Source organism: Acipenser ruthenus, chromosome 6, assembly GCF_902713425.1.
Source record: "Acipenser ruthenus chromosome 6, fAciRut3.2 maternal haplotype, whole genome shotgun sequence".
NCBI classification, from domain to species: Eukaryota; Metazoa; Chordata; class Actinopteri; order Acipenseriformes; family Acipenseridae; genus Acipenser; species Acipenser ruthenus.
The window spans coordinates 19,605,001-19,749,179 of NC_081194.1; the positions used below are offsets into that span (position 1 = coordinate 19,605,001).

Genomic DNA, 144,179 nt, shown 5'->3' on the forward strand with positions numbered 1-144,179 from the left:
AAAACGTTACAATCCCAAGACACCTACCTCATAACCAGGTTAGTCCTGGGAACACCAAGACAGGCGTCCCAAAGCCCATAACCCCTTGCATTAAATAAATTAGCTGTGGATTCCTGTAGTTAAAAGACTATATACAAACTATTAAACAATTTTAGAACACAAAGATATTGTTATCATCTTCATTTTCATAATATTTAATTAATAATGAATTCATATACTGTTATATGTGTTCTCTTTAATTCTCTACTGTCATTTTAAGCTTAGATCATTATTTGCCATGCTTACTATTCCAGCAAAAATGCTTCTGAAAAGACCCCTTACGGTTGATTGCGGGGATGAATATTTTAGAAAAGGGGTTCCACTCCAAGGAAACTGTTAGACTTGGATTGGGAAAGGAAGTATGGTACGCATAATAGTGGATAAATAAAAACTTTTTTTTTTTTTACTTACACACAAAGCAAAATTGCATTGAAAAAGCAATACATTAGAATGTAAAAAGGTTTACAGCACCCAGTGGCCTCAATATGGCTCTGTCGTGTCTAACCTCTAATACAGTTTTCACACTGGCACTTTTGAGCACTGTTGAGTGTGAACTGAAGCAAGACTCACAACCTGTTGTGTTCACACTTACCTTAATGCATCTTTCAGTGTGACAGGCTAGTGGACTAACTAATCCAACTCCTGGGGTAGTTTCAAGTCCGCATTAATCACTGCCAGAGTAATTTTACCCCTTATTAGCATATCAAAGAACTGCACTGCGGCTTTGGTGTCTCTACACTGAAGAAAAACCAAATTTCATCAAATCTGGGATTAGTTTCTAGTGTGAACAGAACAGTGAGCAAAGCCACATCAACTACTGGATTTGTTACCAAATTCAAATACTGGATTCATTTTGCTCAAGTGTGAAAATAGTATTAGTCCAGCAGTCAGTCAAGCTAAAAGAGGCATTAAAGTAATTGTGAATGAAACAGGTTGTGAGTCTTGCTTCAGTACGCACTCAACGCTGCAACAATCTGTCCCTATGTAAGACTGTGTTAGAAGGGCAATGCCAGATATGCAAAGGTAGCTGTTCCTTCTGCAGCCTTCTTAATAAACCTGTTGGAAATGTTTAAGTACAACTGGAGTTTTGGTTTTAAAATGGTCATACTGGTTCATGAATCATGAGACAAGCTGCTAGAAAGCATGTTATGCATGTTCTTTTTTTATATACTGAAATTACATATATTACATATAAACAAACACAATCTAAGGAAAGCACTTACAGGACTTGTACCCCGCCCTCCCAATCACACTCTTGAAGCCCCTCCAGCAACAGAATCTAACAAGTAAACTATCTAAAACAAAGATGATTATAATAACATAAATATCAAACTCAATATTAAAAAAAATGAAAACAGAGAAATAGATAAAACAATGATAGTGCTGAGAATTTTATTAATTGATTGGTTAAGGCAACAATACTCACTAACCTTGAAAGTTAAAAAAGGGATTATAGACGATATCAGATTCTGTGGTTTTAAAATAATTTTTAGACTTAGTTCTTATTTTGCTCCTTTTGAAAATCAGGCGCTGATTCTTCAAACCAGGTTTTCAATATCAAACTTTAAAATTCCTCAAACTTGGACTACACCGTGCACGATGTGCGAAATATTTGACTATTTTTCCTTAACCTTATTTTTTTTTAAGACAGAGCCATAATATAACTAACTTTAGCTATAAATACAAATAAATATGTATTTTATATAAATAATAAGTCAGCCATGCGAATTTTAAATTAATAATATATTAAGAGTAAATAAAAACAGAAATAATAATTTGTAACAAATTAAATGTGTATAACTTCTTTAAAGAAGGATTTCTTTAGTAAATGGTCAAAAGGCATGTTACCATTAACAATACAGAACGGCAAAGGGAAATCCCGCCTCCTTCAATTTGGTAGGACCGATCTACTTCTTGTTTTGTATATCCATGACAGCGTTCGAGTTGGGATGACGTCTATTTTCTGAGACATGTGGTGGTGGTGGTCTTGCAGAGGTGACATACAGGCGGAGGCGACAGATGTAAATAGAATTACACTGTACTCTATGTATCCTCATCCTAGAGCAGCAACTTAAAACAGATTCTCAACTTCACGACAATATTAAAGTCTGCAAACCGGTATGTGTAAGACACAGTACTTTCGGCTGTATTAAGAGTGCAGTTCCCGGAATCGTATCTGTTATACGCGATTAACCCGGAAAACAAACCTTTTATATAACATATTATAACGCACTTTTAATGACTCATGGTACAGAATATATTACGATAACTTGTGGTAGAAACTTCGTTTTATTAAATAATATTAGCTGGTTGAACGTAGAATCTGGACGTACTAGTAATACGAAAATGCAATTTACATGTTTTTGATATGCCCCCATATTAACCCCAGTACTGTATACAACCTCTCCGATTATTTGCTTGTACCTAAATTGCATTGTACAGGGCCTGTCTTTTACACTTGCCATATGCACTAGTCTGCATGCACAATTTTAAACAATAGCAAAGTGAACCCTCTTTGACAAAGCAGTACCACCTCACTGTATGCGTTTCAGTGACAGACTGTGTGTCTTTTAGATGGCACAGTACTGAGCTGTTTTTCATTGTATGGGTCCATAAATTCTCTTTACCAGGAACATGCATCACATTCAGTATTCACACAACATAGCCTAACAGGCAACACACCTCTATCTAGGTGTAGATTTGCATTGGACTAACATCATGATCTGAAGCATGCACTGTTACTGCACAGATATAATTATGATGTTATAACCAGAATCATGTTAAGGTGGGATTTTGAAACAAAATCGTGTTTGACCGTTTTGGTTTCAAATCAGTAGATTCATGTTGTTCAATGTTATTTAAAATAACACTAACTGCATGTTCATCCCTTTTCTCGTTATTTTATATCTGTAGAACTAGAGAATGGCCCTGGCAGCCTGTTGCATGGTTTGTTGTAGAAGAATGAGCACTGCTGGCCCTGCTGAAAAAAGACCTACAATGTGGAAGTCTATCAGTGAGTAAAAACTTAAGTGTGAGGCACAATAGCCAGCTGATTTTATTTTGAATCCCTTATCCCCCAAAACAACACATCATTAATTTGCATATACATCCACACGAACCACAAGAAGTTGCATTTAAAATATAGTATGCATTAGTTACAATAGTTTATAGGTGGTCATTTACAACTTCAGGGGGATTTTTGTGGATTGAAGAGCATGTCATTGAAGTGAATCTTGTATAATTCAAGGACATGAAAACTGTTGTATTGCATGATAATTAATGATAATTTATGTGGTAGCTGGTTTTACAGACCCAAATTGACATTAATCTTGCCTGTCTCCAAGAATAATGCAAATCCAGGTCTGGAAAACCAGCCACTGATGTTCAACAGGCATTTTTTTGTTTGTTTGTCCGTAAAGGGACATGCTGTATATTGATTATTAAAACAAACTGAGTTTGTGAACTTATCTGAAAGAAAGTCGCAACATAATGGTTTGATTTCCTTTCACTTGTGTAGGGAAACTTGCGAAGATCACTGGATTGGTTGTTTTAGGGTAAGTATTCAGAAAAAGATAAGCTTACATACCAACACAGACCTTGGCAGCCTAGGACACCAGGGTTGTGTGATGTAAATGTAAATACTTCAAAGTGAAAATGAATCTGTTGCACTGTAATATTCCAAATGGTACCAAAAAGATCAATCTGTAAAACAGCCTATTACAAAATATGGCCTTCCAAGTGGTCAAGATAGTCCTCGAAATTAAATAATGGTTAGAAGTAAAGACTGGTGTGAACTTAGTGATTCCCACTTCCCAGTTACATATGTGCAAAAATTATTCATCCTGTTCTCAAGAGTTGCCATGCATCATATCATATAGCACAAAGCTACTGAATATGAAATGATTCATTGTTTTAGTTCTAATAAAGCTAGTTAAATAGTGTTAAATCACATGGCACAGTGGTAAAATTGTTTAGAGTTTATAAGAATACGTTAAAAGGTTAAAAAGTAATCCTGGATCTTGAAGGTAAAGTATACAGTATATGTTTTCAATTAAATATGTATCAGCATGATATAAAATTGTAAGAACAGTTTATCTGAAAATAAAAGTAGAATTGTTCAAAGCTAATGTAAATGCCCTTATTGTTTTTCTGTTAATTATTTTCTTTTCATTTTTTCACTTTTATTTTATCCAAACATCTGTGTTACAGTAATATAACCCAAGGTACCAGTAACACAGGGTATAAATTCACAGTACAGTTCTGTGGAAGGGGCAATAATTTCAAACAGATCAACGGCAAAATAATAAGGGACTTATTATAAGGGATTGATAATGTTGTCAGATTAAGTACTGGTATCATTGTTTCATTCATGCAATTGTTGATAGTAATTGGCAAACTGCAAACTCAATACTGGCATTCTAGATTATTGTAGAATACTACAGTAAGTGGTGTGACTTCATTTTTACTTTTCCTTCCAGAGGCTGTGTTTTTATTACTTACGAGGTGGCTGCACTAAACAAACGTGTGACCCTTGATACCCAAGCTACACTGCAAGAGAAGCTTAAGTCCTATATTTATCTGAACACCACCCCTTTCGAGGAAAAAGAGACCTTTGGTACGTTTTTTGTTTTTTTCTCTGTTTATTCTGCGTATGTCACAATTACATTTTTACCGATATCTTGAGAGCCAGTAAAGCAATTCTAGTTATGCTGACCTACTTTTAGGCAAGTTATGGGATCAGCTGTATAAACATGTGATATCTACAAAAAGGGTCATCAGTTGTATAAAGTTTAGAAATTCACAAAAAAGGCATGTTGAAAAAAACAAATGGCAAGTTGGATTAATATGTGGTTTACATACAGGTTATTGAGATTTATTTTCCTACCATATACATCCGACACGTATGTATTTATTTTATCTTTTTTTTAGTTGAAAATGAATGTACAGGGGAGTGCAGTCTCTTTGAGAGAATAGGGATTTTGAAAAGCAGACAATAATAAACCTGAAGCATCTTCTGTTCAATACTTATTAATAATTAAAGAAATTGTAGAAACGTGCCTTATTGTTAAGAGTACGATTTTGTCACAGAGGTCACGAAAATCGTGAATTTGAATAAAGTCCATGAAATCCAGAAAATGGATGTAAAAACACATTTGTTTAGGTGCTTCCTTTATTCCTATCAAAAATGCAGTATGTCATGCACTGAAAATACAAATCAGCGAGTGTCTGTAAATTGTTTGGTTGTGTATGCACGCCAGGAGCGCCCCCAGAAATATTTCACGTGGTACGCACAACTGAACCACACCGACATCCCATCTCATGCCGACAATGACTCTGCATCACCATGCTGTAAAGTGTTTCAGCCAATCAGAGTGCTGCATTTTTGTTCTGGCCTGAATTTCTCTTTCTAAAAATAAACGCAGCGCGCTGCCATTGAGACAGAACAGGAACTACAGTGACAGCCAAATAGTCCACAACAACAAGCTACAAATAAACTTGTTTGAAATACAGACTTAAACTAGGGGAAAGCTAGCTCACAAATCTTTTATGTTGGTTCCATTTCTAATCATTTTACTCTCAATCACTACAACTAATTATTATTCATCCCCTGAGCATGGTGTATAAACATAAACTTTTTTTTGTTACACGTGACAACACAGGCAGTTAAGAAAAAAACATCAGTAACAATAATAATAGTACTATAAGGAATAAACTCTCATGGCAAGATAATGACGAGAGCGAAGGTGGAGTATCCATGTCACCAGAAGCCGGAGATACAATTACTTTATTTGTTATAATTAGTTGTGGTCGTTTACAGTAGCTTGAAGAAGTAGACCATATGGCCATTTCCCATCCCTTGGTTTTTTTCTAATGCTTTTGTTTTGCCACTAAACTTTGTTTTGTTTTTGTGAAGTCTGTTTGGTTACCGTAGTAAATTGAACTTTCATATTTGTGCCACGTTAAGTATCTGTCTTTGCTTCCCAGTATACCGTAATGTTGTCGAGTTGCTGTACTAGTATTTGATGAATTTTCCTGTTTTCTCTATTTTCTCTCAGTTACGCTTTTTACTAAAAGTTTTTGTAAATTTATACTTCTCAATGTCTTTTTTCTTGTGGCAGCGTTTTCAACAAACACGTCTCTGTTTTCATCAGCAAGATTTTGAAATCTGGTCGTCATTTTCATTAACTGCCAGTTTCTGTGCTGTTGTGAAGCCAGTTTGGGTCTGGAAGTAACTTACCCTCTAATTTTAACACTGGGAGAGTACAGTGTATTTTCAGGGGGTAAAATGCAACATTACCTTGAAGTCATGAGTAATCTTAACCGCTGCATGCGAGTCCACACTTACGAAGACAACATTTTGCGACTCAGGTATGCACAGTGCATAACGTGCTTACGGCTGCGGGCGCTAATGATACATGCAGTGTTTACGAGTAGCTGTAGGTCAGATTTGTAGCTGAGCAAGCATGTAAATGGGTGACAGCTAAAATACAAAAAAATAGTGTGAGCTGTTTTCTGTAAAGACAGAAGAACAAATGCATCAGAGAACAGAAGTGGCTTTCTTTACAACAGAATTGTAAACTGTTTCAGAATTGTGGAAAATAAAGCCTAGTTCATACTTCTGTCGCAATTGAATGCGATACGTCAGGCGCGAACAGCTATGAAATATGCAAGCTTCACTATTTGCTGTACTCTAAAGTAACATTTAAACTTGTCAGTAGTCAAAAGCAATGGTCTTTATATTATTGGTTTTGGTGTACTATTTAAATGCTCTTGTGCATGTTGATGTAGCTAAAACTACATTATTTGGCGACTATTCTGTGAATTCTTTTTGCCGCACCTCACCCATGAAATGTACTCAGAATTACAGTACCAAAATCGTAGCATTACTTATTGTACACGGCTAAAGAGTGTAACTATAAATACATTATTTCATGAAAGTATTGTATAAAAACAGGTTCATTCCCAGGTATCACATACAAAATCAGGAAGGAACTGCACAGGGCAGTAAGAAGATTTTTGGAAACTTCTGCGAAAGTTCTTCACAGGCCCTTGGATGGTAAGCACTTGGAGAACGTTTTCTAGAGCTCAAGATGCAAAATGGCAGCCAGTGTTGGCTTTATACAAGTAATGTGAATAATGTGCTGAATATTAAGGAATTGACAATGGTGATGATGAACCGTAATTATTAGAGATCAGGTACAAGCAGCATGGCAGAACATAGGCAGTCTTGCCTAATTCTAGATTATTCTACATATAAACATAATTACTTGATGATTTCTTTTTTACTTAAAAAATACTGGTATGTATTACATACCCACGTCCCTGTCTTATCTTGACTGAAGATATTTTTTTCTATTAACAATTTTCTGCTGATAAAAAAGAAACCTACCACAAGCGGGAAAGTTACTTTTCAAGGCTCCTAAGATAAGTAAACATAATGATCTCCAAGTAAATCACCTTTTATTATTATTATTATTATTATTATTATTATTATTATTATTATTATTATTTTTTTTTATTTTTTTTTTTTTAAATTTTAATGGTTGCATGTCGATTTGGCAGAACACCTGATAAGCCTGGATGTGGACACTCATGAGTATGCACTCTGGCTCCTCCTGAAGAAATCCAAGGCGAAAGATAAAGAAACACGGCTGCAGGCTGTCCAGGAACTGGCAGAGATCTCTCACTGGCATGGTAAGGAACCAGGGAAGTTACATTGAAATTGTAAATAAATATAATTTAACCGGAAATCATACTGTTAACTTGACCCCCCCCCAAAAAAGAAAGTGAGTGGCAGGTACAATAAAATATTGATGTCAACCTTTGGACCTAGGAAGGTGAATGGGACGCTGGGTCCAACCCAATATTGTAGTGGTCCTATTCTGAAGGAAGTGCAAATGGAAAGGCATATTCTCAGAGAGGAAACAAATATATACAGTAAATGGTAGAAAACGAGCGAGAAACTACTCGGAACAACAATTGAGCTGCTCCTTCCCAAGTTGTTTCTCCCTAGTTGTATTCAGTTAGTTGTTTTATTCCTCTCAGAAAAATGTAGCTCCTGATTCCTTAGTCTAGCTATAAAAAAACTGACTGCAAACTTACTAACACTATGTAACATCTCAAATTTACACCAAGTATTCCCATTAGGCTTGTGGACAGGGTTCACGTTGTTGATGTGGTCTTTTTTTTTTCTTTTTTTTTTTTTTTCATTTTTGTGTTCCAGATTACCAATACAGGACCGTAGCTCAGGCCTGTGATCAGCGGACAGCAATTGGCTTGGCTCGATCCAAGGATGTTGATCTGCGATTCTTTTTGCCCCCATCTCAGTTACCCAAGGTGGATGATGTATGTAAAGCACACTAGTGTTCTTTAAAAATCATAAACCATTGTTGGAAATCAAAGTTTTATTGTATGTTTTCTTAATCCATTTATTGTGGATTAGGATAATTTATTATCTGAATGACTATTTTGATGTGTAATAAGTCATGCAATATCGAGACATTTCTGAGGGTCTCATTGCACTGATATCAATGACCACTATACATTACAATATAAAAGTACATTGTAAAATGATTGTAACACACTAAAAAAGAAACCAGTGATTCACAATAATAAAATATTCTGCGATTATCAAATGTGAATAATGTTATTGTAAATGTAAGTGAATGGTAATAGCAAGGTTTAAACACTTGGTTGCACATTACTTAGATACTGTTGTTTGTTCTGGTTTTATACAATTACAACAGCTTTATTCCTCTGAAAATGTTGTTGCATTAACACAAACTTTGAAAGCTTTTCTAGTTTCTTTTTCGTTTATTTTCTTAATGCTGCCGTTTTGTACTGGAGCCATCTCTTGCTAAATCTGTGTCTTTATTTTGTGTGTTTTTCCACTGTGTTGCTGTCTTTGAAAATATGTACAGTGCAGTTTTTTTTTTCATTTGACTCTTTCAGGACTTCTCCATAGAAGATAGACTGAGACAGTTGCTAGACTCTCTTCCCCAGTCTGAGGTGGATCAATGTGTGCAGTACTTCACTTCTCTTGCTTTGAGGGAAAGCAGTCAGTCCTTAGCAGCACAAAGGGTAATCATGAAGCTCTGATGCAGGTCTTTTTAGAGCAGCAAGGCCTTTTTGTATTTCTTCTTTTATCATGACAAATGTTTCTAGATATGGAAAAAGTGTTTCTGATAATCATTTATTTTGTGAAATCAAAGCAATAATTAAATAATTGCCTTCTGTTTATCAGTTGTGAATTACAGTGCATTTAGCCTGTGTAATTCGGTACAAAAGATGACAATATTTACTCATTGACTTAAACACAGAGTATTTTTTGCAAGAAATAATAATAAAAAAGAAATATCGTGTGCAAATTGAATCAGTTTTTTATAGCTAGACTCAGGAGCTCTATTGACTTTACATCATTTCCCACTTTTATGTCTGAAACAGATATTAGGCAACAACTAATTTGTTATTTTAAGGTCCAATAATGATCACACATTGAGCTGATCTCAGATTTAGGATCTTATTTTCAGTCTGGTTGTACCCAGTTTCACAGCTTCGGCACACTGTGGCGTGAGCCGATAGTGAATCTTGCCGGATGAGATACAACAGTATTTAGGTAGCTGTTTGGAATTGGATCCTCTCCCCTGTGCCTCTTCTTAAATGGTTCATCCACACTATTCATGGAATACACATTTAAAGAACATCTGACCTGAGACTGTTGTGTTTCTGTTTTAGGGTGGATTGTGGTGTTTTGGAGGAAATGGATTACCCTATGCACAGAGTTTAAGCTCCGTGCCTTCTGAGAAAGTGGAGTCATTCTGTTTGCAGGCATTGGTTCAGCACTCTAAGGTACCGGTATTACATTTCATATAAAGTAATAATGTCCTCTTAAAGACATTGTTCAGAAGTGTCTGCATATCTACATCTAAAGTTATTATATTGGTTCATTGTGGACAACTTCAAATCTCAGCTGATTTCCTGTTGAACCAATATCATTTCAGTAGTTCGGGACAAACACCAATCACAAAATGTTTTAGTACAAATATTTATTGTAGAGAATGCGGAGTATGCGATTTAACAGAAAAGTATGCTGTATATACACATTCATTTGGCATCAAACCTAACTTGGTTTGAGGGTTCGCTGCCTGGCCAACTGGACGAGGCTGAGACCCCCATTTGATAAAACATAAAAACTGTTAAGAAAGGAGGAGATGGGGAGGTGGTGGGTTACGATGAAATCAAAACACAACTGAGAGATAAGTGAAGCGGGTATTTATAGTGCTAACAATTTAAATTAGCTAATGTGTAAATTGAATGATTCAATTTGGTGATGCGGAGATTGGTGTCTGACCCTCCTCCCGAACTTTAATTATAAATTTCATAATATACTGAAATGTTATATCCACATTTAGAAAAGAGGAAACTAGCAAGTGATGGAAATATTTAAGACCTTTACTTTTCTTACACCAGCCTTTAGGCCACAGCTTACCCTAATCCAGCTTTAACATTTCACCATAAGGAACAGTGTTTTTTTTTGTTTTTTTTATAAAAAAAAAAAATAATAATAATAATAATGTTCAATTGTCTTTTTTTCTTTTTTCAGACTATTTAAAGGAGGAAATTTAGTATGGACAATGGTATTATTTTGTCGTACATTATGTGGTGATAAATGTTAAGTCTAGAGTGTTTGGTCTACCACATTAATATTTAATATTTAATATTAATTTACATAAATGATAAAATTATATTTTAATTATACTTTCTGGATATATTTCAAAGTTCTTAATAAAAATACTATAAATATGCTTTCAGTTATAAATTCAGGGTTCATTCAGAAGTGTTTGACCAGTGCATTCACAAACAAGATAAATAGGGACAGACTCAATTAAGAAAAACTCTGTAATAATTAAAATAATCTTCACAATATCAAGTTTCATTTAACCATGTATTTAAATAACAAAGTTATACCAGGATAAGAAATTATCAAAGGTTTAAAAAAACTACTGTATCAAGATAGTCCATAGTATCATTCGTTTTTCTGATAAATACCCAACAAGTTCTACTTAGTTTAAATCATCTAGATTATAGAAATCTTAGAAGTAATTTAAACAGTTAATTTGCACAGCATATTTGATAATGAAATGTCTTAAAATAAACTAAATAAATTTAAAAAAATGGTATTCTAAAGTTATTTAAGCGGGTTACATCAAGCATTTAACTTTTTTTTATTATTTAGTCGTTGCCAATTATTTTTATTATTTTTCTCCCAATTTGGAATGGCCAATTATTTTTTAGGCTCAGCTCACCACTACCACCCCTGCGCTGACTTGGGAGGGCGAAGACGAACACACGCTGTCCTCTGAAGCGTGTGCCGTCAGCCGACCGCTTTTTTTCACACTGCGGACTAACCATGCAACCACCCAAGAGCTACAGCGTCGGAGGACAGCGCAGCTCTCGGGCAGCTTACAGGCAAGCCCTCAGGCGCTTGGCCAGACTACAGGGGTCGCTGGTGCGCGGTGAGCCGAGGACACCCTGGCCGACCTAACCCTCCGTCCCACCGAGCGACGCTCGGCCAATTGTGTGCCGCCCCCTGGGAGCTCCCGTCCACGGTCGGCTGTGGAATAGCCTGGACTCAAACCAGCGATGTCCAGGCTATAGAGCGCATGCTGCACTCCACGTGGAGTACCTTTACCGGATGTGCCTCTCGGGAGCCCCCTAGACTTGATGTTTTGATGGGCAGTTTAGGGAGAGAGAGTGATATCTTTTATGTTGTCTGTTTGAATTTTTGTAGAATTTGAGAATAGGTGTGTGTCTCAGATTATTGTCTTTCAATTGGTCAACTCCCCTATTCATTCCATTGGTAAATTCTCAATCAGGTCATCTTATTGGTTGTTTTGAATGTAAGCAGATGACATCATAACTTCATCAGAAAGATAACTCCCATCTTTATTCTAACCAAAAGATTGTAAATCTTTACAAAATGCATTTAGTTAAATACTCTTTTGTGAAATAACTTTTCCTAAGTTATTCATGTTTACTTAATAATCAAATTTCTCTTTTCCTGATGTGATTTAACACAATGCAATACCAAAATAAATCATACAAGTCCCATAATTATCGTTCTAATGAATGAATTAGATTTTAATCCATTTCCTGAATGATAAATTGCATATTTTTTAGTGATTTAAGTAAGGCTTTTAATACACTACATTTTCTATGTTGGTAAATTCACAAGAATACTGTTTTTTTTAACAGTTAACATAATTCACCAGCGAAGCCAATGGTATTTTAATTACAAACTGAACCATTTCCATCGTCCATTAGATGGCAGTATTACTCTATTTTTGACCAGATTTCTTATTGAATATCCATTCAGTCACAATGTCTCCTAGATAGGAATTTATTGTCACAAGTGCGAAACGTTTTGTTTAAAGCGCAGTATTTAATCTGGTAAAGGTTTGAATTTGTTTAACAAAGTCGCATCTGATTGCTCTTCACAGCAGGAATCTTTTGTAAATCAGAAGAAAAACGAGTTCTTTCAATTTATAATCCACTTAAGTCTTGCATCCTTCCAAAGGTGTGATCTTCAAAGAATATCTGGAATCTAGGGGGTTAGAGCACTTAAAAACACAGGTAGTATTCTGGACTTTTAAAAGTTAGACTCATATATTGATAGGAATTGTATTAACAAGTATAAATAGTCTTCACATGTCCATGCAGCTACAATTCTGTTTTCAAGTTTCCTTTTTATTGTGCATATATTAAATGCGATTTAATATACAGGAGTGTGATCAATACTAACGTACAATAAACATTACTCTGGCTTTTATTTTTTTTGTATTACATTTGTTCTTGCCAATTTCTGAGTAGTTAACAATGCAAAAGCATTTGTGTCATGTGGGTATTTTCAATTACAGTTATTGTGTTTGACATACTGTAGACCTGCTGGCATTTTAGCACTTTGTTTTGTGATTCCACTGATATAAATAAGTGAAATCCAATGTGTGTGTGTATTTCTCTGTGTATTTATATGATATTAGAAGTTATCTTCTTTCTTATATTTTGTATCCAGTTTATTGCAGTGTGTTTCATCTACAGGAATATGCATGAAAAATACAGCACCCTGTTCTGTGAAAAGACTAACAGAAAACTTCACCACATTCGATTTTTTCTTTTTACTAATTACTGCAACTGGTGCACAAAAACTGTTGTTCCATTCCTATGTGAACATCGAAATACAAGTACTGGTAAATAAAATACATAAAGTTTGTCTTAGACTCTCCGAAATATTACTACTGGTACTCAGGGTCTTCAAATACTACTACTGGTCTTCGGCTCTCTTATAGTTTTTTTTCCAATACAATTATCCCTGCTTGCATTGACAGGTTCCCAGTCACTGTGAGGCAATTGTAGCAAACGGTGGTCTGCAACTCTTGCAGAGGGTATACCAACTCCGGAGTGATTCCCAGAAAATACAGAGGAACATTGTCCGCATCATAGGAAACATGGCCCTGTGTGAGAATTTACACACAGCGATAGTGCAATCAGGTACAGTAAGCCGCTCCTGTGAGTGGGTGTCATATGAAAGTAATAATTAAACAGACCCCACCAACAACAGTTTTATTTCCTTAATCCAGTTGTGTCACTTCACGTACTACTACACTTATTCCACACGCTGATCCAGTAGGGACATAGACCATGACAGCACAATTCTAAATCTGAGATTGCATCCTATTTTAAAAATAGATTGTAGCTAGAGTTTAGAATCATGCTCTGTTTTAAACGTTTTAATGAATAAAGGTTTTTTTGGCAGAATTGCTCCATTTTGATGTACAGTACACTGATAACTATTGTATTGTAGGAAATCTGGGTTTTTTTGTATCAAGGTGTTGTATGAAAACATATGGCGTGTTAATTTTGCTGGGCAGTACAGGGATTCAGTTAAAAATGTACTGCCAATGAAGTTGGGAATTCAGGTATGGAATTTTGTGATTTTATAATACTTGTTGTTTCTAAAACTTGCTGTGTTTGAAATGCTAATATCCAGGATGGATTTCTGTACTGGCGGAGTTAACAAAATCACCACACAATATCCAGGCCTCCCATGCAGCTAGAGCCTTGGCTAATTTGGACAGGGACGTGTTGCACGAGAAATATCATGATGGCGTGTACATTTTACACCCTCATTATCGTACTAGGTGAGACTGCATTCCTCCTTGTCGCCACTACATAATTAAACTGTTTGAAAAGGGTTAAAGCAGTTATATTAGTGACCCTTTCATTTGTGCTGTATAAAAAGTGAATAATCCTGTACTGCTATTGCATTGTGGATATACTGCAGTCGCATGACTTTCAACTTTTGCTTCTTCAAGCCAGCCAATTAAGGCAGATGTCCTCTTCATTCACGGTCTGCTGGGAGCAGCATTTAAGACGTGGCGGCAGCAGGACTCTGATCAAACACAAAATGGAAACGATGCCAGCGAAAAAGAGGACTACACTGAATGCTGGCCAAAGGTATTCCACTTAGTGACAGGAAGATCTTTGGAGTTAAAATGTGTGTTTTAGCTCTTTTACCTAAATTGTTGATTCAGCCCATACTGATGACATTTTTGTGATGATTGTTTTAGTGCTTGTGAAGGTGCTGGACAGATGCCACTGTAAAATTAAGTCTTTTTTATTATTTTTTTACCCAAACCAGTGGCAATGCAAGCAGTCTCACACAGCTCTGTCTATATGCATTATCCCTGCACCGAAGAGAGACCCTCCTGATGTGAAAGGGTAGTTCATTCGTCTGTATTCACATCTGATGGGTTGGCAGCTTTGATTTCCTCCGACCGGACACCTGTGCACATTTAGCTGCATTGTTCATTCAGATCTTATTTTATTTATGCTCCTTACAGGCTGTACTAACCCTGGGTGGCATCGAATTGGCTTTCTATTGTATTGCATAGTCAGTGGGGAAGTGACAGCCTGTACTCAGGGTCTTCATTTTCATCCTGATTTTAATTTAAACAGTTATCGTTACTAGCACGTGTTTAATCTGAGCAACCCTGATACTACTGTATATAAAGAAATATACCTCTGGGTTTAAAATGCATTTGAATACTGAGTGTTAAATATATGTCTGTCTATCTACATATTTAAATCCCCAGATTTACTTTACAATGTTTTTTTTTTTTTTTAACCATACAGAACAGGTGGGGCAAAAAATAGATTGTAGTTCTTCAGTTCAAACACCTTATGGTATACTGTTTTCCAGGCCTGTTTTTGGCATACATATTCCTCTTGCAGTATTTTGAATTGGCCGTTATACTTCACTCTGGCACAGGGAATTTTGATTACATTTTATTCATCATATTTCCGTTGGTGCTCTGATTTTACCCAAATTTATATCTGAGAGGATGACCAACATGCACAGGGTCCCTAAATCACCAGGGTGTTTAGAAAGCCAGTTGTGAATAATGAACTGTAACTGTAGTGAACCTGTTGAGTTAACTCTGGCAGCTGAGAAATAAAGACAAAGTATTGAATCAGAAGAGAATTGGAATGTCATCTGCCTTCTTGATCTCCTCTGTCTGTAGTGTGGAAAAAAGACACAGTTGTCACTTTGGTACAGTTGTATTTTTGAAGTATAATGTTTATCACTATGAGGGTTCTGTTTGTTTCTTGTTAGACATGGCTGGCTGAGGACTGTCCTAATCTGAGGGTCCTGTCTGTTGAGTACGACACTCATCTCAGTGACTGGAGAGCAAAGTGTCCTATTGAAAACCAAAGGTGCACAGCAAATCCAAACAAAAAAGTGTATTTGACAGTGAAATGTAGTCTTTACAAGAGGAAGACTGATATATAAAGTGTGTACTGTCTCCATTCAAAACAAAATGCTAGTCTAGTTTTATCACAAACGGCATATTGCAGAAACACATTGGGGTAGTATTATTTACAAAAGGCAAGAATGCTTCTGTAAATAATAATGTGAACATGAGATGATTTGTTTTTAAAGCAAATCATCCATATCAGTCATGTTCATTCATAATGAAATATGTGCCTTATAGAATTCTAGAATACTGTGCTGCAAATTCACCTATTTATTTATTTATTTATTTATTTATTTATTTTGTGCCAATAACTTACATTCTGTATGCGATGATCCGAATGGTAGCGTGTAAATATCAGTTTATATATAGCATATATCATTAAATATGAAGGGCTTCTGCTGCAGTAGATAATTTCTACTGAGGTGTGCCAAGAAGTTTTAGACTAGTATTTACTAGAGTCTGTGAACAGCTGTTACTTAGGCTTACTATATCAAATCAGAGTTGGGTTTCCAACCTTTCCACATCTTGAATATGTTGTGAACCTGTTGCAGATGTGAATGCACTGATCTCTCTATGTCCACTGCTTTATTCCAGGAAGTCTATGGCTTACAGGAGTCGTGAGCTACTCAATGCGATAAAGGCAGCTGGTGTTGGGGACAAGCCTTTAGTATGGGTAGCACATAGTATGGGAGGTAAGAGCAGTTTGGAATTGTTTTGCAAAGCAACTTTACTCTAATACTTTAATGAGACAAAAAAAACCCACAGCATACAGGTTTATTGTGTGTTTTCCCTTGTATTTTCATTTATTTGCTCTTTTAAAAATGTTTCCTTTTGTGTTTGGTGTGAACCTTGTTTTGTTTAATTTAGAATTCATGTCATTGTTTGGTTGAATGTTCATGTCTTTATTTTGAATGCACTGTATTTCTCTGATGCAGAAATATGTTTTCAATATAGCATTTCATTTCCATGGTACAATGGAATATAACAAATGAATGTTGTTTTATATCACCAAAACAAAAATCTAGTTTTCATGAACTGTAGTTTTATAGCTGCCTTGTGACAACACTTGTTTCTGATTCCTTGTTTGTTTACATAGCTTAATATAATGAACCAACATTGTTTGTGCGTATATTGTAAATGATCTTTATATTACAGGACTGCTTGTGAAAAAGATGCTCCAAGATGCCTCAAAGGACCCAAGTTTGCAGACTTTGATAAACAACACCAAAGGCATCATCTTTTACAGCGTTCCTCACCATGGCACCTTAATGGCAGAGTATTCGGTCAATGTTAGATATTTACTTTTTCCTTCTATAGAAGTTAAGGAACTCAGTAAAGGTAAGTTATGTGGTGAACTCCAGGTGACTATTCTGTTTAGCTTACTTGAGCTTTAATGGGTTAGTGCTTCTCACATGTGTCTGTGGATCTTCTACAGATTCTCCTGCGCTGCAAGAACTGAACGAGAGTTTTCTAAGCATGGCCAAAAAAAGGGAGTTCAAAGTGTTAAGCTTTGCAGAAACCTTGCCGACAACTATAGGCCCTATGATGAAGATGCATGTAGTGCCAGTGCTGTCTGCAGGTATGGTTTTATTTTTATTTTCTTGGGGGTTGTCAAGAAGATATTTTCAATGATACCTGGTTTAAACATTAAATTGGGTCATACAGGTCAATTCTATAATAATTTGCTTCATACAAACACAATTCCACTTCAGTGTGTAACTGATTGTGTAAGTGAAGAGCATGTTGTGTTTGAAATTGTGCCTCCAGAGACCTAAATAGCATGATAAGTGCCCTTATTGTACCATACATTTTAAGAAGAACCCTGAATAGGCTGTTGTCAAGCACAGGTGATTTTGCCTTAATAATAATAATTACAAAAAAAAATAGTAATCATAATGTGATGTGTTAATTTATGTCAGTATGTGCCCAGATTTAAAACAGGATGCCTGTATCAAGAGTATTTATTTTCGGATCCTGTGTTAACCTGCATTTAATGTTCTTTTATTTTGTATCAAATATTAGTAACGGAAATCATCTATTTATTGTTTCTTTTCAGATTTGGCATTTGGTGACCTAATTCAGGTAGAAGTCGATCATCTGAACATTTGTAAACCTGAGAACAAAGACTCCCTCCTCTACAAGCACAGTTTACAGTTCATCGTAGATGCACTGACAGACGTACTCAGCAACTAACAAATGCTTTACGCAAAAACATCCTATGTCCTGTTGTGTTTTTTTTTTGTTTGCACATGCACAGTGCCATTTTCTGTCTATTAAAAATCACTTTGTCACGCAGTAGGATAAGCAATATTAAATCAACCGACAGGTTTGTAACATGTTTCTTATGTACTGGAATATTTCAGTTTTACTACGGATGGGGATTCTGATAAAAACTCAAACAGGATTTAGCCATTATCTTCTGCTAGCCCCTTACAACTGTTTAGAGTTCTATCACAGCACGGCATTAAAGAGAACGGGCAGTTGTTCTACTGTTAGGTGGATTTGTTGTCAGAAGCAAGTGGTGTCAAATAGATGATTTATTCTTTACTGAAGCACTGAATATGCTTGCATTTGTTTCAGTTCATATTTATAAATACATACTTGATTGTGCATTTACATGGCCAGTAATATTCCACTAGTATTCGGAATACTGAGTAATCCAAATATATATTCCGCCGTGTAAACAGAATATTTGGAATATGAAGATGAATATTCCACCTCTGCATATTCAGAATATTGGAGGTGGTATATTCCACTAGTATGCGGAATACAAGTGGTCAAGTGGCAGGAATTAACAAGCCCAGGCGCCCAAATGTCATGTATTTAAGTGAAACGCATAAGAAACGCTAACCTTCCCATAATATTTTCTTTGACATACATTGCTTACTTAAACGATTTCCACTATCTTATTAGAAATGTATTGTTTAGTACTGATCTGTACATTCTACTTTGTCCCCAGCATTTGAATAATGCTGAGGACAACAGACATAGACATGTAATATAACCAATCCAAGTGAGGGGTTGCAGTCACGTGACCTTATGGCGGCTAATGCAAAATGTAATGTAGTTGCAACCACAGAGCACACTTCTTACCTCCCGTCACAGAAATTAGAAAGATATATTATGATGTGCCAGATACTTGGAATGTGTGACCCCTGTGTACCCCCCGGTATGCGAGCACGCTTTGACGTGATTTGACCAAGTTTCTTTTTTTCCTTTTAAGAAAACTTACTTACTGGTACATGTTAACAATTAAGAAAAATTACATTTTCAATAGTTTGTTACAAAATACAGTTCTGATATGAATTATATACAGTATTTATGTTGTTCGTATTAAACGTTTAACATCTTTCGTTAAATACTTACAATTAAAACAATGTATATCACCGACCCGCTTGATTGTGTTAAACTGTATTACAGTATACTGCAGTTTTGATAGACCAAGGCTGACTGAGAAATATGGCCGGGTTTGGTCTGTGGAAAAGGTGGCAACCCTATAAAGTCGTAAAACAGCTTAATGGTAAAAAACAGAGATGTGCAGAAGTGTTTAAAAAGATGGGGGAAAAAATCATGAAGGGGATTTGAGCGAACTAGATCAAGTTCGTCTTCGACGTATAGTTTTAAAAGCACAGTACTATAAAGCAAAAAAAGAAAATAAATTAACAGAAGTAGGCGAATCTGTCAAGTTTTCCTTACTTCAATCTTGTGAATGACATACTGGGTAATAGCCCTTTGTCTTCACCGACCAGATGTAGCATGCGAAAGACCATCCCGTAAGAGAATAATGCACCCCTTCAGCTCAGCAGTGTGCCTTAACATGCGCACGTCATGTGATGTAAGGGGGGACGATGGAAAAAACCCTGATTGAACTAGAAGAAACAACAAGCACATACTGTACATTTTCCTCTTTGCAAGCTTTTCCCTCATCTGTACTTTTGCTGTAGGTGTGTTTATTCACACAACTTTTTACTTGTATTACAAAATTGACCATAAGTGTAAAAAGATAGATGTTGTATTCACTGTTAAGTGTAGCGCTGTATATAACTAGTAAAGTAGCAACAATTACAAAACAAAAAGAAAAATGTATTTATGTAAGGGGTACACTGTCTCACGGGATGCACTTTCGCACCTGCGTGGTGTGAACACACACTCAGACGCACACAAACACAGTATTTGCTTTATTTATTTGTTTACTATGGTTGTTATTCTACTGTACATTTGTTTACTGTAGGTTCCGTTGACGATGTGCTTGGCTAAACAGAGACAACTCATCTTCAATCTGTCTCCTTGTTATATTAATAAAGACATAAGTGTGCATGTCTGCGTGAACACATTGCACTGAATTATGACTCACAAGCATCTACACAATCTTAAAATACCAGATTCCGTATCTGAAAAAAAAAACTAAAAGAAATAAATGAAATATGTGTCCACACCACCAGCTCTTTACAATAAGCAACAAACTATTCCACTACAATCAGCACTCTTGGTTTGAAGTGGGAAGCAAGGTACGCATGCGTTAATGGCACAAAAAGAATATTTTGTTTACCATAATGTCAATGCAGAATAAGAGAGGAAGGAATTCCGCTTGCATGTATACAGAGCATTCGGAATGTTCTAGTAATCCAAATACTTAATATTCTGAATACTTGTGCCATGTAAACATACTTATCTGTATTGAAAGTCCACGTATCAGTCTTTTGTGCCTACATTTTTTTCCTGCAGATCAGCATTTGCTTCATGTCTACAGTATCTGAGCCACTTTACAAGACAGGAGTCATTCCAATGCCTCGCATACTGTACTGCATATATCTTTATCCAAGAACTGGAGAACCAGGTGAAAAAGTGAACTAGTGTTTTTTCTGTTGTGAAACTTTTACATAAATATGTCTTGCAAAATCAGGAAAAGTGGTCTTTAGAGAGATCCATGTAAACATATATATATATTTACAAAATATTCTAAAATACAGATTGGGGACCAGGAAATTGGTTCACCACGATATACATGTATATATAATCGTAATACAAATGTATTGCACAACTTCACAGACTCCATAAGAATGACAACACAGTTTAAAATAACCTGAGTGAGATTTTATATTTTGTGTAGTTTACAAATGAAACACAAAAACTGAGCAAAGAGTAGAGCACAATATTTGGCTGACAGGTATATTTGATTGTGCATATTTAAAATGTATATTATAAAAAAACAAACGGAGAAACATTTTCAAAGAAAAATACATAAAAAAGACACTATTGACGTAGAATCTTTGGTACAAGCCCTGCGCCTTTTTGGTAATGTCCTAATTCGCTCACCGTCCAGATAGTGACGTACACTATAAGGCTTTTTGTACATCCTGACAAAACAAAACATTGTCCTGGTAAACGGCGGATCAAGGAGAGAGAGGTGATGTTGTTGTTTTTAATTAGTTTGATGTAGAACAGTAGTTTAAATATATACTTTTTGTTATCAAACGCGGAGGAAGAAAGAGTGAATTATTAGAATAAGCGCTCACAGTCTCAGTGTATGTTGTACTGGCCCGACAACTAGCTGCCGCAACGCGGTAATTTACTGTTTTATTTCTTATTTTTTATTAATCTATTCCTTCTATGGAATGGTCATTCAGCACTCTTTCTAGGATCGCCTTGTCTTTTTTGTTAAAAGTTTCTGTAATAAATAAACGGCTAACTCCTATTTTTCTGTTCTGAATATATATATATATATATATATATATAATATTAACTTCTAAAATAACCTTTTACATGAATGAATAATAATGATGAAAATATGTCAAGTCTGCATTGTAAAACTTACAAGACGCTAATACACATTTTAATACGTTTTCAATGATGCACTGTCTACAGTAGGAAAAGTATACAGTTCTAAACTTACCTCTAACTTGTATTTGTTCCGTTTGTATGTCAGGATCGGTGCACTTGTCACAGACATTCACAATGCAAATGATAAAATAATATCACTATTTGTGTTTGATGACTATTGATAATAATCTCTGTTTTTATGAAATAATCCTTTATTCCATTTATGTTTCTCTAGATAGATTAAAGAAACAAAACGTGCTCTCACACACACAAGTGAAGATGGTCAATGTTCTTAAAGGAGTTCTTGTTGAATGGTAAGTTAGTGCTACAATAAATGTATCTGTGTTGGATTTAATAATTATCCCCTGAACGGTTTACTGTTGCGTAACATTTTACTGATATGTACTGTTGGTGTTAAAATATAAAGGATAACTTTGTTTGGACTTACCTTGCTAAAAAAATTAAAAAAATCTTAAAAATAATACTACTAGTACTAACATCTACTTATAATGTGAATGCAGTTTGGTATTATTACTACAGTAAATAACAGCCTGTGCATTTCTAGTTTAAGATCGAAAAATAAATCAACACAGAACAAATATAATATTAATTAATCTTTTAAATACATGACATAGTAATAACGGTAAAGTAGATCAATTTTTTTAGAAATTAGCTGTTTTCACTCTGAAAACAATACAGCTTTTTTGTTGCTGATGATTTCTAGGCCCAACCACCAAACAATAACCAAAATACAGTCATTTTAGAACCTGCGAAGATGTATGCTTAAAACAAATTGTAAAATGAGCAACCATATTTTTGCATTATTTTACAGTGATCCCGCCATGAAACAGTTTCTGCTGTACTTGGATGAAACATCAGCTCTGGGAAAGAAGTTTATCATTCAAGACTTGGATGACACACACATCTTCATTTTAGCAGAAGTAGTTCAAATCCTTCAGGAAAGAGTAGGGGAGTTAATGGACCAGAACTCATTCCCTGTCACCCAGAAATAAAGTAACAAGAAAAAAAAAAAAAACACAACTGTATAACAGAGGCCATGGAATTCAAAGAAGAGACTGTTTGAATGTTATGTTGGTGTCTCAATTTATTTAGATGCTGGAGAATATTAGAAATTAATTTGCCCTTTAATTTATTTTCTTGCTTTGACTAATATTATTGATTTATACAGCATAATGATAATTTATTTAAAGTAGTGCTGTACCATATAAATAATGTATTCAAAGCACTGAAATGTATATCACATTACAACATTTTAAATGGTAATTTTAAAGAATGGAGTTATCATTCAAATGTATTTTTAGTGCTGGTGACACCCCTACTTCACCACATCAATCAATTAATTAAATCTCCCCTGCTGTAGTTTTCAAAGCAGCCCACCACCTCCCCTGCCCCCACCCCCACCCCTCTAGGAAAAGGCAGACATTAGGTTGGTCACTTGTGTTGCCTGCTTATTTGTGTTTTTTTAATTTATTTTCTCTTGTTTTCCATATTGGCCAGAGGGCAATGCTGATGTTGGTGCTTTGAAAAATGATTTTGTAATAGTATGATCTGTTGAGTCTGCTTTCTTAGGTGGTGTCTCATTTTGGTTTATGCATGACCCAATAAAAGCAGAATACCAATATTTTATAACTCTAAATGGTAAGAATGGTGTCATTGTGGTGGGGGAAGGGAGCAAAGCAGAGAGATTGTCATCGTTTTGGGGATGATGTATTTCATGACATGTCGTGAACTTATTACATACAATTCATTATCAATATATGTAAATGGAAACTAGATTAAGAACTAAAACCTGTCCCAAAGTATAGGAGAATGTAGTTTGTGGTGATTTCATCATGATAATCTTATTTTGGGTTTAAAGTCATGGCTTAAAGTTTATCACAAGTTTCCTATGCTGAAGATCTTTTTGGCAGCATTTTAAATATTTGCATACAGAAAAAAGCAGTATAAAATCTAAAGATTTCCACCACACTGAAAATGAGGACCTGAGATAATATTCATTATAACATTTTTTTCTATACAGTACCACTACCAATAAATATAATTTATAATAATAATAATAATAATAATAATAATAATAATAATAATAATAATAATAATGAAATTGCCCAAATTCAATGAAATCCCTCTTTTGGGGTGGGTCAGTAGAACATAATGTAATACCATTTGTTGGGGGGGGTCCATACCCATCAGCTGTTGATCATAAATACTTTTTGTACAACATTTTATTTTTAGTGAGGGATTTAAGGTTGGATCCAAAGACCCCACAGTGAAATAATGAAGTGTATATTGACTATGGTCAATTTTAGTCAAATGTTACACCTTGTCACTTTAGTATTTACATAACATACTTATAAAGCATTACACAAAATAATTACCTTGTATCAATTACATAGGATGTTTCTGATTCAGATCCTACTATAGCAACACTACTGCTTACATTAAAACAACAACAATCGACAATATAAAAATACAAATATTTTGGGCGAATCTCGGAAGTGTTAAATAATAATGGTTAAGTAAACGTATGATATAATGTTAAAGATGTTGGAAAATGATAAGCTTTAGGCTAATACTGTCAAATGTAGATCTTATGCTTGAGGCTGCAGTAAGAGATGCGGACAGATAGTGCGGGGGGAGGGGTGGTGACCAAACTAAGTCACGTGACGGTCACGTGACACTGGAGTCAGGCCCAGCAGAGTGGCAGCAACACAGAAGAGGTAAGACAAGAGGTTGATTCTTAAATAAAGGAAAAATATCGAGTTTTGCAAGGACATTTTTTAATTACAAAGAATTTCACAGCAATGTATAATTCATACGTTTAGCCAGACCGGTGCATTTCTCTGATGCTTTGAAAAATGAAATGTATACGGTAACGAGACGTAAAAATAGAAGAGGAGGAGGGTTAATGGACTAACGTGCATAATATATCTATTGTGTATGATTTATTTGTTATTATAGAAACTACATTTTATGCTTTGTTATGTAGTTAATATCTACCTTTAATAAAACTTTATTAACGATGATCATTTTGAATTATTTTTTTATTTTTATTTTTTATAATCGGAGGGGTGTTGTATTTTACAAGTGTGTTTTTGTTGTATAATGTAAATGTGTATGCTACCGAATTAGCTTCCCAACGAGTCTGTACCATCTTATACACATGGATAAGGGTATTTGAGTCTTTTTCTTTGCCAACACATAAACCAACTACCAGTATTTCATAAATTTGACCACAATATGTAAGCAGTTGGTATTCATCTAGAAAATAATAATCTCGCTCTCTCTCTCTGACTATCTGTATGTATGTAGAGTAATTTTAGTAGCCTTGTGCAGAGTTGGGGTCAATTCCATTTTGTCAATTACAATTTCATTTCCCATCCCACATCGCATTTATACATTTCCTATTCTGTTTTACGGCATAGTCTTTACTGAGGTTTATTCCGTAGACTTTATCAGGTTACCTGACAAGTTCACAAAGTTGTATACAGTATTTGTTTGCTCAGTAAAGCCTTTGGGATTAGAAATGGAATTGAAAAAAATGGAATTGACCCCAACTCTGGTCTTGTGTATGTGTGATACAGAGTATGTGAGTAAGTTCATGTAGGACTGTTTGGTTCAGTATGTATTAATTGCTGTTTGGGGTCTTCAGTGCTGCTTTTGTGAAAGTAACATTTTCAGCGTTTTACCGAAAAAGAATTGAGCAAAATAGCAAATTTTATAAAGTCAGTAAGATATATATATATATATATATATATATATATATATATTATATATATATATATATATATATATATATATATATATATATATATATATATATATATAATATGGTATTGTAATTTAGATTTTTAAAGTCTATTTAATTTAACTGTTTATACAAAGACAGTGTTTTAGGAAATCAGTCATGGGCGAAACCCACATTGATTGTGAATACTGCACAGTAGTACACTGTAGGCAACACTTTCACTTCAGTACAGTTCCCTTTACGTTGTAGTCTGCTTCTGATAGTGAGTCATTGCAGTCTCGATATATTTTTACAATATAATTAAATCCAACTTCAATTCTATGTTTTTTTTTAAGGATATCGACATTTTTATTGTAAATAGATTACCTGGAAGTAGGATAAGTTTGACATGCTGTTTTGCAACTTGTGATAACCCCATATACCTGGACATTGGCGACCGCTGTCACTGAATTGGTTTGCAAAATTTCGGCTTCATAAGTGTGGACTCGCAAATAATCTTGTGCTATATCGGTTGAAGCAAAACAGACATTTTAAGCTTATAGGATTGTACTGTTTATTTAGTGGTAGTAATGAACAAACGGAAGCAGATACGTTTGGTTAATGACAATGTGAACAACTGCTGGACGCGGTCCTTTTACACATAGGAGACTGACTATACAAGATAACCTGACTCGGAAGTAAACATTAAGAGGTTTAGTTCATATTCCGAGGAAACAAGTAGAGCGAAAAACGTCTCGGGAACTAAATTGGGGTTACCAGACTCCTGGGAAAATCAGGATTGTCACAGTTTTCAGCCTTAATTTTTTTGTCCCCGTTGGAAACAGTGAAATTGTCAATCGTCCCAGTTTTGCTATTGTATAATTTTTTTATTAGCGTGCTCAGCAAGTTATAGCAGAGTCAGTGGGTTGTGTGTTAGCGCCATTCAAAGATAAAATAAACAATCGTATGGGTTATTTGTTTAATCATTCTGATTACGAGTGTATACCATATGTGTAAATGGTAATAGCTGATCTATTTTAAAATCTGGCTTTTTGTACATTTGACATGTGTTGACTAGATGCCAATGTAAAGAATTGTTATCATCTGCAATAAATTCACCCGATGTTTCATTTTTAAACTATTAATGGGGTATTTTATATACTGTTATTTTTGTAACAGGCTCAGAACTGTTACGGCGTCAGTGAATTGAAGAAAAAAAAAAAACGTTTTTCACTTTGGAAATCTGGTAATCCTAAACATCGACAGTGCTAGAAACTGAAGCGCTAATAAGAAATTTGGTCAGACATAATTCAGTCTTTTCTCAAATGACTTTGTTTAATGCCGACATTAGGAGAACCGTGCAGAATTGTGTAAAGAAATTTATTGGTCCCTTTGCTCACAGATAATAAGTGTTAACAGCAAGCACATTGATATATTGTTTCAAACGAAACGAACCAGACCGAGTCCGTTTGAAACGGACCCAGTGTGAATGCAGCTAAAAGGAATAATTTCCTAATCATTAACACATGATTGCTATATGGAAGCAATCTTCTGTTTTTTTAAAAAAGCAAACAAACGTATTAACATCACTCGAGTCTCAGAATAGCAAAAAAAAAAAAAAAAAAAACCACAGTCTTCTGTAATCTGGCTCAACAAAAGACATTAAAGTTGAATCCGGTATCATCCACGATTGAAATTGATTGCATGCCATTTTCGATCGTCTCAATAATCAACCATGTTATGTTTTCAGCCCGAATTTGATTGCCTTTGCTAACATTTCGCTTGCATGTCTGGGCCCCACCTCCTCCACGCTAGATCCAGCTTCAAGTAGAAGCAGACTTGTCACGTGACCAAGAGCATGCTGGACATTGGGAGGTGAATATCCAATGACAGTGATGCCACGTGACACAGGTAGGCAGTAATAATAAAAAAAACAAACTGAGTAGCAGTTATTTGTAGACACCGGCATCTTCTTTTTTTTTTTCCTAAAATTTAGTCGTCGCTAATGGTTTTTACCCTGGTTTTCTTCCCAATTTGGAATGCCCAATTATTATTTTTATTATGGTTCACCGCTGCAACCCCCCGGCGACTCACGAAATGGAGGCTGTAACACGCGTCCTCCGAAACGTGTTCCTACCAATCCCTCATTTTTCGCACTGCGTATCCACAGCGAAGCCACCAGATGTATAGTGCCGGAGGACAACACAGATCTGGATGGCTCCACTGCAGACCAGCAGACGCCCTATCAGCCACAGCAGTCGCTGGTACGTGGTGAACCGTGGATTGCGGGGCTCAGCCAATTGTGTGCCGCCCGCTAGGAACCCCCGGTCATGGTCAGCAATGACGTAGCCTGGATTCAAACATGCGATCTCCAGGCTATGGGCACATCCTGCACTCCACGCAGAGCGCCTTTACTGGATGCTCCACTCGGGAGACCTCAGACACCCGCTTTATATATATATATATATATATAATACACAAACTACTGAAAACAAGTTCCAGTGTATTCAAAGGTCATTGCCACCAACTATAGTGCACCTTAAATAAGAACATAAGACATTTTACTAATGAGAAGAGCTCATTTGGCCCATCTTGCTCGTTTGGTTGTTAAAAATCTATCTTGCAAAGAAAAAAAAATTGACTAAAGACAACCTCTCTGGCTACCATAATAAACTGTAAGTACTTTGTATTGCTTTCATGCTGAACCTGTAGCCGTCTGCATTGGTGGACTTTTGCATTGTGACTGAAGCTTTATAGGTCCTGTGTTTTCCTCTGCAGGTGAAGCGTCACATTGATCCTGTTAGGGAAACTGATATGCTGGCAATGAAGTCTGTATTCATTCTGGTCTTTCCACCACTCATGCATGCAATTCAAAACACAGGATTTTCACAGCTATCACATTACATGCACATAAAATACGGATTAACACAAAAGCCAAAGAATATGAAAACATCACTAACATTTTTGACACATGGTAGTTTCAGGTTCTAGCGCATTCCTGATTTATGTGTTATCTTTGCTGTGTCTTTTTTTTTATTTATTTTTTTTATAAGTAATTTGCACTGGGATTCACTTACCTAAACTAAAAGAACGGAAGAAACTACAGTAAAAGTAAACTTTGGCAAAGAGATCGTGGTGGCGATCTGAAAGATGTTTCAATAAATTGGTGGCATTTCCTCCTATTCTTTTTCACTTCTTTAAAACACTTTTGACATTTTGCCGTTGCCGTTGTCATCTGGCATCAAGCTTCTCTCTCCGGCATTCACCATGACTGCTGCAGTCATTTAATTTTCCAGAACGCGCAGGGTAGTTGGTCACTTCCGCCAAGCAGAAATGAGTAAGCTTAGTTCATATTGTTTTTAAAGCACACAATTACAGAGTTTTGTTTTAAAAGCTGAAAAAACAAAACAAAGCACTGTATTGAAAAATTGCGATACTTAGATATTTTTAATTTTAACCCGATATTTGGTATCATGATATACCATAGGTATCGATATACCGTGGAACACTAGTAACAAAATAACCTTTAAATTGCAAAACTTAATCATACACGATGTATTCTAATGGATTTGTGTCGGTTGTTTTACAGAAACCTTTGGCTGTTTGGGATTCCCGACCTTGATTGGTGGCAGGCACGGTGATGTAATGACATTGCCGGGAGAAGGGACCTTCTGCAGATGGACTGTTGGTACATGGACTTCCGAAGTGTAACAGATGGGAGATCAAAATTGAGGAGAGTGTAGACCTAATCGGATCCCACTGACCACTCAGACCATTAGATAGTGAAAAAAAAGCTCTCTAATGGCCAAGCGTGAACCAACACTGGGAATTACTATCGGACAGCCGTCATCCACTGTGCTTGTCAAAGATTGATTGAATATACGTTTTTGCTTTGGTGCTGTATTGTGTGCAATTTGAAAGAAGATTTGGAGGTTGCTTGCAGTGCAGTGGGAATAATAGAGCAAATATATGACGAGTAATTGAGGACTTTGTGTAGCTGTCGCGGTGAAATATTGATCATGTCAAATTAAGATTCTCAGTTATCTACAGCAGGCTCAGTTTGCCTCCAAGGAATTCAAGATAAATCACATGTGAGATTGGTGATCTGAAATTCGAATGGCAGGTTATTTACAGAATGCAGTTTTTTAACTGATGCTGTTGGATGTACTGCTAAAGCTATCTGGATCTTTTCTTTGGTCAGTTTCTACATTTCAGGATTGTATGATGATGATTCAGTATAAGGTAATTTATGACTCGTGCAGGGTTCACTCAAAGGCTGTCCTGATGCTTTTAGTGCAGCTTTCTCCTGTTTAATGAACCATGCTACACTTGAGTTTAAAATGCAACAAGGAAAAAAATAACTGACGAGACAAAATCAAACCCGGTGGTTGCTTATTTCCGCCCTGAAATCGTTATACATTACTGGATAACAGAACCGCCATTTTAATTTCCTGGTTAGAGGGAAACAATGTTATAACAATCTAATGTTAAATTAAAAATCAACAACAACAAAAAAAACACACTAGTTAAACCATAACGACTCACTTGTTTTTGTGCCTTTTTCTTTATGCAATTTTGATAATGGTGTTTATCTTCTGTGAGAAACTGTATACCCTAACAAGCAAACCCACTTGCTGAATTAAATATATTTGTTTTTTTTTCCTTTGTATTTTCTTCGAAGGAACAACTTTTGTCTTACAAGATCGTGCAGGCACTTAATTTGGAATTTATAGTCTTCTGAGCTTGGACGTGCAACTGTCAGTTCATATTGAGGCAGTTGTCAGACTTGGTATAATCCTTGGGGAAGCCAATATCTCCTGAATTGGTTTACCTGACGGGGAGGAGTGCGCATGTTGTCTCTTCGGGAAACTGGAACAATCCTTGCCATGCCCATGTAATGAGCATTTCTGACTTTACTATTCAGTGGATAGATTTTCATAGTAATTGTTAGGTTTGTATTTCTAAAGAGCCTAAATAACCACCACCACATCCAATACTAATAATACAAAAACTGAGACCACCTTTCCTGCCTACTTGCAACCGTATTCTACAGCAGGATGTTTGCTGCTGTGGAACATGGTCCTGTCCTTTGCAGCGACTCTAACATCCTATGCCTTTCATGGAAAGGCAGAGTCCCCAAGAGCGAAAAGGAGAAACCAGTATGCAGGAGACGCTACTACGAGGAAGGCTGGCTGGCCACCGGGAACGGCAGAGGGGTTGTTGGAGTGACATTCACTTCCAGTCACTGCAAAAGAGAGCGGTATCCACAACGGATCAATTTCAATTTAAGAGGACACAATAGTGAGGTAAGTGTTTTCAGTTTTCTCTCTCTCAGGTTACATTAACAGCCTTGTTTATGCACAATAGTATCTCAAGTGGCCATGTGTGAACATTGTAAATTAATCTATTCCATAAATTGTGGCATCGATTTGACTTTGCTGCATCACTTTTTCATGATAGTGGAGTCAACTGGTACTGTAAAAATAGTTTGTTGGATGTCTTCTGAGAATTTACATCATTATTTCAATTGATAGTCATGGAAGCACACTAAGGCACTGTGTTTAAACACTAATTTACAATATAGAGGGGTTCCTTGCACGTTTAAATAGTAACATCATACACATTATTTACATTTGTACCTATTCCAGTTGCTCTACAGTATAATTTATGAAAAGCACGAATCTGCTGTGTAATTGGGTAAAAACCCAGCGTGGCCTGCAACATGTTTATAAAAGGTTGACTTTGAATTCCAAACTGCATATTTAATGTGTTCAGCCTTAATAATTGTAATCAAAAACAATGTTTTATCTAGTAAAATATATACTTGCATGCATAAATAAACATACGCTTGTAATCGGAACCCCCCAGTTTAATGGGAGAAAGCTACATGCCTAAAAAGATACTATTTATTGACACACGGTAACATCTTTATTCAAGTTCCACAGATTTACCTGTGCTTGAATTTAGGAAATCGCATCCAAATGTATGGAAGAACGACCTGCACACCGAGAGCGCTTCGTAACGTTAGCTAACATGCTGAGGAGCTTACTCGGTGGGCGTTTCATAATGGCGGAGGTACAATACCAGTGTGGCGACTGTGGTGTAATTTCCCCACATATTGGGCTTTTTGACCAACAGATCTGTAGGCATTCTTTTTCATAAAAAACTTCACTAAAATTTGGTACTTTTGCAGTGTTACATTTTTATCCAAAAGCACATTATAAAGAAAATGATATGTACTATAGGACTTGAATCATATTGGAGAGAAAAACAAACAAACAAACAGTATTACTTCAATTGTAAGACTGCAGAGGAACAGAAAAGGCAGATGCAGGAGCTCATGGAAATGCAGAAGGCTGCAAAACAAAGAAACTAACTGCTAAAGTCATTCACAGATGTATTCAAATAATCACTGAAAAACAATTTATTTGGAAAGTTTTTATTTTTTATTTTATTTGATGTATAAAAATGTTACTGGGTTGAATAATTGTTAAAAAAATTAATTGTTCTGTTTTTGTAAAGTTTATTTTGCTGTACAACAACACTTACATATAATAAACATCTTTTATTATATGCAAGCGTAAACTGCAGTGTAGCCACCTGTAAATAAAACATGCGATATGCAACAATCGCAGTACTGAGGAACAATGCTCTCAACGAAGTTTTCAATCCGTACAGGACTCTCGCATGTGTTTGAATTCACTGCCGCTAAAGCCATGGTGTTGGGTCTCGATGCAATAGAGCCATTAAAAGCAGATTTTCTGCACAATCTTCCATAAATTCATCCAAAAACAACACTAGTGCTGTGTTTTCTGCCATCTTTAAAGTTCTCTCTTCATAACACACTGTTCAATAAGAGCTCACTTATGTTGCGTATCGCCACGGCAGAGCGCTCTGCCTATTGAACGCAGCCATAGACTATAGTAGTGGCTCATCTGGTCATGTATTGGTCGTTCAGGGCTGTAGTTGTGTAGCTTGGGCCCCATAGCTTTTATACTGCAAAGGATATGGGAACCTCCAGCAGTTTTAAACTTAATCAACTGAGATTCAACACGGTCAACTACTAGTCAGAATATACAGTAGGCATGTCCTAACATGTCTTCAATGATTTGATATGCAGATTTTTAAAAACTCAATTTCTTTTTAGCAGTGCAGAGGTACCTCTTTCCCCAGTCTGATACAAATTCTAAATAATTTTAAATAACTTTTGTGATGTCGAATTACTTGGTGCGAGAATGATTAACAGAAGAATCACTTTATTCAACACTGTATTGTTTTTCCCTCTGATTACAGTAAAGACAACAGTTCAAATCCCCATGCTGTATAAAAGTCTCTTTAGTCTGTCTTGCCAACCAAGACAAAGTGGCTTAACCTCATAAGGACGATAACAAACTTGGCTTGCAAGAGAAACTAGTTGAAGTATAGAGCTGTACTTCTCATGTCCTTTTTAAAGTTTTAATTAACACACTGTGTAAAAACATGGTTGATAAGTAATTACTATTGCTGTGGTGTTTTTTTTTTTTTTTTTCACACTGTAGTTTCTGGAGTTTGTCTTCTGTCAACTGCTAAATTTTTGTTGACAACAGCATTATGGATTCTCTAAGCGGAGTCTGCACATTTGCTCTTTACGTAATTGATTAGTCAGCACTCTAAGTAATAGACTAATCAGCCTGATTTAAGTATTTAACATTGACAATTGTAAAGCAAATACAAAAAGCATGCGCGCACAGTATAGTTAAGATAATTAAGTGATCTAATTTGGTCTGAGCTCAGCAGGTCTAAAACTTCTATCTTGCAGGAATGCGAAACATTGTAATTCCAAATATCTGTTTGTATTTATTTATTTATTTGGTGGATACCTTTATCCAAGGGGACTTAAAGGTGCTCCAGGACAGTACAGGGTTGCAATGCAAGATTCATATTTAAATACAGTATAGTTTACAGTAAATATAGTAATAGTACTAGAATACAATATGAACTAGGATGCAATAAGTTAGGATTACAAGAAGTTATATCTACAATGACATAGTAGTGCAAGGATAGTGCATTAGCTGAGGATCCAGTAATGTAGTGCTTAGGTCAGGTATAGCCAGTGCATAGTAGGAGGGATAGAGTAAGAGATCTACAAGTGCAGTCTAAACAGATGGGTCTTGAGGAGGCCGGTAGATGTTGCTAAGAAAGAAACAGCAAGTGCGCGGCAGGGACGAGATGTGTTAAGAGGAGAGGGAGGGGTCAAGAATTAACACCTAGGTTTTTATTATTATTATTTGTTTATTTAGCAGACACCTTTTATCCAAGGCGACTTACAGAGACTATTTAGCAGAAGGAGATGGAGAAAGAGCAATAGTCAAGGGATACTGAGATGGAGGGAGAGGAAGCAGAAGGAAAGTAGAGGAGGTCAGATTTAGAGAGGTTGTTTGAGGTGGTGAGAGTGCGTCCAAGTTGAGGTAGCCGAGAGGCATTCTGAGAAGCGGGAGGAGATGTGGGAGTCAAAGGAGGGAAAGGAGAGGAAGATGTGGGCATCATCAGCATAAAGGTGGTAGGAGAATCCAAAAGTGGAGATGAGAGTACCCAGCAAGCGGGTGTAGAGTGAGTAGAGGAGGGGTCCCAGGACAGATCATTGAGGTACACCTGTAGAGAGGGGACGAGGAGAAGAGAGAGAGCCACGCCAGTGAACCTGGAGAAAGGCTGGAGAGAGAGGAGGAAAACCAGGGAAGAGCAGTTCCTGGGATCCCCAGGTCAGAGAGAGGAGAATAACATGATCGACAGTGTCAAAGGCAGGAAAATTAGAATGGAGGAGAGGGAGACAGCCCGAGGAGAGTTAGTTGCAGAGAGGAGGGTGATTTATGTGCAGTGCGCAGGATGGAATCTGGATTAAAGAGCATCAGGCAGAGTGCTTGATGAGGAAGGATGCAGGCTAGCGATGGACCATTTGCTTGAGAGTTTGAGAGAGACAGGGCAATCGTTCTGGGCAGAGGAAGGGTCAAGAGATGGTTTCTTGAGTGCGTGTGACGCAAGCAGTTTTGAAGGCTGAGGGAAAGGAGTCAGAGAGCAAAGAGGTGTTAATGAGGGAGGAGATAAAAGGAAGAATAGCGGGGGGAATGGATTGGAAGAAGCGAGTAGGAAGCGGATCCAGGTTGCAGGTAGTTGGCCTGGAATCCAGGAGTAAGGAGCTTAAATTTAAATTAGAGGATTGTGAAATGCAATCTTAATTTTTATTTATTTGCTGTACTTCTATGAATTGGGTGCATTTAAGGAGCATGTATTTCTGTAGACACTGCTTGTACAGGTTGGATTATGAATTGATATCCTAAACATAGATGCAAGTACTGTGTTGGAACATTACATTATTTCAAAGGATTTTCTTTAGGCCTATTATACCCCTTTTCCACTAGACGTGGCTAGTGGAAACAAGGCATTAGATTTTTGAGTAGTTCAATTACTTTAAGTATTGAGCACTGTAGGTAATTACATTGTTGAGAGAAAGGACATGTTCATCAAAGCTTTTCCAGTGGATCTTTGTAAGTAAAATGTTGGCTGTGTTAAAGGGATGTACTATAGAACACACAAGTCAGATGTGGAGCAAAGGATTGCAACAGCTTGTGGCTCTCTGCAACACCCTCTGTGCTCCAACATGCCTGGAAGACCAGGTTAAACACATTAGTGTTTGTACTGAACTAAGCTAAAGAAGAGCATGTAAGCATATAGTGCATGCAAATTTTAATTTTAACTGTGGGGAAGTGTAGGATAGCAGAAGATGTTTGGTTTGAAGGGAAAAACAAAACTGGTACTATCCTCAATTCTGTGGGCACTGTCCCGAATGGTTTGGGTTATTGCTGAAAAAAAGACAGTTATGAAAAATGGTTTTCCTACTCCTCACCAAGACGTATTAAATAAAAAAAAAAAAAAAACAACACAGGTCTTGTTCAATGCACTGATACCACTTTTGTGTTAATCCAAGGTGTAAAACTGTAGTTATTGTCATTTGTCTTACCACCACCACCACCACTACTAACTGTTTTAAAATATATTAATTTCAAATATTAATTGTTCATTTTATCACATTGACGTCCTAGTGTCCCAAAAGCACTGAAAATGATCTCTTCCGAGGGTTGTGGTTCATCATCAGATTTGATACTCAGATGATAGTCTGGAGGCATGAACATTTTGGTTTTTAATTTTTTTTTTGCAAGCACAGGCTAGATGTCACTGCAGAAGTGTCATGGTGGGCATGGTAGTGTTTGAATGTAATGTGTTTTAATACTGTAGATTTACAGCCTAGCAAACATACTGTAGTCAACTGTTGAAATTTATACCCATAAATGCAAAATTCATCATTTGCTTGTCAGATCATTTTCAGCCCTGACAGTTTGAAATTATGCTGTTAATGAATTCTGTCAGGTTATGATTGATGCTGTACCTCATTTGCATGATCTTGATGCCTTTTTATGTGATAAGTCTGTACGGTTAGGGTTGGAATTTAGGAAAAAATATTAATAGGCTGTATTCACAAAGCATTAGCGAGCTAAAAAATGCATCTATTGGAACATTAAATCGTTATGAATGTAGCTCATATATTTATCATTTTTGTGGGTATTTATTTATTTATTTTTTTTATCAATGTACTGTATTATTTAATCACATACAATTAAATAAACCTGCGCTCCAGATAAGGTTCTGAGTCGTTGAGTAATTTACTCCCCAGTTTAGACACTGTTAGTAAAATGTATTTTGTGTGAGTAAAATGCAGCATTACCTAGAAGTCATGAGTGTGTTTATATATATATATATATATATATATATATATATATATATATATATATATATATATATATATATATATATAAAAGATTTATGGTGGTCATTTATGGGGTATGCATTAAGTACAGCCTTACATTTTAACTGTAAAGTTACTTTGAGCTACTGTACAAAAACTTGGTCTTACAATAAAAACTTGCCTGTCCTTATTTTCCACCTGAAAAAAATTCAACAATGTCTTTATCACAGCCTTTTAGTCCTGCCTTAATAATATTATAGTCCTGGAAGTTGCTACTCTCTCTGTAGTTAGCTGCTGCATTCCCCGAGTCTCCTCCCACTAGTATTAGTATGTTACAGTTTTTATAGTTTTCTGTAAATCTTCCTTTCTCAGTCTCTTGTGCGCTCCCTTCCAAGACAAATTCTCTAAATTAAAAAATAAGAAAAAAATGTCCAAAAATATTTTTTAAAAACTCTACGATACTGCACAAATGCAAATATGCAAACGATAATATTGTATTCCTTAGTGATCTTCTTGCTATAGTAATATAAAGCATACCAACTCTCTCCGAACACTGAATATTGTGTTTGTTATATAGATTAACCTCCAAAAATTCAGTTGATGGATAAATTGATTCTTTTAAGGATCAAGACTCCAGTCGCTTATTCAACAGTCTACGCATTGCAAGTAAGTGGATTCAATTGTGCGGTTATTTATTTATTTTTGTTTTATTGGAAACCTGAACTTATTGGTGACGTATTACTGGCAATTCCCCATCAGCCTACAATTAGCTGTCCCGGCATTTCTGTGATCCATTCTCTAGCTACAGCATGCAGTTTATTCACAACTGACCATTGAGGTGTCAGGAACCCAAAGAAGTACAAGAAGCTTGATAACATGCAAACTCAAGCTGTGCAGCAAAATTGTTATGCATATTCTTTACGCATTAAATACGTAATTCGTATTTTTTCTTTTCTTTTCTTTTTTTTTTTTTTATAAATTTAGTCGTCGCCAATTATTTTACCCCGGTTTTCACCCCAATTTAGCATGCCCAATTATTATATGTATATTTGGCTCACCGCTCGCAACCCCCCTGCCGACTCGGGAAATGGAGGCTGGAACACGCGTCCTCCGAAACGTGCTCCTGCCAAGCCGTCGTTTTTTGCACTGCAGATCCACAGCAATGCCACCAGACCTATAGTGCTGGAGGACAACACCGATCTGACGGCTCCACTGCAGAGCCACAGGCGCCCTATCGGCCACAGGGGTCGCTACCCGGGCAGCGCTCAGCCAATTGTGCGCTGCCCCCTGGGAACTCCCGGTCACGGTCGGCTGTGACATAGCCTGGATTCGAACCTGCGATCTCCAGGCTATAGGGCACATCCTGCGCTCCGCGCGGAGCGCCTTGACTGGATGCGCCACTCGGGAGCCTGTAATTCGTATTTTTTCAATGCGTAAAACACCCAATGCACAGCTTATCTGGAGTGCTGCTTGTAAGTACTGTAGATGCGTGTAGGCATAGTATCTAGGAGGTGTATTATCAAACCATTTAGAGCAGTGGTGCACAACTAGGGTCATGGAGGGCCGGTGTCCCTCCTGGTTTTTGTTCTAACCATACCCTGAATTAGTTAATTGGACCAATCAAGCTTCTAATAAGGTCCAATAAAGTAATTTAGGGGCAGTTGGAATAAAAACCTGCAGGGACACCAGCCCTCCAGGACTGGAGTTGTGCATCACTGCTTTAGAGTAATATTTATGATATCTCACCTAGCTTTTGTTATCATCTAACGGTGCTTCACATTACATTGGTCTGTGTGTGATTAAATACATAACCTTTACAGTAAAACAAAAAAACAAAATATGGTTCTATCTATCTATCTATCTATCTATCTATCTATCTATCTATCATTAAACCATAGATATGCATGTGTGTGTGTTTACTATTTACTCGTAACTCAGTTATTTGTAATATATTGAAAAACCCAAACCTAATTTGAATACATTTTAATTAATTTGGTCTCATACAGACACACCAATATTACATTCTGATGTATACTGACAGCCCTGGTTAGTATTTTCTAAGCAAAGGAACCCTAAATATGCAAATAACATTTTAACATCACAAAGACTTAACTACAAAGTAATAAAAACAAAACAAACAAACAAAAAAAAACATGTACACACCAAAGTATATATTATAAAGAAATTAGGGCTGTCACTCGATTCAAATTTTTGATCAGTTAATTTACGGGCGTTAGTTGATTTAACAGTAGATTAATCTGTAGATTCATCCGTGCACATTTTTAATAAAGGTAACAATCTTATAGCGGCTGTCCTGCATGTAATACTAAAAAATCAATAGAATCTAAAAAATAAAAATAAAAAAATAAGCCCAATGGGAATTTGGTCTTTTTTAAAAGTAATAGTATTATTTTTATCTTAGTAAATATCTCTCTTTGTATTTGTATTTGTACTGCACTATTGAGGTGTACCTGTACTGGCCCTGTGGGCGCAAAGTGAATAAACAAAATATTTTTTTGTTTACATTATATTATATTCAAAACAAAACCACAGCTTACATTTGTTACAGAATCTATACAATGCACAGATGCCAATACATTGTTATATTAACTCTACTGTTCAGGGATCGGTGCCACAAAGGGAAATAAACACATTTTTTATTATTATTTTTTTTAAAACAAATGATTTGCATAAATGTGTACTGGTACATTTTTTAAATTTATGCAAATCATTCTATACATAATTTATTTACTCTTATGCGTTCTCTGAATTAATATTGAAGAAAAAAAATCCTTTTAAAATCACGTTATAGTATTCATAGGGATGTAAGGGCTAAATAAGCGTTCTGTTTATTATGGATAATTTACTACCTCAATAACTCCATCCACAGTGTAAGGCTCTTGTTACACGAGTCAATGTGCTGGCAACATAAATTGTAGCAACGTGTTGCCTATGACGTCACCGCGGGGGATTTGACCTGTTACACGATACAACTAACAGTTAACTCGCATTCGATACAAATTGCCTTTAATCCAAGCAGTATCCAATCATATTTTCTACGTAACGTGGTTCTGGTTTTCAGGTCATATACTTACAAATACCAAGCATCAGTACAACTATTTAGTATTACTGTCATCTTTAAATAATTGAACAACTAATAATAATAATAATAAAGTAGTAATGTTTACAGAATAAAAGCAAATAAACCAAATATGTAAAACTCAATTTAACATACAGTACTACACGTAGATAAAAATGAACGATAATTCTTAATTTCTTTTAAATGCTGTAAAATACCTACTGTTATATGCTGTTCCCATGCCGTTAACGCCTAGAATCCCACTGAGTTCAGAGAGTTTTGCCTCTCGTTTTCCTCTTCTAAAATATTGTTCATCCCTCGGATCCCAGAGGAATTTGTGCTCTAAACAGTTCAAACCTTCATTACAAAAAGCAGCATATATATATATATATATATATATATATATATATATATATATATCAGTCATAATAAAAAAACGTCCTTTTATGGTTATATTATCACAGTGCTGCGGAGTAACGGTTTAAAAAAAGGTAACAAAATAACATAATATGGACATCGGTTTAGCAGCGTTACAGTAGCTACATTTTTATTCCCCTATTATTATTATTATTATTATTGTTGTTATTGTTATTATTATTATTATTATTATTTTTATTATTATTATTATTATTGCTGTCTTTTATACAAAGGTATTTTAAATATTAAGAAGGTGCAGTTCGGGCGTAGTTAACGATAGTTGGACAAAGATTTTAAGTAGTTTTAAAAACTTGCTAAAAGTAACTCTCCCAGTATTGGGTGTTATCAAAATAGTCCACCATCAAAAAAACGATGTGTTGCCCAACCTTCATAAAACTCTATGAGAAGTATTTCTTTCTCCTGAGTCCAGGTAATTGCGGCTTTCGTTTCCATTTCAAGTGTTGTTTTCACTGTAGCAGACAGAATCACGTGACACACACCAGTGCTCTGATTGGATATTGCCTGGAACCTGTTGCTTGGAGTAGGATTGCTGTCCACTCAAGCAATCGAGTTGCCACGCAGTTGCCAGAACGTTGACAGTACGTTGTCAGGGCTGTTACACGGGGCAATCCTCACGGGATTTGGTTGCAGGCGATAAAAGTTGCTAGTAAATTGACTCGTGTAACAAGGGCTTAAGAAAAGAGACATGTCACACACAAAGTTCCAGTTTCAAAACCAGAGGTTGCTTTATTGTAATCGCACAAGAGTGAGGTTACAGAGCTGGAGAAAACTTCAAAATTCCCTAACGCAGCAGAGTTCACACAACTTTTGTGTACATGCATACAAAACAACATCAGTACACACCCCACAAACTGTTTGTGCCTTTTATCACATCAACCTTCAAAAACTGTTCGTCTCAGTACTTTCCCATTATCTACTAGCCTCTATCCCCCACTTCTTACAGTCTGTTCTCTCTTGAGACATCTGTTTTTAACTGTTAAGCTTAACTATATTTTGTTAGTAATTATAGATTGTTAATTCAAACCATCATTAGTAATAAAAGTAATGAAAGAAAGAAAGAAACATCTCAAATTATGTCTTACAACAGTCATTTCTGAATGTTTTAATTTCAAATGGGGAAGTATTGAACATGTTTTTGTGGTACTGCAATTTTGTGACAATCTTTCTGTTGCATCAATTAAAAAAACTACTTGGAGGCAACCCCTTCCTTTTTATAATATCTGCCCTTACTGTGGCACTACAGCAGTCGGATACGCGACAGACTACTGTATATGATAAATTACAAAAATGAATAAATAAAAAAACATGCGTTTGGTAAAATTTGTCACATGACCGGTTATACATATAGCATATTATTCAAAATTCCCATCCCTAATAGGAACACCTCCTAAGGGAACACTTTACCTAAGGGAACACCCTTGTGGTAAAACTTTTCCCATTGTAAACGCTCCGGCTAAAGGAACAGGAACTTCACTAAAAGAACACCTTCTTGGCACCGATTTAGATTTGTTCAAAACGGATACAGTACTGTTTTGTAACCTGATAAATCCTCATCATCAAACTTAAATTAAAACGGTTTACTCAGTCCTTTCAAAAGTGACTTGTCATCCCGAGACTCTCTTGAGGCACACTGACTGGTTTATTAAATCTTTCCAGAACCGCAGTCTTATCATTGAATTGTTTTGTATTCTGATTTCCACGAGTGCATCTCATCGCTACAAAATGGCACGTAAACAAACAGCAAAATGTGCCGCTGTTTCTCTTGCTACAAAAGATTGGAAATTGTTCGAGCTCTTGAAAAAAACCTGAATCAAACACAAGTTGCCGAGCAATTTGGTGTTTCCCGTTCTGGTGAGTTGCTTCTGTTAAATAATGTGCATATCTTACTATATTGCTGCTGCATGTTTTAACGTGTCTAGGGAGGCGTGTTAATTTAGTTTGACAGTCAGTTTATTAACGTTAGTGTGTCAGTTACTTTTATTATTATAGTTTATTAACATACACTAGCCTATTGATTTTCTTTTACTTATTCAATTAATTTCACATGTTGATGCACATGCGTCATGACAAGTAATAAGTGGTGCAATCGGCACCCTAATTTCATATTTGATTATTGTATAGACATTTATCAATGGTAATCGATGCAATCGATAATCTTTATCCCGGCCGCAGCAACATTGTATTGAGTGTCTGAGTGCAGTTATTGTTTAAATAGAAAGTTAGTCACTGAACTGCTTTATGGAGCAAAGCACTAAAAATGAATGGGATTTTTTTTTTTTGACAGCTCACTGGACAGAAAGACGCTTACTTGTCTACTGTCAAAGTGAGTACACTAGCAACTCTTCTGCTACAGACAATAACAACAACAAATTAAACCCACCAGTTTTGACAGAAATGCAGAATCACTGCAAGTCCATATCAAGCTCAGTATGATGATACTTTTTTTTTTTTTTTTTTTTTTTTCTTTTTTTAAATGAGTTAGGCTGCGTTAGCCTAACAATTGCACGTAGTATGTAAAGCCTAACAATTGTTAGTTTGCAGTTTTTGGATATGATTTTTTTTATTTTTTATAATGTGCATAGGTACAGTTGTCTCTCTTACATTTTAGTTTTTTCTTTTTTTATCAGAACCCTTCTAGATTCTTGGGACTAAGGACAAGATCTAAAAAAAGAAGTTTGAAAATGGTGCTTACATTAAAAAAAAAGTAAAGGTGCAAAGTAGGCAAAATTCCCTAAAATGAGCAAACTTGTACAGAATTCGATATACATGGGAAAAAAAATAAGAATGTGGCAATAGACAAGTTTATTTCTGCAGTATACCGATATTTATGTACAAAATTTATGGCAAAATTCCCAACTTACGGGCCTTTGTCCTTTCTCATCCTTTTTTTTTATTTTTATTTTTTAAATCACGCATCAAGTTAGGACAAGTCTATGAAGAGCTGTTTTACTGCCCAGACCACATCCAACTCTCCAAACCAGACTTAATTTCCCAATGGGTATAGTGCTTTCATTTGTTAGTGGAAAACAGTTGTTCTCTAAACGGATGTGTTTCTGTGACCTCACATTCACCTGGACAAATACCTGAGGGAGACTCAATTATTCCATCACTGAGGAAGGCAATTAAAGAGTAGGAGGACGTGGTCTTCATTATTCAGTGCAGAGACTAAGCTGATCACAAAAATGTCCCCCATGGTACATTTTATTTTTAATTCCCCTGTGAGGTCTCCTAGTACATTTTGAGAAGTTCTTTCCAGTGAAAGACATACTCAGTGGCCTGTTTTACTGGGCAAATGCCATTTGGAGACTCTCTGCTTTCCACAGACAGAAAAATAGGTAGGAGGGAAATAGGCATTTGTGTTTTGGGGGCTTTTAAGGTAAAATTACTTATGAAAATATTCAATACACGTCATACCCAAGGACAGGGTCTACCAATTATTATTTTTTTTTTTAATAAAAAAGGGATGAGCTCTCTAGAGTGATGTTATTTGAATCTGTTCTGTGCATGTTATCAACTGCAGAACAATATGTTGTATAATGGATTTATTTGCATGCTGTAAATCACTGTAATACTGTAGGTTGCTTTTTTTTGTGCATTTCAATTTACTGTTGCATGATTCTTTACTTGAATTTAATCGATATAGGTAGTATTAAATTTCTTGGGTGTCCAAAATGGTTAACCGTCAAAAAGCATTTTTGAGCAGCCTAACTGGAAGTGCTTGGTATTGTATTGGGTTACTGGCAAGGGGAAATGCATAGAAAAGTAAAAATATGGTAAAACATGATGCTCACTTAAGGCCATGATTTTGCTGTATATCCTTTCAGTACGTTAAAAGGAATTCTAATATTATTATTATTTATTTCTTAGCCGACGCCCTTATCCAGGGCGACTTACAGTTGTTACAAGATATCACATTATTGTTACATACAATTACCCATTTATACAGTTGGGTTTTTAATGGAGCAATCTAGGTAAAGTACCTTGCTCAAGGGTACAGCAGCAGTACCCCCCACCTGGGATTGAACCCACGATCCTCCGGTCAAGATTCCAGAGCTCTAATCACTACTCCACACTGCTGCCCAATACAGCGACACTTTTTTTTTGTTTGCTGAAAGTGAGCCATAAGGTAATAAACCTGTGTAGGGATTGTCTCAAAACTGTTCCTTGCAAGGAGAATCGGCATTCTCTAAATACATCTTGGAGGTCATCATCCAGATTGTATTCACATGTAAACAGATGGCAGAGGCTACAGAGTAAATTCAAAGTTTGATAAAGTTTGATCAGAGAGGGTATAACAAACAGAACAGAATTTCTGGAATGGTATTGCATCCTAGTTTTCCCAATCAAGGAAGAATTACCCCTAAAGCTAGGAGGATTGAGATCTATAGCAGAAGCTTTACTGCATTCTCCCAAGTTTAACTCTCCTGTTGAGACTTGCACTTATGACTCTGTGAAGAGGGTCTTTACTACACACTGTGAAACCTTATCAGATAATTTATGGGCAGACGTTGAGATGCTCTATTTCCAGATGAGACAGCGGAAGATTTGTAGGCTGGCCAGGTAGGAGGCCTGTACTATGTATAGTATTGCACTGCAGCTCTAGTGGTAATTAGATCTCTGATTTAAGTTGAATGCATATTAACCTTTTACACACCCTGGAGGCATCACATTGTCCCATTGACCCATGTCCAGTGAAATGGCAAGTTTGTTGACAATAAAAAAGGTTATGATAAATATCTTTTCATAGAGTCTTATGCTTTCTTGTACGATTTAGACTTATAATCCTGATTAAGCATAGGAAATGAAAAATAATTTTACTGTATGTGTCATTCATCGTAAACCGTTTACGGCTCTGAAGAAATGTTGTAGTATACTTGTTAAGCAACAATTGACAAAAGGTTTTATTCATTAAAAAAAATAAAAAAAGGTTTTTTGGTACTGTAGCTATGTTACTTTTTTATGCATTTGTGAGCATTTCATACATCAGTAATTCTCAATATATACAGTATCATCTGATTGCCACAGGCAGGATAATCATTCCAGTACCCTGCCTACTCATTTTATAATTCTGGCTGATTTGATCAACCTATACCCTACTGGTATATGCTACGCTTGTTTTTATTAATATATATATATATATATATATATATATATATATATATATATATATATATATATATATAAATATATATATATATAAATAAATAATCATTGGGAATCACCCTGGATTACATCAAACACCTGTCCTTCCTTACTCTATCCTAGGATTAACCCTAATAAATCCAGTTGTGGGCTATCCCTTCTAGGTATAGGTTAATCATATTACCCCGTTAGTCTGCCCCGTCCTGGTTTTTAAAGACATACACATTTCATAATGGCAATAAATTGTATCCTGTGAGCAAGACCTTTTAGTCAGTTCTGCATGTTTGTCAAACAACTACTAACTGTTGACAGTTAAGTAAATCAGCATTTTTCTAAATTGTTTTCTTGCAATGAAATAATGATAGCAAATATCAACCGTGCACTGTATGTAAGGAGAGTTGGTGATGTTTTAGTTTTGTACCTGTACTTTAAAAAAAAAAAAAAAAAAAAGTGTACAAACTAGAGTAGCTATTGTTTATTAGAAAGACAGCTTTATGTCTTTAGACTAAACCTACAGTCTGATCTTTAATTGCATTTTGTAGCATGCAGTGCTGCTGAGTTGGAATGAAGATACTGCTGTCCCATGCATGCTGGTGTCCTTTGTCCACCTACAAATCATGAAGGCTGCAGGACTGTCCTGTGCAGCGATTTTCTCCAATTCAGTTCAGTGGTTGATTGATGTTGTGCCAGAAAGAATCTCTTAAACAGCAGTTCCTGGGCTGCACCATAGTAAACTCTGTCATTGCTCACTTAGTTTATTGCTCACAGGCAGGAGAGATACAGGCACCATTTGTGATTTCCTTAAGTACAATTCAGTGAACTGAACACTGCAGACTAAAAACCTGTGCTGTTGTATTTTAAGAAGTCACCTTTTCATTCTATATTATTTCGGCTTGCTACGTATGCAAGATACAGAAATTTCAGCAGCCAGTGTACCCCAGGCAGTCTCTTTGTGGGACTATCCACCATTTCCAGAGTGAAGGTTTTCTACAGAGGATAGAGTTTTAAAGTGAATCATGAGTGAATGTACAGTATTAATACTGAATTAATCCTGGGTCTCTTTACTCAGTCCCAGTACAGTTTACACAGTAGGTCATATACTATCTTTTCTGTGATTATGAGAAGAACACCTTGGATCATTATTCTCGTTTAACTATCTAAAGCTTTACAGGGACGTCCAAGATCTCACAGGCCTAACTATAAGGTGGTGCTGCTACCAAACTGCTAAACACCAGTAGTATTTATAGTACTTTCTGCAATACATAAAGCTGTCAGTCATGCCAAGGATTACTGCAGTGTGATACTCAGCTTTAACTAGTTGATAACATCTCGAGTGTATACAGTATTTGAGCTGAATATAAGATTTGGCAGCAGGGCTTCATGATGTGATGAGGTTTTATTTTTTCCCCCAAAATATTAACTTGCTAAATAAAAGCAATCAGTGTAGCATTGCCTTTATTTTCTTCAGAGTTAAATCTGTCTGAATTTTTTTTGCTCTTGAGAGTAACAGCCATTTGTAAATTGTAATGGTTACTGTAGTTCTGAGAGGAAAATGCCTTCAGGTGTGTCACATAACTGTAAAACAATAGGCTTCTTTTTGGAAATCAGCCCTATTTCACAGATATGTTTGCGTGTTGTAACAGATTTTTCAGGCTGATCAGGCTGTTTCAAAAATGTGTTCTTGGTGTGGACGTGGATTAAAAGGAGTTGTACACTATATGTTACAACATTTACCAATTTAAAGTGGTGGAATACATATTTCATATTATTATGTGCTATACTGTATGATACTTTGGCAACCTAATAATCACACAAGTTTCCAAGTTATTTATGTAGCTAGATAGACTAACAAGATTGATTGAGCTTCTTTTGCTCTGGCTAAAGTGGCTTTCAAAGATCACGGTCTTAAAACTGTGTTGACTGGTGAATGCCCTAATGGCAGTCTGATAATGAATTTCAGTTAAGAGCATTAAATGCAGACTCACCTCTATTGATGTCTGTCTTAACGAAGCAAGAATAATGTTCAGCCAGATGACTTGTGTGTAACTGTACTTTTAACCTCCAGTTTTCTAATCTGTTGTTGACCAAACCATTATGTTTTCCAGAAATATCAGTGACTTTTGATGGTAATGCTTTTTGACAACTATTGGATCAATCCTTAATTACAGTAGAGTAGAAATATATTGTGATGTGGCAGCTTATACAGACTTCTTGCTGTTTTTGCAGTAGTATACTCTTTCTCTTGTAGCATTTTCCCCCTCAGTGTCTCTATCACATTCGTGCATTGCCACTTCATTCCAGCCCTCACTTTTTAGGTTGTTAACCTTGTCTTCCTCACCTCTAGCTGTTTTGGTTCACAAAGCAGTATTTACTGAAGGCCAGTCTCTATTATATGTATAACCATACTGCAACTTGCCCTTAATTTTCTTTATTTTAATATGCTTGTGTCAGTGGTTTCCAACTTTGGGGCCAAAAATGCTGATTAATTAACAAATACACCAATTTGGGCATTTTCCAGCAACATTATATATTATGTAGTATAACAATTAAGTTTTGCTAAAAGCTTTGTTGTTGATGTTGTTTAATCAAATCTAATGATACATTGATATGTTGTGTTGTGTCATTAATTTAACTTGGTATAGCAGTTACTTTGTAATAATAGGAATAAAATACCCTGCAAATGTTCAGAGATGCCCATATAATTCCCAGGCCATGAGCTGTTTTGCTGTGTGCTGTGGTGAAAATGTAAATGTCCATGTCAAGCTGTGTTTTCCACTTCACAAATCACATGGTAGTAGCTAGGAACTCTTGACTTTCAAAGTGATGTGTAACTTTTTTAATTCCTCTCAAATGTTAACATGACATACTTTGAAATGTATTGTAGTACTTGATAAAATAGACACGTTTCCCTAATAGACACAGTGTTAATTCAGGAGCTAAATAAGACTGTCAGTAGTCAGTGATGGTGATGTGACCTTCCAGCTGGTCGTGCTCATCATCACTCCTGGCTTTTGGTGTCAGATTAAATTTGATTAAATAAGAACCAAACTAAATTTGTATGACAAAAGAGCAGGATAAATAAATAAAAAGCCAATTTCTAGACGTGCATAATTCACTGCTTGCTGGCCTGTGTACTGTTTGAACGTAACAGCTTTTTCTTTTTCATCTTTATGTACATTTTTAATATACAAAATTGTAAATGATACCCTTTTCTTTAATGGACTAGGGAAATTGTAAATTTTGGGGACCAATGTCTAAATATAAAAGTTATTTTAAAAAGCAATGCAGTTTTTTTTTTTATTTTTAGTTTTTTTTAGCATTTCTTGGTGTGTTGAATTCTAAATATACGTTCCACTACTACCAAGTCAATTAATGGTATTACTTGCACCACTGAAGACTCCGATGGGGATTAGTGTGTCGCTGATGTGCATCTACAGTATCTGCTTGACCATGGTAACCAGGCTCATGAAAGGATCAGTGAGGCTGACTGGTTGCCGTATGATACACCTGGGTATATTTTTGTTGGTCGATAGTAATGGGACCATTTGGCCATGAGATGACCTTGGGCCCAAACCATGCAGAATTATGCTGAAGAGCATAGACTTTGTGCAACACATAAAGAACCATGTTTTCATTATAACCAGACCAGATAGTGTTCTCTATCATTGTGCAAGGGCAGGCCCAATATTTGTTGGTTACTGTTGGTCCCCAATATATTGGGGACCTTGTGGCACTTTAAACATTCTAAATATGTACCATAATTCATATTTTGTTTGCAAAGGAAGGACAGTAATTTCTGTACTTTAGCACCCATTGGTCGATAGGATCCTCAAGTGTTTTTAGTAATGACTTTTCACGTTGCACGAGGATTTACACTTTCTGAAAAAAAAACCAAAAAAAAAACTGCTGTATCTCAACCTGTCCACTGTTTCATTGTTTTTTGTCCCCATAATATAAATATATATATATATATTGTAATATAGCGGGTTGTGAGAGACGGCAGGGAGGGGGTTAAAACCTCCCTGCAAAGAAAAAACTTGTGAGAATGCACCGTTTTGTATTGCTTTGTTGTTTTATTTAATTTTCTAATTGATTTGTTTAATTGTGTTATTGTTAATTATCATCCGCACCTGGGCGTTATTGGAAATTAAGCCCAGGTGCGGGGGTTTAAATAGAGAGCAGGCAGTCTGCTCAGGGCTGCTGAGTGGAAGGAGGCAGTAGGTGCGCTGTCTCCGGGTAGCCAAATGAAGAGAGAGTAAGTGCTGTTTGTAGCAGTGTGTTTGTGAAGACGGGTAAACAGCTTAGCTGTCCCGCGTTAGTCAGGGTGTTTCCTGAAAGTCGAGTTAGTGCTCCAGAAGAGCTAGGTGTTATTTTGATTTTTGTATTTGTTGTGTTTTTGTTTATTAAAAAAATTGCGCAAACGCGCTTAGAAAAATCCATTTCTGTGTGTCGGGTCGATTCTTAAAGGAACTCACTCACTTGGGTTCGTTGCCCCTTTAAGAATCGACCCGACACACAGAAATGGATTTTTCTAAGCGCGTTTAGGTAGGTAGTAGGTTGCTTAGAATAAGGGTTTTAATAGTGCTGAATTCTCATCTCGGAAATGTGCTATTGAATATTCAGGTTCATAGTGCACTGTAAGTAACCACTTAGATATCCAAATCGGGCATTCACACTGTAGTTACAAAGGTACTGTACAATGCATATCAATTCCTGACTGCTTTTCGTGTAGACTTTTGTGTCCTATAATTTGCCCTTGACAAAACAGAATAAAAAGTAGAATACAGTGCTTAATAGAAACTGAACAATTTGCCCCAGTTTCTAAGAAAAAAATATATGGTATACTGTAATTTGCTAAAATTAGAGAATGAGGGTTGTGCACACTTGAGGCAAGCTTTTAAAAATGGAGTGGAACGTGATGATCTTGCTGTGTCTTATAAAAGAACAACTGTTCCATTAATTGAAAAATTATTTCAATATTAGTCTGGATGACATATACACGTCCTGAAAGCTTTCTAGCCTACTCGCTTTTCCATACTTGGGTTTTCTTAGTGTTATTTTGTGTTTTTTTTTGTTACTAATCCCTAGGTCAAAGCTCAATTGCAGATTATACAGTAAAAGTGTTCCCCTAAAACAAAGAAAACTCTTAATACTGTTCTATGAGCACTGATATATGAGCATACTCATTTACAAGCAAATGTGTTTTAAGGAGAGTTGATTAGGCATGTAATAATAAAATAATAATTATAAATATACCACTTTGGGTCCCTGAGTGGCTCACCTGGTGAAAGCACAGCTGTGTGTTGTGCAGAGTAAGTCATACAGCGCAGGATCGACAGTCTTCGCAGAGAAGGCAAAACTGGAGGGACTGCTTCTCCTCAACACACCCAGTGAGCTCAGAGCGGACACCTGCAGGGCTGGACTTTGTCCTCCAGAGGGCGGTATCCACTCTCGAGTTCCTGGGTGTAAAAGAGGAACCTGGCTTGGTTGTGGGATCGGAGGACGCCCACTGAACCTTCGAATCTCCTGAGCTGTGCAAAGAATTGCTGTGGACATTCCAAATTGGGGAGAAAATTGGCAGTAAAATAGTTAGGCACACTCAATTAAAAAATAATAATAAATGTGTACCACCTTGCCACGCAGTATCGAGTGAATTGTATTATGCTGTTGAACCAACATACTGCAATATATGTTGTGTGTTTCAGGTGGTGCTGGTCCGATGGAATGAGCCCTTTCAGAAGTTGGCAACCTGCGATGCTGATGGAGGGATATTTGTCTGGATCCAGTATGAGGGCAGATGGTCAGTGGAACTGGTGAATGACCGAGGAGCACAGGTAATCTCAAAAGTGTCTGCAATAGAGAGGTAAACCTCCTAAAACCTTTTAATAAAAGTCTGGAGAGCAGTCTTGTTTTACAATTGTATGTATAGAATAAAATGGGATGTTTTCTGACAGAAAGGACATGTACCCGGAGGACATGGCAATTCAATAATGTGCTGCAATAGGTCTCTTTTTATAGGATAGTATAATGTATAGTATAATGTGTCTGTTTAATGCTGCCATTACAAATCACAATGTGTTTCTTAGTAACCATGATCTGTTCCCCTATGAATGGCTTAGCTGTGAAATAGCAAAATCTAACAATGTGTTCTTGGCAGTTAGTCCCCACATTGTTGGACTGGGTATCTTTTTATTCAGCACTTATTCAGCTGCTCAGTGTTTGTTTTATAGTTGTGTTTTCTAAACATTTCCATAGTGATAAACTTGACAGACTTCACATATTTAAAGGTGGCCGGCACCATGTTACCCCCCTACCTTCCTTTAGAACTCACATTTTTCATCCAAGTGTACACTTTCTTTTTTTTGTTTTTACCTTGGTTCACCTATTGAAACTCCTACTTGAAATAGTCTACTTATGACATGAAAGTGAATAGCCCTTAATGAGGCATCAATTGATTTGTCCGCTAATTGCTTTAACTTTACCCATACTGGTTGTTCAGTAGATACTACGTTAACAGAAAAATCTTTCTTAAACTGTTTTATATTGTAGTGCTAAATTGAAAATAATAATTGTGGCACAAATTAGTTTTGGTAAGTTTTACCTTGGTCTGTTCTGAAGGTGAGCGACTTTACATGGAGCCATGATGGGACCCAGGCTCTTATTTCATACCGGGATGGCTTTGTACTGGTTGGGTCAGTTAGTGGACAAAGGCACTGGTCTTCAGAGATCAACCTGGAGAGCCAGATAACTTGTGGAATATGGACACCGGATGACCAACAGGTACTGCTCTTTTTTCTTTTTGATCACCAGGGACTTTCTTAATTACAAAATGTACTGAAAGTGTTAGAACCCTGTAATTCCAGGGTCACAATTGATCTACTGTGATCCAGACACAGAGATCAGAAAACTTTGTCCATCATGTCTGGAGGTGTGGAAACGGGATAGAACTGCTGATAAGAGATGTGCTCTCCACATCAGTAAAAAAGAACTGCGATTTATAGTCTTTCAAGAAACATAGTCATTTTGGGTTGAAATGTAAAAGCCTTTTCTGAAACATGCAGCTTCCATGGATATGTGTAAGTGAAGATAGTATCTGTATAAAAAAAAAAGAGTACCTGATCAAGGCATAATTAAAATAATGAAATACTGAGAAGATATGGACTGCAAAATATTTCAAGTAATATCAGTGATTTAATTAAAAAAATGTGCACAGACAAAACGGCTGATGGCTATTTATTTATTTTTCTATTAATAGATACAGGATTTGTTACAGGTGTTTAATGTTCTTTAAATCAGTTTACAGCTCATTTAACCATGTAATGATGAACTCAGATTTATCTTGTAGCAAAACTATAACGGAGCTGTTAGTCTCAATACTAATGCTGAACCTTGGCTGAAGTAAATGTAACCCGGGAAAGTTTTATTTAACTAATTGTCGTATTATGATTACATTCTACTGTATATATAATTTTAAAATATAAATATCCATGCTGTATTATGGATAATGTAGCAGGTCATTAGAGCCATAGATCATTGTTGGGTTGTGAGAATGTTTTGCTATTCGGGATTATTTTTTTTAATGATTCTGTATTAGGCCAACAGCAGGACTATGTGTCTTATATGTAACAGTATAGTTAATAAGTAAAATGCATTAATTTGAGTTTATTCATGTTGTCTGGTGGATTAGAGCATAAGAAAACAAATGCCAACGAAAGCCATTCTGCCCATCGATGCTCCTAAATTCGTTTCTGTGACACCACAAACACAGCATTGACTCATATTTTGATAGCGTGTTGCCTGACAGGGAGCAGGTAGCTTACATTTTCTCTTACATTTTCTTTTATATTTTCTTTTAGTTGATCTTGCCTTTTTATGATATATGCAATCCTTCCTTAGTTTAAAAAAAAAATGTCAGGAATGCAGTTCTAAAAAATCAGATTCTGTCAGTTATTCCTGTGACTGATTTAACAAGTACAGTACACTAATTATGTATAAAGTTAGTGTTATGATAACACTGTTAAATTGACATATCCAATTATTACTTGAATAGAGGCAGAAGCTCCATTTTTGAAAAAAACAAAGCAGGTTCAGTGACGGGTCAAGATTGGATGCTCCTGGTAACCATGGAAACTCACTACCAATGAAGACGTGTAAGAGAAATGAGAAGTTCTGAAAACTTTTTCAAAACAATTTTTAAACACTGTCCCAAGGTCATACAGAACAATTTATCAAAACTCAGTATTAAAACAATGGCACTCAAATATCATAATGTAAGGGAAAGTTAAATACAAAAAATGTAGCTAGTTGCTATTTAAATAGCACCCATCACTAGGTGGTTATTATTGTTACTGGCAAATTCAACATCCAAACAGATTAATTTACATTCTTTGTATAATGATGACTAATGGGTCAGTTTCTAAATTCTAGGAATGGAAATACTTGAACCACCATTATTCTACTGTATGTCTAATCTTACTATTGTCTAGTTCTGTAGTACATGCATATTAAAATGAGATGTGCAGAACCAGATTCCACTAATGTGTTACAAAAATAGACTTAAGAAAGCTAAAAACATGAACATGCATTCACTCAGTCTGTGTTTTTTTTTAAAGGTGGTTGATAAGTCACTAATGTGAGCCACCAGGGCCAGTGTGTTTAGTTTAATCCTTGGTAAGATAAATACCAACACGTTTTAGGAGGGAGCTGTGGGTAGCCTTTTAAGAGCAGAGATTTTCAGTAAAGCTGCACTAAAAACAGTGCTTTCTCATAACTGATGGTGTTTAGTGACTGACAAAGCATGTTTCATTTGCTGCACAAAGTCCCCAAGTGAAAGCTCGGTCTTGTTGTCTTTCCCTACAGGTGTTGTTTGGCACTGCGGATGGCCAGGTGATCGTCATGGACTGCCACGGGCGGATGCTGGCTCACGTGCTCCTCCACGAGTCAGACGGCATTGTAAGCATGTCCTGGAACTACCCCAGCTTCCTGGTGGAGGACAGCAGCGAGAGCGACACTGACTCGGACGACTATTCCCCGCCACAAGGTATCATGCTGTTTTAAAAAAATAAATAAATAAAGTATAGCCACGGGTAGGTCTAAGTGGGTTCAGTTCCCGGTACATTATGATCCTTATTTGAAAATATGCACAAAATAGCAAATTAAGAAAAAAGTACTTGTAGTGTTTCTATGTACCACTTATAAAACACATATTTGTCTAGTTTCACAGACCATGATTATTATTAATATTATTATTAATTTCTTAGCAGACGCCCTTATCCAGGGCGACTTACAATTGTTACAAGCTATCACATTATACATTATTTAACATACAATTACCCATTTATACAGTTGGCTTTTTACTGGAGCAATCTAGGTAAAGTACCTTGCTCAAGGGTACAACAGCCGTGTCCCCCACCTGGGATTGAACCCACGACCCTCCGGTCAAGAGTCCAGAACCCTAACCACTACTCCACACTGCTGCCCTGCATTCACCTTCACAGACCAAACCACAGATATCAATAACACAGTGTAACTCGCCAACTCCCTTTTCCCCCCCAAACAAAGGATTTCTCCTTCCCTTTTATGACATGTGACTGGAGCTTAATTAATCATCACTTATTCAATTAAGGCGCCAGCCACATTCTCACATGTATTTTGGCAGGAAGGGATTTAACCCCCTCCCTACCAAATGTAAATACAAAATAAAAAAAACACACATTTTATCCAGGCAGACCTTCCACCCTGCTACAACACTTTGCAATACAGATATATAGCATGATCTCAAGTAAAAATATACATATTATTATTATTATTATTATTATTATTATTATTATTATTATTATTATTATTATTATTATTATTATTGTTGTTGTTGTTATTATTTGTATTATAATTATTATTATTATTATAGGAAGTTGTTTCTCTTGAAACTATGGTAGAGTGTAAAGCTTAAGCTAGAGCAGAGACAAAGTGAAGTATCTGAAATGTAAGTCAAAACAATACTCAACACAACAAGAACAGTTTGGTGTTTAAGACCAAGAAGCGCAGCCCCAGGGGGCACTGTGCACTGTTAATGACCTTACACACTCGCTGTGCTTGTGCAAATCCCTTATTCCTGACAGGAATGTATCCTTGTCCTAACCTGCCCAATACTGAATAAATAATAATTTAGTAATATGTATATTGATTGTATTCATTACATACTGTATAACTTGCTTGTTCAATGCCAACATCTTTTAGTTTATATGAACAGCTATTAACGAAAAGCTTGGAACACAAGTAGCGTGACATTCTTTTCGTCAATTTAGAGAAGAACATTTATTAAAAAAAGAGACCTTTTTGATCCTCAAGAACTTCCAGTAGTTAAAAAAGGAACCTGACCCAGTTATCAACTCTTATTCTAGTTGAATATTTTGTTATCGTTATTAATAGAATGGCTATTTGATCCTTCATTTCCTAGATGGTCCAACCGTCTATCCAATTCCAGTACAGAACATAAAACCCCTGCTCACAGTCAGCTTTACTTCAGGGGACATCAGTCTAATGAACAACTATGATGACCTGTCTCCTGCTGTTATCCGCTCAGGACTGAAGGGTATGTATATACTATAGTCACCAAAAACAAATAAATACATTTAAAAAAAGACTTTTGAGTAACATTAGGACTATCGTCATTCTTGCCCATCTGTGTTACGAATACAGCTGCCTATTGTATTTAAAAACATTTGGTAAGTGTTTATGTTGTTTAAGTTGTTTCTCTGTGTTTCAGATGTCGTTATTCAGTGGTGCTCACAGGGAGATCTTCTGGCAGTGGCAGGGATTGAGAGGCAGAGCCTACCAACAGACCCCGGTTGTGTCCCCCTTTTAAGGAATGCGCTTGTTCAATTTTACAATGTCCGTGGAGAGCATATCTACACTCTGGAGACCCCAGCCCAGGTGAGAGGAGATCCTCTAAGGGCACAATCGACTGAATTTCTTATCTCTCATGATAAACTCCACACACAAACTGAACTCCCAGTTTCCATGTTGCTTGAGTCAGGAGAACAAACCAATCTCTTACCCAGATGTCATTGTGATATAATCCTTTTGGCGCCAAAATTTGTGCCCCTCTCCTGTAAAACCAGACATCATTCCAGATTCATTTTCTAAATTTCTCCTGCGTTTGCTTGGGTACGGACTCAGTAGTCGCTGGCATATCTGTGCTTTTTGTTTGTTTGGTCTTAGTAAAAAAAAAAAAAAAAATTGTAAAATGTTGTTTTTGTCCCTTAGCTTCATTTTCGTTTTGTGAAGTGTAGGATAATCCCTCTTCTCTATCTAGCTTTCATATTTTCCTGGCATTGAAACACTTTTGCCCAGTCTTAAAACAAAGGGAGGTGCTTATTCTTACCGATAACACCACATCCGTAAAATACACCGGTCACCAAGGAGGCACAAAGTCTTGGAAGCTCTGCCTCCTAGACATGAAGATTTGGAACTGGTGCAGGACACAGGACATAACAATCCAGGCAACCAACGTGTCTGGACTCAACAAAATCATTGCAGATCTACTCCGCAGAGAAATATTCACCTACGAGTGGCAGATCCTCCCAGATGTGATACAGTGGGTATTCAACAACCTTGGTCATCCAAAGGTAGACCTGTTTGCCACAATAGAGACCACCCAGCTGCCACTTTTTTTGCTCCCACTTTCAGCAGAGAGCCGCCATAGCAACAAGGCCTGTATTTCATAGTGAACCAGCCTCTGAGATCCTGGAAATGGCCGAAGCCGGGCCTCTTCACCTACCAGTGAGCCAAGATCTGCACTTTCCAATTTCCCAGTGCAGTTAGTCAGTGACTCCTTCGTGACTTGTACTCACCCCAACTACTGAGTGGCAGCAAATTCTTACATTTCTATTGGAAACTCTGCAGACAGGGAGGATTGTACACGCCTGCAAGACTTAAAATTAGATTACAATTAGAAACTGAGGATTTAAAGCTATATTACAGTTAGATAGGTACAGTACAAACTTGTGTGATTTAAAGCAGAATTGCAAAGTGTGGTGAAGTGTAAAAAAAATACCTACACACACAAAAACCCCAGAAGAATATGCCCGTGGCCATAAGGATTCTGTTGTGAAAGACAGCAAAGGAAAGAAGGTATACAGTGTGCAAGTACTGTCGAGTTACATACATACGGTGACAGAAACAAACGCCTAAATTTTGGAAAGTAACTGAAAACAATAATTTCATACCATATATAAAAAGTGAAAGCCCTGAAAAAAATATATTTCGGGGTATCTACATAAAACTCGAAAATAGCTAAAAAATAAACACAGAAAAATGTAATGAATAAACACCGAAAAACAGAATCCCTACTTATATCACAATGATCTCTGTGTTAGAGACCGGTTTGCTCTCCTGACCCAAGCAACACATTATACATTATTTCACATTATACAGATATCACATTATTTTTACATACAATTACCCATTTATACAGTTGGGTTTTTACTGGAGCAATCTAGGTAAAGTACCTTGCTCAAGGGTACAACAGCAGTGTCCCCCACTGGGGATTGAACCCACAACCCTCCGGTCAAGAGTCCAGAGCCCTAACCACTACTCCACACTGCTGCCCTTATTAACTGCGCGTCAGGCACGCCATGTCTAATTAATTTTCACACGCGCAGTTAATTTTATACGCGCTGTTTTAAAAGTATTTTTTTTCACAGTCAAACAGGTTTAAATGGCCCTGCATATCAACAAAGCACTCACTAGGCATCTCCAGCCCCTCCCCACCCTTTCGTTTGCTATAGCGTTCACCTATGTAAGAAATAAATAATAATAATAATAATAGTCGTACATACCGATCGATCATCTCCGGATCACTCGTTTTATCACCAAACTCCTCAATAATGCGATCCAAGTCATTATTTTATTACTATAACATCTGAAAAAAGCTCTGCAAATGTCCATGATAGTCTCTGTGCGCTGACGCACTCAGCCAGCTTGTTTACTATGAACGCCCCGTTATCTGATACCTGATACCATGTATGACTATTCATGAGATACGCCTTTTTTTTTTTTTTTTTCGACTTGTCTCGGCTCCTGTCGCTCACACTCGGCAATTGAATGGTTTTCTCGGCTTTTTCCGGAGAAAAAACGACTAAACACCCGTTTATTGCGTTGCTATAATGATGTCGGACCCAGTCCGACAAAGGACCTGTGAGGAATAATTGCAATGTCGGACCCAGTCCGACAATGGACCGCAAAGGGTTAACAATGTGGACCATTACACACTGATCATGAATGTCTTTCCATTTGTTTCACACTGTACTTCGGGAACATGATATCCACGTTGAATTTTAACCAATCCTTTATCCTATTTTTTTTAGACCTTTCAGATTGCATTTGTGTATAATCCAGTAAACTTGATTCTGTACAAATTGTATGTAATATTTACAATATGAGATTACTAAGATCCTCTCTGTGTGAATGCGGGGGAGGTGGGTAAATGTTGTACATTTCAAAATGTTTTCATACCAGTCCAAAATTCATGCTCTGCTTTCCTTGAAAAATTGAGAGGTTTTCTACCTTTCTGGTTTTAAAAGCTTCCCGAAAAGTCTGGCAAAACTGTGTAATCGGATCAGCCAATGTGATGCATAATGATGATATACGATTGTGTCTCTGCAGCGGCCAATAACTACAATATGCTGGGGACACCGAGACTCGCGACTGTTTCTGGCTTGTGGACCGGCGCTGTACGTTGTTCGGGTCGAACACAAAGTCGCCAATCTGCAACTCCTGTGCCAGCAGGCAATAGCTAGCGCCCTGCGTGAAGAGAAGGATATCAGCAAGTTGACACTGCCGTCCCGCCTCTGCTCATACCTCACCACTGCCTTCATACCAACAATCAAGGTACCAGCAACTTGCTTCTGTTGAGCCACTTTTTGAAGGCGACAGAATGGGATACCCATCGGTTTTAGACATTGATAAAACTGTATATAACACAAATTAATTCAAGTGGTATTAAAGATGATTTAAAAAAAAAAAAAAAAGTCTGGCATGAAGCCTTGCTGCAATGGGCAATACCGTACTCCCAAACTAAAACATTTAACTTATGAGCAATTTAAACAAATATTTCATTTTTTAAATCACTCACTGCAGGAATTTGTTGCAAAGATGGTGGAAAGGCTGCGTTTCTTGTTGTGAAATTAACACATTCTTAACAAGCTTGTTTCATTTAATACCTAATGTCAAAAAACATTTTAAAGGGAATTATTCAGATTTTCTAAGCATCTGCATCTAATATTTATGAAACTGTCATAGACGATTGGCTATTTTAAACACTTCCTCAATTAAATAACTAACTATTCAAAACATCATTTTTTTTAAATGAGTTAAAGCTTTGTGCTATGCATCTTCAAGTAAAAGATACCTGGTGCTTGATGAACGAGTCATTCCTCCTGCTATGTCTGATTATCAGTGAGAACACTCTTGCTTATTGCAGCCTCCCATCCCTGACACAAACAATATGCGGGACTTTGTGAGCTACCCAACGGCAGGGAACGAGCGGCTGCACTGCACTATGAAGCGCACAGAGGACAACCCTGAGGTGGGCGGCCCCTGCTATACGCTCTACCTGGAGTACCTGGGAGGCCTGGTGCCCATTCTCAAGGGAAGACGCATTAGCAAGCTGCGCCCAGAGTTTGTCATCATGGATCCCAAGACTGATGGCAAAGCAGGTAAGGTTCTGGTGCAGTTATTACAAAGGAGACCTACTGTACTATTCATCCGGGCACATGCAACCTACTTTTCTGAACAATGTAACCTTTTAATGGGCCAAGATTATTAAGGTATTTACACCAAAATGCTATTTTTATCTTTTTTTAATTTAATTTTTTTTTTTTTTTTTATTAAGCTAGTAACCAGCAACCCAGATTTATTGAAGGATTTTCCTTTTCACAAAAATTTAGCAAATTGCATTTTGGTGTAAAGATCTTAATATATTTGAATCAGTCATTTAAAAAAAAAAAAAATGTTGGTATAATAAAATAAGATATTTTTCTCAATACAGTGCACTCCATTTATAATGATCACATCTGTCCCGGATGGTCAGGGACTGGGCAGTCCTGACATCTGTAGGAAGGTCATTCCACCACTGTGGAGCAAGGGTGGAGAAGGAGCGGGCTCTGGAAGCAGGGGAGCGTAGCGGAGGTAGAGCTAGTCTTCTAGTGCAGGAGAGGTGGAGTGGGGGTGTAGGGAGAGATGAGGGTCTGGAGGTAGCTGGGTGCAGTCTGGTCAAGGCATCTGTAGGCTAGTACAAGAGTCTTGAACTGGATGCGAGCGGTGATCAGGAGCCAGTGGAGCGAGCGGAGTAGTGGAGTAGAGTGGGCGAAGCGAGGCAGAGAGAACACCAGGCGGGCAGCAGAGTTCTGGATGAGCTGGAGCGGATGGGTGGCTGACGCAGGGAGGCCAGCCAGGAGGGAGTTGCAGTAGTCTAGGCGAGAGAGTACCAGGGCCTGGACCAGGAGCTGGGTAGCATAGTTGGTGAGGAAGGGTCGGATTCTTCGGATGTTGCTCAGGAAGAATCGGCAAGTGCGTGCCAGAGTGGAGATGTGCTGGGAATAAGAGAGGCAGGGGTCCAGGGTGACTCTAAGGTTCTTAGCGGAGGAAGAGGGAGAGAGTGTGGTAGATTCCAGAGGAACAGAGATAGAGAGATCAGAGGAGGGGGAGGAGGAGGGAAAGAAAAGGAGGTCAGATTTAGAGAGGTTGAGTTTGAGGTGATGCGATTGCATCCAGGAGGAAATAGCAGACAGACAGGTAGAGATACGGGAGGAGATGGTGGAGTCAGAGGTGGGGAAGGAGAGGAAAATCTGAGCATCAGCATAGAAATGGTATGAGAAACCATAGGATGCGATGAGGGGGCCCAGGGAGCGGGTGTAGAGAGAGAACAGGAGAGGACCCAAGACTGACCCTTGGGGGACTCCAGTTAAGAGAGGGTGAGGTGTGTAGGTTGCTCCACGCCAGGTTACCTGGTAAGTGCGGTTGGAGAGGTAGGAGGAGAACCAGGCCAGAGCAGTGCCAGAGATCCCCAGGTCAGCAAGAGATGATAGTAGAATAGAGTGATCAACAGTGTCTGCATGATGCACATATGTATATATATGGATAGATAGATAGATAGATAGATGTAGAATTGCCCGCTGACTTTGTGCAAAGCTCGAAATAAAAATTTTAAAAAATTATTTCGGGCTTTTCCCGGGCAAACTTCTCGGGCAGAGTCCAAATCACGCCCTCTCTTCTTTCATTCCTGTTCTGAGTGACAGGCAGACCTTTAGAACAAGGAACATCGGAACAAAAATTAACAGATTTCAGATTAAAATCACAACTTTATAGTAGATGTGTTTTACCTAAAAGTTAAAAGTCACACTTGCTGAAAATAAGTTTTGTTAAAGATGTATTTTGCTAAATTTGCTTGATTCTGTTATACCTTGCTGCTGATGCAACAGGGTGTCAGTACAAAGATATATTTCAAAAGGTATGAAAATGAAAAAATAACTGACTTTGAGGGAAAGAACAGTGTCCGTTGCTGCTTAATTCAATAAACGCTGGTTTAATAAATAACCAATTTTGCAATAGCAGTACAGTAGATTCTTGCTACTCCTTGTTCATTTTAGTTATTTGTTCTGAACCATGATCATACACTGGACAATACTACAAAATATACCATCTACTATTCTTTAATACATTTTCTAAAAATATTAGTAAACCTTTGAAATAAAATAGTGGCAGGAGTACCTATCAGTTTAAATGTACTAGAATGTTTCAAAATATGTACGTTTTTAAAAAAACCTGATCCCATAATCCCACTTGTAAAAAATGCAGTCTTCTAAATTTAGGTTTGTCTCATTTCTCTAGATGAGGTGTATGGAAACAACTTGAATTTGTCCATGATCGACAGCTGTAACTGTTCTGACTCCAGTGATATCGAGCTGAGCGATGACTGGGTTGGAAAGAAATCGCCAAAGATAACAAGAGGCAGCAAGTCGCCCAAACTTCCCAGGTACTCACTTCACACAAGATGAAGTATCATGGACGGCTGTATTGTTGTCATCTTATCTGACATGCAGTGTGTAGTTCTACACTGATTCTTTTTTTTTTCTCCAGGGGAATATGATGAGTGTGCATCTGATGTCAAATAGATTTAAATTCTAGGTACAGTATACCTGTAAATAAAGGAGAAGGACTTTTCTGGTTTATTCTGAGCACCTGTGCTGTACTGGTTGATTAATCCATGCTATGCTATGCTATGCTATCATGGCAATTGCTTTCTTTTTGAGTTTTGCATTGACTACTATTCATTAATGAAGACCAATCTGACTCCACTGGTTTGCACAGTGTGATTCAATAACATGGATGGGAACTGAGTTCATGTAAGTTTTTAGTGCTCAGCTGGTTAGGAGCAGCCATTTTACTGAATTACAGCAGTCAGACTACAATACTTGGATCATTTGAAGCTACATATCTAATGTATATGTAGGGTAGTTTCGTGTCGTGTTGTTGAATTTTAAAGACAGGACTCCTCTTTTATTGGCAGGATTAATATTGAAGCTAGAAAATCCCCTAAGCTTTCCCGGGCTACACAGGAAATGTCCCGGTCGCCACGGTTACCAATCAGGAAGACTTCCATTGGATCTCCCAGTCTGGCTCGCAGAGAGTTTCCTTTTGAAGATATCACTCAGGTATTATGTGCTTTACATAAGGGATTGGATTATACCCATCCTCCTGAATTGACTTTCACTTTGATCTAAAACAGCAATCAAGAACTTGACTATATTTTCACTTTGACTCTGGTGTAGACCATTTAACTTGCTACCTCACCGTAGACTGTCTGTGTGACAAGTATTAGGAAGCTAGATTAAACATTAATCTCTTTTTAAAGAGGAGAGCAATTGACATGTAGTAGAATGGGGCAAAGACACATCAGATGATGTTGCATCACTTTTCTATTTGTAAAATCATGTTTGTCTCTTTGTTTGTACAGCATAACTATCTTGCTCAGGTCACTTCTAATATCTGGGGAACAAAGTTCAAGATTGTAGGACTTGCTTCCTTTCTACCAACTAATCTTGGTGCAGGTAAAAATGGTGCTAATAATGCTTTTTTTTAATGATCCAGCTAACATAATGCTACACGGGTTTACTACACTTTAAACTAGGTCAATTATCTTAGCTAACCATAAACCTTTTAAATGCAGAATACATAAATGATTTGCTGTGTAAAAATGTGAATCAAACCCTGTTCGTGGTTGAATAGCTTTAGAAATGGAAAGGGTACAGCCAGAGACCGGAGTTTAGTCATTTTAGACTTGCTCCTTGCCTGAATAAGCACTCTGGTTATACCATCTCCAAAATCAACACTTCTGAGACAATTTATGTGTGGGGATTTTTAATACAAATATAACCTACTTCCTACTTTCTACTGCAAACCAGACTATTTGTCTGATTTTCCCCCAGTTATATACAAGACAAGTTTGCTGCATCTTCAGCCTAGACAGATGACTATTTACCTGCCAGAGGTCCGTAAAGTTTCCATGGACTACATCAACCTTCCTGTGTTCAATCCCAATGTGTTCAGTGAAGATGAAGATGATCTGCCAGGTAAGCAGATTTAAGACCACAAAAATAAGATCCTAGCATGTTAAATCTGTCTTCCATGAAACTTTCCAATGGCAATACCGTGGAATCTGATCATTGAGAAGTAAATGTCAAAACAAACATAATATATATACAAAGTTTCACACAGAATAACATGTTAAGGGCAGCCTCATACAGGGGGAGCACTATATGATGATTTTTATTATTTTTTTATTTTATTTTTATGTATTTTTTCTGCAGCGACTGGAACTTCTGGAGTGCCTGATGACAACCCCACGTGCACTGTAAACATTCCTATTGCTCCTATTCACAGCTCAGCTCAGGCTATGTCTCCAACCCAGAGCATCGGGCTGGTTCAGTCCCTACTAGCCAATCAGAACGTCCAACTGGATGTCTTGACCAATCCCACTGCCACAGCAGCAACATCTGCTGGGGCCTCAGATCACAATCAGGACAGAGGGATGGGCACCCAGTATCAGGTGTCCAATAGGTACTCCAACCCTGGCCAGGTGATCTTCGGAGGGCTGGAGATGGGACGCCTAATTGTTGGTCCTCCACCTCCCCTTCTCCATCCCCATCAGCAACAGCAGCTGCCACCAACACAGCCGCCCATGTCCTACCACCAGCCTTCCCATCAGCCCTCGCACCAGCCGTCTCATCAGCCCTCGCACCAGCCGTCTCATCAACTTTCGCACCAGCCTTTCCATCAGCCCTCGAACCAGCCATCCCATCAGCCCTCGCACCTGCCTTCCCATCAGCCCTCGCACCAGCCCTCCCATCAGCCCTCACACCAACCTTCCCATCAGCCCTCGCACCTGCCTTCCCATCAGCCCTCGCACCAGCCTTCCCATCAACCCTCGCACCAGCCTTCCCATCAGCCCTCGCACCTGCCTTCCCATCAGCCCTCGCACCTGCCTTCCCATCAGCCCTCGCACCTGCCTTCCCATCAGCCCTCGCACCTGCCTTCCCATCAGCCCTCGCACCTGCCTTCCCATCAGCCCTCGCACCTGCCTTCCCATCAGCCCTCGCACCTGCCTTCCCATCAGCCCTCGCACCTGCCTTCCCATCAGCCCTCGCATCAGCCCTCGCATCAGCCCTCGCATCAGCCCTCCCATCAGCCCTCCCATCAGCCTTCCCATCAGTCATCCCATCAGTCTCCTCATCAGCCCTCGGGACCAATCCATCAGATACAAGGGGCGAACCAGCTACCACCTTCAACTGCAGAACATGGGACTGACAGGGACCATGAGCATCTGCAAAAAAGCAAGCCTCTCCGGTCTGTACCCCAGCTGGCTGAAGGGGATGCTGTGGTCTTCAGTGCCCCTCTGGAGATCCAGATTAGCAAAATGAACCCTCCACCGCCATATCCTGGCACTGTGGCAGCAGCTGCAGCAGCGGCGGCTGCAGCTTCAGCCGCAACTGCGGCCAATAACAGTAAAGCAGCTTCACCTTCAGTGGATCTGTTCCTCAAGAAGAATGAATTTTCCCTATACCTGGCAGCACCACAGTACCAGACCCCTCTGGGCTATGAGAGGATAACCACCTTCGACAGCAGCGGTAACGTAGAGGAAGTGTGCCGCCCCCGCACCAGGATTTTGTGCAACCAGAACATGTATACTCTGCCCGGCCCAGGCAGCTCCGCCACCCTGAGGGTAACCTCCTCTGAAGGCAAGAAGGTGCAGATTCCCTGTGCCACAGCCACCCTCAACCGGCTCAAGGTGCCCCGGTACTCCATCCCCAGTGGAGACCCGCCCCCTTACCCTGATCTAGCCAACCAGACTGGGTCAGGGAGAAACCCTGGCCAACGCATTGACAGCAGCCTCATTCACGCCACACTCCGCCGCAACAGCAGGGAGGCGGCCCTCAAAGTTTCCCAGATGACGGACCCACAGAGAACTCTCCCAACCAAATCCAAGGTTAGCAGTGGTGCAGTGGCAACTTCCTATCAGCAGAGAGTGCCCACGGCTTTATACACTTGCAGTCAGTGCAGTAGTAGCAGCAGTAGCGGAAGTGCTAGTGGAAGTGGCGGGGGAAACAACAGTAACAGCAACGGCATCTCGGGTGGGAGCATCGTTCGTCAAGATTTGCCAGCAGGGAACAGCGGCCAACACAGCACAGTTATAGTCCATTCCAACAGCACCTCACCACTGGCTTCTCAGTCATCATACAACCTGCTGAGCCCCCCAGACAGCTGTAGGGACAGGACAGAATATATTAACTCTGCCTTTACAGAGGACGAGGCCCTCAGCCAGCAGTGCCAGCTAGAGAAGTCCATCCGGCACCTGAACATCAGTGAGGTCAGTCTGGCAATCAAGCGTCCTCCACCCTACCAGTGGGACCCCTCAACCACTGAGGAGATCTGGGTACCCCAGGACAGGTCGGGACTGAACGCACTCCCAGGAGCTCACAAACCCTCACCTCTCATCCTCAACCCTGCCCAACACTTAGACGTGTCCCGTCTACCATTTGTTCTTTCCCCGAAATCCCCTACCAGTCCCAACGCTACTTTCCAGACTGGTTACCAGATAACCTTGCCCTTCCCACCGGGTGCAGGTTATGGTGGACCTCAGTTGCAGGCCATGCAGCCAACTCCACAACCTTGTTCTCCCGAGGAAATGGTGGCACCCGTCCCTTTCACCCAACAGGAGCCCACAATGGTCTTGCCTCCCAGTTACCCGCCTAACCTTGCCAACCTTGCTTCCTGCCCTCTTCCGCCCATGTACCCAGGTGGTAGTGCCTGTGCAGGTCTGCAGCTGCCTCCCCTTGCCTTGCACCCTTGGAACTCCTACAGCCCATGCCCACCTATGCAGAACTCCTCTGGAACGTTGCCTCACCCGCCCAAGCCTCACCTGGTGGTTGAGAAGCCAGTCCTTTCCCCTCCTCCCTCTGCAGAGCTCATGAACCATATGGGTACCAGTGAGGCCATGGCAGAGGCAGGGGACAACTTCCAAGAAGTCCTGTCTGTGGCAGAGAGCCCTATCTCCCAACGGGCAGACAAGTTTAACAAGAAGAGCCACAAGAGGCTTGATAGCCGGGCAGAGGAGGGCAACGTGCCAGCCATCACAGAGGGCAAGGTGAAGAAAGAGGCCCGGGCCCTCAGTGACTTCAATTCCCTGATCTCCAGCCCCAGGCTAGGCCGGGAAAAGAAGAAGCCCAAGAGTCAAAAGGAGCAGCTCAAGTCCAAAAAGCTAAACAAAACTAATGAGTTCCAGGACAGCTCGGAGAGTGAGCCAGAGCTTTTTATCAGTGGTGATGAACTGATGAACCAGAGCCAGAGCAGCAAGAAGGGCTGGAAGAGCAAGCGAAGCCTGCGCACGGCCAGTGAGCTTGATGAATTCAAGTGTCGCAAGGCCAACGAAAAGGAGGACCGTGGCCTGGGCAGCCAGGGCTTTGTCTACATCATGGCCAACAAGCAGCCACTGTGGAACGAGGCTACACAGGTCTACCAGCTGGACTTCGGAGGGAGGGTGACACAAGAGTCAGCAAAAAACTTCCAGATTGAGATGGAGGGAAGACAGGTATGACATATTCCAGAAAGATGTAGTTACTAAATAATTACACTGAAATTGCTTTTTTAAGCAACTACTGCAGAGCTAAAAATATATAGAATATTAGTTTAGCTAAATATGTACATTTTAATGTACAATAGATTTTTTTTGGGAGAATTAGCAGATTGGACTAACAATTGGCAACAGATTATAAAATGAAGTGAATTAAACTTAGAAATAAAGGGATAAAAGGCTTATTTTGTAAATAGTGATTTTAACTATCAGTGTGGAGTAGTGGTTAGGGCTCTGGACTCTTGACCGGAGGGTTGTGGGTTCAATCCCCAGTGGGGGACACTGCTGTTGTACCCTTGAGCAAGGTACTTTACCTAGATTGCTCCAGTAAAAACCCAGCTGTATAAATGGGTAATTGTATGTAAAAATAATGTGGTATCTGTATAATGTGAAATAATGTATAATGTGATATCTTGTAACAATTGTAAGTCGCCCTGGATAAGGGCGTCTGCTAAGAAATGAATAATAAATAATAATAATAATAATCTACAATTGCATGTCTGCATTATTTTGCAGGTGATGCAGTTCGGAAGGATTGATGGCAATGCCTACATCCTAGACTTTCAGTACCCGTTCTCGGCAGTGCAGGCCTTCGCTGTGGCCCTGGCCAACGTCACCCAGCGCCTCAAGTGAAGAATAGAGCTCAGAGAAAGGCTTTTCTTTTGAATATCCTGATTAGACTGATACATAAGGTTCTTGTTTAGTGTGCAGTGTAAGCGAATTAGCCATGGCATCAGAGTTGCAATGCCGCTGGCTTCCATATGTTGGAGCCGTATTTCTAGTGCTGGCTGGAGAGAAGAGTGGAGACAGTGACCTAAGGGGTCATCTTCTGGGACATGAGCTTCGCTTACTGTGGTTGTTCTGCAATTGTATATGCTGCTCTAGCTAACAGAAGCTAGTAGAAACAGTGTCCTCTTTACAGACTGCCTTATATCACTTGTATTGTTTCCTTTTAATACTGTTACATGGAGTTTTTTCAGTCCAGTTTTTAAACACAACAGTAATACTTGAAAATGATATCTGGAAAAGGAAAAGCAAAAGTTCATCAGCTAGAAATTACAGGTACTACCCAGCACTGAAATATATAGCTGTAAAAAAAACAAAAACAAAATAATATTCATAATACAGTAAGTATTTTGGCTCAGCTATGTATATTTGAAACATAGTGCCTAATTTAGTGCTGTGTATCAAGGACTGAAGCGGGCTACTAAACATAAAAGTATGTTTTGCTCACAAGCCATGCGATTTTTGGAAATCGGGCACAGTACTTGAAATGGAAGTGGCAAAATGGAGAACAAATACTTGATTCGTTCTGCAAATCAGAAGAACTTGTTAATAAAACCATTATCAGCTCCACATAGTTCAGTGCACTGAAGCTCCTATAGTACAGTTTCTGTGTTCTTAAATCTATTTAAATGTACATATTATTATTATTATTATTATTATTATTATTATTATTATTATTATTATTATTATTATTGTTGTTGTTACTGTTATTTATGTAACATTAGGTCATCTTTGTACCTTGTTTACATTGTTGTTGAGATGTTGTTTATTTTATTGGGGGGACAGGTAGCCACATTTAAAAGGTAACAGCTTTATAAGGGGTAAATAATACATTTCTTTATATCTTTTTTTACATTTCAGGTTTTGTGATTGCTTTAAATTTGAATGTTCAAATTTCAGTTTTAGATTTTTAATTATACATATTTCGCAAAAGAAAAATCTAAGTTGGAGAATGTAGTACCGCTCTGACACCAGTTTGCTCAAGTACAGTCTGTGCACTTCTTGTGTCACTTCTGTGAAGTGTTCCTACAGCATCCATTACTGGCTACATGACCGACACCAGTGTCGCCCCCTAGTGTTGTGTAATCAAGGTACAGTTTAATTTCATTTCTACCATTTCATACATTTTATAATGTAAACTATTGTTTACATATTAATCAATTAGTATACATTCAGAAAGTGGAAAGCGTTTTTCACAAACATGGCAAACAACACTTTTAGAACTGAACTAATAACTATAAAAAAAGATTAAAATGATTTAACTGAAATCTGCTGCAGAAGTGTTGGTTGCTCATAACTAATGCAGATTGTTTGTTAAAGATGGACCAGAGTACACATTTGTACCCATCACATGCAGAAAACGTGTAAGTTAAACCACAGTAAAAGAGTTCTATTAGCATGAAAATATATATAAAATAGCATACTTACTGTAACGTTCTTTAAAAGAAACTGAGACAGCCTGACAATGTTTTGGCAGGGCTCACATCTACCTGTATTTTCTATTTATAAGTGGGGGTTTTCAGCCAAACTGACTTGGATCCAGGCTCTGTTACCACTTTTAATTATCTAACTTAGATATTCAAGACATCAGAGTTGAAAGACCTTGATTTGGTCTCACAGCTGTAAAACATCTACCTTAGATAGAACGAAGAATTTTCAGTTTTTGTTCAGACAGAGCTCTGTGAGCTTTCAATGGTAGAACTCATGCTTATATGTGATGCACTGTGTGTTTACAATCACCTCTGCCCAAAATAGGATATCATTTATATTCTAACTGCAGCTGTTTGGTAAAATGTGCATATGCACCTTTCATTTTTAGGGCTGGCATGGGCATTATGAGACTGCAGTGCAATATAAATATAGCCACTCCATTGGAAAACACCAGCCTTGTTCATGGACTGGAGCAGTGTATGGAATGGAAATCAGATGCATTCAAATCAGATAATTGATCAATATTTGTCTTCTGTATTTCCTGACATCACAAGTAGTTTTATGACTGAATGATCCCAGCACTTCAGATCTATTGGGTTGATGAGCTGTATGAGTTTTGGTTTCTGCTTTAGGCACAGCAGAAAAAACTCAAGACAAGTCTGTCAAAATATTTTTCTGTAATACATTCTAAAGCTGACCATTCTGCTTAAATAACTGCAATCAAGGTGGACTTGCAGCATTTATATGTTATCTGAGAAAAGAATGTCGATGGTTATTCTTGTTTATTTATATATTGCCTAGTGTATTGACTGACAGTTTTTAGTTGTGCAATATTTTTAATTTTATTTAAGAAAATTAAACGTATATATATATTTTTTTTTCAAATTTGATTTGAAATTTCATGACAGTCCTTTTTACACAGGTTATGTGTAGAAGATGTGGATTAAGGAGGTTAATCCATCCTTGTATTGGTGGTTTATATACAGTTACTTTATTTGTATAAGAATATTTGAAACTAACAATTATAATTTTGGGGATTTGCTGGGAAGCGGTTCTTTGTGTTGAAGGTATTTGTTCACAGTGTATTGTGAGGAGGTCGATGTTGAGTGTTATGCAAGAACTATTTGTAATGCAAATGAAAGAAAATTAGTAAGTACTAAGTGGTTGAGTATTGTAGTTTGTGTCGTAGCACAGGGCTTGTCTGTAGAGTTGATTAATTCTATTGGTGTTATTTGTGCAGTCTCAACATATTTTGTCATGTTTCTGTTTCTCTTACATGTTTTGTGTTCTATAAAGTTTTCTCTTGTTTTTTAATGTTGCCTTGTCAACATGAATAATCTTTAAAACAGTAACCACATTTTCACAATGGCTTAGTTTTTAAGGCTTTATGATGATTCCTTCTACCACATAATGAACTCACGTGCTGTGTAGCAGGCATTAGGACAGCACTTAGAGTGTGAGGCTCATTTGGGCCCCTAATACCTGTTGCACAGGACGTGAATTTAGGTCAGTCAGAAAGAAAGCATGGGAAACAAGTAAAGGACCTGTGAGAACATTGCAAGACGCTACTTTGGAAAAAAAAAAAAGGTGCTGGAGCACCCAAACGTTGGTTTTGAATAAGAAATAGAGAGTTCTGATATGAAGAAACAAAGTTTTTGATGTTTCTCTTTATCTAGTGAGAGATAACAAATGTGTTATAAGCCCGAATTACTACACCTTTTAAGATTCTTTTGAAAATGAAAATGGCTTCATATCAGTTGTCAAGCCACAATCCTGATTGGCATTCAAGTTGGTTTTTGCAGATTCCTCTGAATACATGAGGACAAATGGGTCAATGTAGACTGGTATTAAGGTTCATGGTGATAAGACATGGCATTCACTTTTTATTTTGTTTTCTTATGATAAACATTTGTGTGTTAGAAAAAAGGATGGGTATGCTTCTGATTGAAAAAGGCACTGTGGTATTTTCTAGAAAAGGTATTTGCATTTGTTTATAAATGCATTATTTAGTACTGTAACAATGAACATTGTTTAATTTGATCAAAACTGTTGTGGTCTTGTGTGTTAATAAAGTACATATACAGAGGAATAATTTTTTGTTGGGGGTTTTTTCCATTGAAATAATCCTTACCAATACTAAGCACTTGAAGTGCCAGTATTTGTGAAATGGGATGTATGTTTACTTGACACAGGTAGGCTTTCTTTGATCATTTTTTTCTGACACTATTTTGTAAGCCAGTTTTCAAGTGCAACACTAAACTGCCCTGCTGTTATCATTCCTTTTATTTTTTACCTTAAATGATACAATTCTCATTATTGTTACTGGTTTGTGCCAGGTTTTGTAATGTACTGTAATGAAATGGAAGTAACAAACTGCCCCAATGTGTTTTTTTTTTTTTTTTTGGTTTCCTTGGAAAAATGTACTTGTGTGAGTTGTCCAGCTGTTGCTTTAATAAAATTTGCAGTCTGAAAAATGTCCATGTTCTCTGTTATCATTGTATTAAAGTAAATGACTATTGGGGAATTCATAAACTACTTTTCAGGATTGCATATATTATGGTCTCAATGCCAAAGATGATAACCTGTTGATTTACTACCAGGAAGTGTGCAACTTACTCTGCAGTGTGTACATGTATATTACTCTTACATTTTAACTTGTATCTAGACAAATGTTTTGCGATAAAACATGGTTGCAACATTCTTTTACTGGGAGTCTGGATTTGTGGATGAACTTGACTGCCACATTTTTACATGAACATATTATAGTTACGGATCATGGTTCAGTATTGACTCACAAATCAGCCCCCCTTATTCTGAAATAATGTTTGAGTTGCCAATGGTGATACAGGGACAAGATGCTTTACTATTTTGATTCCTTTCACAGACAGAGAAAGCCGACAAAGGAAGAGGTTTGAGATATGCAAAATATGTTTCCCTAAATCATTTATCTTTGCAAAACATCTGACAAGCAACCCCCCAAAAGTCACACAACCCATGACAAATAACAAATGAACACACCAAATTGTACAGCACATTAAATAATTGTGAATATCCTGAGGAGTTTTAAAAGCTTCCAAATAACACCTAGCAGCACAAAGGAATATCCACTACAAACTCCTCAGGGCACCAGATGATTCTTAATGGTCAGGTTTAGGTTTTAGGGTTCGGTTAGGGTCAGGGCGGGTTGATGTTGGAGAGGCGAGGAGCTCGTGAAGTGAAAGGTGGGAGTGCTTGGCAAATGCCCTACGGACAGTTTCTAGCAGATATTCCTTTCCGCTGCTAACACCTACACATGCTTTTGTGTAAATAAACAATTGCCCCTCACTTAAATAATTCAAAGCTGAAATTTTATTTTGTAATGTATAAAAGCTCCATCTCCCTGTGAAAATAGAAACGGCTGAGCTGGCAGTTTATATTAGAGACAGTTCTATATCCAGAACTATGGTGCTTGTTGCGGTGTTAGTGGCATTGTGGGACATTCTGGAGAACACCGTTTGCTGTGGATTTCCACTACCAACTTCCTGGAGAAATTAGAAGTGGTAACCTTTGGTAAATTGTCACACTTCCCAAGGAGAACAACACTTTCATACTTGTTGTGTCATTTTTATATACAGTATGCTATGTACAAATCGCAAAGTATAATCAAAGATAAGCACTAGATTCAGCTGCAAATTCACTTTTCAAGGGACCAATATTGTACCTTACTGAAATTCAGTTTCCCTGCAGTTGAATTGTTATTAAACAAGCATTAACGTGCACCTTGGGTACAAAGCACTTCAATTGGTGGGATTAACATACATGAAATATGCTCCACAAATGTTAAGTAGGTAGGTATCAACCAACACCACCTTCAGCATTTTTACTGGCTTAACCCCTTTCTTCCAAGTTTCTTGTCGTGTTCTCATTAGTTCTGATGACGTCCATTTATCCTGTGCTGCATTATGATTCACTTCCTGTGCTGCTGGCATCGGGACCCCATCGGTATAGTCTATTCGGAGTAGGACCAGCACATTTGTCTTTTACACCTGCAATACCAAAAAAAAAGACTGGTTAATTTACCATTTGAGCACTTGCACAGGTCACATCATCATAGTAACAGGTCTCAGTCGACCTATATTATTTCATGATGAAATAGTGCTCTAACCTTGGTGCTGAAAAGAAAGGTTCTGTGTTCGTTTTCCACGACTCATATACCATATCGATAACAGAACTACGATCCAAAACAACCATAAAGGCGGAATAAAAAGGGCTTCAAGATCGCCATTTCCAGTAAGAAAAATAAAGCAGCAACATTAATACATCATTATGGACTCAGAGTATCCTGGCTTTGAAATTCCGCTGTACACCGAGCTGAAGTACTTCTGTAAAAAGGCGCACGAAGCCTATAAACAATTAAAGGAGGACCTAACACCGGACAGAGATGATCGATATTACAGGTAATAATTAAATATACGCATCACCCACACATGTTAAGTACAGGATTATGTGTTTGCTTTCAAAGATGAGATATTTATAAATGCTAAACCTCCTCTCATCCTAGCAGTATTGAACCAAATCACTCGAGTAAGCTAGGGCAGATATTGCAAACCCCTGTTTAACCAAATGTGTGCAGGGTTATGTGCACAAAAACATTCTATACAAATGTAATTCTAGTAATAGTAATTGTTTGAAGTGTCTTGTTTTTGTGACACACACACATTCAGTTTTTACCAGAGTCGTGGCCATAATTGAAATCACTGCTCCCTATGTTTTTAAGATATTGAAACATATATCAAACAAAAGTAATGGAAATCGCATTCAAACAAACCTAGTAATAATAGACGATTGTAAAGCACTGTACTTTATTGTATAGCCCATACTAAATAATAAAATGCAGAGTTGGTAAAAAAAAAAAAAAAAAAAAACCGGACGATCACTGAAGAGGCTTTAAATGGTTAAAAAAATACCATTCAAATCGCATCTGTCATTCATCTTTATTCGGGGGATTATTTTGGCATAATTTGGTTTTTATTTGGAAATACCGAAATATTACATGCAGTATATGCAAAGGAATGAATGATGACTAGTTCTTTCAAAATGTCCACTGCGCGAGGTTAAATGCTGGGAATTAGTATGAATCATAATGATTTTGTAGGTTTTATATAATAAACACTGTTTAATTAAATTGACGACTGCGGTATGTTACTGAAACTGCTATACTGTACAATATGGCAGGTAGGTACGCAGCAGCCATCTTGGCTTATTGATGCACTATTGGCAAATAGGTTTTAAGTATATTTTTCAGTGAAGATTTTTTATAATAGAATAACGGTTATTCACTTTTGACATTATCTTTGTAAAACGAGGGCTCACATACCACATGTGCCAGGACCACGACCACTGAGAAGGAAAACATCCCTTAGGTAGGCTAATTTTACAAAATCTGTACATGTCTTTTCAATATGGTCACTGACTAGATAGTGAATACGATTCACTGAAACAATGGCGTATCTAAGGACAATGTGGATCCCCATTCACGCAGCACTATTATTATGATAATAAACGTATTCAGTTCAGTCACAATAAACACACACACATCCCACGGGTCTTGTAAAACAATATTAATACAGTACCAAGTAATACGTTAACTGTGTTTTACACTACATCTTTTAAAAGTAAAGAAAATGCTTCTTGTTGTACAGCATTGACACATTGAAAAACAGGTTTTCTATACTACATAACTATCATTGCCGGATAAATTGTGGTTTATAATTAATATAAAATATACAGACATTCAAATATACATTCGAATATTGGGTAGGGCATTGCATAAGGTCTCTATAGCAAAGCCCCACCAGTCAGAAAGCACTTACTAAATCCATTAAGTGATAATAATAGTATAGCCTTATATTAAAGGTTTTCATTCTATGTCAAACAGAGCTTCCCTTACATCTGCCACCTCAAACACATCTGATCTTCAGCTATTGTTGTACCATAGCAGTAATATCCTGTCACTGTTGAGGTTCATTACAGATAAAACGATCAGTAAAATTTTCCGATATTTGTCAAGGTTTATTTTGCTGGTAACAGCAAACAAGCATGTAGAGCAATAAATTAATTTACATCCTCATTTTCTTTAAAGGACTACATGGCACCAATAAATTGTTTATTGAAAAAAAAACAACAACACGTGTGCTTCCTGGCTGATTGGGGCAATGAAATCACCCCAAATTGACCTATTTTAGGTATTATTGTTTACCTTTGATTTTACAATAATGGGAAGCTTACTTTCTTGCCAGTTGTTTAAAATATATTGAACTGAAAAACAGTATTTGAGATAATAAAGGCTAGACTATGAGAAGATGTGAAATTTGTTTGGATAATCAAATTTAATTTCAGATAATCAGGTTTAGAAAGTGCTAATAGCCAAGGCACTTTTTGCACATAAACGTGGTACATCAATCTCTGGGCACTTTCAGTATTATCCACCTGGTAATATTTTTCAAATAGATTTATGATAGGTGTGTGCACAGTGATGGGGCTCGAAAACAAGCCAGAATAACCAACCTATCTTACTGGGTAAACAGTTTGATAATGCTTCCATCTCCGTAGTCTGAATATTTAAAAGACCGGTTTTCCCACTAACCAAATGGCACTATTTTTCTAAATGGAAAAGCAAATATTATGTTGGAAAATACAAATTCAGTGTAACAAGGACACCATATGATTGTGTGTGTCCTTTTTTTCATATTACAGTATATGTCACCGTTTAGGATATAAGTACGATTATGCAGTTAATTCTAGCATTTGCTAGTATCATTTACTGCATATTACTAGAATTCTGGACAGGATCATCTTAACACAACGAAAAATCAGGCTACTTCTGCCACTTTTTCTGGCTGCTTAGAAGCAAACTGTTCAGTAAGCAGCATTTTATTATGGATAATTCAAGCTTCTGCATATATCAATCTTAATTTGAGCTACTTAATTTAAAAAAAATCAAAATCACCACCTCGTGGGCTAGAATTAACCATTTTCTGATTAAAATCGTTAATATTTTGTATTTTGTCTATAACTCCGCTGTGAACGAGCTGGAGAAAGAAGCTGCTGCAGTGAAGCAGTTATGGCCGTATATAAATTCTTGCCCCGCCCTCCTTTGTTGTAATCCCTCGTCACGTGATTTGAGTGTGACGTTTCGTAGCAATCCTGTTGCACCGATTGAGGTATGCGGATGTGGGCTGGTGAGAGTGAATTTATCTTTGGGCTTCAGCCTGATTCCAAAGTATAATCATGGATCGGTAAGTAAATATTTTTGGTAATATCTGATAATCTGTTAATTACATTTTGATAAGTTATCAGTATCATACGTTCCCATAGTAGCTGGTTTAGTGCTTGGTTTAAAACTCAGGGTCCTGACTTCATGTTTGAATTATCATTTACAAAATTACAGCTCTACACACGCAATCGATTGGTGACGGGTGTTGAAATACTTTGACATAGTCTACCGGCTATACATCACACGTTGCACACAAGGTTCTGTTGTTTAGGAGTCGACAAAACTGTATTTGTCTACATTAAATGTATTCGAAATACCGCAGATACCTCCGTGCCAATAATGAAAAAAACTACATTTTTAAAACAGGTATTTGAACAGTAATTGCAACCATTAAGTGACATGCCTTATTGAAGAAAGTTTGAATTCCCGATTACACTCCTGTAGGACGTGGAAGTTGAGGTAACTTACTGCCCTGCTGCTGAGTGCTTTGAAATCCAACACGAAAAAAAAAAAATTAATAAAAAGGTCACATATGACAAACAGTTGTGCAAGCTCAGAGCAACCAGACTCACAAATACACATTTTCATTTTTCAGTATTGAACTTCAAATTTTGTATCAAATATCACATTTTTATGTCAGTGTTGAACTGAGATAAAGGTAGTTGTGTTTCATTGTATTGATAGAGATGGTAGGAACGCTGCCTGCGTTCGTGGTGCTACATAAATTGCGTTCCGGACAAGAATTACAGGATAGTAGACAAAACGTCTAACAAATGCAGTATATACAGCGCCAAATATGTAACACGCGCATTTTAGTGGTGGTTTTCAATGAAAATGTTTTGTTATGTCGTCGTTTTGTTTGTTTTTCAGAAGAAGGCATGCTTTTCCCTAAAGAGTACGTGCAAGTAGAAATTAATCAACCCCTTTTAACGTTACGAGAAGTAAAACATAACACAAAACAACTTTGTTTAAACTAAAACTACTGAACAAATTCCTCTTTTTTCACGAAAAACATCTTCAATATTAAAATGCTGCTGTAAAAATAGACATTGGATCAAGTTGGAATGGCTTCATATTTTCAGGCTGTGCTGCACAAATGGCATATCCAGCCTGGTTGCTAAGTTTCTTGTTGTGAACCACTTGTACTTTGTTCAAGTCTTCACAATTTACTTCTAGTTTTCCATCTCCAATATAGAAATCAATCCAATTGGAAGAGGTAAAACACTTAAGAGCCAAACACTTGACTTCAGAGTACTTTTACAAATTCACTTTCCACTCTTAAGAAATACAGGAGTCCTGTGTAACTCCAAGTGACACAAAAGTCTACCATGCTGCAATAAATAAATATAGCTATTCACTGCCTGTCTTTGTGGCATTTTGTTTCATAACCAGTGTGATTTTCTGTTGAAAAAACTTAAGGTCTGAAATGATTAATTTGCATATTTTTTTTTTATCAAACTACTGTGTATTTGGAGTACAATGTACTTCAACACCATTGTGAATTTACCAGAATGTTTGTTGTTCTACATTAGTAGATCACAATATTGTTCAGTACCATGTTGAACTAGTTTAAATTGCTCAATTGTGCATTGCTGTAAGCTCATTCATGATAATTTTCTTAATGGAAAATGTGTATGCAGAAATAAATCTAATCTGACATTAATGATTATTTTGTTAAGTGACAATTTATATGCAGGAATAAATACGTTCTTCGATTTATATACCTGCCAATAAGCTTTGGTAAATCACAAGATTAACCGGTAAATGTCTGAAAAGCAATCTATTTCTTCATCATTTCTGACATTTACCACCTTATTTAGTAAATGTTGACATTTACCGGTAACGCTTAAGATTGACCAAATTCGGATCTTTGCCGTAACATATCGATAGACAAAGGCTGGAGAAAGACAAATGTGGCATAGCCCTGTTTTCAGAGGGTCCTGGAGTGCCAAAATTGTGGCAGTATAATTCATTTTGAATTTAAGTAAAAACTGTTTGGAACTGAATTAGAGTATTCAAGGCCTGACATGATGGTCTTTTGTGTTTGTTTCAGGCTGGCGCCCATGCGGCTGTACACTCTCTCCAAGCGGCACTTTGTCCTTGTTTTCGTCGTTTTCTTCATCTGCTTTGGGATAACAGTTTTCATTGGTATAGCAGGTAAGAAAAAAAAGACGCTCTTTTATGTTGTGACATTTATAGACAATAAGCCTGAACTACAGGAATTATTGCCTTATATGCTGTTACTACAGTAAGTGCTAAACGTTTGCTGCTGCTAAGGGCTGTGGTACAACCCTTTGTGTGCTGTTAGTGCTAACCTTTGTTATCCAAAGGCAGTGATTATGATGATGTCAGACCTGCTTCACGTTTTACAGTGTACCAATCTGAATACTGCTGAATCAGCTCTTGGTGAGTTTACAGTGAAGTGCATTTTCAAAGTCAGAGATTGCATATCCTTGTCCTGGTTTCAGAGACACTGAATAGAAACTTACCATGGTACTTTGACAAGACATTTTATTACATTTGAAGGTTCTCATTAGCACCTAGTTTCAAGTTGCTAAAAGTCATGACCGAAGCATTTTTCATCTATTGAATGTAACGCTTTCTTAACACGTACTGTGTTATTGTCAACTTTTTGTGCCTCAGGGGAAATGCTGCTGTCGACTTTTGTAGATAAGCAAAACATTTCCCGGTTTCAAACGTGCAAAAAGCTGAGCTTTAAAGAGTAAAGCAGGTTCTGGAAAATAAGTGTTAGGTGTTGCAACAACTGTTTAAATAACATACCTGTCTTTTTATTTTCATTGTTAACATCCTGACAACTTTTTACACTTATAACTTTAAGCCTGCTTCGAAGCTCTTTTCAAAATGTACCCTAATGCACTGGGGTTTGAGATCTGTTCTCTAAATCACTGCAGGAAGAGCGATTCAAAAAAACAAAACAAAAAAATATATACATAACAGCAAGTGCTCAGGCTTTTCTGTTCTATACCACATGGGGATAGTTATTGCTGTGTTACCTGTTTGACAATGTGGGTAATAATCATTATGCTGTCAGTGCACTAGAGCAGACATTTTGAAAAGAGCTTTGAAACAGACTTTAAAGTTATAAATGTAAAACGTTGTCAGGATGTTAACAGTGGATGGAAAAATTACAAGTACGTTATTTAAACAGTTGTAGCAACACCTGGGGACGTGTAACTATTTTTCGGAACCCCGCTACTTACTCTTTAAAGTGCAGCTGTTTGCACGTTTGAAACTGGGAAATAATTAATGAAAAACCTTTCTATACCCTTTTATGATGTAATCAACGTATATTTATGCTGGGTTGCAATGCAAAGTTTTAGAGAGAGACGCTCACAAAAAATGTAATTGAGATTTCAGGTCAGAGTGAAACTGACATGAACATCTCCAGCAAATGCAATTGTTACAAACCTTTGTGGTTGTAAGCTTTTGATTGTTTAAAACAATGTTTCAATGTATGAAACCGCAATGCAAATTGTTTAAAATGTTTGTTTGAGAAAAGAAAATGGCTGTTACAATGGCTTTACTTTCTGTTTTGCTAATGGGGTTTTAAAAGTGGTATTGTACTATAGGTGCACACTATACAAGATGTGCACAAGGGGTGTTGGCCAAGACTGCCTTGGTTACAGAGATCAAAACTGTAGGCAAAAGGAAAGTATTTAGCAATAAGCATCCTTTTTATAATTCACAGTTCTTGTATAGTATGCACATTTTGTACTGTATTAATTGCCTTCTATTTTTTCTTTAATTGTTTTCCCCACAGGTCCTAAAATCATTGACGAGTCAACATTTAGTGGGTCCAAGCTGATGATATCGAACAACACTTCAAAGGTAAGACTACACCTTGTAGCTATTTTTAATAATGCCTTAAGGCTCACTGCAGTTGTGAATGAACTGTTATAAATCATGGTTAAAATGATATATGTTTTTTTTCTTTTAGACTGGTCCATTCCAGCTGAAGTCACCACCATTGTCTACATATAATCAGCAGCTATGGCTGACTTGTCTAATACAGCTGATTCAGGTTGATGGTAAGTGCTCTAATGTCTCGCTGCTAGGGTAGAATTCTCACTGTGGAACCCGGGTATCTGATAGCATGTCCAGTGAACAGCTATAGCTCCACAGTGTGACAACAGTGGTTACTAAATGTAATCGTGTTCTCTGACTTCAGTAAACTAAACAGTACCGTTTACACTTAGCCACTTATCTATTGTGCCAATTTCTCCAAGAAGCACAACCTGCAAAACTAACATTCATACATTGCTGAAACAGGGCTCTCTATTTAGTAAGCAATATAGCTTATTCAGTAGTGCTATAAATTATCTCAAGTTACTATAAAGCAAGTAAATAATGCACTCAATTAATTTGAGTTTAGTTTAAATGTTTTGTTGTAGTAAACTGAAAATGTACAGATGTGAACAGTGGAACCACTGCTTTTTGATCAGACAAGAATATTGTTTAATTAGGAAACTAATCAAACAGTACTAACTGTATGTCTCTCCTGCATTGTAGGTATGGATTTTCATAAAGAGTTTGATATGAGCATTGAGATAAAAGGTATCATGCAGGATGCTAGTGTGATGCACATCCATGACAATGTTTATAATCGTAGCAGGTTACTTCACTGTGGTGCTGTAAGTATTGCACAAGGTTATCAAATCTCAATGTTTTTTTTATTTTTTAGTTGTGTTGAATAAACCTGGTGCCTAATTAAATGCAGCAAATCGAATACATTTTCTTCTGTGCAATTTTGTTCCCAATTATAGAACTGTATTTAAAAGGTACGTTGTTGGTTTCGTTTGGGACTGAAAGGAAATCTGTATTGATTTAAATAATTGTAGAAATTAACATTCCGCTTTGCTTTGTACATTTTCAGATTTGTGAGGAAATCATTGTGGTACACCTTGGGTATCTAAATTATACACAGTATCAGATAAACGTTTACTTTGAGAAACTCCAGACAATGAAATACGAAATTAAGGAGGTACATTTCACGGTAAGTACAGCATTGTAAAATATATATTTTTTGGTAATGTCAATAAATGGGATTAAATATAGATAAAACCCCTGTTTGGAGACAAAGATTTCACTTAAGCAGAACAGTCAGCCTGAGAGAGTTTTTATTTTTATTTTGAAGTTCTCATGAATGTTGCTAAATTGACTAAAACTGTATGAACTTGATAGGTGCCTCAGAATTAATGGTATAGTGTGGGTTTACTGCAAATCCATCACTGTTTACAAAATGAAATAGTTATTTGTAACTTGAAGCTTAAAATTATGAAAATAAAATATACTATGAAATACTTTAACCTAAATGGCTAGTGTATATTCTGGCATTTTAAAATGCAGAAGTAACTGATCCTTTTTTTGAATTCATTGGTTTTCACCCTGCAGTGGAAGACGTACAATCCCTCATTTTCTCAAGTTGAAATTTGGTTTCGATTTGTTTTCGTGGTCTTCACATTTATGGTCACAGTAAGTATAAAAAAAAGACACATTTTACAATTTTATAAACAAAAACAAACAAACAGTGGAGTTGTTTTATTATTGGATTACTTGATCTCAAATATAGTAGCCATATTGGTCCAGAAATGTAATGCAGACAAAGGTGTCAATATTGGAAAGTACATTCAAGTCTAGTACAAGCATTAATGGTCTGAGGTGTTGGGATACACAGACACTTAACCCACAAGGTTCGGTTATTGGCTTTTATAGAGTGTCAGCCCACAGCGGTCCTTCCTGCCAGATTGAGCCCATTCTTAGCCTCAGACTAAACAACTAAAATAATGTTTTTAAATAAAAAAATTAAAAATCCAGAGTGATGTTTAAAAAAACTAAACATAAATGTAGTAATAAAAAAATAATAATAATATGTGCACGTCAATAAATCCAATAACCTAACTTTAAAAATGTGTTTTTTCTTTTTTTCTTTCTGCCTTGCACACATTCTTTGACGCAGTTGTTTTTGGTAGCCTTGTAAAGATTGTACAGAGTTAAAAGCATCCCTGTAATGTCTTTCTTTCAGTGCCTGTTTGCTCACTCCCTCCGGAAGTTCTCCATGAGAGACTGGGGAATCGAACAGAAATGGATGTCTGTCCTGTTACCACTGCTGTTGCTTTATAACGGTTAGCCACCACTCTTCTTATTTCAGGCTTGGAGTGTTGAATGGACGCTTTTCTTTTGATATTGTCCTTGTTATGGAAACTCTTTGGGCTAAATGCGGTAATGGTACCCTTCACTTTGACCTGTGACTTAAAATGGATTACATAAAATGTGGTCATGTGCCAAATCTGCAACAGAAAATTCTCTTAATATTTGGTACACAGATTTTTCTCAGTTTGGATCAACCTGTGTTATTGCGTTGCTGTTATCCAGAAAACGCTGACCGCCTCACTGCTACATTGTTTCTAAAGCTATTATGTGTTTGTCATGTTTTAGATCCATTCTTTCCCCTCTCATTCCTGATGAACAGCTGGTTTCCAGGGATGCTGGATGATCTCTTCCAGGCTGTATTCCTGTGTGCACTGTTGCTGTTCTGGCTCTGTGTCTACCATGGATTTCGGGTTCAGGTAAGGCAGACATTTTTACATCTCTGTCTCTTTGAAGATCAGCGCCTATGATGGTATTACAGATTAACTGGTTGAGCTGGTCTGCTTTAACCCTCAGATGTCAACCCCCTGGGTCCCTCAAGGCAGTAAATAAGCTTCATTAAACCCCCATTGCTCATAATAAAGAAGATAAGGTGCACATATTGATGCAGTATATGTCCACTTAAATATCTTTATCGAAACTCTCGTGAAAATGTTTGTCTAACAAGTTTCTTTTTAGTACTTCTAATAGGTTTTACCATGTAAATTAAACCAGTATAACACTTTCATTGATATGCAAGGTTTCCAACTTGTTTTACTGTATCTCAACTTTCTTTTTAGGGAGAACGGAAGTGTTTAACATTCTATTTGCCCAAGCTTTTTATTGTTGGCCTTCTTTGGTTATCTGCTGTAACACTAGGGATATGGCAAACGTAAGTAATATAGTACCTAAAAATGCTTTTTTCTTCACCTAATTTTATATGTTCAATGTTCAAATAATTTTGAATATTCTATTTTAGAATTTGGAGAGTTTCATAGTAGAATATTTTACTTAAAACACATAAACTGGCTCTACTGAGCAAAAAGATTACTTGATATAAATATATTTTATTTATATGGTACTTATTATTTTGACTTTTATGGTCTTGAAAGCTAATGATTTTATATCATAGTTAATCTGTTAAAGCATCAGATATATTGGTACTTAAATAAATTGTTGCAATTATACACTGTTACTTTATAGAAAAGGACCTGAATACAACCTCCATGGTTGCCATAGTGATTTAAAAATAAAAAATCAGCATTGACTAGTTTCATTTCACACACTCTTGAAATCAAAGTCAGAAGTGTATCTTGACGGTGGTGTAACAGAACAAGTTGATTGGGTAGACAGATTGTTTTGGTGTGTATAATCAGTAAAGTTATCTTTTCACATATTCATTTTACTTTCATGTTTACAAACCAGTCTGTGCTGAAAGTTGTCTGTGCCACTTTTCATGGGATTCAGTACTGGTCTGGCTTGCCAAACTTGTTTGCTCTATAATCACGAGGCGAGCTTGCTTCTGTATTGACATCCTTATCAATCACTGCTGACTGAAGGTGAATAATTATGCAAGCATACTTGTGCTCTCCTCCCCACGAGGACTTAGTTGAGATAATTGACTGTTACAGTACAGTAGGGGAATCTAATTAAGTAAGTCATGCACATTTGAGCGTAGTGTTCAGAAAATTAAATTATAAACTACTTTAAACTGTAAAGCACAATTTGAGGGTATACCAATTTTATTTTATTTTTTTCCCCCCTTGTCTCTTAGAGTGAATGAGCTGCACGACCCAACCTACCAATTCAAAGTAGACACTGGCAATTTCCAGGTCAGCACTGACTACATATTTTAAAGCGCTCATAAAGCAATATTCACTTCATATATTAGCAGCAATTTTATTATTTAATTAAATAATGAAAAGTTCATAATGTTGCCTCGCTACAGGTGTTTTTGTGTTCTACATGTTTACAGTCTTTTATTTTTTTTTTTGATTGAAGGGAATGAAGGTTTTCTTTCTGATTGTGGTCTCCTTGTATATTTTATATCTGATCTTCTTGATTGTAAGAGCCTGCTCCGAGTTGAAAAATATGCCATACATCGGTAGGTTCTTTTGAGTTCATAAATAATTTACTGTATCATTTAAAGGCAACATGATTTTGTACTTATAGTTTTTATTTTGTTTGCTCCTTCCAGATCTTCGATTAAAGTTTTTGACTGCATTGACATTTGTCGTGCTGGTTATCAGGTAAAAGTGCCTCACATTTCTTTATATATATCATCAAAATGTAAAGCTACCCCTTGTTTTACACAATGCATATTCCTTTCAAAAGGCATACTGGGTGTATTTTCTGCCATATGGCAAGCAGTGGATATTTTTACAAGCTTATGAATCTCCCAATGGTGGGATTCTGAAGGTTCTACAAAACAAGCTGCCAATCCCATGTCTAGCTTACTACTCTCTTTTAGGTTGGGCCTGTATAAAAGTGTACATTTTTAATTCTGTAGATGGCCTAAATATAGCCTCATGTACTGCAGTCCAATACTAGTTGATAAAGCTGTAATGATATAATAAACTGAGATGCAATCAGTTTTAAATTTCTTCATTTTCCAGCATTGCTATACTCTACCTGAGGTTCGGAGCAAAAGTTTTGCAAGATAACTTTGTATCTGAGCTGTCAACCAACTATCAAAACTATATCCTTTCAAGATGATAATCACAAATACCAGCTGTTTTAAATTCTGCAATTTGTGGTGTTGCTTTGAATATTAAAAGCAAGTAGTTTCAAATGGCTTTTTATTTATTTATTTACCATTTATTTACCTTTTTATGATGTTTGCAATTGCTCTGAGTAGTTCTGAATTAGAACTTGAGTGACTTAAAGGACCAACTATGAACAAGTGCCCCAACAAAATGGACGTGCAAGTATGAAGTGGGGCAGTGCTTTGATCGGTTTTGAAAAGCCCCACAACGTATTGAAGTTGCTGTAACTTCTGTTTTCATTTTTCTTCCGTCTTCCAGTTATGGCTACCAGTAGCGTACTTTAGTTTGACCCCTCACAGAAAAAACTTTGTTTTTCTGAAGTGGTGGCTGCAGGTTTATTTGGGTCAGTTTAATTATCATAACACTTTGTTCACACAATATAATTGATCATCCAGTCCGTGTTGAACTTGTTGCATCAGAATTTGATTGTTTTGGATTTTTAGAGTGAAGGTATGGAGGGGTCAATGGATGCTACAGGTATCCATTGAAATTCACGACCAGAATGGGAAGATACATTATTTCTGGTAACTTGAGTAAGTTCTGAGCTTTTCAGAAAAGTTTTAATCATTTTCTTAGTTCATATGAAAAACATCTCTAACAATCTGAGCAGCTGTACTTGGAACTACTCACAAACAATTGCAAATGTCATGAAAAGGTGTGGGAAAGTAAAGTAAAAAATGGTACAAACGCCACTTCAAGCTGCTAGCATTTTAAGGGGATTTATTTCCTGCTTGTGGAACTCCTGTGAGCTGCTGTTTAGTTATGGCTAATCAAAACTGTTTATTTACGGTTTTATCATAAATGACTGGTTTTTGAAACTGTTTACTGTTTTTTTTTTTATTTTGTATATCTTTTCCTGAATGGCTATTAAAATGTCTGCTTTTCATTCTCATTTTGGATAGCATACAGATGTAGTGAGGATCCTGTGAGAATGCTTTAATACTCTTGTTTAAGATGTTCCTTGACTCAATGCGCACCAGCCGAATTTTTATCCTTCTATGGTTTATTGAACTTTTACCTCTACACGTTGGCCTTTGTGTACTCTCCTTCGAAAAATGGTCTATATAGTAAGTGACATTTTTCTGTTACAAACACTAAGAATTAGCCATTGGTTGCCTTTTGGTCTTGTATCATTTTCAATCACACTATGGTATACACTTTTTGAAGACTTTATATAATTTGTCCAAACTAAGTTCTTTCACTAGTCTATTCTAATGACCTAAACGTTCATTTGTGTTTTTTTCACAGACCTAATTTCCCTGTATTATCATTGTATGTAGTAATGTTAATAAGTGGATCATTAATAATCAAAGAATTAACCCATAATAGTATTTAGATTAGTATTTAAATATTAAAATAGAACAAAACAGCTATTGGACAATACAACATTTACATTAATTTGATATTTGAATTTAATTAATGGTTAATATGATGTGAATTTCCCTTTGCACAGCAAGACAAAGACATATCATAATTAATATGAAAAAAAAGATGTTCCAATGACTGCATTTTGTCAGTTAAATTATTGACCATTGTTGTTCTCTGTAGATTCCCAGTTGAAGGACAATCCAGCCTTTTCTATGTTGAATGACTCGGACGACGAGGTTATTTATGGGTAACTATTCTTCTGGTTCAATTTAGAAGCTTTTGTTGATTGTACTTATTTGTTGGTAACAAGTTAAGTTATTAATAGCAAAACATGAAATATTCACAATGTGCTTATTAAAGAAGTACACACTTATTAAAGTATTCATATTTAGTCATTATAGAAGCTGTGTAACTCTGAACGTGTATATATACAGGGTGTTCCAAAAGCCCTGACCCACAGTGGTTGGGATATACTCTTCATGGACCAGGACTATGCAACATCCTGTATAATCCATTACGGTTGTTTTTCCATGTTATTTCTTAAGCTTTGTACAGGAAGTCTTTGTATTTAATGTTCTTTTCTTCAGTCGGTGTGTTCCCGCAGCTCAAAATAGAAAAATAAGGCCAAAGGAAACAAAACCAGTTTGTTTCTGTGGTTTGATGTTGTTGTGTTGTTTTTTTTTTCTTCTTCAAATAACACAATATTATTGTTTTTTCAAGTAGTGACTATGAAGAAATGCCCCTACAAAATGGACGTGCAATAAAAGCTAGTACCAAGTACGAAGATGAGACAGACAGCGACTGAGCTTCTCATCATTTCATTGAAAATGTTTGTGTAGCTATTAAGCTTTGGTAGCAAACTAAAACCACAAGTATAAATATTACATGTACTACTGAATTGCATTTTATTTAAATGTATGTAGGATGACGATATTTTTTCAAATTAGTATTTAGAAATCAATTGCCACTTAACATGATTGAAAGGAAGAGTTAGAGTTAGAATTACACTGCTTCTCTTGGAGATGGGTGATTGATTTTGCTACCAAACATTAACTTCAGTTACAACATGATACAAGGAGTGGTAGTTAAGATTTGAGCTACTGAAAAAAATGAATGAACTTTTTTGTATAATAAGAAACCCCTTTAATTTGAGGTACATTTTTTATCATAATTTATAAAAATGCCTAGAACTGAAAACATTACATATTTACTTTAAAATCAAAGAAATAGATGTCTTATTAGTTGGCTATATACACTCTTCGCCTGGCCTTCGGCCTTAGAGCCCTGCATTTTTACTCGGAACTTAACGGAAAGGAACGGAAGTGTTTTACGAAAGAATTGCCCATGTATAGTTGATGTAAATCTTTACACACCTGTTTACATCATTGTTTGTAGCATTTTTTATAGCTTTAAATTGCACTTTTTGATATATTCATGTTTGATTCCTTGATGTCTCTTACGATATTCTTTATATTTCTAAGGTAACCAGTGAAGTTCAGTGTTGTTTCCCAATTGATAATTCTTTTTTTTCTTTTAAAATACAATTTCTGTTTTTAGTTAGCACATGCTGATTTATCAACTTTACATTCCATGTTTAATGCTGAAGTTGCTGACTTTTGTATTAATGTGTATTTTCTGTATTGCATGATGATACTTAAACATCAGATTACTGTACAGTTCAAAAATGGTATCATGAAAAAGCAGTTCTTATGTTGGTAAGGTGAGGTTGAATAGTTTTTTTTTTTTCTCTCTTTGGAATTGGATTTTATTGGATTTTATTTCAGACATTGCCCATGTATTTATTGTCACCGTTCTCTGAATTCAGCCTTTGTCCGTAGTACATACAACATTTCAAAGAATTAAAGCATTTATTGTATTACATTATAGTAAAATCGCACAGTAGTGGATGGTTGAGGTAGAAGTTTGTTGATTAAACATAGGGCTGCATTTATCTCTTGGATTTCAAAAAGTAGGCAATTGGCAGCATTCATTTTCTAGGGATTTCACACACTGGAAGGGCTGCTAAACTGTATCAAGGCAGGAAATCATAACTTACCATATGTGAACTTATTGAAGTTAAGTTTTTGTTGCTGGAGGGGGTGGGGGGGGGAGTTTAGTGGTTTATCCTGTTGAAATGACAATTCTTATGTCCTCATCTAGTACATTTTGTGCTGCACCTTCTTAAACACAACTGGGCCCCTTACATTTATCCAGTTAGAACAGATTAAAAGCGTGCTATAAAAACATCACATACTAAAACCTCAAATATTCATTGGTTAAGGGTAATATGCTTTGATTTGAACCACTTAACTACAACTAAACAGCATGGCTTGTACTCCAATAAACATCTGCCAAAGACTTTCAACTATTTTCAAAAATACTTCCATTAGACACCCCCTGATGGGTAACTGTGACAGACCAAACTGAATATATGTTAGAAAACCCTTACATATTTGTGCTAACGTTCTTTAAGTAAACGGTCAACACAGAGATTGGTCATTTTTGAAAGTTTTAAAATACAGCAATACATTAGAGAAAGCTTTCCTCCAATTCAAAATGTTAAATGCCAAATAGCAACTGCCTTGATTATCTTTTTGGTGGTTTGATATTATTATTATTAGTGTTACTATTAGTAGTCGTAATAGGGCCAGTTTTAAGCTGGGTAGGATCTAGAAACAACATTTTCTGGATTCTTTTAGTTGGTTGCCAGTACTATATGTACTTTTCGTAAGGTCCATAGTACGGGGAATTGAACCCTACATTTACTGTATTAGTTTTTATTATTAATCATTGTAATCAAATAGAAGAAACAGCAGCAAAGCACAATATTGTGCCTTGTATATGGTACATTTCATCATGACATGAAACCATATATAATCATCAGATTTATACCTTTTTTTATTTGTAATATCACGTGGGTGCCAATTACCTATTGTACAGTTCTGAATGGCAAACCACAGGTCATGATGTAGGTAATTATTGTGTTGTATATTGTATGTCTGTATGAAATTAATCTGTAACTCATATAGGAAACTGATGTGTATGATAAAATGAATGTAGAGTTAATATCAAGCTGTACAAACAGTGCTAGTTAACTCACTATGTACATATGGAGGAACACTGCTTTTAAATCGATGGAGAAGCAGGTATAAAATGTTAATAAATCACAAAGATACTCTCTCCCTCATTAAGAAAAACAAGTTTTAAATGTGCAGGCACCATTATAAAAAGGTAGTCTACCAATATAAAAAGGTACTCTGAAGTCTAGTTGCTCTTAAGGCAGGGACTCTTCAAAGCAAGATTGTACCGTTAACTATTAACCAGAACGACATTTTATTAAGCAGGAGAGAGGATTCATTTTTGATTCTCTTACAAGTTATGGAAAGGATAACTGTAAATAAATCACTGTGGTGTTCAGGAAGTATGTTCAATAAAAAATGTTTTAAATGTATAGTTGATTTTTTCTTTTTTAACTAATGATAGGTACAATTAAATCAGATTTAAAGGTGTGTGTGTGTGTGCTATTGTGCACAAATATACTGCTTAATTTTCCCAGTGAAAAAATACTTCATTACCAAGTATATTTTCATGAATTCAACAAAAATGACCTAGAACTTAATTTGTACAATATGGACTTATAAAAAGGGTGAAGAAAACCTTCTGTGACTCTATACAGGACCAAACACTAAAGCAAACCAAGGTTACTGCTGCAGCTATTCCAAATATTGTAATTTCATCATTATTTTTCTGTACACTTTTGCATTACATACAAAAATAAGTTAACAAAAAATAGACAGGGAAGGGGGCGCTGCGAGACACATAACACACATCTGACTAAAAAACAAAATAAATTAACTCCCTCTCTATAATGCACGTGTAGTGAAGCAAAAATGTAACTTTCTGAATTCACCATGCACAAAGCACCACGTACGTAATCAATGCTATTTTTTACAAATAAAAAAAAAGGTAACATTCCCACTCATGGATCTTTTTAATTGGCAGTTTTTTAACTATAAATAGCCTGGCTAAACAGCTGTCAAGAGTTCAGTTCGAAGTGACAGACAAGCAAACCAAGTGCGAGAAGGAGAGCGGGTCAGGCGAGGGGAAGAGGGAATGGGCTTGCCCCAGGTTTGGCTGCCGGAGCGGGGCTGAAGCGTTTCGACTCCCAGAGAAAGCTGCAGCTCCTCTCGCAGCAAAAAAGTAAATATATTAGGAAAGATAGCCACGTAATAGGCGTAATACTTATTTAGTTATAAAACAAACGCTGAATAAGATGTCTGTGTTATAAAGTGCCAGTAGAGCTTTTCTTCAGTTCAGATACTGAATCAAAAGGGAGAGACAGAAACAGAAGTTAAACTGAAGTTGTTTACAGTTTGAACAGCGGTACTGTATTTACTGTAGAAATATTGCATGAATCACTAGTATAGGGAACTGGGGGACATGCTGTAGGAGCGTTATATCCGAGGTGCGTTATAATTGAGAGCCTTATAGCGAGGGAGCACTGTAACTGGACTGATATATATAAATTTAATTTATCTTGGTATTCTACTTTATAAAACAGTTATAATGATAGAGCAACAATGCAAGGGACTTGTAAAATACTATTAAAATAGAAGATCTTTAAATAAGTTTTGTTTGTAGCTATTCTGAATAAAACAACATTTAGAAATGTGTAATAATTTATTTAAAACTTGACATAACATGGAATAGAAAAACAAAACAATTCAAAGTGCAGCATGTTACAATTTTAACACCCAAGAACATTTATGTTGAATTATGGCAACAGTTAAAATCCACAAATAACACTTAACACACTGAACACAGCCTACAGACAAAAATGTATTTTAAATGAACATAACCACTAGTATTTGCGTGAAAAATAACCAAACAGGACTTTTATAAAGGTATAAAAGCAGGTATTTTATAAAGCTAGTCCAAATACACTGACAATACAGTACATAGATTTATTCTCCCATCTCACAGTGCAGCTTCCTGCAACATAGAAAACAGTCTGTTAAAAAGGTTAAAACAAATATATTAGAAACACAACTTAGACCACCCCACGACAAACCCAAAATAAGAAAAACCTGTTAAAACACAGAATCCCAACCTTTTAAGATGTTTCCCAAGTGTCAATATTTTCTTCCTCTTGTTAACTATCCACCGGACACACCTCCTCTTAATGAAATCCGTAAAATTCTAAATCAGTTTCATGTGTATTTTACCCAGGTCTACTTCCCCTCAACATACCATCAGTGGAATTGTCCCAGAAGCAGGAACTAGCAGTTTGAAGCCCTGCACCATTCTTCTGCATGATAATACAAGTCACTGTTGAAATAATACAAATATATTACAGATAGTGTCTCAATTTACATATTTAGAAAGGCAGTGCTGTGTTGGACCATGTTGAAAATGTAATCTCAGTAGTGTTTTATAAAATGTTATCAGATTAACAAAAACCATCAATTGGACACAAAAGCAGACTCTTCAAATGTCTGTTTTGCTTCCTGAGCTATAAGAGTTTGAAGATGTGCTTTATAACCTCTTACTGCTGCAAGTGGTAGTAGTATTAAGCATTACTATTTTTCTCACAGTGAGGCACAGCAGCAAGCAAGTTTTAAGAGCAGAGGAAGCTTGTGTACTTATAGCTGAAACGTGGGGATTTTATCCAACCTAATGGTTTTTGAATAAAGTTCATTACACAGAAAGCTGAACTACAGAAGCATATGCAACACATCATTACAAATGACTGTAGGACACTGCAGCTTTAATACCTATTGTATGTAGAAGTTTTATATTTTACAGTAAATAATGTGGAAAAATAATCTTGTTTTTGAGCACCCCATTTCCTTTAGAGAAACTAATGAAGTTATATGCTGCTAAAGGGGAAACAGTCATACCTATGCAGCATAAATTCCACAGCAATGTATAACAGTAACTATATGACTTTCTCTCTTTACACTCACCGATATATTTAAAAGGTTTGCCCAGTTTTGTCAGTTGACTTAGGCACTGCTCCACCACATTTGTTGACCACTGGTTTACTCTGCTATGCTGGTAAGCATTTCCTCCAATAGCACCTTCAACTGACTGGAAACAAATGAAAATTGGTAACTATCTTCAATATGGTTTTCAACAACGACAAAAAATGCTGATCTTTAAATAAATACCGTATTACTTAGAAATAGCGCTGCAGCGTTTATTTTAAATTGTTAAAAAAATAAACGGCTGCTGCAGTTAATTGAGGGCCTAATTTATCAGAAATACTATGGTTTTTGAACGGTGCAGTATTTTATTACATGATTTAAGGCATTTTAGAAGCGGCGCCGTGAGAGGCTCAGATCTGCAGCACTATACTGTGTGTTTTGGGGGCTTGAATACAGTACATTTACTGACAGTTAACAGGAGCCTATTAGGTGGGAGTTGGGAGGTTATCTTTACTATAAAATAAAATTTGCTTACTAAGGTGTGTGTACATTAGTTTGTAAATCCATGCTGGATTGAGGCTGCAGTCTCTTAGGGGCGTCACGTGTACATTGCCATAGTTGCGCATTTCTTTATGTATTTTTTGAGCAGGGGTAGAACAAAACACCTTTACGTTTCTTTACTTAGAGCGGCTTCTATGAAAAAGCTGCAGTGAGGTGTTCATTTGAGGGAGGGGCGCTAATTCGAAGTAATACAACAAAGCAATATACGGCAGCAACATTTTTGTAAGACTTAGCCAGTAAAGGACAACATAGTCGCCTCCTTACCTCTTTGATGATGGTGCTAATTTCGTCAACAACAAAGGTAGTCTATTAGAAACAAAGACAACATTTACATTTTGATGAAAGTAATTTTGGTAGCAAACATTTAAAAGTTGGTAGATATAAGATATAGTACAGACACAAACAGTCTTTTGCTTAACCCCGTTTGTAAAGAGTTTTCAGATTGAGAAAGAAGTCAGGGATAGACACGCTTTCCCAAACACCCGGCTACTTGATTGTTCGTGTTTGCATCACAAGGATGTCAGAATATCAAATAATTCTTAAATTCAAACATAACGGACTGTAATTTGTAAACGAACAAAATTAACTGGAATAAACGTACATTATGTACGAGTATTGGTATGACATTAAATCAATTCTAATCAATAATTAAGATCTTGCTTTCAAAAACCTTCACCTTGGTCACTGTGAAGCCAGTGCTCTCACACAACAATATCCTGATGTGCAACAATCAGTCACTTCCAGTTGTTTAATGAACAAATACACGTATCTGTTCACATGGTTATGTAAAACCTAACAGTGACTTAACTAGTGAAAAACATACACGACCCAAATTGTCAGTGCTGATAATAAGTATAGTAAAGAAGACGATATGTAAAATAAATCACATCGATTTTTTTTTTTTAGCACAAACTGAACATCGTTTGTTTTCTTTTTAATTAAACTGCCCAGTTCACTGCTATCAACCTGACGCCACAACTGAAAATTGGACATTGTGTCCTATACTGTAGTTACAATTTAGATGCGTATAAATAACCGCACAACTTAATAACGAAACCGCGTTATTTTTATAGTTATAGTCGATTCTGTATTACTTTTATTGGTAGTTTCATAAACCGAAATATAATGTATTGTTTACCTCCTCTCCAGTCTGAAACTCTTCCATGTTGTTACTGAAGGTGCTTCCCGTGCTCCACTTACTGCGCATGCGCACAGCTGTTACATGCAACCCTTCCAAAGGGGTCATGGAATCCCTGTATTGGTGCCACTGCCGGTGTCATAGCAACCCCCCCCCCCGTCAGGAGACATGCCAGTGTACGAGTCACGTGATGATTAGGTTTCGCGATGCGAAGAGAGGATAGGGTAAAACATGTCTCTGCATTTTACTTACTCAAAGTTGCGTTTGTGTTTTTATTGGGATTTGTTCGTATTATTACTATATTTATTTCTTCTTCATGTGATTACATAAGAGCCTTTGCAGTAAATATAAAATACATTAAATATTGTTTAATTACGCTACAAATAAAACATTGTACCGTAATTAAACAATAGTACCATATATATATATATATATATATATATATATATATATATATATATATATATATATATATATATATATAAAATATTAAAGAGATCTAACAGTGGAATTGTATTTCATATTATGTGGCTGGTTTAAGTTCTGTCATAAATACCTTTTGAAAAGTAACGCAAATAAAGTAGAACAGCTCAAGTTATCACAGCTGTAACGCAAACGTTATATTAAAATTGTAACTTTTCAAATAAAAAATGCTTAAAACAATAAGTTAGAAGTATAGTCTGGTAATAATTTTTACAAATATTTGGATGGTAGTCATGTTGATTTATGGATCATAATCAGGGAGCTGTCATGATTACACATGCAGTTGCAGACAAACGTATTGACACCATTAACTAAATAGATCATTCAAGACGCTTTTTATTTTATTATTGAATTGTTGACAAATGTGGTTAACGTCTTTGTGTAAGACGACTGCATTATGTCATGCACTGCTATGCCAGATGTTTCTTTAAATCCTTGTCTGTTGGTGTTTTTTTGCGAGCTGCTCGAACAATTCTACATGCTGTAGTCGTACTTTTCCTGGGACATCCACTTCTTTCCATCGTTTCAGTTGAATTAGTCTTCAAATACTTCTTGCTTATTGTCGATTTTCGTATTACAATTTCCCCCCACAACGCTCTTTATCGATTCCCCTGCTGCTGTAGTAGTTACTGTAACAAGTGCTTTTCTCACATCTAGATCCAACTCCTTTGTTTTGACCATGCTGTGCTAAGTGGACAAACTACTTTGCTTCAATTTATGTGATTTTTATAATATTGCTAAATTGATAAGTAGTGGTTTCTAATTGCTCAATTAAGACGATCCTTAACTTACACAGACTTTAATTGAAAACGTGCCAGTAGGTTTATGATCTAAAAATATTGTTATTTACTCTAATAGGGCAATATGATTAATATAGGTTATACAATAGCTTCATTGTATATTGTGAGAAATATTTAGGGAATGTCAAAAATTGAGTTAAAGGAATGAACAGGTCAAAAGGTTTAATCTTCAGAAATGTTCATGCGTGGTCTTGCATTAAATCTGCTAACAAACTGCAATAAGTAATATACCCTCATTGTATATGTTGCCACTTCCTACAGTGTTTGTCAGATCATTGGCATCATCCTGGAATGAAGCCTGTCATTTCTCAAAGCAGAGTTGCAGATTGGTTGTTGTTTCTGATACTTAGATATAGTAAGTTCCTTTGTTATCAGTAATACTGTATATGCATTAGTTAAATATGTATGAAGCCAAATTATATCATATGCAATAAAATATGAATGTGTCTTCCATAACTTCGAACACTCAAAAGTACAAATTTGGAACTAGAAGCAATGTGATTGTTAACCACTACATATTGTCCCTGACTTTAGTGTGTATAATTCAGGCTCTTAACTAATGAAGCATACAGGATGTCAGATTTGTGTAAATGCTAGAGCAGAAGTCAATCCGCATGGCTAGCAGAAATCTGAACTCAATCATTTTAGTGAGTTATGTATCAGGTGTAGCAGTCAGAACCAGAAAGACATTCTCAAAAAAGGCACAACATGTTGAAAAATGTAACAAAACTTTATTTTCTGTATTCTTCACAATAAAAACAAGTACACGATCAGATTGCATATTTCCATTGTAAAGTGCTATCCAGGACTTAATGTGTAAGCAGTAGTGAAAAAAAAAAAAACTATACTGAAGGTCAGCTTTGGTAAAAAGCCCACTCACCACATCAAGGTCCTGACCTATTCAGTGGGGTGTTAGGAGTAGGTTTAACAGAACTTTAGAATGTCTTCTTACATAACCCACAAAAAAAGTCTGCCTGTCTAAAAATGACATTACCAATCTATAATGACATATGTTATCAGTAAGTCATATGGACATTTCATACACTTAACTTTTATAGTATGTAATTGTCTAATATCAGTTAATAGGAATGGAAATAAAATTTCAAATTGAATCATTACATATACTGTCTGAAACATGTCCATGTAGATTGTGACGCTGTTGTTCAGAATTGCGTCTACTGTACTTTTATATCATGTTACACCCACCTTATTTGGCACAATTTCACTTCAATACAGTGAATCAGCCCCTCCGCAGCTGGTTCTCAATAACTACTGATATCCAATTTACTTTTGATATCTCTGCCCTGGAAATACTCAAGTCAGGCAATAATTCAGTAACTCAGAAACTAAGACTACCAGACCAATTAAAATGAAAGATTAGAAATAATCTAATTTAAGTAATAAAGCATCTACAATATTTCTCCAAATCAACAGGGGAATGAGGTCGTGCAAATCCCAAATCAGCTTGAGCAGCTGCAACTCACCAAGGTCACAAAATGTAGTATTGCTTTGCTACAAGCAGAGGTTATGGCTTATTGCAGTTTCGGATTCTACAATGCAGTCCAGGTGGAACTTTCTCTAGTCAATTAATACCTACCAGTACCTGCCGCGACCAACAGGGAGTAGACCTGCTCTGTGTTGCAAAGTGGCTTCCTAATGCATCTCCAGCCAAGTATACAAAAGAAACAAAAAAGACAATTTGGTAGGGATTTTTGATAGTGGTACAAAGATTGATAAATGGATGATAATTAATTGTGTAGGTAGGAGAGTTCATTACATTAGTAGTACCTTGCAGTGTATTTTAGAGCAATTAAACTCTACACTAATTAAATGCTTAGGTGAGACGATAGATCAACAGAATTAAAGAATAAATGTAAGACATGTGAGTTTGCTAATCTGACAGAATCTCTGAGAAGAGACAGAATAGTCTGTGGGATAAGCAATCCATTGTAGAAAGAAAGACTGATAAGAGACCCTGACCTTACCTTACAAAAGGCAGTGGATGTTACCAAAATAAGAATAAAAATGCTCACAAATACTGAAACAGAGAACAAAGTCCCTGAGATGGATGAAATAAAAAGAAACAAAGAAATGAAGAGAGTAGGAGCGGGAAAAAAAGAAAGACCACTAGGTGGCAGCAATAGACCGAGACATCAGAGTAAATGCAGACGGTGCGGCAAGGAACATTCGAGAAATAGCTGTCCAGCCATGGGAAAAGAGTGCATGAACTGCAGAAAGAAAAAAACATTTCACAAGGATCGGGCAAAATACAGACAGTGAAGCTGATAGAGGAAGACAGCGAAAGTGAACTATTTATAGGAGTTATGGAGAATGTAGACAGCCCTGGAAAAGACTGGAAAGCACAAATAGAAGTAAATGGAGAATCTGTCATGCTTAAACTAGATACCGGAGCACAAGCCAACGTTTTGCCAAAACACACCTACCAGAAAATGAGCTCAAAGCCAGCTTTGAAAAAGACAAAAGTGAAACAGACAACATACAGTGGAGAATTAATTCCAGTCATCGGAGTGACAACAATGGAGTGCGCCCACAAAGGTACTGTCAAAACTTTTGAATTTATAGTAGATGTAAAAGCACAGCCTGTGTTGGGATTAAAGAACTCAATTTAGTAAAGCGAGTGATGCATTTAAATATAGAACAAGAAGGAAGCGAGATATTAGCACAGTACGAAGATGTTTTCGGAGATTTAGGATGTTTACAAGGCACTCACAGAATTCAACTTAACCCGGATGTTGCTCCCGCTGTGCATCCACCAAGGAAAATACCGTTTGCTTTAAGAGACAAAGTTAAAAAATAATTGGAAAGAATGACAGAATTGGGAGTAATTGTGAAAGAAAATGAACCAACCGAGTGGGTCAGCCCCATGGTAATAGTAGAAAAGCCTGACAGGTCCTTAAGAATATGTTTGGACCCTCAACAATTGAACAAAGCAATTCAAAGAGAACACTACCAGCTACCAACAATGGAAGAAATATGTAGTAAATTGACAGGAGCAAAGTACTTTAGTGTTTTAGACGCTTCCAGTGGATTCTGGCAAATACCGCTGGATGAGCAGAGTTCAAAGTACACCACGTTCAATACACCAATCGGGAGGTACCATTTTCTAAGACTGCCATTTGGAATTTCGAGTGCACCCGAAGTTTTTCACAAGAAAATTGCAGAAATAATAGAAGGAATTAAAGGTGTCTCAACTTATATTGATGACTTGCTAATCTGAGGCACTACCAAAGCAGAGCATGATTTAAGACTGAAAAGAGTCTTAATTCGAGGAAGAGAAGTTGGATTACAATTCAAAAACAAAAAGTGCCACATTGCAATGCCACAATTGAAGTACCTGGGAAACATCCTCACAGCAGATGGCATGAAACCTGATGATGCAAAGATAAAGGCAGTTGTGGACATGCCTGAGCTGACAAACAAAGTGGAGCTGCAAAGACTGTTAGGTATGGCTAATTTTCTTGCAAAATTTCTACCACAAATATCTGCAATAACAGCACCACTAAGGCAAGTGTTGCAGAATGATATTGAATGGCACTGGACAAAAGAACATGAAAGAGCTGAAAGCATGTTTAACAAAAGCTCCAGTTTTGAAGTATTTTGACCAAAACAAGCCAGTAAAGTTAACAGTAGATGCCTCACAGAGTGTTTTGGGAGCAGCTTTGCTACAAGACAGTGCAGCAATTGCATATGTGTTGAGAAGGAGATGCTGGCAGTAGTATTTGGATGTGAGAGGTTCCACCAGTATGTGTATGGCAGATGAATTGATGTTGAATCAGATCACAAGCCACTTGAAGCAATAGTGAAGAAGCCACTGAGTAAAGCACCACCAAGAATTCAGAGATTCCTATTAAGATTGCAGAAGTACCAATATGATCTGAAACATGTCCCAGGTAAACTAAAGCTGGTTGCTGATGCACTATCAAGAGCTTACCTGCCAGAGACAGATCACAGCATTGAAGAGGAAGCTGAGGCACAGTTACATATGCTGACACAACATTTTCCCATCTCGGATGACAAACGCAAAGAGTTAAGTGTCGAGATTCAAAATGACAGCACAATGCAGGCTCTGAAAAAGGTTATAGAGAAAGGATGGCCTGAAACAAGCAAAGAAATACCAAAAGAGCTGAAACTCTGGAATGTGAGAGAAGAACTCAGCGCCGCTGACAATCTGATCCTAAAAGGGGAGACAATAGTCATACCTGAGAGAATGTGGGGCGAAATGCTGAAAAGAATACATGAAGGAGACCTCGACATTGAAGCATGTAAAAGAAGAGCAAGAGAGATCTTGTATTGGCCAGGTATGAATGCATTCATTACTGATGTAGTGTCAAAATGTGCTTTATGCCAGAAACACAAACGACAACAGCAAAAAGAACCACTGATGCAGCATGAGGTGCCAAACAGACCATGGCAGATGATTTCCACCGATATCTTCTACTTTGAAAACAAAGAATATGTACTGATGGTGGACTCATATTCTGGATTCTTTGAAGTAGGCCTGTTAAGAGAATCAACAAGTGAAACTGTGATCACTCTGATGAAGTCTGCATTTGCAAGACATGGAATACCAGAAAAAGTAGTCTCTGACAATGGACCACAATATGCAAGTAAAAAATTTAAAGAATTTGCAGAAACTTGGGGATTTCAACATGTAACTTCAAGCCCTCTGTACCCTCAGTCTAAGGGCCTTGCTGAGAGAACTGTGCAAACTGTCAAGAACCTACTTAAGAAGGCTAAAGCAGCTAACCAAGATTTTTATTTAGCATTATTGGCTTACAGAGATACACCCACTGAACTGAGTTACAATCACCTGCTCAGATGTTAATGGGCAGAAGACTGAGAACGAGATTGCCCACAGCACACAGTTTACTGCAACATGAAAACAGCAGGATGGTACAAGCACTGCAAAAAGTAAAAGGAAAACAAAGTACTGCTATGACAGAAAGGCAAAAGAAATGCCCACTCTGCAACAGAATGAAAAGGTGAGAGTTAGGCAAGGCAGATACTGGGACCCTGCCAGAGTAGTAAGAAAAGCAGACGCACCCAGGCCGTACTTTGTGGAACTCCCTACAAGAAATCTCCTAAGAAGAAACCGGAGAGAAATACAAAAAATTCCACAAGACAGTAACCTGCTTCAAGAAGAGAAGACAGCACTGTCCCAAGAGTTAGATTCGCCACAACCTGCATCCAACATCAGGGCAGAAGACACTCATGTTGGGGCAGCAGTGTGGAGTAGTGGTTAGGGCTCCGGACTCTTGACCAGAGGATTATGGGTTCAATCCCCGGTGGAGGACACTGCTGCTGTACCCTTGAGCAAGGTACTTTACCTAGATTGCTCCAGTAAAAACCCAACTGTATAAATGGGTAATTGTATGTAAAAATAATGTGATATCTTGTAACAATTGTAAGTCGCCCTGGATAAGGGCGTCTGCTAAGAAATAAATAATAATAATAATAATATCCTACTCATGTTATCCCACTCATGTTATCCACTCATGTTATCCCACTCAAATGAGATAACAAAAATATATCCCACGCTAGATATACCCACTCTTGTGGTATAAATGGTAATTCAGAATTTGGAGGGTATTAATACATGTTTCACTCACTTCAAAACTAGACCATATCCAAATAGAGAATATGTATTTTAGGTTTTGAATTCCCCTATTGGGGGGTAATGTATTATTTATTTTTAGAACGAGGTACCCCTCCGCCCCTGTGCAATTTATTATTTTGTATTTGTATGTTGTATTATTATTATTATTATTATTATTATTATTATTATTATTATTGTTAATTTATATATAAATATGATGGCGGAACTGTATATTTTGTTATTGTTTTACAGCGTGGATGGGAAGCCCCATCCGCAGTAGAAAACCTCGCAGAAGGTGTCCATCTCCCGAGTTAATTAATTGTTTAATTGTGCTAATCGGGAGATGGTCACCTGCATATAAGACTACAGCTCTCTGCACTCAGGGTGGTGGTTCGAGAGGAGGAACAGAGCGAACGAGAGGAGAAAGAAACGATGATTAAAATATCCACAGGATCAGTGAAAGCATTCTGCTCAGCCTGACAAGTGTTTTGTGTTTGTGATTTGTTTTTTGTTTACCTTTTTTATTTTGCTCTGTGAGCAGTGTTTTTTTTTGTTCAAACCTTTTATTTTAATTTTGTGTTTGTTAAAATAAAACGGCGCAAACGTCTTTGCACTGCAGTACTGCCTGAGTGTTATTCTTCCTGTATCTGGCCTGACGTCACCACTTAGCCATCCCTGTCACAGGGGGAAAAAGTAGTTCCTTTTAAAATAAGTTATTTTCTTCCATTGTTCTTCTTTTAGTGTGAGCTATTGTGTTGGGATATATCTTTCAGATACTGGTGAAGAGGTCTCAGACAGGTTACCAGAGGTTACGGGCCATTTCATTTTTATCAGATTGTGATTTGCAGGTCAGTACCAGGCCTGTAAGTCTATCAACCTAGCAACAACGTAAAGCAAAGATTAGACCAGTCAGGTTTCTCATTGTGTTTGTCAGTCATTCAGTAGGAACCAATTACTGTACAGTCAAGCCATGTACATTTAAACAACTTTTGTCTGCAGTTCTCTTCCCTCCAATTATTTCACTTCCTTGCTGACTGAGTGATGTCAATTAGACACATTTTACCAAGTACATGAAAAAGCGAAGCTGAACGTCAAACCAGGTGTCATACTTGTATCTTGTTAATTGGTTAACTGTTGATACATCCTTTGATTAATCACAGCAGTAGCCCTAACTCAAGACACAATTTCAAGCTTTCGAAAATAAAACATCCCTTTCTCACCAGTTAGTGTCAATGGGTGCATGTCAGTCATATGTATTTCTGTGCATGCTAGTATTTTATTAATAGAGCTCTCAGCCACCATCTGCAATCAATTGTTGATCAGGAGAACCAACTGTCAGTCAGTACGAATACTCACCAACAGAGGTCTCTGTGCTCACGTCCATTAACTTGGAACAATTCCTAAATAGCCATTTCCTTGTCAAAATGCTTTTCTCCAAGGTTCACTCCAACCGTTGACCACCGTATTTTAAATGATCTTGTGACTCTTCAGCATGGTACCAGTCGAAGACAGTGTTACAGCTCTTCCCCAAGTACTTATGTAGTTGCACTCAACAGAACAACATTGCTTCTGTTTTTTTTATTTTTTATTTTATTTTTTTATTAGTACCTCAGACAAGGGAGCTCTATGCAAATGTAGAAACATATTTTAGTAATTCATTATTTGGTAAGAATGGATCTGAATGCTTAAGATTCAAGTCACACAATCATTCAAGATGAGAACAGAATTTAAGTTGCAGGTACTTCTGCAATAAATAAGGGCGTCTGCTAAGAAATAAATAAATAAATAAATAAAAAATAAATATCAACCACCACTAAATGTTATGCATACATATCTGTGAAATAAAAAAAGAACAATGTTGGAAATGAAAGCAATGCTACCAAACGTTGTTAGGTCTGAAAACTTAATGGGTAACTGGTCCGTTCAGCATCTCTGTGTTTTTAACTGTCAACATATCTTAACAGATTATTTTGATAATCATGCTGATGTAATAAATAGCAAGGTTATAAGTAGGGCTTCTGATTTTCGGTTTCAACCGATAAAACACCACTGATACAAAAAAAAATGAAATCGGTGGATAGCCAATAAACACCAGAAAACACCGGAAAAACTGTGGAAATGGTTAATCAATTCACAGTGACTTTACCCTTTTCTCATTAAAAAATAAAACCTACAAAAATAATAATAAATACATTTCCCAGTGCTGCAGGGCAATGTCCCGCCGTCCTGACTTGCATCTATCATTGATTCGTTCAGAATACTTTAAACCCACCCCAACTACTGAGTGACAGCACATTCCTACATTTCTATTGGAGACTCCGCTTGCGAGATTTAAAACAAGATTACAATCAGGATGGAGGCTTGTTAGTGGGATTTAAATCTGTATTACAGTTAAAATACAGAGGATTTAAAATATAATTGTGGCGAAATGCACAACAATGCCTACACACAAAAACCCCAGGAGAATGTGCCCGTGACCATAGGGATTTCGTTGTGGAAGACAGCAAAGGAAAGAAGGTACAACTTAAGTGTGCAAGTACTGTCGAGTTACTATTATACATATTTTGACATAAAAGAAAAACGCTCAAGCATTTTGAAAAGTAACCGAAAACACTAATTTCATACAGTATATCAAAAACGAAAGCCCAGAAAAAAAAACCGATTTACATAAAACTCGAAAATAGCTAAAAATAAACACCGAAAAATACAATTCATAAACCCGAAAAACAGAAGCCCTAGTTATAATTAACACAATGCTATAAACAACTTAATAGTATTAATCATTTTCATAAATAAATGGATTTCAAAATTTCTTAGAAAATTAATCATATCGTTGTACATTTACTATTTAAATAATATCATTCAAAATATTGTTTAAAAAAAATCTACATTTACTAAAAACAAAACTATGTTGTAAAATTTTTATTATGGACTTTTGTTTTTCTGAAAAGGAATAAATCCATAAATTTGAAATGTTTTTTTTGTATTATTAACATAAATCAATGAACAAATCATGAGGTTCTTCTCTAAAGTAAGTATTTTATTAGTTAGAATAACAATTTCCTTACTTTTAGAAAAAAAAAGTACTTTTAAAATAAAGACCCTCCTTTAAAAGCCTGTGTTCTAGTTTTGTAACTAACAGGTGCTTTTCTCCTTTAGGAGCAAAAGGCTTTGAAAATAACCCCCAGTGTTATTGTCATTTATCATAAAAAAGGAGATTCCTCATCAGGTCTGATCCAGCAGTAGGCTTTGTATGCACTGTTTAGCTTTAGGTTTTCACACATACTATAGTTCATCTTTCCAATGTTCATTCAGCAGGCAAAAAATACAGTGACTGAGAGGTTCCATGTGTTGCAACACCGGATCTCAACCACAATTAAGCTCACTGGATGCTCCAATCTGTCTTTCAATCCTGCCCATCAGGAAATGTGCAACAGTTGATACTATTGTTTCTCAAGAAACTCCTTCTATTCATCTGCCTATGGAGCATCAGGTTAATGGTATAATTAACCTAATTAATTACAACATTAACGCACACGAGCATTGTTTTCAATTCTGAACTCACAGCACTGATGAAAGCTTTAGCCAAGACTTTTGTCTGCTTTAAACATTTCTTATAATTTACTGTGCATATTAAAAAAAAAATATTAACTTGTGTAGTATTTTAATAAGACTCACTATTGAGATTATTAAATAGGTTTACTGTGTGAGTTAAACAAACAGTACATATGCTTTTAACATGCTTTTGTTTCTGCTTTCCAAAGCACTACAGTAAATCTATAGTAAGCAATGAATACAACATTTTAAAATTGCCTGTAGGAACACCTGCAACAAAACAAAACAAACAAACAAAAAAAAAACTCCATTCACTTTAGAGATACGTCTTTGCGAGTTTGTATTTTGTGAACCTGACATTGACTCAAATACTAACTAAAGGTTAATAGGAGACAACATGAATTAAACAGCGTCAGTGTACAGTTCCCCTGTCTTTCAGCATTTTGTGTGCACATGACCCCACGCCTGGTCTGAAACCTTTATGCTGTCCTGTGGTATTCTCTTAGTGTACTGTTTAATTATGAATGAATATCATTGGCAACCTGATAAGCATTAGTCCACAGTTATTATTTCCCTGAGAAACATGAGTCAGGTTTGCATTTGCAGTTGTGACTGGTTCTACATCAAAGGACCTCCGATTTCATACTGACATCTAGTAACCACACAGGGGGGACTGATGGGCAGTGCTTAACCCTCTCTTCCTTCACAAGCAGTATTGACATTATGAAATATGCATTTCCTAAAAATGTTGCTTGCAGACCAAAACAAAAGTTTATAATCTCAGTCAGACATGACCCACCTTTATTCTTTATTTCCTAGGGGACAAATTTCATATTATTTATTCAACACTGAATTGTATTTGTTGAACATCACAGGTCTGACTGATAACGTGAAATAGGGAAATGGTTTAATGTTTGTGACCCCCAACAAGCACAGTGTTCAGATACCTCTTTAGATATGATAAACTTACAGTAAACAGTACATTCAATAATCCAAAATGCATGTAAGTGTTGTGAAGTCCATTTGAAGTACCACAGGAGGCCATTTGTTGACCATCAGTCATAGTTTGCAATAGAAGATGCTTTTATCTAATATGATAGAATTTTAATTACATTGGCACAGTCTTGTCAGTCTTCTCTGGTTATTTCAATTAAGATTAGCCCATGTTGACAGCAGATTCGATTTTACATGGACTGTATAAACAGAGTTCAGCCTGTACTGTATTTTTTTATTTTTTATTTATTTGTTTATTTTTTAATTTAGTGGTCGCCAATTATTTTTATTATTTTCTTTACACACTGCAGACTCACCATGCAGCCACCCAGAGCTACAGCGTCGGAGGACAACGCAGCCCTGGGCAGCTTACAGACAAGCCCGCAGGCGCCCGGCCAGACCACAGAGGTCGCTGGTGCACGGTGAGCCGAGGACACCCTGGCCGACCTACCCCTCCCTCCCTCTGGGTGGCGCTCGGCCAATTGAGCGCCACCCCCTGGGAGCTCCCGTCCTTGGTCGGCAAAGGAATAGCCTGGACTCGAACTCGCGACGTTCAGACTATAGGGCACATCCTGCACTCCACATGGAGCGCTTTTACTGGATGCGCCACTCGGGAGCCCCAGCCTGTACTGTATTTTGATTAAATAATTCAGTATGCATGTTAAAATATTGGGCCAAATGCTCAAAGCTTTTTACTCCAGATGTAATTAGCACATTTTTTTTGTTCGAAAGGGAACCAAATAAAATTCTAAAACTAATAATAATAATAATAATAATAATAATAATAATAATAATAATAATTCTTCCAAGCTCTCAAATGTCTGAATTGTTTATTTCTGCTAATAAGTATTTGGAGTAAAGAGCCTTGAGAATGTAGAGACCACATGACATTATTAAATGTAGACCACATGACGTTATTAAACCCTGTCAATATGGGATCTTATTTATAAAAGCTTTTGTCAGCTAAAAGGACTGCTATCGCTTCTGTTGAATTCAGTAAGAAACGGGTCACAGCACATGCCACTGTATCTATAATATGGATTTCTAATTGTTTAACTGTATGACCCCTCTACACACAGAGGAGAAAAGGCTGACAAATACAGTATAAGAACAACGACAACAATAATAATGTTTTTCATCATAGTTCATAAAGCCGAAAAAGTACTGAGAGTTATTTTAAGTGATCCAGGAAGATAAGAAACAGCACAGCAAGTTACTATTATAACATGGATACTGGCTTACCATACTGGCTCTTTCATGCAGAGTTCTGTAGACACATCAGTGCCTAATAGTACATGGAAATTGCTTTTTATTGACACCAAATAAAAATAATTATTTGCCACGTCAAATACTTTCCTTTTAACATTCTCTTCATTACTCCAGACCGGAATTTAGCTGTCTCTCATAATTATTGCCACCTTTCTGACACCTTTTTGAAAACTCCACCTGTCAAATCTATAAACACCTCATTATTTCAGCAGCAGAACAAGTCCTTCATTTTTTTCATTACAAAGCAGGAGTCATTAAAGAAAAAACTGTTAAACAGAAATGTTTATAAACCCGGTCCTGAAAAAAAGTGCATTCTGCAAGTGTGTGATTTTAATTTTTTTTATTTGTGAAAGCAACCACAAGCACACACACAGAAGCAGTGAATGAATAGCCTTGTGTTGCTCCCTGAGAACACGGTTAATAACACCTCCCATCTTTTGATGTTCTAGGTAACAGACCCATACCTCGAGGCACCCTATGAATCAATGCACAATTATAACTTCTGATCAACAACTCCATGAAGTCAGAGTTGTGGAAATGCTGTTTTTCTTAGGATGGGGTCTCATTTTGATAACAGAATAAACTAGCAAGATAATAAAATAAAAAGGGGTGAAATTGAAATGGTTTTGATTGAGAAGTGAAGCAGAAGCTACATTGCTAAGAGCAGTGCTGGTAGGTATGGGGTAACGGCTGAACTGGCGACTTTCCAAGTGAGCATCTTTACCACTGTACAACATGACAGCATCCCATTGTATAAGTGGTTTTAGAACCTATGTTCTATGACCCTGTCTCCCATGCATAGGTCAGCACAGAAAATAAAAATGTAGTGGTATTTACTTAAAGAGCTTTAAATGCCGTTTGTTTTACAGTGTGATCATTCTGAGTGGCTCTGGATTATGATGCTCCAATTTTTATTTTTTTAATATACAGTAGAGTCACTTATCTGAACTAATTGGGACCGATACTAGTTCGCATAATCGATTTGTATGGATAATTGAACAGGTATTAATAACAATTACTTTACCTTTAGTAATGTATAGAGTAAAGTTAACATACACAAGTACTTAGTACACAAGTACCTACTGATGATATATAGCTAGTAACCTCTTCTATTACATTAAGCATACACAATTACAAAGCTTTACAAATCATTAAATTAATGCAATTCAGTAAAACTTCAACACCTACAGTTAAGGTAATGAAATACTGTAATTAAGCGTACCATATACCAAACTTTGAAAATCATCAAAGAATACAATTCAGGACAACTTTAACACATTACACAACTTTAGGAATCACGTTGGCGACTAATCATTTACAGGATATACAACAGAACTTTGGTTCTGTAATAAAGGCTTTCTGCTTAACTATCAAAATCCACACTGCTTGTTGATCTCGCAGAGCCAATCCTTTCGTGGAACCAGCCCCCTTGTTTCCATAGTAACGCGCACCAGCCAGTCAAGTTAGGGTAGAACACTGGAAATTATCATTCCAAATTCATTCTGCATTGTCTGCAGTTCGAAAGAGATGACTATTGCCAACTTAAAGAAAATTAAGAAACTAAAAAACTTTAAAAGCAAGTAGATTCCCCTCACCCCAACAACAACAAGGGACAAAAGGAGTGTTGAGGTGTCTGTGCTGCCTCACATTCTCTGTGTTTCAGGAGTGCTGCAGCGCTACAGGCCGTTGAGTTCCCCTAATATGCTCGGTCGGTCAGTTTAGACGGCACAGGAAATTATAATAATAAAAAAAAAACATTTTCTCAAAATATCTTAAGAAACTTAAGAAACTGAAGCAACAGTCAAATCTTTTTGAATTTTGAGAATCCACATTTGGCCAACTCCATGAAAATGAGAATGTAACTGAAGATGAGGAGGAGCTAACAGAGTGAACTGCAAAATAAAGAAATGTGTTCACTTCCCTGGATTTTTTATATAGTTGTCTTGCCTGGAATTTGATAATATAGTTCTATTTCTGGCATTTTATGTATATAGTTCCCTGGCATGCATATCGTTTTTTGCCATTTTGTGAAGTTAGTTCCCTGGCACATCAATTGTATATAGTCCCCAACAATTTAAAGATATTTTAAAGAAAATAAGTAAATAAATAAAACATCCATTATATGAAAACAAAGCATGCAAAAGCAATGTATGTGCAACATATACATGTCTCCTCATATTGTCCCTGTTTGAAAATGTTGGCTACCATAAAAAAAAAGACTATCAGAGAAGGATTCTCACAGGTCCCTACAACTGAAATCACAGTGATGTGGACAGCTTGGAGCATTCCCCTTACAAGCCATGTTCTCATTTAGCTAAAACAATATTGTTTTAAGTAAGCTTCTCATCATTTCAAAGCTTATTGTTGAAAAATATAAACCCAACGTCTTTGTCTTGACAGTCTTGAAAAATATTCTCTCCTGTCACATGCTAGCAAACAATTAAATAACCAAAAAATTTGGAAAAAATAAATTTGAAAAGTTGACAAACCTAGTTAATATGTTCTAAAATCAACATACTTTCACTAAAATCAATATTAAACAGATGCTAGTCTTTTGGAATGTAAATAATAAAGATCAAGTCTTTAGCACTATTCTGTAGGACCACAGGGTGACTAGAGACCAGCTGCCTCAGGCAAGTAAAGGCATGCCCTAAGTCCTGCCAATGACACTTGTGCACTGGTAACAATTTAGATAACTGGTATATTGATACAGCTGGGAGAAATCAGCTGGTGAAGTGTTGAGTGGTTCTTTAACTTTAAGTTTTTTTTACATAGTTTTTGTCTACAAATAACAAATACTAAGAGCATTTCTTGTGTCTCGAATAAATGGCCATACTCGTTACGAATATTTGTTTGTAGTCGTTACACGGAACACCCCTAGACACCTGTTTCCACTCGAACAATAAGGTGTGAACTATGCATCCTTCCTTGTTCATGTATGCAATGTTTATACATTTTGCAAAACTCTTATTGTTTTAAGAGTGATGTCTTGGGCATTCTTTAAATGTAAGAGCTGCAACGCTGAAGGCAATGACAATGTTCTTAAAATACGAGGTTGCCCTGTGACACATTTAAGATATCTTGCTTAAATAAAGAAAAGTTTAAAAAACCAATAAAATATGTAGAAAATAGAATTTCCTATAATTGTTGCTGAATAGTTGTACACAACTCTCACAAGCCATGTGACCCCATGCATTTGCATACACTGCAAATTAAGGGATTTTCTAATTTTGCTTGTATTCTTTAGTCTTTTGTCCAGCCAGTTTATATAGATAAATTATTATTATTATTATTATTATTATTATTATTATTATTATTATTATTATTATTATTATTATTTATTTCTTAGCAGACACCCTTACCCAGGGTGACTTACAGTTGTATACAAAAAATACATTTACAAGAATTACAGTACAATTAAGAGCAAGATACAAAATACAATGACTTGAGTCCTAATAAGATCAAATACATAACAGTATGATTTGATATCGGGGCAGTTCAAAAGCAGATAACAGTGTTGATAGATAAATGCATGATTATCTTTGTTGCCTTTTTTGTTTAAAAGTTTTTTGGTTTTTTTTTTTTTTTATCACAAATGTATTTGACATTTAACCATGGAATTATCAATGTAGAAAGCAACAATAAATGACACAATTTGCCTATATAAACAGATCATTGTAATTAAAAAAAAAGAAAACTTTTGAAAATGTTTGTCTACAACTAAGTTTATTATTATTCTTATTCCCAGTAGTATCCCAGTTCAACAGCTTATCAACCTTTTATGAACCATAAAAACATAGCTAATAGATACATAATTAGTTACAATTATGTATTTAATAGTTACTTAATAAACCAAGCTTTGCATAGACATTGGTGAGCTGTTCAACTCTGGTTATATTAATGTCTTTAGAGATCTTTAAAATAAAGTGTAACCATACTTTTAAAATGCAGAGATGAATTTAGTGAAAAGAAAATGTAATAATAAATAATAAAATTTCTTATAATAAATATAAATTGATGTGACAAACACCTTCTCGCTCAAACAATGCCTTAATTATAACAGTACAGTGTTGTTCTTTCTATAGAGGTTGGCAGCTATATATTTTCTATTTGCATTGGAAAGTTACAACAGGAGTCCTGAAGCCCAGCTCTCCTACAAAGTTTCCATTCTCCATTAGACGTTTTGAATGCTTCATGTTTAATATTTCATCCTTCCCAATGAGAGTTCATTATGTGCTGTCAGCGTGGTTCATTACTATTGTAATGCGTTTTCAGCCCTGTTCCAACAAGTCTCCCTCAACAGGCTACAGTTAATGATTTGCCAGAAGTGCCAGTGAGGCCTTAATGGTATTTGCAGTGCTTTATAGCGTACATACACAAAGCAACAATAGCTGAGCATCTCGTTTGCCCAGAGATAGGAAGTCAAATAACTAACTGACCTGTCAGCCATTTACCGCAATCATGTCAGGGCTTGCAGAATATTTCACTAAGAGAACCTAGCATCCCAAAAGGATTAAGGCTCCTCTGCCAGTCTAAGGAACCAAATCGGCATTTATGTGTCAATCTTACTTATCTAGCCTTTTCTGGCAACTGCCATACCCACAACATATGGAGATATTCAGCAAGATTCACACAGAATTAATCCATGACTCGTATAGAAAATTTCTTTAAAGTCTTTTTTGCTAGCTTGTACAGTATGCATACAGCCTTTCTAGACTGTTGTTAAATAAATCGACCAGTCTTGCACAGTTTCAGGAATATCAAAATAAATTGATCAAAACAGCCTCTTTAGATACCATTAGATAGGCTTTGTGAACTGGGCTCATTAAAAGACTAATGCTATTTAAATAAAACAGATGTATCACCCACACAGATCATATAATCTTGAAAAAGTTGATGGAAAAAGACCTGTGTATTGAAGACTGCATTAACAAGGGGAATATCGCAAGTGTATATTGATGCTGTTACCAGACAGACTGGGGAAATAGGTAAAATCAACAAAGGATGTTGTATTGCAAAGACATTTATGTAAAAAAGATTGAACTAGAGGATGCCACACACAATGTTGTGTGAAAATGCTGCATTCTCCTGTTTCCAATGATGATTATCTATAATTTATTACCTATACTTGACACCCTCTAGGAGGGCTACAATCTTGTTGGCTATCGTTTGGTTCGGCAAAATATATTTTTCAGAGCGAAGTGATTTTAATATATACAGTTCCTGTATATATTAAAATCATTAATAACATGCATATTTAAATAAAGCATTTTAACGTATCTGATCTTTTATTCCGAACACTGCATCTGGGGAGTAGATATGTAATGATGAAAGGTTGCTACATGCATTGTTTTCTCAGACTACATACAGAAATCAAAGTCATAAATTGCCCCGTGTCACTAACACAATGCATTGTATTTTTTATTGCTTAATTATGTGCAACAATACATCACCAGTTTCCTGTACATGATAGGTTTACGATTGTAATGATAAGAAAGCATGATAAATCTCATATTAGCAAAATAGACTATTCACTTTCTTCTATGATCCTTTTACATAAAGACAGAAAAACAACTGTATATATGAACTATCTGACACGGTTTTTAAATTCAACTGGTAAAAGTGTATTTCTGTAACCAATGGATAAAACAATATATGTATTTTGTAATAATGCTATCTTTATAGCCAAAACTACCTGCAGTATTTATATAAAATAAAAAGTGCTCAGGTTTCAATTTTAGTTCCAGCTGCCTGGAATTTAGACTTTATTGAGAATGGACATTCAGCTCCTTAAAAATACCTGAAGGTTTCTGTGCTGTTCCTTTATTGTATTTATTTTATATTATGAATATCCCAAAGGAGGATGAACTGCAATCCTGTTGTGTCAGATCAATGCCTTGAACTATTAAGACCCACTGACCAATGTAATAGAGTAAGACAAGCCCCACTGACAAGGATGCTAGACCTTTGTGGATTAATGTAAACGTTTCGTACATTTTGACTTGAAAGGAGACAACGTTTTTCACAAGGAGATTTGAATGTGTGGTGAATGTAATCATTATCAGTGGTTCTTCCTGCAATTGATGAAATACAGTGTTCTGTTTCAGCATAGACAAATGTAATACCAGTGGTGAAGTCGAGCCGGAACATGACGGAACGCACCGGAATGTGCCAGAACACCATTCCGGTACTATTTTCTATAGGCAGCAATGGTGCAGTTGAGCTGGAACTCATATAATTAATAGGAAAGCTAAGTCAAATGACTCACATCTCCCGCACAAACTACTTCTATAAGAAGGCTACAAATGCTGACAACAGCAATGGTGCGTCAACTACCACTGTGGACATAAACACAAATGAAGGCACTGACACACAGACATGTAAAGCCTTCTGACAAGATGGCGAAAAACACTTTGTGAAAATACTTGTAGAAATCAGATAAATGCATTACCTATTACTAGGACATTAATTTAAATGGCCGTGTAATTCCCATTGCCTATTTTGCTGCCTCTAATCCCAAAATATTAAACACGAGAGAAATGTTAACTGCAATCCTGAAATGACAAAAACCAAAGCTTTTATGTTTTTCTTTATATACACACACTGTACATTTCTAGCAGTATGTAGAAATGTCATTGTACAGTATGAGGAATTCAACAATCATGAAGCCGGTATTTGTTTGACCCTGTTGCCGTAGTAACCAAATGCACGGCATTGACGCCGGACCGTGTACTATAGTCCTGCTTCTACTTGATAAAAGTATCAAATGAACAGGGGAGGTGAAGAGTAATGTAAAATGTTGTAAGGTATAGGCAGTCAAATACGAGATTTCCGTGAAATTCAAACCTATGGAATAAGTACTATGACTTCTAAATTATGGCTTGCTCTTCCATCTCACCCAGCACCTGCCCCAGCTTTTTGGTACTGAGCCAGAGAAACCCTTCAATATGGAAGGCGTGTGAACAAATCCCTTTGCTTCTCTGCAATCAAGCTTATGGCGAGAGAAAACATCGTTGTACTTCTCAATCAACTCAACGGCCTACTCTGCCAGAACTGGGATACTTTGGCTGAAGCAACATCCACATCATCTAGTCCCAGTTTAAATAACCTTTAATTTGTTCCTATTCTGCTGAATCAAGGTTTGTAGGTCTGGTCTGTACTGCTGATAGTACTGCTAGAAGCTGAAGATCCACAACCACTGCTGCCTTTTACTCTACCCAGCTGTTGTGTTCCTTGGTCTCACTCTAGCAGTTGTGGGTTCAACTACAACAGTACTGCCAACTCAAAGGGAGGCTTTGTCTGGTAACTTACCCCAGACCAGGAGTTCTAGCTTGGACATCAGCATGACACTTTTCTTTAGCCTGATGGTTCCAACTTTATTTGGGATAGCCTTCCCTCTCCATCTGTCTAGGCTTGATAGCATCTGCAAGAATTTGCCTCGGGATTGGCTGGGTCAGACTTCGACATAAGCCTCCAGTATCCATCAGAGCTCCTAGACTGGAGGATGACATGTTCAATTACATTAGTTCCCAGGGCAAGTTCATCCTTCTGTCCAGTCACAAGAAGAGTGGGCACTACAACCTGAAAGGCAAATAATATACATTTAGGTCATACTGCCCTTTTTGTTTGCTTCCACACCTAACCAAAATCACAAAACTCCAGCTGCCATCAATTTGTGTTCAATTTGTGTTCTTCACTTAACGTGCAAGCCTTTGATCCACTGTCAAGCATAGCATGCAACTCAACTTGCATATTTACTTTCACTGGGACATAATATAACCCAAAACTCTCTGCTACTTTCTAGGTGTTTTGAAAAATAAATGTGGGGGGCTCCTGAGTGCCACATCCGGTAAAGGCACTCCGCCCGGAGTGCAGGATGCACCCTATAGCTTGGAGATTGCTGATTCGAATCCAAGCTATGCCACTGCCGACCGTGGACGGGAGTTCCCAGGGGGGCAGCGCACAATTGGCCAAGCGCTGCCTGGGCGGGGTAGGGGTTAGATCGGCTGGGGATTCCGTGGCTCACCGCACACCAGTGACTCCTGTGGCTGGCTGGGCACCTGTAGGCCAGCCTGTACGCATTTCATAATACTTTTAGTGGACAATTTCTCATCAGATGGCCTAATGTATGACAACCCAGACAGCGGTTATCCCTTGTTGTGGTTAAGTTGTGTGGGCCTGATCTCCACATACTTTACATGGAAGACTTTGTGTTGGTTGGGACTTAGAACGTGGGGCCTGCCTATGAAACCCTACGTGCCTTTGTGCAGTCTGCTCCAGAAGACACTGTAACATACCAATCACTTTTTCTAGGGTTCAGAACAGGAGTGAATTGTATTTTTCCAATATCATCATGCATCTGACCAAACATTTTCCTTGTATCACCGTTTGTCTCCATTATGAATGTGTGCTAGATAATTTGACAGGAAAAAATAAACAGCAATAACATGCACAATATTATTGCAAAAATACTTAAATAGCATAAGCTTGCTGACAAAAAACTGAAGGGTGTAGCAGAAATAGGTAAAGATAAAAAGTCCAGCTTCACATAAGCCTGAGTACCTGGCCACCCTGGTACAGGGAATGACAGCAACTCCCAGCGATTGGCTCCTTGCTTATCAGACGATCCAGGTCACGGCACCACAGTAACGGGCTTTATTATGCCTGTCCACTACCTCTGCGTTGTGTTTGTTTTACTTTTGGTGAGGATGAAAATGAACACGACACAGATCTTTCCCAGCACTCAGGATTTCATTTTCTGCAAAAAAATAATTGCTCTGTCATTAACCCTTTCGGTGTCATTGCCTGTGCTCTCTTACTCCATGCAGTAGTACTGCCTACAGTTCCCACAATGCACTGGGATGAACCCTTTTATTGGACCGAACTATTGTAAATAATAACAAATTTAAACTAGTTACAATAGTTTGCCTTTCCAAAATGAATTTTTGGGGGAATTTTACAATGTATATTTATTATTATTTATTTCTTAGTAGACACCCTTATCCAGGGCAACTTACAATTGTTACAAGATATCACATTATTTTTACATACAATTACCCATTTATACAGTTGGATTTTTACTGGAGCAATCTAGGTAAAGTACCTTGCTCAAGGGTACAGCAGCAGTGTCCCCCACCTGGGATTGAACCCACGACCCTCCGGTCAGGAGTCAACTTGTTACCCATACACTTACTGTGTATTACTCCCTCACCAAAACAATTAGAAGAGAACGACATGTCACCAAAGAGCTCTTGCAGGGGATATAATATAACTTATTTTTAAAATGGTGATAGGGTGGTTCTTTTGTAATTTTTTTTTATTGCTCATAAACAGTAACTGGAGAAGTGCACAGGACTTCAGTCATTTCAATCTCTCTTTGCCATTTCACACTGCAATGATAGCTCTATTGAATAGGATATCTGGTATCACAACAACTAGTTAATCATTCAGGAAGTGTTCAGAACCTAATCAAAGATTCCTTTACAACTGAATTATTAACAAATGTGTATTTTTCTGTTTAGAAAAAAAAAAACCTTTAGAAAATTAACTGAAGGTTAGTATAATGGATTTAGCAGTATGAACCAATTTTGGAGACGTTTTATGCTATTAATAATTAATAGCATAAAATGTACGTTTTCATAATTTCACTTTATTTCAATCTCCTGCTATTGCATTCAAAAGAAAAATAACACACAACAGAAATATATTTGCCATTGAAAACCCTAGAGAAAATGTGGTAGGCCGGAAGCCCTACCGGTGTAAACAGTGTGGAGTGTGTTTTTTATTTCTCTGGCAGGGATGGGCTTAAAATCTCATATCTGCCAAATCCTTGTGCAGAATATGGCTGGGGCTTAATGGATTAATTGAGGATCAATGAAGCCCAGCCACATGCTATATAAGGTGAGCAAAGGCTTTGTTCGATGGAGGAGTTTAGGGTGAGTGAGTGAGTGAGTGAGTGAGTGAGTGAGTGAGTGAGTGAGTGAGTGAGTGAGTGAGTGAGTGAGTGAGTGAGTGAGTGAGTGAGTGAGTGAGTGAGTGAGTGAGTGAGTGAGTGAGTGAGTGAGTGAGTGAGCGAGCGAGCGAGCGAGCCCTTTTACTTCAGCCCCTGTGCCTTGTTTCTTTGTTTCTGCCTTGTTTTGAAATTGGAGTTCTGTAAATATAACAATTATGCACCCTGCTAAATCCAGGATACTAACCTTAAAAACTGGCTATCTTGTGCAGTGTAGAGTAGTGGTTAGGGCTCTGGACTCCTGACCAGAGGGTCGTGGGTTAAATCCTAGGTGGGGGACACTGCTGCTGTACCCTTGAGCAAGGTACCTTACCTAGATTGCTCCATTAAAAACCCAACTGTATAAATGGGTAATTGTATGTAAAAATAATGTGATATCTTGTTACAATTATAAGTCGCTCTGGATAAGGGCGTCGGCTAAGAAAGAAATAATAATAATAACAAGTATTCTACTCTGGTACTTATTAAAAGCTGTTATATTTTTGTTACTGAGAGAAAAGATTCTCATAAAATCACTTCAGAAATAATCTGTGGTGCCACATGATACTTCTGTAACATGAGACAAAAAAGAGCAGTACTGGGTTACTTTTGTTTGTTTTACTAATATATTTTTGAAAAGCCGTAGCCATATTAAATATTGTAGCACTGTTTCTAAAAAAAAATAATAGAAAACCTATTGACATAAAATTGACATTTTAATAGTATTACACGTGTCAATACTGTGAAAAAGCATGTCACCAAGACACAGTATGTGTAGTGGCACTCCATGACAAATTCCCAAGCATAGTTTAATTCAAATCAGACAAGGGGTTTGATTGGCTTAGCCAATTCTGTGTCAGAGCCTTAAAAAAGCAGGTCACTTTGAACTAACATACGATACCTTCAACAATATCCATTGATGGGCAGTTCTGAAAAGATAAGTATAAATACATAAAAAAGACAAATAAATACTGGGAAAGGAATTTGCCAAAATGTTGGTTGGCTTACTCTGCATGGCCCAGCAGTGGTAGTTTAAAAAAAAAAAAAAAAATTTATTTGGTAACTGTCATTTTACAACAAAACATATTTTTTACAAAAAATCAATAAACATTCGTTTCAAAACTGTAAACTTTCATATTTACATACCTATATTCATATTTTTTACACATATTTATATTTCTTATTGGAAACATATGCAAACCACTCTGTGTACAACTTTTACCCATAGTTAAAAGTGAACGTTTTAAATATTCAATACATAGCAAAATCCTTGTTTCTGAACCACATATAAGAAATGTACTGCCACATTTATTGTCACAAAAATATAAAATAAAAAATGATACCAGATTGTTTGATTATTATTTAAATAATTAAGTCAAGTGTGTTGCTTTATCATTAGTTCTCATTTTTAATACATTTTAAGAGTGAATAACAAACCTTGGCACACGCATTTAATACAACATTTTGTACACATATCAGTGCACAGAAGTCACCCAGTAACATATCTCTAAGGTCTACAAACATGCATTAGGATTAGACTGTAATTGACCAACATTATCACATCAGAGCACCCAAATCAGTCCTACATAGCCTTTCCATCCACAACTGAATTAATTCTGTCCTAATGTGAATTCAAATGGCCCCATAAATCAGTTACAGAATCAATGGACAGAACAGTCATTCTTACTGTGATTCATTCACTGTACGTGTATGCCAGTCACACTGGATTTCCTTAATGAAATTATTGGCAAAAGAATAAAAAGTATAATTAGCATGCATTCAAAATTAGCAGCTGTCGCTACCGTACAGTATGTGCCTACGTGTTTTTAAAGTGCAGGTTAAAACCTCAGCTTCCCTCCCCCGAATCTCATTCACCCAAAATCCATTCTTAATAACTCAGTCTTCTTGTTGGACTTGGACTGGAAGGGTTGAGACAGCACTGGCAGATTCAAGTCAGCCCCTTTATGAGTGTGTCTGATCTGTATGGAGTTCCTCTTGGCAATGTTGTTATTGACTGGAGCGCGAGTTTTCTCTTTGGAATGACGCAGGCTTTTAACAATCAGTGCTTGCTGACGCGAAGAAGGAAAAAAAGGAGGTCTTGAGCCATTGACCAGGAATGGAGGGGAATCATCGGTTGAGTGTTTCGCTGTCCCAACCCATGTGACCTTCCTGGAGATACTGTCCCTCAGTGCAGTCTGCCTCAGCTTTAGCAAAGGGGACAGCTGAGGTGAATCAATTGCAACAAAATTGCGTCCTTCCTTCTCTTGGCAACACCAAGCAGGAGACAGTCCCTTGTCATCCATCACTCGAAGAATATCTTTAAACCTTGTTTCTTGATGTGGTCCAGTGCTGTGAGCTTTGTTCTCTAGCCCCAATCTGGGAATCCCTTTGTCCTTGGATGATGTTTGAGGGTTTGAAGTTTGTTCATTTTCTTGATATTTTATTGGCTCCACTGGAGTATTCTCAAAGGCAGTAGTTCTTTGCTCTGGAAGCTTTGCTGATTTGCTGGCCTCCATTGGGTCAATGTTTACCTCAACCTTTACTTGTATATCCACAACTGGCTCTCCTGGCTTATCCAAAACATCCTTCCCAGAACACTTTGGTGGTGCAAGATGGACAAGTTCTCTATCAGCAAATTTCGAAACTGCAAATAATAAAGAGAGGAAGTCATAAAGCTGCTAAATGAAGCTAACCTAATCAGTCAATACATTTTACTAGGTTAACAGGATACATTATGCTTCAGTTTAATTACAACTTAATTTAACAATTATAGTGTACACATATTAATTGAAAAATAACAATTTATCAATTTAAATATTTAAAAATATTTAAAAAGACAAACAATACAGACATTTAAAAATTAACCAAGCGCAAGGTTAGAGTGAAATGTATTCTGAAACTTCTATAGAAGGCTAGGTGTAAAATAAAAGTTTGTTGTAGATTGGTGCAACACCAATACAGTTATCATGTTCACAATGTGGAGTGTGACAGGCAGATAGAGAGGGATCAATTAATTAACACAGATTCTATCTGTGTAACAGTTTAAATGTAGATGTGTTATATTGGTAAGATTGGACTATGCAGATATTTTAATATAAATTAAGTGGAGCAACATTCTATTTGGCTAGTAGTAGAAAATGTTGCTTAAATATGTATGCACACCAACAGTACACAGAACAAAGAAAGTAAATGATACGTTACGTTTTTACTTTAGAACCATTGTTTACATTGTTTAAATCATGATCATGACAATAGTGTTAGGCAATTATTTTTCAGACTCACCTGTTATTATAACGTTGCAACCGTGTTTGGCATGTTCAAGAACGAAAGGCTAATGTTGACGACAGTGATATGATATTGAATGCATGTTGTTTTGGTTTAACATGTTGGAAATGAAAATTAAATGGCATTTAATGTAAAGCCATAAATATTTACGAGCCTTTTATTATGCGGGTTTTTTTTTGCGTATGAAAATAAACCCACACATTTTTGGCACAAATATCAAATTCCACTAACAATACATGCTTTGTATAGTGCAACAGGTCGCCAACATTTCTGGAGCAAAATAGGTTTTATATGTGGGATTCGCCAAATATTTTGGTCGCAAATATTTACGAGTAACTAACCCCCCACGCCCCCGGCTTTTTACTGTGGGAAGTAGTGTGCTATGTGTGTTGCCTGTATAACTGTGTAATAGACATTACATTTTTCTTTACAACCCAATGTTACTTGTTGGACTTCGCTAGTCTCTACAGTATATTTGTGCCCTCGCATTATGTGGATATGGCATAAAGTAATGTTTCTGGACTACTTAAAGTGAGAAAGTGAATGAGTGCATGTACATGATACAAATATTCATATAAAATTGAAAGTTTATAGTCAATCGGACAGGTCTATAGGAGGCTATGAGACGATGACAACAGTTTGGTGGAGACTGGTGCACAATCAAGGCAGTTATTGTGCTTACTCGGTATAGAGTGACGGACGGATAAGGGTCCTCATTGTTTAACAAGGACCGTATATGTACTTAAATTTATAAGAATGTATGCATTATACATATGTACTGTATAGGTTGTTTATATACAAGGTATGCATTATAGTATTGATCAGTGATTCCCAACCTTTTTCCATGTAGGAATTTTGAAACTAATTTGTATGTGTATGTGTATAAGTACATGTAGAAAGTAAAGGATTTATGTAACGTACCTAACTTAATGAGATTCCTAGGCTTCAATTTTCGCTACCAGTTCATCAAGGAATGGTGTCATTTTGCGCATTGAAAGTTGCTGATGGCAAAGTTCCTGTTTCTTTTGTTTACTTTTTTTTGTTTTCACATTCTGAATGCTTTGTAGATAAATGGTGTCTCAATTTTGCAGGATTAAGAGTTTTGTTTGACAAAACCACCTGATAAATAATGCACTGGGGCTTGGGTCATCCTCGGATCCAGTAAATGTAAATACGTGCTGGTCCCCGCAACCGTTACCTCGTGTAATAACACAACGTATTGCACTCACTGAGTCACCAATAACTATTGCAATAAAAGAAAACAGATAAAGGGGGAAAATGCAGACTACATACACATCTTATATTTATATATAATGTGGTTAACCCTTTAAGGACCAAGCGTTTTTCAGTGAGATGCTCTCCCAGGACCAGGTTTTTTTTGGCTGTAATTGACTCTCTTCCTGTAAATTCACTATTTTTTTTTTTAAAACATTAACTATGTTTTTATTATCATGTATTATGCTTAGAGATACATGTATAAAAACGTCTTATTCCATGGCCCGAGGGACCTTACAATACTTCCTGAAAGTTTTATTTAGACATATTGATGTTTGGGCAAATTACATGACATTTGTTTTCACCTGAGTGATTGGAAAGACATAATTCACGTTTATTCTCAGGGTCTTTAAGCAATAATGGACACTAGTCCCGATTTATTTTTTCAAAATAAATATTTATAGATAAAATAATAGTTAATTCATTCCATTATTATCAATAATAAGGGAAAAAAAACATACCTGACAAATTTAGTTCATGAAATAGTATCTGCTTATATCCACTTGTTTCTTGATATTTATAAATGTTGTAAAAACATATATATTAAAACACAAATAATATTCTAATATCACTATAAGTCAAATACATTAGATTTACCATGTCTTCACATTTTTTTTCTTATCTGTAAACAACCGAGAAATAAATTCAATGGCCGAGTGAGACCGATAGAAGTCGAGAGAAGCCGAAAAAAAAGGGGCGGATCTGAGCAATACATTTAAATATTTGGTGCAGTGGTAGGTTCCGATTCTCCACCCTTGCAGTCCTTACATATGCAATTAAATTAATACTTCAGGCAGCATTTTGTCTGTGTTTTAGCAACTCTGATTAGAGAAGATCTTAACTGCACAGGCCATCCTGTGGAAATCCAATCCCAGTTTTGTATTGAATTCTCACAAGACTACTTTGAATTCCTGAAGTGCTTAATTGCAATGTGTCCCACTTTGAATTAATCATGAAAGGGGTTTATTGACTCTTATTTGACCATCTAGTTAGTCAGTAGCTGCTGTAACATTGCAATGAGTGTCGTGTAACATAAAATACTTTAAACAAGCTAATTGAGCAAAATTAAAAATCCAAAACATGCCCTTTACTCGTTAACAAAAGAAAAACATCTGAGGTCAGTCTGGTTCAGGGAATATCAACCACAGTGGTCTTATTTACCTCTATTTTACACCAGTGGTTGAAGTTAAACCCACTGGTATTTCTACCACTAGCTGGCTTCCCAGAAATGCATGACCAACTTCATTCAGATGACCTACTTCTCTTGTGTAAAAACTGGCTCAAAAGAGCTAAAAAAAACATTTTGGTGTTAGTCATTATCCCAGACTAGATCACCCTGGAGTAGTCTTAAAAGACCGGGCTCTACAGTCAAAGTCACATTACCTTCAGGAAAGTAGCTTTCTTTGTTTTCCAGTGTGATGGCAATTTCCTCCTCAGTTATCACTTCAGCCAGTGCAGGAGCTGGGGAAGGGATAGCTACGTTCTTCTCACTGTGCTTCTGGTTTTCTTGTGCTGCCATCTCAGTCTTCTTTCTGCTGCTCTTGGATTCAGCCTCATGACTGGGGTTCCGGAACGGTTTGGTTTGCTTTGCGTTCTTTTCTGTGACAGTGTCCCTCTGAAAGAATTTTTAAAGGAGGTTTCTTAGTGACCAGTTTCACACAACATGCATTTTTTTTTTTTTTAACGTTCGCTTTAAAGATGGGACATGTGTAATAACAACTGAGAGGATTACATAGCAGCAGCTGAAACTGACACTACAGTAACCCAATAACTGAACATTCAATGCATCAACAATCTGACATCAATTTCTATAAGGATTAGAGTAGGAGCTTATGTATGTATAATTCTACAGTTTGTATTATTATTATTATTATTATTATTATTATTATTATTATTATTATTATTATTATTAGTAGTAGTAGTAGTAGTCGTAGTAGTAGTAGTATTGATGCTAGCATTGTAGTATTTGTTTTGGTTCAATAAAAGAAAATTGTTAGAATAGTTGCCTTTAAATTGTAATATTTCTCCATCACCAACAATTATCAACCAAGTATACTAATATACACACCTGCATACAAGGACGTTCATGCATTAATTACATTATTACATGTATAATCATTACAATACATTTACCTTCATGGTTTTAAGTCCTTTTTCGTGTCTGATCAGTTTCCTCACAAGTAAGCAGTACGCTGCCATGATTGAAGATGGGCGGTTGTTGATTAATGTGTTAATGATGTCTGAAAGGCTGAAGTCCAGATTTTCTGTCATGTAGTTTAAAACTGCAGAGTTGAGCTCATCTGGACGGAGTCTGGAACAGAAGTTGTAAGTAAGTAGTTCTTTAAGGCAGGTGATTAGTTTTTCCTGATTAATAATCTGGTGCAAGCATGGCACCACCATAAACAGCTTGTAATCATAGGTCATGTATCTTTCATTACTACCAGCACTGTGGGCCTCCACTTAAGTGGTCCAGATTACATGTTGTTGATCACTAAAAGCTTTTAAAGTGTTAATAAGAAGACGAGGAAAACATGCACTCTTACATATCTGACTTTCATAACTTTGCTACACAAACCAATGTTATGATGAAGCTTTATCTCAACATTACAGTAAAACCTAAATTATCCAACAGCCCCCATTTTCTTCTTTCTGAAATATGTACAGTACTCCACAAATCGATTTTCTGAACACCCCCTCATTTCTGAAAAAGAAGTCTTAAAAATAAAGATTTCACGGTAGTAATAATAATAATAAAACAACCTACAGAACTAGATTATTTTCCCATAATGACAGCCAATCATTTGCCCGACTTCACTCACTAGCCACAACTTTCTGGACTGTATGGTATACACACCATTGTGAAACAGAGAGTGAGTCAAGGATAGAGATATAAAGAGAGACAAGCTGATCATAGAAAAGAAGTGGACCACAGCCAACAAATCAGAGCTCACTTGCAGCACTAACGATAATCTGGAAAAATATTAAAAACATGCATTTTATAAAATAGTATTACAGAGAGCATTCCTTGTTCTCTGACCATTATTTCTCTGAACTATTAATACATTGTACCTGTTTTTATAAGAAACTGAATTAAGGGGTCTCTTGATATAGCCATTGTTTAACCATTTCTCTTCCATAGCCTCTTTAATATGTGGCCGTTTGGCAGGATCGGGCTCAAGGAAAGACAGCATAAATTGCACAGCCCCTGTAAAGAACACAACACAGGATTACTCACACATACTCAGAGCCAAACTACCTCAATACAAGCAGTTTGTAGATAGATGTTAAAATACTTGTGACATACAGACAAATAGATGGACAGACTGACAGGGTGGTGATTCTTTTTTCTACTACCCTCTACTGCAGGGCTTCCCAACCCTGGTCCTGGGGACCCCATGTGTCTTCTGGTTTTTATTCCAGCTGAGCTCTCAATTACTTAACTAAACTGTTAATTGAACTAATAATTTGCTCAATTAGACCCTTTTACTTGTTTTCAGTTTTTAAACAGTCGCAGATTTCAAGTTAGCTATAACATATTTATAAGTAACTTGAACTCTGCAATTTTTTAGGAGCTGAGAACAATTAAAAAGGTCTAATTAACAAATTATTAGTTCAATTAAGGGTCTAATTAAGTAATTGAGCACTCAGTTGGAATGAAAACCAGCAGACACACAGGGTCCCCAGGACCAGGGTTAGGAAGCCCTGCTCTACTGTCTCAAATATCATCACAAGTGTATAAGCGGTTCCTTAAAGATATATGTAAAACTCTACAGTGTGACATATGTATGTGAGATATGCATACCTAGTAATTAAATGTCACAAATTCACATTTCCAACTGAGCATTATTTGCAGCTATCATTTCCTATTGAATTATTGGTAACACTTTTAACATTAACACACTATTTTTGTTTTTTTATCCAAAGTTTTTTTTTTCTGCATTATGACAGTCAGATGACACAAGTATTGAATGAACACTGTGTAAAATGTAATTGGCTTGAGTCCCTGTTTGGGAAGGGCCAGTATAGCATTGCTCAGTGAGCCTGCCTGGGAAAAGGCTTTGTTGAAGCGAGTGCAGCACAGTATAAAGAAATTAATGAGGTAAACCCAGGTCACCCGATAAGCAAGGTGGTGCTGTACCAGCTCAGATATCGAGTTATTATTATCTGGCTGTCTCAAGTCTCCCTGGTCAAGTTCTCTCTCGGCCTTGATGGACAACATGTTGTAACCCATGAGACACATGTGACAGCCGTGAGAGACTGAACTCAGGAACCCTGGCATCACCACCCAGGTATTGATCAGGTTTTAACCCCTTCTTGCCAACCCCCCACCCCCCCACCCCAAATATATCTCCACAGATTCTGGTTATATTATATTTTAATGTTACCGCAGTTCATGGTTCTGTTTGGACTACCCCACCTCCTAAAATATGTAAGTGAATAAAAATAACTTGAAATTGAGATATGAGTGTGTGCTTATTTGTTGTGATGATAAGGGCTAACACAGCAAATAACAACATATAAATCACTCCATGGAAATATGTTTGAGTGCCTGCAAAAATCCTGGCACCAGCACTACTGCAGATTAGGAGAACTGTATTATTTATCAGGAGAAGGAAAATGGCTTAGTAACACATGACTTACTCCAGCCCTCCTTACATAATTATTTGACTTGCATAACAATGAAACAATGAAACCACTGACATAAGATTCCTCTCCTCAAATAAATAGCTTTTAGAATGTACACGTTACCTTTGCTGATGTCAGACGGGATAGGACTGATTTCACCGTTGATCATCTTCTGATGCAGCTGTTTAATGTTAAATGGCTCCACAGTAAAGGGCAAGGTGCCGGTCAGCATAGCGAACATGCTTACGCCACTGTCAACATCAATCACAACAGGATTAAAATGTTTTACTAATCTAACAATAAACAGTTTGCCAAACAGTACAGCCTTCAACAGCTCAGACAGTCAGGTTTGGTATAACCTACATTCACAGCATGTGGAATAACTTTTTGTATCAATAGTTCACCCAAAGTTTCAAATTCAAGAAAGTAATTCAGAAGATATAGATTTCATAAGCCCAAGTAATACAGTAGGGGACAATACTAAAAAAAATGCTATTATTACAACTGGTTGAACAGTTCTCTAAATATTGCTCAAATATAAGTGTGGATAATGAGTCAAAATTAAATTAGCACATTTTACAGTTACAATGCAAACTTCATATCCAAATATAGCACCTGATACTGTTTTGAAAGTTTTTATTAAAGTTAGGAATTTAGCTTTTAACTTTTTTTATAGTAAACTGCAGTCGCCCAACTGGTCTCCATAAATGCTTAATAGCCACTGGGATCTAATATTTTATGTGTATCAGATTGCAAACTCGTCTATGAAATAATCATGGCACAAGGGGAATTGACCTGGCCTACTTAAATACAGATTGTATTTTATTTTACCCCTTGCACAGCGTGCTATGGTTTCAAAAATTGTAATGCTTGCATATAGAGACTTAGGCCCAAATTTATAAAGGGGAAAAACCGACCGCATAAAGCCATGTAGTGTGCGTGTTCAGTACGGCCGCACTCAGCGTCAAAATAATGACCTATTTTATAAGACTAATTAGGAGAAGCAGGTGATTCTGCAATCAAACAATTTAAACACCCCTCACCGCAATTAGCGGTGGAGAATTACACACCTCTCACAATAAATAGCGGGTTTGGGTCAACCCTGCGTGTGTGGGCTACACATTACAAAAGAAAATGAATGGCACACAAAGTCCTCAGCCTGGTACTAGCCATGGTGATGAGGATGCTCGGAAGCGAAAACCGCAATTTACAAACTGACTTGATCAGAAGGGTTAAAAAATTAGCTGTTTCTTTGTCCTTGAAAACGATAGTGCAGACAACTCTCCCACATCACCTTGCCTTTTATATAGCCTACTGTCTGACTGCGGCAAATTAACGCCTGCCTTTCAGAGTTCTTAAAATAATCAAGCAAATACAAGGCCCGCAATTACTGGCAGCTTTAATAAATTAGACGGAATATTTAATAGACCTAATTTGCAAAATCCCCTCCGAGAATTACATGTTCATACATAGAATTGCATATGCATCAAGGGCTAAACACAGAGACATTGCCCCCGCAAATCATGTCTTAATTGCGTGTTTATGCCATTGTGTGTGTTTTATTTTTTTAGAATTCAGAACCATCAGCGCCCGATCCTTTTATAAATCTGGGCCTTAATGTTGTGTGGATATAATTTTTTTTTCCTCTTAATGTTTACAATCACCAAGCAACATTAATGATTTACTCCAGTAATTTTTTTTCAAGCCAGTCTGCAGTGGTCTGAAGCAAATTGGCCACCAGAAACCTCAGCATTAACTAGAGTGTAAACCTAAATGAATGTCTAACAGAAATGCAATCCACTCTTCATTAAAGGAACTGCTGAACTTTCCATAACCACTACACCTATCCAATAAACTTTTGAAAGGGGAAAACATTGAGGTGACTGCCACAGATTCCACATGGCTGCAAGTATTTGCCACAAACATTTGATATTGACAAAGCACTATTTTCAGGACTCCCCTGTTCTGTCCTGCCAGCTACTTACATTGACCACACGTCTACCTTTGGGCCATATTTCTTATGAGCCAGGAGCTCTGGGGCAGCATAAGCAGGACTCCCACACTGTGTATTTAGCAGCTCCAGGGATAGGGACTCTGGTTTCAAAGTGTTGCTCAACCCAAAATCTGTGTAAGCAGAAGGAGAACATGTAGGTACATTTTCAAAGCCATTCAGCTACAGGGTACCCCCATATGCAAGTTTCTGAACCACTGATACTCATTAACCAGAAGGTAACCAGAAAGTAACCAGAAGGTCCCCGGTTCAAATCCCACCTCAGCTACTGACTCATTGTGTGACCCTGAGCAAGTCACTTAACCTCCTTGTGCTCCGTCTTTCGGGTGAGACGTAATTGTAAGTGACTCTGCAGCTGATGCGTAGTTCACACACCCTAGTCTCTGTAAGTCGCCTTGGACAAAGGCGTCTGCTAAATAAGCAAGTAATAATAATAATAATAAAACAGTAAAATAAAATAAATCGTCTTCCATTTCACTCAAGTCCAGAATCTTGTTCAAGTCAACCAGCTCTAGGGAGCTAGTTGTAAAAAGGTCTCAGATTTGAGTGGACTCATAGTCATAAGTGGGTTTCATTGCCAAGTTTTTAGATTATGAGGCAGTTTTTCAAGATTTCAAGATCTATACATACCGACAATTTTTATGTTGTTGTATTCATCCAAAAGAAAATTTTCAATTTTTAGATCCCTATGAACATAAAAGAGACAACAATAAATACTGCAAGTAATATATGCTACATTTAATACATTTAACACAGGCTTTTACTTTAAAATATAAAAAAAATATATGAATAAAATGATGTTTAACACATCAAACTGATAAAAAGTGGGTACAACTATAGTTTATTGGTTACAAATCCAGAATTATTTTTGTAAATATAAACTGTTACTGAATCGTACTTGAATAATATTTGTGTATACCGGTAATGCATATCAATTGCGTTAGTGTAAAGCACAATAGTCTCACCATGTGTTTATGTTTTTTAAAGGTAGAACTTCATATTAATAACACAAAATCAATTCATACTAAGTAAGCATTAGTTACTTTTTACATACAGGGGGTTAAGTAGGGAAATCTGGATCAGGTCATAAGAGAAATGAATGCCATTGGACATGAGTTCAATTCACAAAACACAAGTTTGCACGGTTGTCAGTCTCTACTTGAGGGGGACCCAGGACTGAATGACTGGACCCTGCAGCTCCGAAACTAAAGTGTGACCAAAGAGTATTCCTTCTCGAACAAGAGTGTTTCTACCTGTGTACAATGCCATGGCGGTGCATGTGCTCCACAGCTGACATGATCTGCCTGGTGTACTTTCTGACCTCCCTCTCTTCCAGCTTCTTCCTGTCACAGATCTTGTCCATGAGGTCGCCCCCCAGGCACAGCTCCATCACCATGTAGTAGGAGTTCTCTGTCTCCAGCGTCTCATACAGCTGCACGATGTTCGGGTGCTTAATCATCTGGTGAATCCGGGGTTCCCTTTTCATGTTCTTCAGAACATAAGAGTCTTGTTTTGCTTTCTTCTTGTCAATCACTTTTATTGCCACCTGGTGGATACATTTTTAATTCCGTACTGTTACACTTAAGTAGTCTTACACAGTTGGAAATGTATTCTTTAGGTAAACCATTGTGGTGGTGACATTACTGTGGGTGAAATTCATTACCTAGGGAACAAGCTGTTTTTTTGTTTTGTTTTTTAATGTCACAAACCAGCATCCTGACAACCCTTCTGCTTACACATGAATAATGTCTTCATGCTAAATGTGATCATTCAATTTACTCTAAGTTACTTTAATGCCACTTTTTGGGGACAATTAGCCCCTGTGCTTCAATCATTTTGATCATTCCCTGTTTATTCTGCTTTAAGGTACAGTGCCTGAATGCTGATCTATCCCCTATAACATCATTATCTGCTCTGCTGTGATCTGTATCCTGGTGACACTAGATTAGATTTTTAGGGGAGTAAAATGTAAGGCAGTAGTTCTGAGCAACTGTTCCTGGTAACTATAAACAGTCCTCATTTATTATTCTTTTAATCAGGACCTACATATTAATTGTAATACTCAATCCTTTGCCTGTAGAAGATAGTGCTCACAGCATGTGAAACATTAACTCTGGTAGTTTTATTGAAGGTTAAAATATTACTAAAGGGCATATTTAACTTATTCATTCTTCACCAGTAATTGTTTTCTTAAACCTTGAATGAAAGTATTAGTAACTAAGATACATTGATTTCTAAAATAAGAATCTCAAGCTTACACATGCTTATCCTTTATTGTATTAAATCATATGCTCCTAAAAAAAAAAGCATTGTAGGCAAACATTCTGGCTTTTTTACCTCACTTTTATATCTATGTCTGTTGGTTTCTGGGTATTTTTTTTTTTACATTTTACAAAGATAACTTGATATGCTGCATATTGTTTTCAGGATAACCCCTATGACAGGCATTGCTAGGCAACAGGCATTTTAAATGATATACACAGGCATATACCTATACTGTACACATTAGGACACTGTATTGTAAAACACAGTATCCATAATATTCAGTGTAGTCTATAAAAATGGTACCATAATATTGCAGTATATATATTTTTTTTTTAAAGGTTAATTAAATATTATTTTTCGGTTTATGTCCAGGTAAGGAATTTGGGACTTGGACAGTGAGGATTTAATTAAAGTTACAATCTTGTAATGAATTCCATTACGAAAATCAACACTTCTCTGATTAAAACATTATCCTAAGCATTTGTCTACTTAACACAGTTTAATTAATTTATGACTGAGTCTATGAAGCTATGGCTATATTACTGTACCTACGGCATCATAATATCCACTCATCAAGAGTAGGCTATCAAAGTACTTCAGTACCTGGTAAGTGCATATCTAATATAAATTTAATATAAATAATATAAAACAAATATTTGAAGTATATTGATGTAGTGATGCCTGCTTTTTGATATGCAACAGTTCAGTACCTTACTGATATGGGTATGCATTAGACAATTCACATGATTTGAATATAGGTGTTTGCATTCTGCACACTTTAGCATGATGAAAAAGGAGAAAATTGCATAGCGAATGAGACTAACTAACAATGTGCGAAGAAAGAAGTCACTTATTTTATCAAGTGAATATATAATTAGTTCATAAGGAAAGCAAACCAGTTATGAAGAAGAAAATGAAAAATAGTTGAAGGAAAAAAGAAGCAGCAGCTTTATGTGTCAATAAAGTAATACACACTCCTTGCTATTATACACTTTTAAAACAAGCTCTTTTGTGTATATTGGGTGGAAGTTTAAGACAATATTTCCAGTTGTAATTTAAACAGTATCATTTATAAAGCGATTGCTCTTGAAAACTACCAGCAACCCATTTAGGCCATTTATTGCCTATCTACCTTGGTAAGCATCTCAAAATCAGTTTTAGTTTTGGTTTATTTGTCATTAACTCAGAAATGTTTAAAAATAAATGCATACACTGCTCCTTTTTTATTTCTCTATGTGACTTAGACGAACTTTGAAATATTGAAAACACTGAATTAGTGACAGACCCTTATAAAGGGAAATATAGGACTTTCTGTTTACTGGTAACATGGCATAACAGTGAATCAACCCAGTTAGTGAATTATCGAAGGTGAATTATTGAGGGAGCACAGTATTCACTTTTTATAAAATAACCTGTGTGCTAAAACACTTCAACAGGTCCACTAGAGGAATTCAAAAATTTAAATCCATACGCTCAAGGAAGGAAGGAAGTCTCCAATATGACGGTATGCAGCTAAAACACCACATTCCGAATGATTTACTGAGTTGAAATTACCTTCTCCCCTGTGCTGATATGTAGGCCCTCCATCACTTTGGCGAATGACCCTTTGTTGATCATCTTGCCCACCAGGTAGTTCCCAACACGCTTGGTGTGTGGGAAGTTCTTCACCACATCCTGAGGTACCTTACTGAGGCAGGCTGGCACCTGATTGTCCCTGCCCCAGCCTGGGATAATTCTCTCCAAGTCCCCAGTGTCTGCTATGATAGCCTCCAGGGCTGTCTTAATTGCTGCAGGCATCGTTGCTGCTTAACTAACTCTGTGGAGGCAGACAGAGCAGCAGCTCCTGCAGATGTGAATGACAAACTATTTACTCTGTTACCTCCACTGGAAACAATCACTCAGAGCACTCATCAAAGGCAGATCCTCCCTCAAACGACTGCCTCCCAGTCAACAACCTCTGTCTGCAGGCAAACTGGTTTGCTCAAGCAGAACCAAGCAGTAGATAATTAACCAAACCTGATACACTATGTATGACTGTCCTGGAGCTAACAGCAAGGATATTGTATACTATTATTGTCCCTGAGTACAGCACATCACATTGTTTAACAAAAGGCAGCTTGGGTACTAACTGAAGGATAGTTCTCCAAAGCTAATTATCAACTAACATTACAATAGGTTTCAGGGATACAATTTAAGAACTACAACACAAATACATTTAAACATTAATTTAACAGTCTTACCATTAAACTTGAATAGTGAAAATAATCTAAATTATTCTAACCAGCATTAGTGTAATATAATCTTCTAAGGCCAGGCAAAGTTTATACATACAGTATCTATAAGAGATGTTACATATCTGGAAGATATTATGAGGGACACTACTTTTTTTCTTTCTTAAATTATCAAAATGACATGAAATGGCATTCAACAAATATTCAACAAAATATTAATGGAGTTGAAATGGAAAAGGAAAAAAGTCTGCACTTGATGGACAGTGTTATTTTAAAATTAAATTTATTGAATAGAAAATGAACAGTTGAATGAAACACAAAATAACGAGTGTGTCGTACTTTGTGGATAGCTTACAGTGTGATGGGCAATAGTCATCCTGAGTTATGCTTGATCACAGATGTGTTAAACAACATTCCAAAGTTTTAAAGTCTAAAGCTTTTGCACATTCCACCCCCCAGTGACGACACAAACACATGTTTTAGACATTTTAAGCCCGTGCAAAGGCCCAGACTTTTTTGTTGCCAGGCTAGATGCTGAAGGGGCAATTAAACCATCAAAACAACTTAATAAAGCAACAGAGAAATGCAATATTTTACAAAGTGTCTGTACTAAAAGTCAGAATGATATTTGCATTATTTGGCATTCTCTCTATGTAACAATCTCCATGTATAGGTTTGACAATTATCCACATTTGCTGCTTTTAAATCACCCTTGAATGTATTCACTGTAAATGCTGGTAAATGTGGAGTTCAGTTGAGTTTGGTCTATTATGTATTTTTATATTGTTCTGTTTTTTAATACATGTATTTGATAGCGGTAACCAAATTGTTGCCGACTGATATTGTCTTACTGTCAAATACGTAACGATGATGATTAGGGGACATATTAAGCATACCGATTACAGGTAGACAAAAAGTACTGAAATACCATCACAAAAATACAGATTTACTAAGGTTAAATTGTAAGCTTAAATTGTATGCTTGCAAGCCTTTTGACTAACCAAGTGAACCCAATAGTGTTCAATCAAGCATTAGTGTTGCCAACTGCTTTAAAGGCAGAACAGCGGTCTAATTTAAGGAAGAGCACAGTATCTATATCAACATTTATGCAAATATTTTTACAACTTGCTCTAAAGACACAGAATGTTCTCTTCAGTACATTCTCATGTATCCATTAGACTCCCTGCCAACACTTCTGCCAAGCCAAATACAAGTGGTTCGGTTTAATAGATTCCAAAAAAGGTTTATGCTTCTGGCTCCATTCAGAATTGTGTTAAATGTTTTCTGGACACTCAGACTGATTTTTGGATTATATCTGTCCCCCAGACAATTTCTGTAGGTTACATGTTGAGCAGTGGTGTATAATCTTAAAACCGAAAACAAAGTGTTGATATATTGTGATTTCTTACTGATATGTTGGCAAAACAGTGACTAAACATATTCTTCAATGCTTTTTTCCCACACAGGTCTCAGATTATAAATGGTTTATGTAATAGATATTTATTTTACTTTAAGCTTCTTATGCAGATTACAATCACTAGTCCACACGTATTGCATCGAAATGATGTGTGTACCATCTGAGTAGCCTACCATTGAGTTCAGTTGATCTTCACTTCAGTTTGGAATTGCTCTACCCATAATATCTTTGATTGTTTATAATATATTGGACAAGAGTTAGGAAACAAAAACAAATGCTGGCAACTCTACAAGGACAAAATGACCTTTGTGATTAAATTCCATACAAAAAACTTGGAACCCCAAACACATTTTTTTTTATCATTAAGTCCTGCAAATTGGCCAAACTAAATGACTTTGCTGTTTCTCAGATACTTGAAGTTACTTCAGTATTTGTGGTTTATTTCAATCTGTTTAATGGCATATGTAGCAAGTTGATTTCTCCACATTTCATGTGCAGACACAATGAAGTATCTTCTTTCAGTCAGCAGGCATTCAGACACAAACCGAATCGTGGATCCTGTTCCATTAGGACATCTAGTGAGAGGTGCTGAAACTGTGCAAGTAGCTCGTCTCCACGACTGCTTTCCATGGTGCTGAACCAGCTGAGTGACAAATATAGAATTTCGTTTCAATCACCTGGGACGCGAGGTAAAAGAGACAATCAGCACTATCTTCATTTTAATTTCTCTGTGTAAGTCTCTAGTACAAGACATTATAATTGGTTTGGCAGTCTGTTCTAGGTGAGCCTGCTTGCTTAAATAATCCCACAAGAGCTTTTGTTGATCTTTGTGATCTTTCTGACACACACACACACGCCTCTACTGTTACATATACATTGCCACTTCTTTTTCTATCCCTGTATGGGAAAAATAAAGTGCTGTCAGAATTCTACACAAGTTAACAACAAAAAAAGAAAGGGTTAAGAGTAAGATCATTGTACAAATAAACCCCTCTTTCCTCACAGAGGGATGTCTTTCTGTTTCTTATTTGCTCTGCAATGGCAGAAGATCACAGCAAATTCCTGAGCTCCTTCTCAAACAGTGTTATTAAAGGCCTGGATCTTCTGATGACCAACATCACCCACAAAATGGAATGCCTTCTCCAACAGCCCACCCTGTTCTCTAACAAACCCAGTGTGATTCAGAAACATCAAACAACACAGAGTTGCCAGGATCAAAAAAACGTTTCAGTCCTTGTGATTAGTTTAACAATCTGGCAGTATAAGAGTGGCATAGTGGTTGAATGCATGTATTTATGTACTTTATAAAAGCACAGTACATATATTTTTAGCACCCATGACCTAGTGTTTAATCCAGAGTCAAATAAAGTCACTGCAGTTGGAGTGTAGTAATTCTCAGTTAAGGTTGACTTGGGAAGGTGTTAACATGCCGCCTGAATCCCCTGGTCCTGAATTAATCTTTTGCTCAAAGTGATGAGTTCATAGGTTGAAACTGACCAGAGTTGAATTGCCAATGCACAGTAGTACATAATTGTGAAGATACAGTACAATAAATCAGTAGAAATACTTTGGGTCTAACAAGATTATATAACCCGTGTTTTCTCAGTTAGAACCTGTAACAAGCTAGCACCAGATCTTTTTCACAATTGAAAGGAAGCCACATAGCAGCGCAGCATATTTTCTTAATTTAGGGTTGAACACCAAGGTCAGTCATTCTAAGTGACCCAAGCAGTACACGTCAGTAATACAATGTGTTCTCCCTGTTGTTTGGTTGATGTATCTTAAAACCTTAACATTTTTCTTTACAAGTCCTTCACACTTTTGACTAAAATGGTTGCAGGATTCCTCTAAGGTCTCTCATTTATAGCTTTGATTATACTCTAGATGACAGGGAGATATACGACAATAAAAAGCTCTCCCACATAGATGAACCTTCAGTGGAGATCATTTTATGTAGAGCATACAGTATCTCCTTTTCTGATTAGTTTACTACAAAATTAAAGCAGAGACCTTGAATACTCATGTATAGTCATTAACATTTTGGTTGGATCTCTTGAATTACTTCAGTGATAGATTAACCAGACTGGAGGCTTGATCACTTAAACCAGAACTAAATAAACAAGTGGGTATTGTTTTTATTTAACTGTAGTCCTGGCTTTGCAATGAACTTAAAATTTGATAAGCGAAAATATAAGTGTGACCTACAGATGGATTGATGAAAGGATAGATAAACATACTGATATTCTCAATACCTTAGGCAAAAATGTACATCTGTCATAGAGATACACGGATGTGAGGACAGTCTATACCCTCTCTATATATCAAAGACACAGTTAACCAACACATGATTATATTATTATATATTGTGATTTAATAACTAGAAGGTGGGTGGGGTTGAGTCCAAAGTAGCTTGATTCTTTTGGAGAAGATGTCAATGTCCTAGAGATAATTATTAAGAGATTGGATCTGTGCAACCAGGCTCTATATTTCAGTCATTCCTTCAATTGCAGTGCTAGAAGCAGATATGTAAACATTCAGCCAAGTAATGTCTTGGCTTTGCTAGACTAGAGCCTGGCATCAGAGCAACATTCTGTCAGGCCTGGAACAGAGGTCCTGTCATTTTTCAGAACCGTTGTATGATTTATACACATCACCTTCCCTCGAATGAAGGGAAGCAGAACTTTTACTTTGGGAATTTACAACTTATTTGGTTATAATAAATAATCCAATAGCCAAAAATTGGGAACAAAATAATAACCACAACTCTGAAAACAAAAATGTTCCTTGATGAAACCACAGAGGTGCTTTAGTTACTAGTGCATTTGGTAATTTATTGATTAATTATTATATGTTTGTTTATGAACATTTAAATTTTACTTGACAGCCATCCACACCAATATTTAAAAACATAATACTTGAACAAACTATATTTAGAAATGGCAAATCTGAGTTTTTGGAGGTAAAGGTGCCATATAATTATCATTAAAAATAACAATTTACAAAATGTCCAGGGTCAGAGGAGTTTGCTATATTAGGTATAGACACAATATACAATTAATGCCAAACCGCGCATTCAAGTGAGCATTTTTTATCTGTGCATCACCCTCTTTTTCTAAATAAAAACGGAACCCTTCTTCTTTTCATGCATATTGCTTTAATTGTTACTCCCAAAACAAATATAATCGCCTTTGTGCTCATTTTAAAATATATTAAAATGACAGGATGGTTTATGTTTTTTCGTAGATGTTTTTCTTTTCAATGTATATCTTCTGTACTGAAAAGTCAATCTACTAACTACAAAGAAAATAAAAACAGCTAAGTTGGATATAAAGATACAGAACTGTTATTAAAAACTTCTAGCAAATAAAATGCAAAATAAGCTGTTGAGGTGACAAAAATGGGCTACAATCAGCATGAAAAATAAAATATTCAGAATTTATTAAATGGTTTACAAAAAACACAAGACTAATACTCATTTTAGAAACATAATTCATGGCTTTCTTGAAAACAGGAACTTTTCTTTCTTCACAGTTGCCAAAGGTTTATCCTTGCTGATACAGACACGGTAAGAGAAGATTGAAGCAACAGTGGTGGGGTTCAGAAACAACAGAAAAGGAGTAATTTTGTATTGGCACCAGAAAAGCATTATTAACATACTTCATTTAGGGGAAAAACAATAGGGTATATAAAATGACCAAACGTACCCTCAGCGAGAGAGAGTGAAAGAGAGACCCTCCCATTCGAGGAGACGTCGTTATATTTCCATGAAATCACTACCCATTTTTTCCTCTGAACAAAAAAAAAATTGTTTCACCAAAACATTTCTTAAAGAAGTTGTTTTTCCTGCTTGATGTGTGATTTCATGCTTACATTTTCCCCTCTAATGACACATTTTACATGCATTTTTTATTGCCTCCACCACAGGAATCCAGAAGGGCTATATTCATGTGTAACAGTGCCTCCATGTGGCAACAATTATGACTTCATTAAAATAGGTCAGCCACATTCTGTAAATGTTGTACTCCCTTTCCCCTGCAAGCAGGTTTAATGAGATGATTTTTTTTTACAACAATAAAAACTATTTACACACATCAGTAAGAACAACAACTAATGAGCTCTATTCACGGCGTGATGTGGCAAGTGTGACTAGGTGGTTGGACAGCTGTTAATTTCCCACTGACCACATGCTGAGAGCCTTAGGCCTACCACAGGAAGCGCTTAGAGGTTCTCATCCTCCCAGTTCAAAATAACACAGATAATTACAAAAGCTGACATTTGAGGGTAAAACATATACTGGGTTGATTATGTGAATGTTCATCAGTGATTTCTCCCCCCCCCCCCCACTCCCTCCCCCCGAAACAGTGACATTTGTTATAGATTTACAATGTAAGATAGCCAACAAATTCACTGTTTTGGGGTTGAAAAAGTTACTGGTGAACACCCCTAGTAGTAATATTTAAACTGGACACATTAAACAAATTCCACCTTGCTCAGGCTTGCTTGAAGACAGCCACATAAGGTGACTTTACTAAACTTAACTATGAGTGCAAATTCGTCACATATTCTGTAAAAACGTAAATTAACCTATTGAAGGCACTAAAGATCTGTGGCTGCTTAAAGTACATGATCATTCATTCATCAGGGGCCAAATCAGGGGCCAAATGATCCAGGAACATCCACTTATGTTATGTAAATCTATGATAATAAACGGAATGCCCTTGAACTAAACTAATCAAATGTTTTCATACTTACACAAACAACATACGTTTTCTGAACAAAAGCATTTGGTTGATATAGTGAGTAAGTGTACTGTCACCAAGTAAATCAGGCCCTTTTTGAATTACCGGTACACAATGACAAGTCCCACTAGTACTGCAGCAATGTGGTTGATAAGTACTTTCTTTTAAACACAAGCATGTAATGCTTATATTCAAGGAAAGGTCAGGATTTTTTTTAAAAGTTCTGTTGTAGAGCAGTACAATTGTTTGGGTTTGTGTTTAAAATAAATGTACAACAAAATGTAGTACAGTGAGGCAGCAACAGTAAGTAGTGAGAATGTTACAAAAGCCACACTCTAAAACCGACGGCTGCTTATTGAAGACGCCTCTGTCTTTAACCTGTATTAGAAAAAAACCCCTGTATGATTTGTAAGAGCAGGTGTCTGTTACTATAGCTTTTTTACTTCTGTTTTAGAAACAAGGTGTTGTGGCATAGTTGTTAAATGCTCAACCTTAAGCCAAGCATTAGAAACAAAAAGACGGGGGTATAAAAAAAATATCCATCATCAGTCCAAGTTTAATTTAGAACCACTCTGTGCCGTCATAGGCTTGCTGCATGATATTACTGCAGATGGCCTGTCTTACATTCTTATTCCATGATTCAAGTCATGAATGTGGTCATTATTTATGGCGTGCGTACAAAACTATGTACATGGCATGCAGCATTCAGGAAGAAAGTGAATACACGATAGTGCTCATTATTAGTATTGCACTTCATAAAAATATTCATAGCCCAAATGTGAATGGTTTAGCAGAAGAGGTTGCTACAGGTCATTAAACTCTATACAGAGATTATGCGAAAAGCATATTCTGCAGTAAGTAATGCTTGAAACATACATTACATTCACATAACTACAATAAATGCACATAAAATAATTTTGCTTAATTCCTGCATAGACTCTGACCACATGGCACCACAGAACCCACATTTTATTACACTGCTAAAAAAAAAGAAAAAAGATCATAACAGAGATGGCCTTCTTTGGGTTACATTAATCAATTCAGTAAAGATCCCTGCTGCATTGATATATAAACGTGCAACTTGTTGCAAAGACTAAAGCCTGTTTTGTTTCGTCACTCTTCATTCGTGGCACTCTAAAGCTCAATGAATTAATTGGTTTGTGGGTCTGTGGCCAGTTCTCACGTTGTCACTCATGTCACTGAAGCCTGTCAATGGATAGAACTGTACTTCAAGCACTGGTACATTCAGTCTTCTTGTTCAAAGCCTTTGAAAAAAAAACATCTATTTTTAGTTTTAGGTACTTGTCCTTTGTTGTTTCTGCCTGTTTTTTTTCACCTCTAAATCAAGCACTGTACATAAAGCAACCTACTCCAACATGAAAGAATGATTCAACAAACAACATGGTGTGGGTATATACCATTTAAAATGTACAGCTTTATTGTTTCCAATCAGTGATAATAAAGGTCCTTTCATAATATATTCTAATAATCTTCAACACATTGTAAATGGAAGTACTGTAATTGTCATTGTGGTTTTCTTGGCTGGAGGCCCACAGGGAGCGCTGCAGTGGCCATTGCCCTTCCACTGATTAGATGGGATATTGTCTGCGAATGGGTCATCTCATTGCGCCACAGCGCCCCCTACTAGCTGTTCACCTCACTGGCTACAGCTAGTAGGTAAACTCCATGGTTGTAAATGACAAAAAAATAAAAAAGCCTGTACCGTATGGTCTGAATAAGCCTGGAGGCTAAATACTCCAGGACAGGGTTAGGTTGGTGCCAGTTGGTGACATAAGCCAACCCATGATTAAATAAATGATTCTCAGAATAAAGTATTTCTGCTCTTAAAATAATCTACTCAAGTTTTTTCTTGTGCTGTCCATTGTGCTGTCAAGTTGTTTCCTCTTTGTGTCAGAGAGCTGTTCCACTCAGCTTATTATGTTTAAGGCTTGATAGCACTGCCGATTTGTCCCACTTCTTTTTCCTGTCGGGCAGTGATTTATGAAGACACTGGGCAGGGCAAAGGTTTAACTGCCCTCAGACTGACAGCATGTAATAGACAATTTAAAAGGAATAACACATTGCATAGGAGTCTTCATGTTGAGTTACAATAATCCCTTAATTACTTTATATTTAGTTGATGTTTTTCTTCAATCAGTTGCCCAGCTCAGATATAAAACCAAATTCAATGGCCGTTTTCTTGAGGCCTTATAAAGGAAGGGGTGTGGAAAGCATGCAGGTTTTATGAGGTCACAAGGTGCTTAATGTTTTGCAGACATCTTGCATCCGGCATTGATTTAGAAGACCCTGGCCATTATAGACATTATAAATATGCGATATGTTTTGAAGATTTATTGTTTTACTTTCTTTTTCTTTTTCCTGCATGCACCCCACTGATAAAGGCATAACAGCTGTACAGAACGTGGTCCGTTTTTTCAGTCCACTTCAGGAAATGTAAGGATTAAATCTGGATACAGAACATTTTCCAAAACATTATTGTAAAAAAAAAACAAAAAACAAAAAAAAACAGTTTAGAAGATAAGTTAGCCTTTTACAAAACTACAAAACTATTTAAACTCATTGAACCATATTTTAAAGCTAATTTAAATTGACAACCTTTATAACAATCTAAAATAAAGAGTATGATTGAATATTTCCACTTGATCGACTTTTTTTTAAATCATTTAGTTGTTGCCAATAATTTTTTATTATTTTCTCCCCAATTTGAAATGGCCAATTATTTTTAGGCTCAGCTCACCGCTACTACCCCTGCGCCATCAGCCGACCGCATTTTTTCACACTGCGGACTCACCATGCAGCCACCCAAGAGCTACAGCGCCAGAGGACAACGCAGCTCTCAGGCAGCTTACAGGCAAGCCCGCAGGCGCCTGGTCAGACTACAGGGGTCGCTAGTGCGCAGTGAGCTGAGGATACTTTGGCCGACCTAACCCTCCCTCCCCCCGGGTGGCACGCAGCCAATTGAGCGCTGCCCCCGGAAGCTTCTGTCCTCGGTTGGCAAGGGAATAGCCTGGACTCGAACCCGTGACGTCCAGACTATAGGGCACATCCTGCACTCCACGTAGAGCGCCTTTACTGGATGCGCCACTCGGGAGCCCCTTGATCGACAGTTCTGAAGCACATAATAAAACTTTTATCAATTTACAGATTTTCATTAAAATGTGAATCCAGCCCTGCAGTAAGTCAGTCAATAATAATAACGTTTTATAATTAAACACACAAATGGAAGACAACCTAATCTTCCCACAGGCTGAAATGTAGTACATATTCAAATACATTTCAGGAATACAGGATTCTATCTTTCTAAAACTATAGTAAATAACACCTAGATTAAGAAAATATTTGATAGAACTCAACTGAAGTAGACAAACATTTCAGCTATTGCCTTCATCAGTGTATATTTTGAAGGTACTTCCTGAAATGTTTGTCTGTTTTAATTAGATTTCACCTCATAGTTTGTGAAGTTATGGGTGAAGGAATATATTTGAACCAGGTAGGACAAAAATACTGAAAATGTACATGTCTGCTTGTGTGTTATAAAGTAAAATAGGTTTATAATGGAGAAGTCTTTGTATAACATTCATAAATCTACAAGACCGTGTTAATTATCTAAATGTTTTTCTATCAGACTGAGTTTTAATAATATATATAGTGTATAGACCTTCCACACAAAGAAAAGCAAACAAACAAATGTGTAGACGTAGACCACTATAAACTCAAACACCAGCCTCTTAATTGTAGTGTAGAGCTTCAGGCTGACATTTGTGGGTTCATCCTCATGCAGGAACAATGACACAGCAATAGCTTGTTAGTGCCACAAATTGATTTAGAATTTTTCCACTGACAGCAGGATACACAGTGAAAAATAAATCAAACAAACTTAGGACCTAATGCTAAAGACTGAAATTCAAGAAGTCTAATTGCAATAACCAAGAAGGAACTATTGGGTTCCCACTTCCAAATAAAGCTAATGCAGAACTTATGTAGAAAAACGGTTCTGTTTTCCAGATTGAAATGTGAAAGAAATGTGTTGGAAGGTGATGACAGGAATGAAGTGAACCAGTTGTTTCCTGATCCTGATGCCAGATGTGTCACATACTGAGCTAAATAAATCTGCTAGAAATTTATATTTAATAACTTAACAATTTAGGGGTATTATAAGGGCTCATTAATGCTGGGTTTTTCCTTGTGCCAGACAAAAATAAAAAAAACTAATTAAACCAGGATGCAAATACCATGTTATTATAGGAACTAGCATTTTGCTTCAAAAGGAATGAGAATTAAGACTTTGGATGCCTGCAAGGTGTAAGTGACAAGTTTTGAGCCAATCCTCACAATACCAGCTCATTAATAATGAGCATGTGCACTCCCCTCAGAGCAAAATGCCATGTAGAATGTAATTATTGTGTTGTGCTAAAATTGTCTAATGTCTCTATACTTGCTGAAGTTCAGACTTTTTTAGAACAAGTTTCAATGTGCTCTCATAACACTAACTTCCAAATTTTTTATTGACGAAATCAACTCATAAAAATCATAACAATATGAAGCTTGCTTGTGGTTGGAGTCAGAAAGAGTGATTTTAATGTTTGAGAATTTCTTAATCTTGCATGGCAATGCTATTCCAGAATGATAAATGGCCACAGTAGACTACTATTGTGATGAATGACCAAACCAGGAAAAAAAACTGCTTTACTGAAACTAATTATTTTTTTTAAAATGGTCTTTTAATAATCACCGTTGGATTATTACTGCTAATTGATTAACCCACAGTTGTATCAAATATGCATGTATACAGTATCATCTAAGGCTGTAAACTTTATTCACAGCATACATCACAAACATGAATTCAGAAGGTTGTATTATATATATGTACCGTATTACTTTGAATTAATGCCTCACTCAGATATTACCTTTTTAATAGAAACGTAAAGGTATTTTTTTTCTACCGCTGCTCAAAAAAAAAATAAAGAAATGCACAACTCTGGCAATGTACATGTGATGCCCCTAAGAGACTGCAGCCTCAATCCACCATGTAATACAAACTAATGTACACACACCGTAGTAAGCAAATTTTACTTTATGGTACAGTCCTGACAGACAACCCAAGATGAACTACTTACAGCACAGCAGTCCTTTTTTTCCCCAGCAGAGTTCAGTGCCAACACAGCAGGGGATAAAACAAGGG

General features: G+C 36.8%; 7 protein-coding genes across 16 annotated transcripts in view; 5 read left to right on the forward strand and 2 right to left on the reverse strand.

Annotated features, from left to right (window-relative positions):
• myct1a (myc target 1a) overlaps positions 1–18 on the forward strand; it is an 11,147-nt gene extending 11,129 nt beyond the window's left edge. For both annotated transcript variants that reach the window (XM_059025186.1, XM_034017789.3), the window contains exon 2: positions 1–18. This exon is cut by the window's left edge and continues 1,525 nt beyond it. The gene's annotated coding sequence lies outside the window, so the exon portion shown is untranslated.
• Positions 19–1,989: 1,971 nt separating this feature from the next.
• On the forward strand, positions 1,990–19,242 carry serac1 (serine active site containing 1). Of its 3 annotated transcripts, none has more exons than XM_034018992.3 (17): positions 1,990–2,157; positions 2,953–3,052; positions 3,557–3,593; positions 4,518–4,654; positions 6,995–7,096; positions 7,603–7,734; positions 8,264–8,385; positions 8,992–9,120; positions 9,775–9,888; positions 13,425–13,587; positions 14,087–14,237; positions 14,412–14,553; positions 15,713–15,813; positions 16,449–16,546; positions 17,010–17,192; positions 17,290–17,433; positions 17,911–19,242. In XM_034018992.3, exons 2-17 carry the CDS (start codon positions 2,962–2,964, stop codon positions 18,045–18,047), a joined length of 1,983 nt encoding a protein of 660 aa, XP_033874883.1. In that variant the 5' UTR covers positions 1,990–2,157; positions 2,953–2,961; the 3' UTR covers positions 18,048–19,242. The 3 variants fall into 3 exon arrangements, with proteins under 3 accessions (XP_033874883.1, XP_033874884.1, XP_058881168.1); XM_034018993.3 differs by having other exon boundaries at positions 7,007–7,096; XM_059025185.1 differs by having other exon boundaries at positions 1,990–2,060.
• Positions 19,243–21,125: 1,883 nt separating this feature from the next.
• gtf2h5 (general transcription factor IIH, polypeptide 5) lies at positions 21,126–22,715 on the forward strand. 3 transcript variants are annotated; one of them, XM_034017963.3, is made up of 3 exons: positions 21,126–21,261; positions 21,914–21,988; positions 22,507–22,715. In XM_034017963.3, the coding sequence occupies exons 2-3, from the start codon at positions 21,954–21,956 to the stop codon at positions 22,685–22,687; spliced, it is 216 nt and encodes a 71-aa protein (XP_033873854.1). In that variant the 5' UTR covers positions 21,126–21,261; positions 21,914–21,953; the 3' UTR covers positions 22,688–22,715. The 3 variants fall into 3 exon arrangements, with proteins under 3 accessions (XP_033873854.1, XP_033873853.1, XP_058881173.1); XM_034017962.3 differs by having other exon boundaries at positions 21,144–21,261; positions 21,910–21,988; XM_059025190.1 differs by lacking the exon at positions 21,126–21,261 and adding an exon at positions 21,278–21,418 and having other exon boundaries at positions 21,910–21,988.
• A 736-nt stretch (positions 22,716–23,451) lies between these two features.
• LOC117410975 (tubby-related protein 4-like) lies at positions 23,452–70,607 on the forward strand. Of its 3 annotated transcripts, XM_059025187.1 has the most exons (16): positions 23,452–24,412; positions 29,009–29,661; positions 30,101–30,725; positions 50,561–50,689; positions 51,474–51,635; positions 53,715–53,895; positions 55,312–55,446; positions 55,621–55,787; positions 58,521–58,745; positions 59,338–59,572; positions 61,746–61,890; positions 62,425–62,569; positions 62,872–62,965; positions 63,344–63,487; positions 63,725–67,002; positions 67,561–70,607. In XM_059025187.1, the coding sequence occupies exons 3-16, from the start codon at positions 30,477–30,479 to the stop codon at positions 67,675–67,677; spliced, it is 5,406 nt and encodes a 1,801-aa protein (XP_058881170.1). In that variant the 5' UTR covers positions 23,452–24,412; positions 29,009–29,661; positions 30,101–30,476; the 3' UTR covers positions 67,678–70,607. The 3 variants fall into 3 exon arrangements, with proteins under 3 accessions (XP_058881170.1, XP_033873850.3, XP_058881171.1); XM_034017959.3 differs by lacking the exon at positions 23,452–24,412 and adding an exon at positions 27,117–27,330 and having other exon boundaries at positions 29,009–30,725; XM_059025188.1 differs by lacking the exons at positions 23,452–24,412; positions 29,009–29,661; positions 30,101–30,725; positions 50,561–50,689; positions 51,474–51,635 and adding an exon at positions 51,666–53,005.
• Positions 70,608–73,253: 2,646 nt separating this feature from the next.
• LOC117411575 (transmembrane protein 181-like) lies at positions 73,254–90,247 on the forward strand. Of its 3 annotated transcripts, none has more exons than XM_034019224.3 (17): positions 73,254–73,697; positions 78,570–78,673; positions 80,298–80,365; positions 80,475–80,565; positions 81,047–81,168; positions 81,411–81,530; positions 81,929–82,009; positions 82,560–82,659; positions 82,973–83,103; positions 83,464–83,555; positions 84,438–84,495; positions 84,665–84,767; positions 84,861–84,912; positions 85,279–85,361; positions 86,406–86,495; positions 86,977–87,043; positions 87,517–90,247. In XM_034019224.3, exons 1-17 carry the CDS (start codon positions 73,567–73,569, stop codon positions 87,599–87,601), a joined length of 1,578 nt encoding a protein of 525 aa, XP_033875115.1. In that variant the 5' UTR covers positions 73,254–73,566; the 3' UTR covers positions 87,602–90,247. The 3 variants fall into 3 exon arrangements, with proteins under 3 accessions (XP_033875115.1, XP_033875116.1, XP_033875117.1); XM_034019225.3 differs by having other exon boundaries at positions 87,520–90,247; XM_034019226.3 differs by lacking the exon at positions 73,254–73,697 and adding an exon at positions 76,413–76,538.
• A 1,210-nt stretch (positions 90,248–91,457) lies between these two features.
• On the reverse strand, positions 91,458–94,556 carry LOC117411555 (dynein light chain Tctex-type 1). The gene is made up of 5 exons (XM_034019197.2): positions 94,423–94,556; positions 93,549–93,590; positions 92,763–92,886; positions 92,047–92,124; positions 91,458–91,788 (listed from the first exon to the last, which is right to left on the reverse strand). Exons 1-5 carry the CDS (start codon positions 94,528–94,530, stop codon positions 91,718–91,720), a joined length of 423 nt encoding a protein of 140 aa, XP_033875088.2. The 5' UTR covers positions 94,531–94,556; the 3' UTR covers positions 91,458–91,717.
• A 23,618-nt stretch (positions 94,557–118,174) lies between these two features.
• On the reverse strand, positions 118,175–132,386 carry LOC117411255 (hormonally up-regulated neu tumor-associated kinase homolog A). The gene is made up of 9 exons (XM_034018543.3): positions 132,144–132,386; positions 129,578–129,870; positions 128,955–129,010; positions 128,299–128,437; positions 126,437–126,564; positions 124,757–124,892; positions 123,821–123,998; positions 123,071–123,302; positions 118,175–119,771 (listed from the first exon to the last, which is right to left on the reverse strand). The coding sequence occupies exons 1-9, from the start codon at positions 132,384–132,386 to the stop codon at positions 118,999–119,001; spliced, it is 2,178 nt and encodes a 725-aa protein (XP_033874434.3). The 3' UTR covers positions 118,175–118,998.
• Positions 132,387–144,179: the final 11,793 nt, after the last annotated feature.

Coding starts and splice junctions, on each gene's coding strand:
- gtf2h5 (XM_034017963.3), top strand. CDS start 21,954: ATGGTCAATGTTCTTAAAGGAGTTCTTGTTGAATG. Junction 21,989..22,506: donor AAAGGAGTTCTTGTTGAATG/GTAAGTTAGTGC, acceptor ATTATTTTACAG/TGATCCCGCCATGAAACAGT.
- LOC117411575 (XM_034019224.3), top strand. CDS start 73,567: ATGGACTCAGAGTATCCTGGCTTTGAAATTCCGCTGTACACCGAGCTG. Junction 84,768..84,860: donor GAAAAATATGCCATACATCG/GTAGGTTCTTTT, acceptor TGCTCCTTCCAG/ATCTTCGATTAAAGTTTTTG. Junction 87,044..87,516: donor GACGACGAGGTTATTTATGG/GTAACTATTCTT, acceptor TGTTTTTTCAAG/TAGTGACTATGAAGAAATGC.
- LOC117410975 (XM_059025187.1), top strand. CDS start 30,477: ATGTTTGCTGCTGTGGAACATGGTCCTGTCCTTTGCAGCGACTCTAAC. Junction 58,746..59,337: donor CCTTCATACCAACAATCAAG/GTACCAGCAACT, acceptor TGCTTATTGCAG/CCTCCCATCCCTGACACAAA. Junction 62,966..63,343: donor ACCAACTAATCTTGGTGCAG/GTAAAAATGGTG, acceptor ATTTTCCCCCAG/TTATATACAAGACAAGTTTG.
- LOC117411255 (XM_034018543.3), bottom strand. CDS start 132,386: ATGCCTGCAGCAATTAAGACAGCCCTGGAGGCTATCATAGCAGACACT. Junction 126,565..128,298: donor AAGGTAGACGTGTGGTCAAT/GTAAGTAGCTGG, acceptor TGATGTTGACAG/TGGCGTAAGCATGTTCGCTA. Junction 124,893..126,436: donor CCCGTCTGACATCAGCAAAG/GTAACGTGTACA, acceptor TGTTCTTTACAG/GGGCTGTGCAATTTATGCTG.
- serac1 (XM_034018992.3), top strand. CDS start 2,962: ATGGCCCTGGCAGCCTGTTGCATGGTTTGTTGTAGAAGAATGAGCACT. Junction 9,889..13,424: donor CATTGGTTCAGCACTCTAAG/GTACCGGTATTA, acceptor TTGCATTGACAG/GTTCCCAGTCACTGTGAGGC. Junction 14,554..15,712: donor ACACTGAATGCTGGCCAAAG/GTATTCCACTTA, acceptor GTTTCTTGTTAG/ACATGGCTGGCTGAGGACTG.
- LOC117411555 (XM_034019197.2), bottom strand. CDS start 94,530: ATGACCCCTTTGGAAGGGTTGCATGTAACAGCTGTGCGCATGCGCAGT. Junction 92,887..93,548: donor TTAGCACCATCATCAAAGAG/GTAAGGAGGCGA, acceptor ATTTGTTTCCAG/TCAGTTGAAGGTGCTATTGG. Junction 92,125..92,762: donor CAAACCTTTTAAATATATCG/GTGAGTGTAAAG, acceptor TTATTTCAACAG/TGACTTGTATTATCATGCAG.